The sequence below is a fragment of the Diadema antillarum genome, unplaced genomic scaffold, assembly GCF_040938485.1.
Source record: "Diadema antillarum isolate AM-2024a unplaced genomic scaffold, OU_Dant_1.0 seq00001140_RagTag, whole genome shotgun sequence".
NCBI lineage: Eukaryota > Metazoa > Echinodermata > Echinoidea > Diadematoida > Diadematidae > Diadema > Diadema antillarum.
Genome location: NW_027271952.1, coordinates 46,500 through 170,835, shown reverse-complemented (window position 1 = coordinate 170,835; position 124,336 = coordinate 46,500). Strand labels below are relative to the sequence as shown.

At 38.6% G+C, this 124,336-nt stretch overlaps 4 protein-coding genes across 5 annotated transcripts in view; 2 read left to right on the top strand and 2 right to left on the bottom strand.

Annotated features, from left to right (window-relative positions):
* Positions 1-7,575: 7,575 nt before the first annotated feature.
* On the bottom strand, positions 7,576-39,914 carry LOC139744151 (tectonin beta-propeller repeat-containing protein 2-like). Of its 2 annotated transcripts, XM_071654604.1 has the most exons (16): positions 39,695-39,914; positions 34,695-34,939; positions 26,610-26,738; positions 25,756-25,890; positions 24,037-24,197; positions 22,760-22,804; positions 18,335-18,786; positions 16,876-17,766; positions 14,883-16,482; positions 14,269-14,401; positions 12,908-13,121; positions 11,860-11,949; positions 10,829-11,056; positions 9,862-10,152; positions 8,596-8,745; positions 7,576-8,161 (listed from the first exon to the last, which is right to left on the bottom strand). In XM_071654604.1, exons 2-16 carry the CDS (start codon positions 34,935-34,937, stop codon positions 8,013-8,015), a joined length of 4,911 nt encoding a protein of 1,636 aa, XP_071510705.1. In that variant the 5' UTR covers positions 34,938-34,939; positions 39,695-39,914; the 3' UTR covers positions 7,576-8,012. The 2 variants fall into 2 exon arrangements, with proteins under 2 accessions (XP_071510705.1, XP_071510706.1); XM_071654605.1 differs by lacking the exon at positions 22,760-22,804.
* A 3,307-nt stretch (positions 39,915-43,221) lies between these two features.
* LOC139744150 (histone H3.3A) lies at positions 43,222-50,252 on the top strand. The gene is made up of 4 exons (XM_071654602.1): positions 43,222-43,284; positions 46,934-47,098; positions 47,748-47,896; positions 49,418-50,252. Exons 2-4 carry the CDS (start codon positions 46,966-46,968, stop codon positions 49,544-49,546), a joined length of 411 nt encoding a protein of 136 aa, XP_071510703.1. The 5' UTR covers positions 43,222-43,284; positions 46,934-46,965; the 3' UTR covers positions 49,547-50,252.
* Positions 50,253-62,229: 11,977 nt separating this feature from the next.
* On the top strand, positions 62,230-114,226 carry LOC139744144 (ribosome quality control complex subunit NEMF-like). Its single transcript, XM_071654598.1, has 36 exons — positions 62,230-62,422; positions 71,125-71,200; positions 71,668-71,896; positions 79,642-79,787; positions 80,525-80,592; positions 81,252-81,341; positions 82,061-82,131; positions 82,491-82,561; positions 85,058-85,133; positions 86,450-86,512; positions 87,180-87,257; positions 88,737-88,784; positions 89,907-90,067; positions 90,535-90,699; positions 91,036-91,099; positions 91,771-91,859; positions 93,268-93,371; positions 93,990-94,052; positions 97,898-98,010; positions 98,692-98,749; positions 99,039-99,097; positions 100,428-100,520; positions 100,746-100,874; positions 101,622-101,794; positions 102,415-102,565; positions 103,334-103,371; positions 103,936-104,164; positions 104,734-104,769; positions 105,202-105,279; positions 106,649-106,970; positions 107,580-107,662; positions 109,488-109,541; positions 110,386-110,492; positions 111,134-111,177; positions 112,533-112,612; positions 113,856-114,226. Exons 1-36 carry the CDS (start codon positions 62,230-62,232, stop codon positions 113,931-113,933), a joined length of 3,780 nt encoding a protein of 1,259 aa, XP_071510699.1. The 3' UTR covers positions 113,934-114,226.
* Positions 114,227-123,511: 9,285 nt separating this feature from the next.
* LOC139744143 (uncharacterized) overlaps positions 123,512-124,336 on the bottom strand; it is a 13,733-nt gene continuing 12,908 nt past the window's right edge. The window contains exon 14 of the mRNA XM_071654597.1: positions 123,512-123,561. Within this exon, the coding sequence (XP_071510698.1) occupies positions 123,512-123,561 (50 nt within the window). The remainder of the gene's footprint in view (positions 123,562-124,336) is intronic.

The window sequence follows — 124,336 nt, the reverse complement described above, 5'->3', positions numbered from 1 at the left end:
TTGCATGTTACCCTTCCAGCAGCAAGAGGTAATGACTGAATGGTTTTATTAGCCATTGTTCTGCTCAGAGATGAGTGAAGAGACTAAGGCCTCTGCCTAGATGTGAATAGGGAGCTTTAGATTTTCGCGACGGGGACGTTCAGAGGAAAAAAACATGTTCTGAGCATGCGCGGAAACGCGCATCAAGTCGATCTATTTATAGCTTGCGTCCGAGTTTTTCACTACGCGTACTGGGCTATTTCTACGTCCGCTCAATTTGTGACGCAGAGAGCTACGTGATGCACCGATCATATGGGAGTGCCATTTTATTTTCTATAGGTTGCGTCTCAGCGTAATCTAAAGCTACTTTTCAACACGACGCAGGGAAAGGAGGACGTCCAGCACAAGTGTCGGCTCAAACGTCCGCGCGTCAAAATCTAAAGCTCCCTAATGATGCCAGGGTTTAATTCTGCAAGGCATGGGGGAAATGTACTCACTGTGGGCAGTCAAATAGAGCCGGCATCACACTAATGGCACTGAATCTGATGTCCACAAATAACCGGACAGTCCAACAAAGATCAGCTTTAAGCACACACATTCACTTGCACTCATGTATTCAGCACAAGTGTACACTGTATATTATAATAAACACAACATGCTTGTGTAAAAAACACCAGTACACACATGAAATGATTGCATTTTGCTCTCTCACCTGGCTGAAATGATGAATTTACTACTGATGATGAATGGTAAATTTGCTACATGCGCAAGATGGTGCTAACATTAAATGAAAGCTACATACAGTACAAGCTTTTTACTTGTACGTTGATCATTTTGATTGCAACACGTATGACCTTATTTTTCAAATTTTGTTGCACATACACAGGATTGCAATGTGAACAGATTTCTCTCTTGACTGGGTAGAGACATGAAATTCTAAATTTCTGTGACCCTCCCTTCCGTAATTTTTCATTTTCCTGTGATTCAATAATGCCTTCACTGTTTGGCCTCTACATTCTCACTCCATTTTTTCAAATCACACAACTTGGAGAAGTGTTTCCCTTTTACCATACAAAGAGTGAAAGTTTAGAATTCACTTTGAGAATGTGCAGTGCTGTACACACAAGTCTCACTTTGTGTGTCATTTTTCAAGGCTAGCATTTGTGCTCATACTGTACTTTCTCTCTTTAGTTTTTTCCTTAAAGGTTCTACCAGGATAATGATCAGCCCAGTATGCAGATGTTAAAAAAAAACCATCAAATTCATCTTCATGTATGTGTGTGTGTTTTTTGTAGTACTGTAATGTAAGTGTGTGTTTTTTGTAGAACTCTACTGATGTTTGTGTGTGTGTGTGTGTGTGTGTGTCCACGCACAAATGAACACTGTGGTCAAGGCCATGTAGTGTTGACATTGTATCTCTTGTAACCTAGTAAGTTTTGTGAAAGTAAAAGAGAGAACATGTACGTACACTGTATTTTAATTTATTTGTTTTTAACATCTGAAATGTAATCTCGACGAGAGAAATTGTATCACATTAAAATAAGCATTTTCACACAACCCATTGCTGGTACAATGTAGTAACTGATGCATTCATAGTCTTTGTGAGTGAATCTTATTTTGCACAAAGTTTCATTCATGGCTCATGTACAGTCCTTAATGTCGTGAATACTTGAGAACAGTAGCCATTAATGAAACTTCTTGTGAAATAAAGTATGTTCTCTTATGCAAATTCTCACAAACAATGTTTGGCCATGAATTAAATCTCATGACATTTCCATCACATGAGCATTTGTGGCAAACTCCAGTCAGCTGTAATTTCTATGCAAAGACCATGCACAGACCAGTGACTCACACTAATCACATGACTCGGCCCTTTGGGATCAAAAATATCACATGATATCAGGACTTTGAAACGGAATCAAGCAATCTCTTTTAATTAATCAGCGACAAAATGAAGAGCTTTAATAAGTTTGTGTCTTGTTTATTGCATATCTGAATGCAGAAGCTGCACATCAACATAAACAAGCATATATATATATATATATATATATATTTGCATTTATATCTGTACGTACATATATTACTCGAAATACAATTAATATAATAGCAATACATGTATTCACTTTTGTGGATATATCACACTTGATTTGAACTTTGAGTTCATCACGAGACAGATTTTGACATGAACACATGGATCATAATAGTTCTTTGATGTTGGCTTCTTCATGCAGAATGCAGAACATAAGACAACTTTGTAAAAATGTATGACCAACAAAAAGCTAATTTGTCAAGAGTTATAAAAATGAAAGAAAGAAAGACAAGATAATCCATAAATTGGTTCGGCAACCACAAATAGATTATTCTGTAATAACTGTATTGAAAAATGAAAGTATACAATTTAAGGCTGTGAGGACTGAAGGAGATGGGAATTTATCTGCTCAAACATACACCACAGAATGTACTATGGTACATTGTACATTGAGTGTACATTGTATAATTGTAGCGGTATAGTGAGGTACCCGCACCTCGTCAGGGGCCCTAATATCGTCACCCTGCGTAAAATTGGCTATACTAAACACAAATATATGCCAGTGACTATGTTTAGTACACATGAAACTTTGCTGGGTCGCCACAACCAAGCAAATTGAGGTGAAAACTGAAGAGTTTTTCTTGAAAATATGAAATTTATATAGGGAATACATGTTATCGTCGGTATCATCACGGCCACCTGCACACATCTTTTACGTGCTTTGTCTATGGGAGCGCAGGGTGGCGAGGTGTGGGCCCCTTCCTTAGCGTGCAACTATTCCGCATCGTTTGCGTTTGAAGATGATAGCTGCAAATTTCCAGTATCAATCATTGAACTTGTAGTTCCATTGGAATCTTCGGCATTTTTCCTTTATGTGAGTGAGATTTCATAGAATTTCAGTGACGTAGTATGATTTAAACATGCATAAACATGAACTATGACAAGGTGCGGGTCACTCAAGTATACTTGAAATAGAGGACCTTAATTGACCATATATATTTGTGTCAATGGTGCTGACATGCAGTCAATGTTATATGAGGTCAGCAGGCATGATTTTACTGGTTGAGGAGCCCACAGAAAAAAACAAAACAAAACATGACACGGATGTCAACAACTTTCCTGGCTAATGTCGCCTTTTCAACACAGCAGAACCCTAGATGCCTTTCTAAACAACACATCAAAGCTAACAAGGCAAGATGGTGATGTTTGTCCCAGCTCACTGAAGCCCCGCCCAAAAAATAACAATACAATATAATAATAATCATAATCATAACAACAACAACAACAATAATGAGAATTTATGGTTTGTAAAATAGTTTGTAACTCACTGTCAATGCTCTCTGATAACACATAACATACATGCACTGTGGAGGAAATAGCATTCAAATGCTGCTCTGTTTAATAGCAAAAATAATTACCCTTGCGTGGCAATAAAGACTGCAAATGTAGTACAATGTAATATCTTATAATACAGCAAACATGTAAACATCAATATTCATTTTATGGCACTATGTGGAATGAAAGATTATCTGTACTGCATATAATTTAAATACATAGATGATTGTAATCAGTACCTGGATATAACTCGTTCAACATTTTTTTTTTTTTTTTATAATGTACATGAACAACTTTGCTGAGCTGTAAAATAGGAGCAATGCCCATAAAAAGAATTGCAGTCATTGTAAGTTACATCTGCAGTTACCATGGCAACAAATTCTGAGATCACTGCTGATTGGCTGTTTCATCTCTGCTGCAATATCAGTTGTAAATACTATTGTACATTGTAAGTGTTCCAAAGTACTTTGTCCGATGGCCCTCAATGATACTTCCTTGCGACATGAAATACATCAACAAAATGATAAATTATATACACATGCTACAATATTTAAATTTGAGTTTTGCACACCGTCATTGCACATAGAATGATTTGGAAGTCTTGAAACTGAAACATTTTATGATAAATTCAGTCTCCTTTCAACTTGCACGTCCATTTCAGTGTTTGAGAAGAGCTAGCTCACCATACAGATGCAAATTCATGACATCATAATACTCCTGAAGTGGACTACAGGAACATAGAGGCTGCACATGTTGGTAATGCTCCATGCAACCTGCTACAGCCTTTGCTCCATTTTACTCTTATGTGGTCATGCTTGCCCAATACAGAAGATGGCTTTTGGCTTAAACTGGATATTTTGCATTTGCCTGATCCTTTCAAAGAAGTTGATGTTTGATACAATGTAGTATAACATGGTACCCATGCATTCATCAATGAGACTGCCAGAATTTGCATTACAAAAACATGCAACTGATTGTACGTTTGTTTATTTGACACTTGGTTGGGCTTTGACTCACTTGGACACCAATCTTTAATTCATTGCAACTACGAACGTACAGTATATCGAACGGGGAAAACATAGGTTGATCAATGAACAAACTTGCAATTGATTGTACACTTGAAAAAAAAGAAAAAGAAAAAAAGGCCAATGACCTGATAAACTTGACTGTACAGAAGTTATTCAAATACCCATACATTTGGAAAAAAACGGGCATTGAACTAGGGTGCATTTTCTTATCAAAAACAGGAAAATGCCCCCAAAATATTGCTAGCCTAAAAATGTTGCCAGCCAATGCAGGGCAGTATGATGAATATCACTGACCCTGCATTGCTTGTTACTAGTACCAAGTCCACTGTCAGCTGGGGATGGGTTTGCTCTAACAAACTGCCATATGTAGGGTAGCAATGAACAGACGTCTGTTTGCCATTTCAACGAAGCATTTGACTTTCAAGACACCTTCAGAGGATATGAGTATATTCCCGCACTACTTTTTGTTTTAGGGCGCTTGATTCCATTGCACAAACAAACAAACAAACAAACAAAATCACACAAAAAGGCTCTGTGTAACTAACCTGACGGATATATAAAGAATCACATGTCACATTACATCAGTTTACAAAAATATTCAACTGTCATTTCTACAGGGAATGCTTGTGTATCTTTAAAACCTCTTCACTTCTTAATTGCAGCACCGCCTCACATACAACAGTTTAACACACTACGAGGTACTTTTTACCTCATCATTTTCAGTTAAAGGTTACATGCATAATGGTTTCTTCACTTCATAAATTGCCTAAAATGAAGTAACCACAGTTAAAATATCACTGACAGACAAACACAAGGAAGCTGTACTAGTCATTGGAGTTAAGGTCCTGCTTTTAACTGATGATAAATGGCAAGACAACTTACTCCTTTACATTGTATATAATTTATGAAGTGTAAAACAGGGGTCGCACTCAACTTTTTTTTTAACTAGCCAGGCGGACTACTTAGAATCAATTTTGACACTGAAGCAATATTTTGGCTAGCCAGACGGACGAGTAACTTCAGAATTTTATGATTTCTAGCTAGTCCGACGTGATTTTGGGTGGCCAATGGCCAGCGGACCATCGCCAATTTCGAACCCTGTAAAAAAGGTGAGGGAAATCAAATAGTAAGTTATAATACTGCACAAGATTGACACATTTAATGGATATCAAAATAAGGACACTGAACACAGCCCTCGGTAGTAACTCCCTCATGCACTGGAAGTGAGAGGTTTAAAAAAAAAAGAAACAGCTTCCAATTCCTTTGCGCATATCATGATCTGACATTCGACCCCAGAGAAGACAAACATACAGAGCCTCTGAGTCAAAAGGAACAAACTTGGAATGACAAGGTGGCTCTCACACTGATGTGAGAGCGAACACAAGCTTTATAAGCATCATGCCACTAAAACCATAGACATCACACATTGTCACTAGATAACTGGTAATGAATATTCATCCAGACTGAAATACAGACCTAGGGCCTAGACTTTGAAATGAGAGTACTCTGTAACACGATATTTGACAAAACGTCTCTGACAGACAAAAAATATACTGGCAACTGATTTTAGCAAGAGCCATTAGTGTAGTATGCAGCCCATGCGATCTTCAGCTTCAAATATCTGAGAAAGGTTAGTTATGATTTACACAAAGGTCATGTACCAACCAACGTGACAACATATGATGCACAGTGTGTACACTTGTTAGGTATGACTACAGAAGTCATGCACTCTGAGCTTAAAATAATAGTGAGTAAACCTCTCAAGTCTACTGGTCCATAATCCTGATGACTTAAAAAAAAAAAAAAAAACATGTTACCAATGGAACTGATGGCATTATAATTAAATCAATGATACACTTGGCACCTATCCTCAAATACATCTTGTCTTTAGAAAAAAAAAAAATGATAACAGGTAGGAGTCATATTCAGACCTAAAATGCTAAGGGATGTTGGTAGAGCTACATTTCCTTAAAGAGGCTCCAAAGATAACTATCATATCTCCTCAGAAAATGCTTTCACTATGTTGTATCTAACTTGCCACATTTACTAGAATGAGTAACAAATCAAAATTAGAAATGAGTAACAAATCAAAACTAAAAACTAAAAATAAAACCTCTCAAGATAGAATAGATTGTGGGATGGAGAGCAGTATTTCTTCAAACTGTGAGTGAGCAGATTAGATCCATGTTGAAAGTACATAGAAATATTTGTCATGTTCCACTCGTGGCAAAGTTAATTGGAAGTATGAAAAGGTAAGTAAACACGACGCCAGCAGTGATTATCACAACAGAACAGCAAATAAAGATGCCCCTTTTAGGTCTGTTCAGTACAATAACACATAAGAGCATCCCATAGCATCCCTCTGGCATATCCTTAAATACAATTTTCAAGGATTTACATAACTGTAGGAATAGAGTAGGCACACAAAAACATGGCAGTTGTACATACCAGTTGATCACAGATACAATGTTTAAAAACTTTTAATTTTCAAAAATAAAGACCGAGAATGCTGAAAGCTTTCACTTTTCGTCCCCTTTCACGGGCAGTCTCTAAAACACTGCCTTCTGAGAACAAGAAAGCAACTGGACCGTCTGATAATTGCTAGAGCCAGAAATTGCCACCCTTTCAAATAACTGGGCAAAGAAATGAGCATAAGGCACATGGGATCACATGAGCTACTGCCAGTGATGTGCTGTAAGCCAAAAATGGATTACAGAACCACGTAAACTAAGGTATGTATTTATATTGACTGTACTGTCTTTCCAGGACATGTTAAAGCCATCTCTCCTTATAAAGCACTTCTTCTCACTGTTAGTTGCTATACAAAATAGTACTGGTCATATCATTCAAAAACAATGACTAAAACACGAATGAAAAAAAGAAATACAACAAGAAATCATTCTTTAGTTCACCTGCCTTTGATTTTGTAGCCACAGGCATAATGACAGCTGCACTCTAAAACTTGTCCACATGTGGATAAATGCACAAAAACATAATATTTGATATAAAAAGATACAAAACACAGAACTGTTTGACATTAAGCACAAATGATCTGAAGCATCGTTATGAAGTAGCAGTGGTGGGTATCCTCGTAAAGATTACAATCCTGTGTAAGAAAGGGGAGAATGTTCCTGTGGCTGGGTGTGTAATCCCTCCAGGAGCTAGTTCCACGTCATTGATGGGTTTGTTTGGTGTTTGGTTTGTTTTGTTTTTCTTCACAGCCAGGCTGGAGCTCACAAGTGGTTCACCTTTGAACCCTGGCCCACTGGAATCACACAAACTGTGCACATTGATCACCAGCCTACGGAAAATAGCAGCCATCGTCGTTATCATCATCATCATCATCCTCATCATCATCGTCATCATTGTCATCATCGTCATCATCATCATATCATCATCATCATCATCATTATCTTCATTGTTGTCAATATGGTATCCAAGGCAGCGGCCTCTGTGGTGGTACTGTGGATGTTTATCTCGTCCACTGTTCTCACACTCTGTAACAATATATCACACACCTACAGAAGTTCCAAGTCACCATTGTCCTGACTCAGTTTGGTTTCCATGGCAGTGGCCTTGGTGGTGGCACTGTGGCTGTATGTCTGGTCTGCTCACCACACAAACTGCACCATTCAGGCGGCCTACAGAAGCTCCCAGTCATCATCATCCTGGTTCAGTTTGGTTTCCATGGCAGCAGCCTTTGTGGTGGCACTGCGGATGTACATCTTGGTCAGCCGATGGAACAGGCGACTCTCATTGTCGATTGTCCAGAGCTCATCATTTTGAGAAACTGTGAAACAGGAGAAATTATGACACATGATGATTCAAAAAAAGAAGAAAAAAGAAAACACAACAACAAACAAACCTGGTTTGAAAATACCAGTGGCCTTATGTACTGTAGGACATTTAATTCACATGTCATATTGCTGTTACATTCTTATCCCTATCTAATCCACTACGCTTCATCTGTGACACCTTGCTCAAAAAAATTACACCAAAACAGTTTCTAACTCAAGAATTCTACATTTGGCCCTGCAGATTTGAAATATTAAATTATTACATCAATTGGTAAATTTGTCATCTACACAACCCATCTGCCTTGATACTCTAATACTTATACAAATTAGACAGAGTTGCATGGTGTTCAAACATTATGATCAAATAATGATTTTTAAAAAGTGCAAATGGGTCGAGAAGTATTGTATTTGTGATATCAGCACTTACCTGTGATATACCTGAAGTTCCCAGGTATCTTCTTCCAGTAATCCCCGGTGGCGTTCTCACTAGATATACCAAAGCGACAAGCCAGCTCGCCGTTGGGGCACAGCGCCCACACAGAGTCTGTGCTGATGCACAGCTGGTTGGCTTGGGTGCCTGTTCACAGGTCCGTGAAAGATGCCATAAGAAAAATGCTATGAGGCACATATAAGAGCACATCCATATCAAAGTAATGAGGATATAATGAGTCAGTAATGACAGTAATGACAGTAATGAGTAACTGTCGACAAGACACATTTAAGAAAATGCTTAGTGAAGAGTACATCTGTGTTCATTACACATGTATGTAAACTTTTGTTTGGATCTGATATAGATAGATGCAAAATAGATGCATACATATACATCTGAATACTCCTAGCATGGGCTTTACAATTATGTCCAAATGAATTCTCTCACATTTTATGACAGATATTACATTGTGCACATTCATTTCAAGATAAACAAGTTCCATTTCAATGACAATCCTTTAGTTAAAGATGAGGAACTTGAAGAGCTATCGTGGCTCAGTGAATACCACTGTGGACTATCAAATACAATGTCCCTGGTTTGAGTTCCCTGGCTGCAGTGGTTGCACCTCAAGGCAAAGCACTTTAGTCTCATTGAATACTTCTCTCTTTTTTTTTGTGGGGGGGGGGGGGGGGGCAGGGACTCAAAACTGTCAGATCTGTGGTTGCTTGCTTAGAAGAACTCAGCGCTTCCTTAGCGGTCATGTCAAAACAATATAATCAAATTAAAAAATAAATCACAAAAAGATGTATCAAAATGTTTACAATGCTCGATGAGTCACCTTTCCCAATTCTTAACTTCTCAGAGCTAGGTTTTTTAAGGCTTACCACTGAAACACCCATCAATATCCACTGACTTTTGTGCAGCATGATACATGAACAGCATGATTTGATTTGATATAAGCACTTGCACGAGACATAAACTGCTCACATTGGAATGTGTCACCTTAATGAGACATGGATGCTTCATAAGCAGAGCTCCCTATGAATTGTCAATGAAGGCAAGGCATACTCCATTGCTTATTCATATGAAAGATTGGTTCCCATACTAAGATTGGGACTAAGGGACTGACAAAAGCTAGCTCAAATGCTAAATTTTACAAGCAGCTTGATACATACAAAACCTGCCGCTAACTGACACATGCTGATACTGATGCAACGTACCAAGAGATGACACGTTTAGAACAAACTAACCCCGATGACCTACCTTCCACAGGCTCCCATCCTAGGCCAACGGGCAAGTTCTTGGACACGCCTTGCCTGGCATACACAGTCTTTTTGTTGTCGATGGCCCACACGATGTTGCTGGTGGGGCTGCAGAAGACGTGGGTGAAGTACACCCCATAGCCTACTGGCCTTCCGTCCACTGGTACCCAGGCCAGTGGGAGGGCATCGTACTTGGGCAGGACCACTCCCAGCCGGAAGTGGATCCCGCCCATGGAGTCGACAGCCCACACAGCATCACTGCCAAGCGTGAAGTGGGCCATGTTCTTATTCCCTGTGGGCAAGACAATGAAACTTGAGATAATGTTGGTCCATTGTCAATAAACTACAGCACTCTCAATTCAATACTGGCTTAATCTGTGTTTCACGATTGTCTCATCGAGGGCAACACTTCCCTTGTATGGATTAGCATGTCTGAATATCTCAATCACATGTATGATAACACAGACATATCTCAATCATAAGCTTCAGAATCAAGACAGCTTCAACTCATACAATTTTCTTCCATTACCATGCTTATATCTCATGTCATCTTTCAAGTGATCTTTTTTCTTATCTTTCATAGTTTGTTTCCCGCAGTATTGATTTACTTTAATTTTGATGGTGAGGGGGGTGATATCAAGGAACACTGACTCATTATCTGATACACAATGGTTTTCTGCTATAACAATCCTATAATGGAGTAACCTTCTTATGACCATAGCAAATAACCAAGCATGTAAGTCTACAATGGCAACACATACAAGTTATCAGAGCAATATTTCAAGTCACATATCACATTGTCATAAGCTATAACTGCATGAAAACGTTTAACAGAAATAATACACATAATAACAAGTTGTTTCTCTCTTCTTTATAGACCACATAACATTGCGTAAGTATCTCTATGCAAGAGGTAGATAGACAGAAAACCAGCAGGGAGAGAGAGCATGCGTAGGAGAAGTACTTACCAAACTGTGCAAGATTCAATCTTTTCCACTTGGCACCTCCGGGGCAGCGCTCAGAAATGTCCATCCGAACATAGACCTGTCCCTGGGTGGACAGGGCCCAGACAGCATTGGTTGTGGCACTGATGTAATCAAAGAGGATCCCGTCGGGGGACTGGACCATGACGGGCTTGCGGGTCTCGGGCGAGAAGCAGAAGATTTCCCCGCTTGTTTGCAGGGCCCAAATCATTCCTGGAAGAAAGCGTGGGAAAATTTGCTGGTAAATCATTACTATTCAAGCATGACATCATGAAAATGATTTACGCAGAAAAGAAAAGGAGACATACAGAAAATTTGTGCACAAGCAAGGGATAATTGTACAGAGATGATGTAACTGTCCAATATGATTTGCATACGTCAATATAGCTTTATCACTGTTACATGTGAACGATGAATATGGCATTACTTTACTTCATGGTAAAATTTCAATGACAATGTCACTGCTCTATTTGCTTAACCCGTTGAGGGCGGGCTGATTTTGCTACAACACGCATATCCCATAGACACTTGCCCAATTATACTCAGGGACTCATCCTCAACAGGTTAACTTTAAAGATTACATTGCAGATGTTTTCTGACAGCTAAGTGAACAGTCAAAGTCATGTTATGTATGCTTGTGTAACATCATCTAGATTGGGGGGGGGGGAGCAAAGTAAGGTATATCTCCAATTTCTCAAGTACAGGATGCACTGTGTTCATTCACTCTCACTTTCATTCTCTCTAGACTATCACTCATAGTACCATTGCTCATGTGAGGATGTTCTTGCCAGAGCCATGATAGTGGTGAACCTGAACCTACTGCAAAAGTGTTGGGGTGTTTACCCAAACATAGCAAATAAAACAGAGAAACCCTATTCAGACGTCACTTTCACATGCTCACACTGTATATTTAAATTGTTTTTAAATATTTTTTAAAGCATTTCTTCAGTAGTGTTAAGCATGTACTAGGACTAGCTCAAAAGCACTACTGTAAGAAGAAAGCCAGAAGCACAAACCACTTGGTCCATAAGAGGGGGATGCACAGACACACTTCCATGTAGCTGATGTTGGCAGGCCCAGTGGATTGGAGAGCTCCCATCGGGATCCTGGACAGCGATACATGGGTCAGACATTCATCATTATGTCTTATCATCAACCGTCATAAATTGAAATGGCTCCAAAAACTCTTCTTTCCTTTTTCTGTTAAGTTAATCACAGTATAAGCTCGTTAGGGAGAAATTGACCCTGCAGGGAGTTAATTAATGCAAGATTCAGTGTTGCCAACAGGCTCAGAGGGTATGACCATAACCCATTGAGGATGAACTGATTTTGCTACGACACGCATTACCCATAGACCCCTGCCGGAGTACTGTATACACCATATATTTCACGAGTGTAAATTTTCGCGAATCGGGACTTCCCGACAATTTCGCAAGTGGTTAAATTTGCGATTGTGGAGTCCTGTACTGAACGGAGAAATGTATACGCGTACATCACATTTATATCAGCATTAGATTCAATATTTTTGCGTGTTTTTAATTTCACGAATAGCAGCTGACTCGCGAAATTCGCAAAAATAAAAACCTCGCGAAATATTCGGCGTATACAGTATACTCGGGACTCATCCTCAAGGGATTAACAGGGTAAGGCCTCTGGAGTGCTAGGAAGGATGATACATATATTTCATGACAACAAACAATAACATGCTTGAGTTTATACATGTACATCATTACAAAACGTATGTGTACACCTTTAAAAAAACCCCATAATATCCTTCTTAATGTGTTACAGTATAATACAGAATGGCAAGTCAAGCATTTTTATTCATCCCCTGCAGGAGGCTGTGAGGCACCATGGACTCTGATCAGAACAAATCAATAGAGAATGAAAAGAATCATTCTTCAACACTATTATTTGAACAGCACCCTGTCTACAAATGATACTGATTACACAAAATCTTATTTCAGGTTCATTAAAAAGTTAATTGCATATCATAAATGACAATTTGAGACACTGCTCAGTTGATACTGTTCATCATAAGAATCTAAGGAATATTATTCATACCGAGCAGGTTTCCCTTGGAGACATGCAGTGTGGTCTTGAAGTGGTAGGAGCTGCAGACCCACACCCCCATGGAGTTGGCAGCGATGGCTGTGGCCTTGTAGTACTGCTTCTTTAGCCAGTTGACCACTCGGTCCACCCTGGTGGCACTGCCAGCCATGTTGACCATCATGCGCAGGACGTTGGGATCCTCCATGAGGTACTCGCTCATGCAAACCTATTCGCAAAAAACCAAACAGAGACAGGCTTAGTGTGGTGGTGATATGACTTGCCCGACACTGCATCATTGCAATGTCCAATGACGTACCTCTTCATACTACAACATTTAAGTTCTCAGTTGTTGTTGTTTTTTTTCTTTTAGGCACATATCATTCAGAGCTTCAACCTCCTGGCCTAATATCTAATTGGCGATTTACACTGTGTCTCAGTCATTTTACAAATTGTGATGCAGTGCAATTTCAAGCCTTGACCATGGTTGCTGACCCATACCCTTCACCTGATTTTTCATACCATCAAAGTGTGTGAATTACCTATGACACTACACACAATGTTTATTGCTTTATTGTAATGTTTTTGCCATTGTAATGGTAACTTTACACCACAATTTTGAGATATTGGGAATTCAAGCACGCACAAGAATCCACGGAAAATTTATCACATAGGAAATATTCATACGAAACATTCAATTGTTTGTGCACATGTATAAATATGCAGGGGGGGGAGGGAGGGGTAATTGAGACATATTTTAACATAATACTTCTGGCAGGGGACTCTGGGGCAGCAGTACATACATGCACTAGTTCTAAATAGGCAACCTTCAGTAAATAAGACTTAAGTTAAGCTGCGTTTACACCATGTTCAAGGCAACCACGGCATTCCTGTTTCAGGCCACGGTGGACAAAACAGGATGGACTTGAAACAACGCGGTGAGACGGGATAGGCAAACGCGACAGGCCGTAATTGCCGTGGATGCCTCGTCAGATTTTTAAACTGTCAAAAAATTTGCCACGGCAATCCCAGTGCTAATGAAGAATCTTGTATGCAGTGATAAAATGTGAATGCACTAAAACGGGGCTGCACATTATAGGCCGCAACAAAACTTTGAGGTTGTCTGTTGCGGGACGCGACTAAAAGTATTTATTGTCTAACCTGACCAGACGCTGTGAGAACAGCGTCTGATAGCTATATGTTTACAAGGGCCAGGACTGGATCGAGCAAGACTAGAATGTGAAGGGGGGCGGGAGGAAATGCAGGAGATATGACTCATCTACCCACAGCGAACTACGTTTCTGGCAAATGGGGCTGCCGCAGATGTCGGGAACATGGTATAAACGCAGCTTACGATATCAAATTCAATGACTGACCTGCCACCACTTCTGGTCATCTCCTATTGGCCTTTCCATGCTGACCCCTGTTCTGAACCACACCGTACCCGTGTCGGTGATGGCCCAGCCAGTGTTCTTGGAGTCCAGTGCTATGCTCACCATCTTCAGATGCCTGTTCCATTTGGTTTGTAGAAATTACAGAGGGAGAAAACAGACGGACAGAAAGACAGACAAGAGGACAGACACACACGAACCCACAGAGACAAGGAATTGCAGTACCCCATCACAGAAAGTGTTAAAAAGGAGGGGGAGGACAAATGTAGAAAACGGTTGCAGGATGAACACTGGATTTACATAGCAGATTAAGTCAAGACATTCCATTTCTGGACTACATCTAGTTGTAATAGAAAGCTCCAACTATTTACAGCAGCAATGGCAATCACTGAATGAATCAGTGCAGCTTGGCTTTCACACTGACTTGGCAAACCAGAACTACACAGAATTTACAGTATTCTCGAAAATTTGCACAGGGATCTGCTCGCATTAGCATCTTGTTGTCGTAAACAAGTATTGTGTTTATAAATTAGAATATATTTGCACCAAGATGTGACAGTGCACACTGACAGATATGAAGAAAGATGCTGCAGACTTACTCATTATCTGGCAGTTCTGCCCAATGTGTTCCCTGATACTTCTTGGTAGTGATTCCCACTCTGTATACCACTTTATTCTTCATGGTCCTGGCCCACACCACTCCATTGTTGGCTGCAATCTGTACCACATGGGCACTGCTCTCAACCAAGAGGTCCTTGCTGTAGGGCTTGTCCCGACAGAGTCCCTTCTGTACACACAGCTGTCCGTTCTGCTTGATGATCCATGCAATGTTCTCATCCAGGCACACCTGAGAAACCTCTCGAGACACCTCGTTCCACCTGAAGCCCACTGGGCAGCGTTGAGTTATAGCTGTGCTGGCATGTGCTGACAGAGTCTTTGGGTGCACGCGCCAGACGATGTTGCCTGATGGAGAAACGGCGATGAGGCGAGAGTGCGCATCCTTGAGCTTGCTCCATTTGCAGGCGATGTCGGAGCTGAGGCTGTGGTGAGCACGATCCCGGTGGTCCACATACCAGATGTGTCGCTCTGAGGCCAATAACTGAAAGATGTATGTCGGGGTTGTGCACTGCATCCAGCTCCCTGCTAGTTTTTGCTGGATGCTCTCCGGTAGTGACGGCTCTACTTCGTCTCCTTCGTCCGACTCATGACTCTCAGTTTCAGAGTCATCGCTGTTGGCTGCTTGGACGACCTCATCCTTGCCTGCTTGGGCTGTTAAGTCCTCTTCAGATATGGATTCTTTCATAAGCATGACTGTCTGTCTGTATTTGGAGTAGATGTCCTCAAATTCAGAGACTGGTCTTGAGGCATCTGCCAACATCTTCACCTTCCCCAGATATCTATTTTTCTTCCGTTCAGGTATCACTGGAAGTTCATCTACCGTGTCCTCCTCCTTTTCCTCAGTTGGAGCATCTGAATGAACTAGGTCCTGCGCTTCGGCAAAATTTGCAGCTCTTTCATCTGCTGACACATTTTCAAGATCAAAATCCTCCATAACTACCCCTAGTCTTCGCGTCTGCTCAACACTAGACAAACCCCTTGGGGACCTAGGACTTCTGAGAGGAGACAACTCCCCATTGCTTCTCTTTGGCTGATCCTCAGCATTTAAAGACTTTGGCATGCTAATGCTCAATGGTTGTTTATGACTATCACTGTCTAATGTAGTATGGCTTTCAACAGGTTGTTGAACTGATTCCTCACCAAGCGGTTTACATCCTGTACTTGATGTCCTTGCCTTCTCTTCATATGGACATTTCAGTGACCTAGGGAGTGACTTTTCGCTTACTGAATTCAGTTCTCGCATTTCACATTCTTTCTTTGAACTCACTGACGATGTTGTACAAATTTCAGTTTTACTTGTCAATGGGGCATCCTCAGCTGCGGTCCCATTTCCAGGGACAGCGGATTTTTCCAATTCTCCTGGCAGTGGTACTTCTTTGTCCACTTTCCCATCAACTCCTGTAAGACTCTCCGTTTCTGGAGACTCCTGTCCCGAAGAAATTTCTTCAAGAGTCTCACCTTCCTTGATGGCTTCTAGGAAAGGGGCTGTCTTCTGTCTTGATGAGGAGACCTCTGCGTTGTGAGCATCAACATGTGATGAATTCTGTTCGCCTATTTCAACATTGGTGGCCACTTTTGCACCTAATTGTAGAAGAGTAGGAAAGAATAGGAGAGGGATGGGCTACATGAAAGAGATAGCTTCTTTGAGAATTCTTGATTGCCTATATGCATTAATCACATCCTCAAATTCCACAACATGCCACATGTAAAAAAAAAATGTGCTTGTGATTGATATAATATTTCTTAATCGAAGTGTGATCGTATTTGATTTCATAATATTCAGTATGAATCAAATGTAATCAGTACTACTGGCAACAGAAGAGAGCGCACATGGATATATCTTTAGTATTACGGCCCAAATATAATGTTCAATAATACAAAAGCGATACACTTGCACATCAAGACAATCTATGGATTTGAAGAAAAATACATTTGAAAGAATAACTGTTTAAAATATATGATTTGGTGAATTACCTTTGACAGTTTTCCTTTTCTTTTTCGTCTTGGACCTCGGCTTGGGCTGAAACACTATACTTTCAAAGTTTCCATCTATGTTGCCCAAAGTGTCTTTGCTGATTTTGAAGGCGGCAGACTGTCGTTTGTTCAAGTTTTGCACCACATGTGCAGACTGGTCGTCGGCTGGATCTTCGGTAATCACGATAGAAACCCGATCCGCCGCACTCTCATTGCCATTTGCTAACAAATTTGAACCTGTCGAACCGTTCCTTTCACGTGATCTATCGCTACTCGAGGGGACCACTTCACTCATTTCCTTGTCCATATTGCTTGTCTCACAGGGCGCCTCCATTTCAGGACAGACATTGCTGCTGGATTGCTCCGTCTTTCCTCCTGCTGGCTCTGCTCGCTCCTGTTGAGAAAGTTCTCCACTGGTTTGATTTGATGAATTGGCAAGAGGGTCTACCGGAAACACCTGTCCGCTGGGTGACACCTCACCACTCATTGAGCTGGAGTTCACGACTGAGACAAGCAATTTCTCAGACAGCTCGGCCTCTGGAGTACCAGGGTCAGCTTTGGTTGGCTCATCACTGTTGACAGATGACCTGTCGCTCTTGACGCTGACATTGTCATCTGAGTTCCTCTCAGGAATGGGCAGGTTGAGCTTGAAGGATCGCTCCAAATTTCGCTCCATCTTGTTCTTGGTCTCCAGGGCTTTATCGGTCAGCTCATCTGCTGCTTTGCTAAGGAAGCCACGCATGGAACTGAATTTGTTTTTGATTTTGACAGATGTCATTCTCTCTGCAGGAGTTGGCGCACAGGGCTCCAGAGTCATGTCTGATGGGTTGCCGACAAGATTCAGGCGTATCACATGAATTTTACCGAAATCTTTATCTGATTTTGCAGGTTCTGCAAGAAAGGAAATGTATCAATACATCAGAGTAATCTTCATAACTGATGAACCTATAGCTGATTGGAATAGGTACAATGTGGTGCAGGGCAGGTATTAAAGTGGCCTATGAGCATGACAGGGAAGTCTAAATGAAACTGGGGATTCCACCGATAATGCACCACAATGTCTTCAACAGATATTCAGATATTTGCTTTACGAACGGTACATTATACTACAATGGAATTTCTATCACTGACACTGCCCAAGGGATAAAACGTAATTACAATAACAAAAAAATCAATCTCAAATTATGCTACATTCTTTAATTGTTTCAAATACATCCTTATGATAAATTAGCAGTTTTTCTGAAAATTATGTATCTTCAAGAAAATGCATAAAGCAGATGTCCTTCAAAATTCCTTACAAGCCAATTAAGTATCAGTACAAACAGGTATAAAGCTTTTTGCAGTGATTCAAGACTCAATGTACAAATGATTTAAGTTTCTGAATCACACTGTTAATGAACACATGCCTTGACAAAATGAAAGAGGCAGAAATGATTAGATAATCTAAGAGAATGTATACCTTTGTTTAGTTGAAGCTCAGGTGTACTAGCAATACGAACAAGGTTCCTTTCACAACCTTTCCTGAGAACAAAGATCTCATAGCGTGTGACAGCCACGGTAACAATGCTGCCCAGTTCTCCAAAGTTGCTGGCCACCACGAGAGCCCCCTCGGGACCACTGGGCTGCAGGACCACGAGAGAGGAGAGTGACCAACTGACCAAAAGCCCGCTACTGTATGGCAGCAGGTGACCCAGCTGGAGCTCAGTCGGGGGCGGGATGACAGCGGGGGGCGTGTCTGGGAGGAGCTGAATGGGTGAGTGCTCTTTCCCAATCAGGTCCTTGAACATAATGGTTTCCAGGACCACGCCCTCGGGGTTGGCATGCCACAGACGCCAGCCAGGCCTTGCCACATACAAGGTGGCGTTGCTAGGCTTACACAGGCCTGGGTTGAAATGGGCTCCATAGCTGCCTCTGTAGCAGGGAATATTAAAGTAAAAAGAAAATACAAAATTTATTAATTCCTATCATTTCACTTTACATTCAAATTCTAACTTGCATTCTTATTTCCAAAACAAATCAAACTTCACAAGAAAAGAGCATCTACACCCCATGGTTTAGAAAAAATTGAAACAAATGCACTGCTTCTGAAAAAGAAAGAAAATGAAGAAAAGTAATGAATTAAATGCTATAAAATGTTTGTAAGCATTTAATCATAAACTCTAGATGATAGTGAATTTCTTTATGATATGCTCATACTGGCTTACTCAAACACAGACTTGGCCAAAATCATGATATTGAGAGCCGCCTCTGCTTCAAATCCTGACACTTGCTAGCTAAAATGATGCTCTCAAACACACAGATAACTGAATTGATTATAACCAACTGCATGAACAGAAGTAATAACCCATTGAGGATGGGCAGATTTTGCTACAACACACATTTCCTACAGACACTTGCCCGAGTATACTCGGGACTCATCCTCAACAGGTCAAAATATCCTAAACTTGACTTAAAGTTACTGACTCTGCATGAATACCATAACTATCACACAATGCTATACAAAGATCTAATTTCTTTACTTTTTTCCATCATAGGATCTGTTTTCTCAGTGCATTTATTTCATTTATTACACTTTGTCTCTACGCTGGATGGTTACGCAACAGATGAAGCAGTAGACATTTGTCTGTTGCATCATCACATTGTATAAAGATCCATCAACCCACAACTGAGTGAATTTCAGATTCATATACCATGAGATGAACTGCAAGCCAAGATGTAAAATGCAAATGCAATGGTGAATGAGATGTTTTCTTTTTCATTTTCTCAGTTTTTATTAGCAGAGTGGGGAAACTCATCTGATATTCTAGTCATTTTCCAAGCTTCTGACCTGAAGTCTGATTATGTCAAAAGACCAGAACTATAATATTAACAGGAGGAGTAGGGGAAAAAATGATATTTAGAGGGTTTCATTTGTCCCATTCTTTCTGAGTAAATTAGTGATATATATACCTGCTATCACCGAACATGGTGCAGAAAACACTTGGTTAAATGTATCATACATGTACTAGTTTACTAATATCTTGTCATTTTGACAAAAGCCCCCCCCCCCCCCCCTTGCCCTCATAACACACAAAACATCAATATCTGGAATGTACAGATAGAGAGAGATAGTATAGAAAAAGTATCAGCTCTGGAATATAACTACCGGTACCTGGTACACTAAATATGCTGACCAGTGTTTGAAAATATGGCATATGACTGCATTTTGAGAAAATTTTATGAACATTAAGATACTTAACACAGAGAAAGCCCTACAGACATATAACTTTTTCCTTGTAAATACAGTCTGCTACCTAGGTAAAGCTTGTTAGCTAGAAAGCCCTATATTATACACACACCTATATAAGGTAGTTACTAATTCCATTTAGTCTGCTACGTCAAGCTTGTTACCTACTAGTGCTACAAGCAGGCACCCTGCATTTTTTCCTATGCAGTCATTAGAATGGCAGATCCTATCAATTCATAATACTCCACTCTCTAGTGATATATAAAAGTCTGGATAGGCACATCATTAGTGGAATTTTGCCAAAATTTGGATACGAATACCAGGCACAGTCATTCAACTTTCTAAGAATGCAAGACTGTCGCAAAAAAGAAAAGAAAAAAATATATATATATAGCAATTTTTTCTTTTTTCTGTTTTCCCCTAAAGTGTTATATCTAGAACAGCGTGCTTTCTACAAGTTTGAGAAGAAGGATTAGCAGATTTTCTGATGAGAGAAGTTTTAAAAAGAATAATGACATTTCAAGATGACTGCCACATACAAAGAATGAAGAAATATATAATCTGATGAAGTACATGTAGACAAAGATTGGTGAAATGATTAAGTACTGCATTTACACACATTAAAATTCTCTGGAATAAATTCAAGTTTTCAGCATTAAATGTTTCATCTAACATAAAATCAAATGTGGATACTGCTATAGATGAAATCTATTAAAAGCACTACTGAAGGGACACTCTATTCACAACAGAATTATTCAATGGAATATCACATGTAGCATTGAAGTAGTAGACCAGTGATTATCTGAGCAAAATCTGATTTACACCAAAATTATGGTTACCAGTGCATCACTTTACATGGCATGATAGGGGCTCTCTATCACAGGCATCTTGTACAGTAAACTACAGATCTCAAAATCGCTTGCATCATTTTTAGGCGCACCAAGCATACAATCACAACTTATGATTTTTTTTTTAATTTGCATGAAAGCATCAAATGACAAATTTACCCATTGCGATGTCTCATCTTTAAAAAGATCAAATACCCAGTCTCCCACAAGAAAATATCAAATTAGAAATATTTAATTTCCAACTGATTGATGGGTAATTTATGACCTAACATCAGAGTCAAGACACCCCAAGGGTTGTCTTGCATGACTATACGTGTACGTGTCCTGACACTATAATAGCCCTGGCAAACAGTATGATATTGACATTCAAAGACTCATAATACTAGATGATACTATCTGCCTGGTTTTGTTTGAACATCAGTCCTGTCATTCCAAATTAATATCAATCTGCATAAATTCTCCTTTGGCAGTTGACAGAAACTGTATTCTAATACAGCAGTAGTGCTTGTGAGCTTTTACCACCCACCATGCCCAATTCAAGTGCTGAATAAACAAATGCTACTACTTAAGGAGAGTATTCAAAATCATTCTGAATTATAACTACTCATGAGACTGGGGGACATGGTCCAAAGAACATTGCCAAGATAACAAATATAATGGAAGAGACTTGGTGAAATTCTTTTTATGATGGTGCAAGCACATGAAGTGAAATGCCATGATATTGCTTTCAACAGTGACAAGAGGCATGGATTACATATTTCTGTCCTCTGTCAGGAACTTGTAGAAATTTTTCTGACAAGGCCAAAAGGGTTAAACGTGCTTATTTTCCTTGTTTGCTTGTCACTGATGTTATTATTGCTCAAGACGTTGTTTTTGTTTTTGCTTTTTCATAAGAATCATATACGTTTTTTTCCCCCAATAGATCAACCACATCTATTGGGAGATACTTGTCCTCTACACTGTGGCAATATTTGTCACATACAGTGTATAAAGTTCATATTTAAATAGATTTCTGCTGGAAAGGACTCACTGTGACTGGTTTTTACCTGCAAACACAAATCACACTTCCCTGTAGTCAATACACTGTAACTGGTGGAACTTGTGGCAAATCAAACAGCAAAGGGAAGATCCCTTGAGCTTTAGGACAAAGTAACATCATACGTAACAATCTCTTTCGATTCTCAAATAAGAATGGGAAGGAATTCCACAAGAAAAATGAATGAAAAATGGCACATGCTTTTGCAGCACAGAGTCTGCCTACAGATGCGATTTCTGAAGATGTCAGAGAAAGTACAAATCTTTTCAAACTGTGACACATTGAAATGAACAGCATCTACAATGTATGCTGATCATTTGATCAAGAGTATCTCTACAATAGATGGAGTGATCTGAAGCATAGTAAATGTTTTATATCAAATTATCGACCTTGGCTTTTATATTATAAAAGGTGAACTAGAAATTCCTACTGGTAACTGCCAATGAATACCTGCACAATGTAAATAGCAATGTAACAGGGTAATGACTTCCATTATTCACAGTGCAAAGGATGTCATTAAAAAATATGACAGTATACTGGTACTGTACATGTGGGCACTATAATGTAGAAACAAATCTGTGAGCACACACAGTGAATTGCATGGATACACAATATAAAGCACACAAATTTAAGAGGTACACGTACAATAGGTTGAGACAAATGAGTAGGACGAGGTGGTAAACATGACATACCGGTAGTACAGCAATATGCATGGAAGCTGCATGTTTAATATTTGTTGTGATTAAAGTCCAGATGACAAGTAGTCACACATACCTGATGATGTCTGGACTATTCTTGGATATGGCATTCCAAATATTCCTGTCAGTGTTTTTCACAGATATGTGTATAAATGCATGCACACATCAACCTAAAATATGAGTCAAATGTGGCCTATTCCATGTAAAAACATAAAACGTGTCACATCCCTTCTGCATATCAAAATTACTGGAAGAAAGAAAAAGGATGTATAGGCCTACTTGTACATTCAAAATAATGAAAGAATAATGACTATAAAGAGAGTCCCATCCAAAACAAGGAAAAGTAGAAATTATGCGGTGCGTAATATATGTCCCCGCCGGAAGTAGCATTTTGTAGCAAAATGTACAATATAGGTAAAAAATCAAGGTCAAAGGTCAAAGAAGTCAAAGGTCAAATTCTGTGTAGAAGTTTTGAAGCCCTCGCCTAGTGCCATCACATAAAGCAAACAGAATCGAAATCGGGTTAGAAATGGCGAAGGAGTAGCATTTTGTAGCCAATGTACAATATAGGTCAAAAATCAAGGTCAAAGGTCAAAGAAGTCAAAGGTCAAAATTCTGTGTAGAAGTTTTGAAGCCCTCACCTAGTGCCACCACATAAAGCAAACGGAATTGAAATCAGGCTAGAAATGGCGAAGGAGTAGCATTTTGTAGCAAAATGTACAATACAGGTAAAAAATCAAGGTCAAAGGTCAAAGAAATCAAAGGTCAAAATTCTGTGTACAAGTTTTGAAGCCCTCACCTAGTGTCATCACATAAAGCAAACGGAATCGAAATCGGGTTAGAAATGGCGAAGGAGTAGCATTTTGTAGCAAAATGTACAATATAGGTCAAAGGTCAAGGTCAAAGGTCACAACTGAAATTCTGTGTAGAAGTTTCAAAGCTCCCATGTAGTGCTATCATATAGAGCACACAGAATAAAAATTGGCTCATAAATGACAGAGAAGTAGCAAATTGAACATTTTGATCACACACGGACGCACACACATACACACGGACACACACACACACACGTACGGAGCCCGTTTCATAGTCCCCTGCTCGAACTCGTTCGGCGGGGACAAAAAGGAGTACAATATAACTGGCAAACACAACTTTGTGTACAATGGTGGTGATTATCAAGTACATGTAGTCTTACTGAATCAAAATCATGATATAGATAATTTCGACTCAAATAACAATCTTATTATGTTCTCCCTTTAGATGAATACTGATGAGGTATTGAATCTCATAAAGAAAGTACACATTTTGTTGTTTGGATCTATAGGCCTTCAAAGATTTGAGCCCTAGACTTACGGTTTTCTCGGCTGCTGCCCAACTTGCTGGATCTTGTTGTCATCTTCCGGTGTACAAATGATTGTCCGTCCCACAGTGGAAATAAGGATTTTCTTGTGTGCATAGCTCAGCTGGACCACACCTTCTTCTTCCATCACCACAAGTGAGGCTTTGCACTGGTTCTGTCAAAGTGACACACCACCATAAAGGTGACACACCACCATAATGTAATCATTTGTGTAAGCACATCAATCATCACCACTGGGAACATTCTTCAAAGTACTGCAAACAATAGTATCATCAGCATGATAAAACACTAATGAAATGGGAATGACTGCGATAAGCATTTAGAATCATTATCGTCATCATCATGATTGTGATACTACTAAGCAATAGTTATAATATCACTGATTACTGCTATCACTACTACTACTCCCTATACAAAGTACAGAAATGTTTACTATTGTCACAAACATAACATACAAACCAGTATTGAGATGTATTAGTTGTTGCTGCAATGCATTTAAATTATGCATCATAATTTGCAAATTTTGATGACACGTGCAGCTTCATACGTATACGTGCATCGTATGTATGCATGCACGTACATGTATGCATCTGGAAGTTGTAATCTCTACCCATTAACTCTTTCTGTACTATTGACTTTGAACAGTGTGTACAACACTAAGGAGTTTTCTGAGCCAACTGGCACTCAAAACACACAAAGGTTTAACCCTATTTTAACTGGGCGATTTGAGATCAAGTTTTTACTGGCGGGGTCAATTTGACCCCCCCCCCCCCCCCCCCCCCCTTCAGATCTCGGCCGCCATTGCGCAATCGCCGCAAAATTTTGTCTGAACATAAAGCCGGATGTCATCTACAAGATTACATGGTCATACAATAGAAATAGATTGACTTTGTATTTTTAGTAAATTAATTATGCAAATTTATGCATGAAATCATAGGTCCACCTGTAACTCCATTAAATACGCTGAAGGATTGCTAAAGTTTTGTGTCAGAATTCCTCAAGACACATCAAACAATTTTCTTGTAAAAAAACAGCACAATTAAAATCAATTCCTTTTTTTTATATTGTTTTGCTAATTTCTTATGTATTTCATTGTTTTTTACCTTTTGTTTTCTATTGTTTTTTGGCCAAAATCTGTTTCAGGGACTTTTTCAAGCTTATTTACATTAGAATTGATTAATTTCTATGATTGAAAGTTGAAATAATCTAATTTATATCAATTTAACAAAAAAAACACAATTTGCATTGGATTTGCACACAATATCATGAATTTGAGCTGTTTTGGGATTGATATATATATGCAAAAGGTTACGTAACTTCAGAATGGTGTACCCGGACATCGCAAATTTGGTCTCAAAATATGCGGGAAACTTCAATGAAAAAAGTTATGAAGCGACGCGGCAAAATCTTTGCGTGTCACGGAATCGTGGCGCGAAATGTCGAGAGGGGGGTCAATTTGACCCCCCCAGTTAATATAGGGTTAACAAATCTTAAAACTGATGCATACATGTTCTGTCAGGAGGAGCAAAATTCTGTGATCTTATCAAGGATGATAATACAATTTTGCATGTGAAAGGTAATAATATGTCATTTCTCTTTGAAATGTGCCGAATCATTGATGTAGAAACATTTGAAGAGTGCTTTAAAAAAAGGTAAAAACTGGCATATAGAAGATGAAAATGATGGCTTGGACTACACCAGGTACACTTTACCTCATAGAAGTCGATGTCTGTTTGAATCACTTTCCCTTCTGTATCCCCTGAGAAAAGTTTCATGCCATTGTTGCTCCATTCCAAGCATGTGACCCGGTTGTTCTGGTGGAAGTGGTCCAGCACAAACTTTTTGGCCTGACACACAGGAGACAGGTGACAGCCAAGAAAACAAATCCACAAACCATTCAGTACATTTTACACACTTTAAAACTGGTAACCCCACATTAAAAAGCATCCTGCTATTAAAGAACGATGCAGCTATGCGCACTGCACTAAGTACTGCAAACATGGGATTTTCTTAATTGATAATGATAAAATATGACAAAAAAATCTTGAGTACAATGTATCTCTGAATTTTTCCTCTAATATATCTGCAATTCATTTTCACTGCATCACATGTGTTTAAGAGTTTTTCAGTGTCTTTAGTTTGGAAGAGAACTCATTCATTGTTTCCATGAAATTTTTACAAATCCACAATAATTTCTAATTGAATTGATTGATACATGTATATAAAATATTGATGTTCTTGTCTCACCTCTTGCAACCATACAAAAATGCATTGATGTTAATTTGGGTTTGATTAATACAGTATCTCAATTTCTTGCACACAAATACAATTTATTACCAGTATATTAATCTATTCACTGATTCATTCATCATTCACTAATTTGAATAAAACTAGAAAAGAGTTTCTAACTTACCTGAACAGCATAAACAACATAATATTCATGCATTAATGTTACAGTAATTCATTCATTCATCCATCTAAATTATCATTTGTTCGTTTGTCTGTGTGTTCTTTCTTTCTTTCTTTCTTTTTGTTTGTTTTGTTTTCAGGTGACTTTTTAACTTACCTGAACAGCATGGCCATGTGACCTGGACGGGAGGAGAAAGATCTCAATGTGGCCATGGGATGTTCCAACAGCAAGTTGATGGTCAAGGCAGGTCAGAAGTTTTACACAGGACACATGGCAGGTTTTGTCCTTACGAGATAAAGAAAGGATAGCACAAGGGATGAAGTTTCATGTGCTCTTCACGTAAGTTTACCTTAAGAATACTGAATAGAATCACACTGCAGTAATATACACTGCAGTCAAAATATATGTGGTATAGTAAACAAAGAGTGTTTGCTATTGAAATCTAGCCACTAAAAAGGGAGATAGACAACATTAATTTTACTTGTTTAAGCTACAAAGGGCAGGTTAGCGGAAATCAAAGAAATTAAAGACCACTTTTATTAATTTATATTTGACTGTTGCTAAATGATTATGTACTATTGAAATTTAGAAGAGATACATTCCCACCATTTCAGTTGATACACTGCCACAAGGCTATTACAGTTACAATGTATCTGCTTCTGGTTGTTGTTGTTGTTGTTGTTGTTGTTGATAGCTAAAGTCACTAAATCATGGGGGGGGGGGGGAGATCATTTACTCAGGCATGCAAGCCCCAAACTCTTGAATATTCTTCCTAATGACATCAAAGCTGACATGCTACTCCTTCAAAAAATACATTTAAAAACTTTTTTTGTCTTAATTTTGCTCTGTATTTATTTACCTTGAGCACTCTACAGAGTGGAAGTGGCACAATACATTACAAGTTATTACCATCATTATAAAAGTTAGAATTTTTTGACATACCTGCTTACAGCGAGTATACTTCAAATTTTCTTAAAGTCAAACATGGAATGTGTTGTACAGACAAACATTAAATTCAATAAAAATTGCATGCAATTTTTGTTGCTATGTTACACAAGCCTTATTCAAATACCGAATGTCAAGTATCAAATTAAAACTGGTCAGCACATCACACTATTAGAGTTGCAGTTCAGATACTGCTAATTTTGAGAATGCATCGATTTTTGCCTTCAACATAGATACATACTTCCTTCCTGGGTGTGTTGTCATGCTTCAATCATGAGCCTTGCCTCAATGTCACATGTTTGATGTATGACTCAAAATTGTATAGTCTGGTAGCCCTTCATACAGTGTACATACGCAAGATCCAACTATATCAAGTAAATGATATACTCATAGACCTCACACTGAGTCTTAGATTACTGAGTAAGTACTAGTATTTGCTAATATTGCCATATATTCATGATAAATATGGATACCGTAGTCATTTCATGAATGCAAACAAAACCCTAAATTTACATCTTGAAAGCTTTAAAACATCACGAGATGCCTAACAAGTTCATATGTCTTCAAAATACAAATTGTACATTTAACACAAAGAAATCAACAAAAGATTGCCTCTCCCCTCACCCCCCCCCCCCCCCCCCCGAAAAACAAAATGAAGAAGAGGAAAGAATTTTGAACTAGTACTCTCTTGAGGGAATATGCAGGCAAGGTTAAATTTGAAATCACAAGATGCAGTGAACAGTGTTTGTCTGAGTCATTGACAGACAAACCTTGTATCACAGGACAATGTCCACTCTCTACAAAAACCAACCTAGAGCTATTCCTGACACTTCTCTCACTTCCTGAGACAAGGCATTAGGACAAAAAAAAAAAAAAAAAAAAAAAAATTTGCTCTGATCAGTGTTACAGCAAAAAACGTCACACTCTTATATCAATTGTGCAATTTGGGCATGTTGGGTATCACACAATTACTAAATGCACATCAATCCACAATGGGTTGAACCTACAATGACCTTCCAAAAATTTGCCAGTTCTGCTAGGGCATCACTACAATGTAAAAACTTCAAGCAGATGTATCATGAAAATCCAAGAGAGGTGAATACCAGAGAAAGAGAAAGACAGGAAAAGGGAAAGAGCTCAAGAATCACATTAATTGTATGCATTTTGCTTTATATTGCGTTCCATACAGGTCATGAGGGTATGTTCCCTTGTGGACAGATTACTGCCAAGAATTACTAAATAAAAGCATGTGAATATTTTTGCTTGCCATATATGCTCCAATAGTTACCGTCTTCATTCCATGGAATTAAAAACGTGCAAAACTCTTCTTAACCGACCAAGCGCAAAAAAATTATTCACGCGAAAATATCCTCTTTTACAGTAGCTGTCTTTAGATTATCACATGACAAAGTATCCCAACATTTAATTAGACAAATAATGGATGCTACGACTGCATGGGTTCCTGTAGCAGCTACAATGACAAAGCACCGGATCCTTGTGTAAGGAACTGCTTCTGTCATGTGAATCCGTTTTGAGAAGTGCCCTTGACGAATATCTTCTTCACAAAAAGACCGAAACGCGTCATTATCCATTGATGAGTGGGATAAGAATGTTTTTAAAATCAATAGCAGATCACAATGAACAAGGATAAAACATATCAGCTTCGCATAAGAATGCCTGATTGGGTGCTCAAGGAAGTAGAAAAAAAAGAGTACAAAGAAAGAATACATAACTTCTTCACAAGTGAACTTATAGCAAGTGTAGCAAGTAGTATAGTATTGAAATTTAATACATTAAAGGTCCAGTTTACCTTTGGGAGCAGTGATTTCAAAAATGTTCAAGATATCACATTTGATGCATATGTGTAGGTCTGTTGTATCATAAAACATCCTACCATATGAAATATTTGCAATAAAACCTAAAATATAAGGAGATATCAGGGTTTTTCTCAATAAACCATAACTGTATACGGTTTAGTCTAGAAACATTTTTATTATGACTATTGTTCACATTTTGTGTATTTTACAACACTTAACATCGATTATACGGATTCAGATTTTGACAGTGGTTGTTTCTATCCCTAACTCACATTTTAGAACTATTTTAAAGCACTAATGCTGGGTTTTTGTTTCATCTGCAAATCGTAAATTATGCCTTTAAACGTACTACAAACTACATCAATAGCTGGAAAAAATGGGAGCCTCTTATGTCATCATCCCTGTTCAGAGTATGATGTTTTTGGTTTTTCAGAGTATTGGTTTATCTGTTCAAGGCTCATAAAATTCCCACATCTATCCACGACACTATCGATATGTACTTTGTACATGAGGTGAAATAACATAAATTGTCTGGAATGCCCTTAAATGGCTGAAATTTCTCAGTAAACCACATTATGCACATTGTAGGATTGGCTGAAATTTTTCAGTACTACAAATGTACTGTAGTACAGTGGACTCCCGTTATAACAAAGTCCTCGGGACCGGCAGTTTCTTTCGTTATATCTGAATTTCGTTATAACCGAACAAATAAACAATAGAAAAACATAGAGTGGATGACATTGCAGCCCAAATTTTTACTTCGTTATAACTGGAATTTCGTTATAACCATGTTCGTTATAACAGGAGTGCACTGTATGGGTAAGTGACATTACATAAAACGTTGGTCACACTATACTATGGTTCACATGGTAGAAGATTTTGTAGATTCACTGTCTGAGGGGAAGAAAAAACACACTCACACACAAACAAAACACAGGAAGTGTGTATACAGTTTGCTCACACTGTTCGGACTTCAAAACTCATACCTGTACTACACTATGAATAAGTCGGAAGCACTATCTTCCCAACATCCTCCCAACTACAGTCCCTGACAAATTCACAGATTCATTGACTGTATACACCGATACTTTTCAAGCAACAGCCGCACAGATTCAGTCTTGGGTCCAAAGTTAGTTTTCCACTGATCAGGACAAATCGAGGTTACTACACACTGTGCAGCTATGCCAGATTTCACAAGGCCAACAAAAGTCAGAATTAAGCCAGTGCTGGACTTTGCAAGCTATGTGACTACACTGCAGTACTAATGCAAAAATCAAAAAAAAAAAAATAGCACAGGCATAAAAAACTAGAAGAAATAGCATTATTCATTCTTAGCATCCAGACCTACCTAGCATCCAGACCTATAAATACAGTTGCAAATAAAACACACTACCCACAAGTCTTCAATACCTTCTGTTCGAATGTGATTCACTATAAGAAAAAAAAATGTGACTTGAATTGCGATTCAACTCACATTTTTTGTTAGTTTCTTTGTTGTTTTTTTATCATGTACTGTATGCGCTACATATTTCACGGGGGTATTATTTTCGCGATTTTCGCGAGTCGAGAGCTATTCGCGAAATTAACAACACGCGAAAATATTACCTTCCAAAATGAATCCCTTGCCTTGATGATACGAACATTTCAGTACTAGTATACCATGTCACGGCTTACCGAACAGACCATACTGGCTAAGCTTGTTTACGCACGTCCACGTCTACTTACGAATACTGTAGAGAGCCAATCCATTTTCGCAAGGGGACCACTCGTCAGAAATCTAGCGCGATGGACTTTAACCACTTCAAAAATGTTGAATTCTAACTTACTAGTTCGCAGAGTTTGATAAGTTTTTTTCATGCAGTGTACAGTGCGTATCAAAATAAACGCAACAAGATTTGATTTCAAATTTGTGAAGATTGTGTTAACTTTACACCAAAGTGAGTAGCAACATCTTAAAACCACGTATCTCCTCTTCCCAATGATATCTTATTTATTCTTACACGGTCATGGATGGCTGAGTAATCATTCTTTTTGGACAATGGGTCAAATTGGACTTGGGACCAAGTTTAGGCACAGCAAGAATCAATGCACCTTATTACAAATTAACTAAACAAACGGAATAATGAAATTAATTTTAATGAAATTAATGATCACAATTAATGAAATTAATGATCACAACTTACCATTGTCTTCTTACGGATACTAGTATCTCCTTTTAACATTACATCCCGTGCCCCTCAACATGGCCACCATTTCTTTCCACACAGAGATTAGCTCTTAGCCATCTCACGCACAGCCCTGAGAATCATTAGGGCTTGGTGGCGTAGAGCTTCAAACTCATCAGTGATTCTTTGTCTCAGAGTTGCAATGTCAGGTGGAGGGGTAATGAACACTTTGCTCTTGAGATAACCCATAGAAAAAAGTCACAAGTCAGATCTGGAGATCGTGGTGGCCACTCCACATCATGATACAAGGCAATCACCCGATTTCCGAATACCTCAGCCAATCTGTTTCTCACTGCAACTCGTCGATCGGCTGGTGCGCCATTCTGTGCCCACGATAGGCATCTGAACACACTCCTTTGTTGCACAGGAAAATTTTCCATTAATTCAGGAATCATATTTCATTTAAAATTTGTAAGTATCCATTTCCGTTCATGTTGTTTTCAAAGAAGAAGGCCCTAGGAGCAAACCGTTTCCAGAAAGTCCAGAACAGACATTCAGCTTTTCTCTACGAAAATCGACGTCATAGTTGAATGCAGAAACTGAAACTTGGTCCCAAGTCCAATTTGACCCATTGTCCAAAAAGAATGATTACTCAGCCATCCATGACCGTGTAAGAATAAGTAAGATATCACCGGAAAGAAGAGATTATATGCGGCTTTAAGATGATGCTACTCACTTTGGTGTAAAGTTGACACAATCTTCACAAATTTGAAATTAAATCTTGTTGCGTTTTTTTTGATACGCACTGTATAACTAGTATCATTCTTATTTGCTAGTAAGTTGAAAATTCACACTTTCTTTGCCACTTCATATTTTCTCTGGTCCCCCAATCACGAATTTAACCACTCGCGAAAATGTGTGACAGCGGCAATACGCGAAATGTGTGACAGTGGCAATTCGCGAAAATTTATGTACACTAAAATTATAGCGCATACAGTATGTGAATGAGCCTAATAGCTAACTTGAGCCTTTAAAAGAGACAGATAACAAGAGCACAACTTTAGATTACAAAGCAAGAATGAATTCAGGCTAATCTTCACAGATCTTACGGCTGATTAAATATTTGGAATTTGTTAGGGAAGTTGATTCCACAGGTTTATTCTGAAACTTCTGCAGCTCTTCTTAGTTGTATTCAGAGATGACATCATCATACTGTACATCACATATCACATTGAATTACTACTGCATGGATTCATTGCATGTTTCTTATACCCTTTCTTGTTACAATATGTGCAACTATCTTCTTTTCCTTTCTCCTCTCAATGTACCGGGTAATGTTCCAAATGAAATCTGCCAGAACTACAAATGTATTGCAAATCTGCCATAAAAATTCATCAAAATCCACAGCAGAAGGACGTAGACTACGTGTATTGTCTATAGGAGAAACACACACATAGACATGCACACTGTAGACACTATAGATTGTTACAGAGAAGTATTGAATGGAGATGATTTTACACTTGTAATTATGTGTATGACATCATCACTTTTTTGTTAAGCGCTTAGAAACTACTGTAATAAGCGCTATATAAATGTACATTATTATTATTATTATTATCAATTTTTTGACAGTCATTGTATCAAAGACCTCAAGTATCACTTCCATCATTTCAATGTAACTTCATCATAACCAGCATACCTTGTATCAATACCATCCTCCTCCTACTGAATCATACTGTCATCATCATCATCAACAGCACCAGCATAATACTTGCTGTATCTCTCTTACTGTCGACAGCAAAAGTATTTACAGGCATACTGGTAATCATCATTATACAACACCTAAAAAGAATGTAGCTGATTGGTTGATTGCCCAACACATAACATTCAATTACAAGTACCATCGCACGCTGTGGCTGTCAGCCGTACATTTTGTTTGAGCAAAAATGGATAACGTATAGTTACCATCGCATGGCTCTGATATCACAAGAAACTAATATTTGTCCAGGTTTCTGCGCGCTCTCAACAATTACATTTTCTACAACACCTAATTAGAATGTAGCTATCCGACTAGTCGATTGCCCATCACGTGACATTTAGTTAAAAATTCCATCGCACGCTGTGGCTGTCAGCCATGCAATTTTGTTTGAGCAAAAATGGATAGCGCATGGCTGACGTCACCCATTTCCATTGATTCCCATGTTAAACTCACAATTGACTCGAAGTTTTTGTTCCATCGCACGGCTCTGATGTCACAATAAACAAGCATTTGCCACACGCACCCAACAATACAGGCGCGCTTACAAGCGCATACTTTTGTCACTCATTTTTGTAAACAACTTCAACCGATCGGCTTTGCGTACGTACACGTACATGGTGACTGTGACTGTGCGGCTACTCATTCGTCTTTCACGGAATTAATGGTTGCCATGTCTGTGCTAAATTCAAGAATCTGTATGGACCACATCTGTTGACATTCGAGGTGTTGTATAAAACAAATATATAGTGTATGGTCTTTACTCGTGCAATGGAACAAGATGGAACTCATTTTTGTAAACAACTTCAACCGATCGGCTTCGCGTACATACACGTACATGGTGACTGTGACTGTGCGGCTACTCATTCGTCTTTCACAGAATTAATGGTTGCCAATTCTGTGCTAAATTCAAGAATCTGTATGGACCACATCTGTTGACATTCGAGGTGTTGTATAAAACAAATAGTGTATGGTCTTTACTGGTGCAATGGAACAAGATTCCGCACTTGGTGAAAGATGAGGCGCACTATTCAACTTGGCTTCGTCTCGTTGAATAGAGCGTCTCTATGTTTCACCTCATGCGAAATCTTGTACCATCACACTCGTGACCATTCACTATTTGTATAATATGCGTGCTCGCAAGCACATACTTTTGTCACTCATTTTTGTTAACAACTTCAAACAATCAGTTTCGTGTACCGCATACATACGTACCGGTACATATATTTGATGGCTGACTGTGAGTGTGCAGCTACTCATTTGCCATCATCTCGAAAATGGTTGCCATTTTTGTGCTAAATTCAAGAATCTGTGTGGACTACGTTATATATCTGTTGATGTCCTAGGTAATGATTAAAACAAATAGTGTATGGTCTTTCCTCGTGCAATGGAACAAGATTTTGCACGAGGTGAAAGATGGAGGCACACATTTCAACTCGGCCTCGCTTCGTTGAATAGAGCGCCTCTATCTTTCACCCTCGTGACCATTCACTATTTGTATATTATCGTCACCATCATTATCAATATCCCACCATCACCATCCTCCTACAGAACTCACCTCACACTTGAGCTTAGCCAGCTGCTGCTCTTGCCTGTCAAAGAGGTACACCACTGCGATGTTGGTGCCCAGGATGATGAATTCACTGCTGGCATCTAAACATGTCAACTCCACATCGATGGCTGACTGGCTCAATGTCAAGGCCCTCTGAGCCTTTTTGGGGAGGACTTTGAAGAGGGCATCCAGGGGGGCATACTCCCTCAGCTTCACTGCCTCCAGAATGGAGAGAGGCCGACTTGCCATCCCTATTGTACAACAGCAGAGAAATTATTTACTGTACACATTCTAAAGTGTGCAAAAACATTGAAAAATTAGGCTCATTATCAGTTCATAATTTAATTAATGAAAACTTTCCTCTATGCTTTATTATACTGACCACTCTATTAATACACAGTGTACAATGACAATGAAACCAGACAAAGCAATAAAAGCTTAAAGTTCAGAGGTTTGAATTGTCTATTTGACCTTAATCTTTTCATCTAAGGTAACATTAAACAGCATGAAGAGCTGCATTTGAATACCTATAATGAACTACATGTATGCACTTGAGTAAGTTGAAGTCAGTTTGAAGGTTGCTGCAAAAATTAGCACACAAAGTATGATCATTATTCCTCTACACCAGGAAATGGTCCAGGAATCTTGGAAAGGAAGCATTATCTGGATCAGAGTATAGAGGGTAAGACGAATAACAATAAGCCTTTATAATGTATTCTGAATCACAGCTATCCTTAAAAGTTTTCTGGATATTGGACACTATAGCACCCTTAATGGCATGTGACATTCATCACATGGCATATACATATGGTATAGCTTCCAGAGGACTGTATGCAGGATTACTTTAACAAGAAACAAGTGACATTACTGACAATGAAAGATTTTCAAAGACCACATTCTATCAAAGTGCCATGATTACAACACATTGTACATTTAAACCCATCCTTCTTCAACTACTGTAAGCAAAATACAATAACAACAAAACAGCAAGACACCCACAGGTTTTGCGCTCACCTGAGCAGCACACGTTATCTTCTTGGCACTCCACCTGAGGCAAACTACTTTATTTACAAATCTTGAGATTCTGGGATTGCTGCACCTCCATCAAGCAACAACCTCCTAATTTTGGGCATCGCAGTCACACCTGCCAAGTTTAGTCAAAATCCAGCCCTCAGTTTTTGAGAAATAGATGAAAGTTTGGGGTACTTGGGCCCTGAACTAGGGGCCACCCTAGGACACAACCATTTAATATATTATACAAGCAACAGCTACGTTAACACAGAGACTAACCATTGACGATTAGATCTTGCCCCTTTAACTACGAAGCCAGTCCACACGGCACGTACAGCTGTAATCTTAAAGACTGAACATTTGAGTGAGAGTCCCACTCAATGATCAAACCACAGGACTGGAGGAAAGACATGTGCACACAGCACTAGTGATAAACCTGATCGTACTGCGACAGTAGTGTACAACACCCTCTGGAGGTTGACCTAGAAGTTGGGGGGGGGGGGAGGGTTCATGGAGAGGTCACACTAACTTTTGAGCTTGTTGATTACCATGTCCACTCAACACTCAACTATGAGGAACCCCTGGAGCTCATGGATACTGTAAAAGTGGTTTCTTTCGTGTACAGAAACTTTCGCAGTTTCCATCATTGCGGACTTTTTCACATGTGTTTAAATTCGTGGTCGGTAATGATTGCGTTGTACAAGCGACAAGTTCAAAACATTTTCGCGTGATGTTAAATTCGCGGTTCAACCTCAAAAGCGCGAAAATCAAACCACCGCGAAAGAAACCACTTTTACAGTAGATTGCTCAAAGAATTTCAAAGCCAAAGATGGAAGAAAAATAGATAAGTTTGTCTAAAAAATATGTCAAACATGGGTTTGTTTTCACTCAGCCGCTGCTAAATATGCTTGGATATCCAACCAGGACTATAACGAATGGGCACTTGCCTACTATAAAGTATGGGACCCTTGCCCAAATGCCCATTTCATTTTCAGCAAGTTGGACAAATACTTTCTGTAAAACCATGCTGATTCATGATGGTCAATTCGCACTGCCCATGACAACTTGACAAGTACATTATGCATTCATCAATGATTTCCAGTAATAAGTGTAGGTGTTCTGTTATGTCCTGATCAATCCTAGGAAGGTTAGAGTCCATTTCTCCATGTAGCCTCCTTGAATTAATTGAGCATTGAGGCCCAACCAATCGGCATTTTTTTTTCCTAGTGGTTTTCTGAAGGTCCTGTGATAAAGTGACATGATGCACCAAGGTTCAACAACCAAACATATCACATACTTTTTCTTAATAAAATAACCTGCCCTTGTCACATTTCCCATTAATCACAACCACTTCAACCACCATGATCTGAATCTCACGCCAGCTTTTTATAAAACATGATCCTATGGCCCGTTGCTTATGCTGGGGTGTTTTTTTTTTCTCTCTCTCTCTCCCTCTCTCTCTCTCTCTCTCTCTCTCTCTCTCACCTGGTAATTCCATGACACATACACCGTGTATTTTATGGCAGTTGATACATTGTCATGCCACATGCGTATATTTTTTAAATACTCGAGTGATTTAAGCACATAATTTATCAACAATGCTGTGTTCAATTGTTTCACATGCAGCTGTGATTTTTTCGTTTTCGAATATTTTTTGTTTGTTTATATAGTGCAAGAGATAGCATGTAGATAAAACAGGGTCAACACATATTTGACTTTCTTTGCTGAGATTATACAGTTTACACTGTATTCAGTAAGAGCCTTTGGGCACCTTTTACAGCCAGCTTGCACATGCATGGGCGTTCTATTTCATGGCTTGTCTGCGCTGGATGCCATGGGAAGCTTGCATGAAAGGCACCCAAAGTCTGGTGGACAGAGAAATAGAACCCATGATACCTACAGTATGTACAAAGTCAAGTGATTAGTTTGTTGACAAATTTGAGTACCCACCTACAATGTACTCTATCAGTATGGAATAGTAATTTGGAATGTATGCACAAGATCAGGTTAGTTCTGATTTTATTTTTCTCCTTTTAAACATTTGTAATATGATGTTAAACTTCAGTTTCATGGAGTTGATTCGTGAGTGGAGAGGTGAGAGCTGCAGAAAAAAGCACCAAAAATTTTCAGTCGGATCAGGGTGATAGGGGTGGCAGCCCTGCATTGAGCGAACCCGCTTGCGCCTGTGTTTCGGAGGGTCGATACACATCACGTCGGTTGATTAAAACTCAATTTCAGTCCAAAAGCACACAGAGAATTTTTCTTCTTCTCATCATAGAGAGTGGACATGTTTGTGTTGTGTTACACACACATGTCCACTCTCTATGATGAAAAGAAGAAAAATTCTCTGTGCATTTTCTGACAAGATAATATGTCAGATGTGAGATGGATGAGAAGTGAACAGGAGCCAGGAGGCCTCATTCATGAGCATCTCACCCCCAGGCAGGCTTTCATAAGCACTACTGGGATGCGCATGAGGAGGAGGGATCCTTTTGAGCAAGAGCCCCCCTCCACTGAGCGGTTTCCTGGAATGAACTTGACTCTGGACCTGTGAATTTAAAGGGAGGGTACAGTATTTGTTTGAAGATGAAGAATGGGCTTTTGGAACTGTTTGCATGATACCAATAAACCACTTATGAAATAGTAGAAGTACAGAGCATACCATCGTTAGAGGAATTCAAAGTTTATTTGATGAAATTCAGAAGTAAAACAAAGCAATTGTAACTTCAGATCTAGACTACACGTATCACATTCATATTCAATTTTTGTGACTGTTCGTAAAAAAAATTGTGACCTAAATTTACGAGGTGTTTGGATATGTAAGACGTAGCAAGTCAATACATTAACTTACTAAAATTAGAACATTTCTAATATTAAGGTGGGTCCTACTCTAACTGCGACCGGCAGCCCCATACGCATAGCATAATGGGGCTGCGCACTGTAGCATTCACGATCATGACAAGCTAGTATCGCGGATAAGTATCAACTTAAAATCGAACAATTCTTACAAGAACTTACCAGTGAAGTTGAAGTATTGACAACAGGCTTCGGGCAACGTTTAGTTCTGCCAATAGTCCCTTTCTGTTTGAATTGATGACTTAATGTGACTCGGTCGAGACGAACCTGGGAGAGCTACACTGAATTGACGGCCAGAGCATGCGCACACAGACATCTTATCCGGTCATGAATTTCATGTGATGTGTGCGCATGCGCTGGCCGTCAATTCAGCGTAGCTCTCCCAGGTTCGTCTCGACCGAGTCACACTAAGTCATCAATTCAAACAGAAAGGGACTATTGGCAGAACTAAACGTTGCCCGAAGCCTGTTGTCAATACTTCCACTTCACTGGTAAGTCTTCAAATTGAAGAAATTTTTCGATTTAAAGTTGATATTTATCCGCGATACTAGCTTGTCATGATTCTGAATGCTACAGTGCGCAGCCCCATTACGCTCTGCGTATGGGGCTGCTGGCCGCAGTTAGGTCCTACTCTAACCCCGGGGCGCTCCTTGTACACAGTTATACTACGCGTTGGGACCGGTCGCAGTTAGGTCCTCCTCGATCCTCCTACGTCTTAGTCCTACGTACTACTAACTAGTACCTATAGCTATACCTTTCACTATCTGCTAACGCTATGTTTTTGTTATCTCAGCCATTTCATAACCAATTTTCATCAAATAAACGTTAAATTCCTCATGGAATTACATGCTCATTCGCATTTCATGAAGTTTGTTAGTACATTACGGTATCTAAAAAAAAATAAATAAAATTAGAAACCTGGGGGGCTGAAGTTAATTTAGGCTAACGTTAGCACGTTAGGTCTCCATCAACCAAATGCAAAAGCAATCGTGACTAGCCCTGGCTATGGTATGGATGTTTATTGTCGTGGCCGAGCGAGGAGAGTATCGTCAATTGCTAGTTGAATGGGTTGGATCTATCTTTGATATCTAATCTAATTTCTTTCCAAACTAAATTGATTTATCTACTTAGGAACCTACCTGGCTGGCTGGTTTGGTGTAAATTTATAGAGCGTAACTTGTTAGACTTTCGAGCAATGGGGCCAATGTCGTCTGTTGTAGTCTCGATTCCACTTGAATTCAATAAGCCGTCGGCCGTACTCAGTGCAGACTTACAAATATCAACCCTTCTTTTCTGTCGAACGCTCTACCATTTTCTGCCACGAACATGGCGTTTAAAATTGCGAAGAGTCGAGACGGGTGATAGTAAAATTTAACTAAAAAGAACGACTTGCTTCTGCGACCCCGTAGGCCAGTCTGTTCCTGTTCACAATCAGCGCCCGACTCAGTCTGTTGTGTGTGTGTGTGTGTACAGTGTGTGTGGTGCACCGTGGCAAAGATCCTGTGTATCTTTGGTGGTGGTGGTGGACATCGCTGGTGCGGTGGTGGTTTACCAGCATAACAATACAACATGTGTGATGTCATCTCATACAAAGTCATATGACAGCTCACACAGCTGAGGCGGTAGACTCAAATCTGTCAAACGAAATACAAAGAGATTTTCCCCCTGAAATCACATCAAGCAACAAAATGAGAAGGCTATGAATTCGATATGTGAAGTGGCGGATCAGGGAGGTGAGAAGATTACAGACTCATCGGGGGCGCACGGTGCGCGCCCCCTGAAAGAAATAAAAAGAAAAAACATGAATAATGAAACCCGGAAGTGGCACCAGGAATATTTGTTGCGCCCCCTTTACGGAATTCATGGACCCACCCCTGGATGTAGGTCTATAACCTTGCTTGATGAATGAAATACTTTGTAATCCATAAAGTACTACATACTAGTAGGCCAATCCAAATACAATGTCAGGGTATGAAACTGTAACTTATTACCCACGTCTTGCAGAAAATCCCATTCGTTTTGCTTCAGTGGTCAGAGAAATGAGGATTTTTGCAGAGCATTTGTCAGGAGTCCCTTCCCTCAAAGTTCTGTCCATTGACGAGAGCATTCAAGTGCTAAACTTGGAAGAATCACATCCACGACATGCTTCACAACGATTCACATTTCACTGTGACCGCTAAACCAAATTGAATGGTTTTCTGCAAAATATAGGAAAGATGTTATATCTTTAGACCCTAAAATAGCATAGACTGTTTAATCATATTTGAAGCTATCAATGCAAAGATCCGATTGTGATTTTTTTTTTTTTTTTTTGGGGGGGGGACATACTGTATATCATACATCATTTTGTAAACTTATGGGCGCACTGATAGAGGCATCAGCATTAGGCAGAGTAGGGTGAACTAAACCCCTCAAAAAAGTCCAGCAATTCCAATTTGATCTACAATATTTCTCTTAAAACTACATCATTTCATTCAAATGTGACATCATAAGAAAGCCTGATTAATTTTCTTTATTACACTACAACGCCAACTCACTTGTTTAGATTATGCATTCCCGGAATGCACAGTATAACTGAGTATGAGGGAAGGTCGAATGTGAAATAGAGCAAACGTATGTCAAACAGTATATTTCCCATTTAAGTTGTCGTTTCAGGGAGGGAATGTGCTTTAAAAAAAATGCATTGTGAGATTATCATTAGATTCCAGGCTTCATCCATTGCTGTAGTATCTGCAGATCAAAATTAAACATAAAGGTTGACCAAACAGTCATCTAATGTCTAGGAAATGGGATTTTTTTAAAGTGCTCTCATTTCAGCATTGTTTATTCCGGTGGCCTTTTTTCATCAAAACTGTACATTATCAATCGCAGAATTGTTGCGACTTTTCACTTTTGATCTGTCTCCATACTCAGCTGTTTTGCACATTCCAAGAACACCCAATCAGGTATAGCAAATGAGGTGTCATTTTAAAGATAATTAATCAGGTTTTCTTATGATGTCATATTTAATGAAGATAATGCAGGTATAAGAAATGTGATATATCAAACTTTGATTGCAGAACTTATTTTGAGGAGTTTAGAATAGGACGTGGGAGAAGCGGGACACCTTTCATAATTATTATCTCAAAATGTTTTGAACTAATCAGCTTTCAAGTCTTATCACCCATTAGGCATTTGACATCAGGGTACAAGCCTATGGTAACTGCATGCTGTATAATGTAGGCTAAGTTCCAATAATTTGCACTAAAAGATTTTGCAAAAATACACTAAATTGTGATGTTAGCCGCCATTTTCAATTCTTTTTTTTTTCAGGTGCTGGGTGAATTGGGAAAGCATCACTGTCCCACTTCTCCCTGTATTCAAAGTTATGATAAAAATATCAAAGATTTTCTTATTTTCTTTATCTGGGTGCTTTTAACGCAACTGTCTCTGATGGACCATAATGGATATGTCACGTTTTGCGATGACACTCCTCATGTGCAAATATTCAAACACACACACACACACACACACACACACACACACACACATAGGGCCTACGCACACATACACACACACACTCTCATACACACACATTACTTTTATGCTTGTAATATTGTCTAGCCTATCTTATAGTTACTGTTTGTCCCACTCTATACCCTATAACAAACTCGATCAGAAGCCTTTCTTAAATCAATAATACAACAAATATGAGACTTTTATGAATATGAAGTAACAACCCACCATGTGGCCTATGTAGCATTAGTAGTCTGGGTCTTTGAGACATAGGCCTAATGTGGGCCCCATTCTAAATATATTTATATATATCAAAAGAAAGTGATTGGAGAACAGATTGGAGAATAAATTTCCCTCAATTGGGCTGACAAAGAAAAAAAAAAAGAAAGAAAAACGTCCTCACAGTTTGTTTGTTTGTTTTTTGCTCCCAGTATCAAGCCATTTAGCTATTTAGACATTATAGATTACACTTGTGCCAAAAAAGCTAACACTATGTTTATAGTATATATTATGAATTATTGAATTGCATTTTTGTTTATTTATCTTTCTTTTTGGGGGGACTACTTACCATTTGCAGGTAAAACCAAAAGCCAAAAAAAAAAAAAAAAACATCTGTAGTGCTTGTAGTTCTAAAATGTGAGTTAGGAATAGAAACAATCAACGTAAAAATGTTAATCATTATAATTAATATTAAGTATTGTTAAATACAAAAAAAATGAGTAAACCCTTATGCGCTTTATCAAAATGCTTTCTTAGGATAAATCGTTTTTATGTAGTGAGGATTAGAAATATTTATATGGTATGGTAGGATGTTTTGTGATAGAACTGAACTATATACTTCGGCTAATTACATATTTTTTTTTTAAATTTCATATCGCGAACTTTTTTGATCACTGTTCCCAAAGGTAAACTGATAGTGGCTTTAGGTCTCTAATGCACAGCATCATAAAATTATTGTTGTTTCTTTATACTTTGAGTAAATTTTACTAGCGCCATCATGTACGTGTAATACGTGCGAGTTAACACGCCGAACTACGTGCGCGTTCGAAGTGTGTGCGTACGTACGTACAGATGAAAACAGAGTGTGCATGGATTACTAGTAGCTAGTATCCTAGCACACCACTAGCATGCACTCACGACGTACGTACACACACACGCATCACACACACACCACAGTGCATTTTTACGTTGAACTTGTGGCGCTTTTTGAGAGACGTTCAAGAGCCTGTGAAAGGTGACTGTCTTTTTATTCCTAATTTTCTTCTTCATCGTGTATTGATGCATTAGTAAATCCATTGTTGTGGTCATCAGTCATTACTGTCCATACTGGGCTAACGTGTAGAAACTATTTACAATGACAACAAATGATTCTGATTCTGATAATCATGTCACTACATTTGTCAGTCGATCTCTGATCTATACTGCTGTAAGAGAATGAATCGAATGCAATGTACACATGTGTATTGTACGCTACGTCCATACGTTACTGTACGTACTGTGTACTGTGTACATTGTACATAAGTGTGCACATTCGCTTTTGTTTTGATCAGACTGCGCCGTATAGTGTAGTGTGTGCTTGGCCTGCATGCGGAGCTGCCTGCGCTCCTGCACGATCCCTTGAACATGGTGTTTTTGGAGGAGAAATAGTTAAAGCAGCAAGCAGGAAAGTAGGCCATTTTGACTTACCAAAATAAAATTGGGCGGTAGCTTGTTTATCGGGCAGTTGAGTTGGCATGGTTGGAGATAATTCAAAAAAGAAATAAAGGAAAGAGCCTTATTTGAAGCGAATTGATCAGAACCCAGATTAGATTAGATCTAATCAATTGCTAATACTATCTATGGAGTAACTGCGACCAGCCCCAACACGCAGTGTTGGGGCTGCGCATTGTAGCAGACATGATCATGACAGGCGAAGTATAGCGCCTAAAAATCAATATGAAATTGCAAAAATTCCGCAATATGAAGACTTACAGGTGAAGATGTAATGTTGAAGACTGACTGCGTTCAACTTTTGGTTCTGGTAATAGTCCCTTTCTGCTCGGTTTGATGAGTTAAATGCGACTCGGTCAAGAGGAACTCGGGAGAACTACATCTTATACAGTAAATGGATTTGAGATTTGTGCGCATGCGCTGGCCATCAAGTCGTGTAGCTTTGTGGCAAGGCCTTATCATACTGTTGGCAAACCCTCTCGCTGTATATTGCGTTGCTTTCTGGGTGGGTGCGCGCGCGCACGCCTTGTCAGAAGGCTAAACGCATTGCGACTCCGCCAGCACATGAATATTTACGTGCGCAGTGTACTGCATACTGATTTCGAAAATGGTGAATGGGATGGGGAGCTAGGACTACGGACCCGTATATGGCCGTGAAAAAAACGTTTTTTCAAGATCATTGGACCAATGTGAACAAGAACAAGGTGAACGAAGGGTATTAATTAGATAAGAATCTTATGTATACTATAAAAGTACGTTTTTTCCTCGTGATATTCGAAACCTACGGAGGTGCGAAAATCTGTGACAGACTGTGTATGTTTTTCAAGCTTACCGATATAGCACTCTATTGACTCAGGACGCTCCCACAGTGTGTAACTGTGTATACGGAGCGTCCCGGGGTTATCTATGGAGTAATGTTATTTGTTAGTAAACAAATGATGCACAGGATAGAGTGCGTTAGTGGAGGCATATAGCGCACTCGAGGGTATTTATTGTGAAACATGCACTACATTGTAAATACCCGAGAGTGAGCTGCATCTCCACTAACGCCACGAAATAATCCTGTGCATCATTTGTTTTATACAATGGGTCGAAAACTAACAGCATTTTTCACGTACCTTTGTGGGTCAATACCAGTCAGCTACATGTAGCACTCGCTCGAGAGAGTCGAGTCAAGCACGTTGCACTCGGAAATCCCGCACATGTAAGTACTGTACGTATAGAGTACCAGGGGGGTGTTTCACAAAGCCGTTCTTAAAGTCAAGAAGGACTTAAGTGCGACTGGTGATCAGTTCTTGTGCTGAATTATTGAGATTCTGATAAGTATAGCACACACGAACTGATCACCAGTCGCACTTAAGTCCTTCTTAACTTTAAGAACGGCTTTGTGAAACACCCCCCTGTATATGTACGCCACATAATATGTTATGCACACAAGAAGAAAGGCCGGCAGCCCGAACTAGAAGTTGTTTACAGGATTGACAGCGCGTATAGTAGCGCGCGACGCACTTGTAACAACTGATTGAGTGCGCACTGGTACTGCAGTGCGATGGTACTAAAGTAATCAAAGCCCACGTGACTCATTTCAGCGCTTCCTATTGGCTACGTTCTTGAACCCATTTTATAAAATAGAATATTAGAAATCCTGCCACTTACATTGTAACTGTTAGTGCCAGTTTGGCATTGCCATTCAGTCCGGGAAACCCGCTCATGAGGCGTGCTACCCCGTACAAGCACTCCTCCGCCTCACGAGGCCTCCGGAGAGCCTCATGACGCCCCCGGCCCGGGGAGAGAGACTCATGAAGCTCCCTGTTCACTTTTTATTCATCTCACATCTGACATATAAATTGTCGCAACTTTGTATGGTGTTTTTTTGTTACGTACACATGCCCATGTCCACTATCCATGTTGCAAAGAAGAAAAATTCTGTCTGTTTTTTTACAACAATCAGTTTTAAATCAACCGATGCACAGCGACCCATCGAAACACAGGCGCCAGTAAGTGGGTTCGCTCAGTGCAAGGCTGCCGCACCTAGCTAGCGGCCTGATCCGACTATATTTTCGGTGCTTTTTTCTGCAGCTCTCACCTCTCTACGCACGAATCGGCCTCGTGAAGCTGAAGTCTGACATCTTTTTACAAAAATTTGTAACGAGAAGAATAAAATCAGTACTAACCTGATCTTGTGCATGTATTCCAAATTACTATTCAACACTGATAAAGTAGGTGGGTACTCCCATTTGTGAGCAAACTAATCACTTTGCAGGTATGACGGGTTCACTTTCTTCGTCAATCCCGCCGTCGGCTAACCTTTGGGCGCTTTTTCTGGAATCATCCCGCGGCGCAACGTCACATACACATCACATCACACATCCAGCACATACAGACAGCGTGCAAGCTCGCTCTGAAAATCTCACAGCTTGCGCGCTGACACAACACACAGTCAAACTACCTTCTCCTGACTGTGCATTTTGTTTTGTTTTGTTTTTGTGTTTTTTCCCCTGAATTCTCACTGTGCTAGCTCAACACATGGAGCAAGCACCTTTCATAGTCACCTACATTGTACACAGTAAACTAACAGGGCAGTGAGCAGAAAATGGCAGGCGGTTTCTTCTGCTACCATTACTTTAACTGCTAAAAATACTTACTTTGAGAGTCTTTGTCACCATAGAACCCCAAAAATGATTTAACAAAGAGATGAGGGGCATCACAGCTAAAAAAAAAAGGACACACCTTTGCAAAGGTGTGCTGTACATGACCACAGGGGCACGACGGCCAATAGAACATTCATTATACTTTTGTCAATTACATCCTTAAACAGTAACAATCTAGTGATTTTGTTTTCATACATATGATATTTCTCCTGGAAATTAATTTTCAAGATTTAAAAAAAAAAGATAGTAAGTCTTTTAACTGAAAATAAAATGAAAACAGCTTTTGCAGACTTTGTGTAGAGAGTAATATCATATTCAAACTTTCATTCTTTTGGCAATAACCTCATCAATGATTGTGATAAAAGCTAAATTACTGGATGTTGCTTCATGTCTATGGTTACATATAAAAAAAAAAGAAAATAAATAAAACTTTCCCACATAGGGTACACAAGTAAATTCTACTGTACCTTTGCACTCAGTTACGCTCAGTAACATGCCAATCCCTTATTCTGACCTTTGCAGATTTTGTATTAATAGTGTAACTCTACTCAGCAATGGCCCGTACCAAGCAGACAGCCCGTAAGTCTACTGGAGGAAAGGCTCCAAGAAAGCAGTTGGCCACAAAGGCAGCTCGCAAGAGTGCCCCATCCACGGGTGGTGTGAAGAAGCCACATCGATACAGGCCAGGTAACAAAAAGCAGATGTTTGGACATGGAACGTGTTAAATTCCATAAAGCATTACTGTTGTGATTACATGTATACAGACTGTTTAGTTTATTCACAGAGCAAATGCAAAGTTTAGTAAACCACCGGAAATGTAACATGCAAAATTCAGTTTTTGTTCATTTTAATTTTGGTAGTCATATGATCTAGTAGATCATATGAAAAGAGACACAAATTGTTTTTGAGTAATGACATCTAAACCATTGACATACCTGTTTAATGAATGATGCAGCCCAGTGTATTGTCATGAAATTTCAAGAACAGGGCCCCGTTTCATAAAACTTGTTATCAGTGGCAAGTTGCCATAGTTGTTATAAGCTAGCGAAATCCTTGCATCTGATTGGCTCGGAGCAAATTTGTCATAGAAATGTGGCAGTTGTGACTGGTAACAAGTTTTATGAAATGGGACCCAGGTGTGGGAACAAATGTTGGTACCACTTGTTAAAGAGATGAAAGTGGATGAAAGCCATTACAATCAATTAGTAAAAAAATTACCAATATCACATGTGCCCATAATCGTGTCTTTCTAAAGAGCATAAGATGGATGTTTGTTAATCTCATGTACAGAAAAAATTGACTTGAGTAAAAATTTCTTTCTTTTTTTTTTGTACAGGTACTGTGGCTCTCCGTGAGATCCGTCGCTACCAGAAAAGCACTGAGCTGCTCATCCGCAAGCTGCCTTTCCAGCGTCTGGTTCGTGAGATTGCCCAGGACTTCAAGACAGAGTTGAGGTTTCAGAGTGCTGCAATTGGAGCCTTGCAGGTCAGGATGATTTTCAGGCTGCCATTTAAATGTTTTGGTTGCTGTTTATTTTTTTTTCTTTTTTGGTGAAGGTAGTTAGTCCCTCTAAGCTTAATATGAAAAAGTGGCCTCTCCTTATAACAATAGGCTTGCTGTCCAACTTCAATATTCTGTTACAAAGAGAAGTTCACCAGACTTATCATATTAAGTTAACCAACAATTCTGTTTTTCTTTAGCAGTTTTAACTAGGATATGTGCATACCTATGGGATACATGACCGTCATTTCCTTACTGAAAGTTTGCTTTGGCCGAGGGAATAAGATGCCACATTTACTTCAGGGAAAAAGGGCAACATGTCTGCCTTAATTCTCGCCACTGACAATAGGCGATATCAAGTGATATCAAACCTCTCAGGCTGGGGCAGTAACTTCCGGTTTCATGCATTTCGGGTTCTCCCCATAGAGATTGATCAATCTGTATAGTTCTCCCACTGTGGGTTCTCTGTGAAGAGTGTGCGAGCTAGCTCGATGCACGGCCTGTGCATGTGGTGCACCTCTACTGCTCGGTTCTACCCATCTCAAATCATTTTCCGAAGTATGAACGCGCTCTTTGTAAGGGACAATTAGTACGTAAATATATGAATACCGTTTGTATAGGCCTATTAATGTAATGCATGCATTGCGTGCGCGATTGTACGGCACGGGGACGAGGCGCATCTGCCGTCCATTAACCAATGTCGTCTATGCAAATACCATGGTGAAGTGAATCAAGGATTTAACTCCCTATTGTATCATTGGTCCTCTTCTGCTTTGCATTGGGGAAAACAGTAACTTCGCTGCCAACATCCAAGGCTGAGGTGATGGCAGAATCTGTGCTTGGCCACGTTGGAGACGAGTGTGTCCCAGCAACAATAGTTCCGCTCCCAGTAGTACTAGCAGCAGCGTCCGCAGTAGTCACGGGGAGGAATGCTGTTGAGTGCCGCTCGGCTCGTCCATGTCGATTTTTGTCCAGTTTTTTCCTTTTAGCATCATCAAAAGTACACTCTGCTGCCTCACAGAAAAACCCCATGGTGTAATGGATAGTTATATTCAAGAAATAAACTAAAGTCTAAACAAATATATTTCTTTAGATCCAAAACAAAGCTGGCAAGTTTGCGAATCGAAAAGCACACACACAAATCAATAACCGGAAATCACTACCCCGGCCCTAGAGGTTCGATATCGGAGGTATCGTACGATATCACTTGATGTCGCCTTGATATCACCTATTGTCGGTGGCGAGAATTGGGCTTACTGTTTTGCTTTTGTTTGTTTGTTTCTTCATTCTGGTGATGATGATGACTGTAAATGTGCAACCATTTCCTTGTGCTTGATTCATATTCAACTCTGTTGATGCTTGACTGACAGTTTGAGAGGACAGCAGTAAAAAAAAAAGGAAAAAAAAGAGTTTAGTACAAATTTGCAGTGGATAAATGTATAGCGTTTGGTGTATGCAATTGTGTATTATTAGTTTGTAATCAGATCATTTCTGGAACCTCTGCAGGAAGCCAGTGAGGCCTATCTGGTTGGTCTTTTTGAGGACACCAACCTGTGTGCCATCCACGCCAAGCGAGTCACCATCATGCCCAAGGACATCCAGTTGGCTCGCCGTATCCGCGGGGAGCGTGCTTAGAGGCTCAGTGTGTGTAATCGGCATTCTCATAGCATCCACTGTTTATGTCTGCTTTCTGATTTTGTCAAGTTGTGTAGTTCCTGCTTCATTATCACATTAATTAGAAGGATGTTGAGCATCAACAATCTCAATCCATCATGTTGAGTACCTGTTTTTGTGTGAAAATCTGTTTGCTATTATGAAAGTACAATGTTTTTGAATCACATAGGCGTTAGTTGTCTTCATCTGTTTCATGAATGTATCTTTGACATTATTATCTTGGAAGGGAAATTCACTTTTGTAGATTTCTTTTCACATTATTGCACCCATACTTTTTACTTGTGTTTCATGTACAGCATTTATGTCAGTGGGAGCCCTATGTATTATGTCAAGCCATATTTTAAGATACTCATGAACTCTACAGATACACTTCGTTGTCCCCTACCTCCTTGCCTCCTTCACTATCCCCCTCCCCTTTATTTTGTTTGTTTGTTTTTTCTGCAACTGATGTACTGTTTGTATCATTAGTTGAAACATTTGTCAATTTCATTTGTTTGGTTCGAAACAAACGGTGATATTTTTTAGATTGTACAACAATAACTACAAAAGACTGAAAAATGTGTGCTCCATAGACTCTGATTTAAACAGCAAGTTTTCTTATGGTTAATTGTGGGTTTGATTACTCATCAGTGTGTCACAATCAATTTTGTTGTTCAGTGTTTCATGACATGTCATTCTCATTCCATTCTGTCATTTGAAAAAAAAGCAACAAAAACAAAAACACCCCAGAATGAAAAATTATTTGGAATGAAATTTGTGGGGAAAGGGGAATGCTAACAAAAAAAGCAACATAAAAAAAAACTAGCAAGAAATGAAACAAGCAAAATTCTCTTAAAGAAAGAGGCTCTTCACATTGTCAACTATTTTAGGCTACAAAACTACATGCATGCAGGAATATTTGATATCGTACAGACGGAAATACTCATTCATTTATAGATTAGAAAGCCCAGTATTGTTTGAAGTTTGTATCAAGACAGGACATATCCAGTTCTATTTGCAGTTCCTTAATTCTAGTAAACATTTGTTCAGAATATTCCTCATACTGTAATATCACAATGTTTATGTAAATAGTCTTCTTTCAGGCATTGTGCTGGTAAGTTTGTGAATGTGTTTGTGTGTTTGTATTTATCTTACATCTTAAGGAGATTAAGACAGTGGTGCTGTGGGTTGTTTTCATGTTTTAGAGTTGGCACTTTTTTTCTTTTAAACTAGTATTCTCCCGTAGTATAATGAGCATTTCACGCATGAGTGATGGTGGTCATTTTTTCCTGACACCATTCTGTGGGTATAGATCTTTTCATTCCCAATTTTCAGTGTTTTGTGCATTTGAACTATTGGCTCTCCTGACTTCTCAGAAAGTTTGCAGTATTCAAGAATTATGCAATCTTTTACATCTTGATATCGTAGTTAAGTTTTGTTATTGCCATCTGATACCTTATGCGGTCATGTGTTCAGTAATGAAGTTCTGTAGTATGTTAACAGTTAACTTTTTCAAGAACTCATTTCCAGTACATTCTACTGGTAAAGGTACATTACTATTCGTTTTTCCTCCATTTGGTTGCAGTTCTTTGGCGAGGGAGACTTCCTCAGATCTGATTGAATAGGTAAATGATTGCATGAAAAGCTGTCAGACCAAGCTTTTGTACATGACAGGTGATGATGTTTTGTAGTACAAACATCTCCGTGTATGAAGCACTCAGTAGTCAGAAGCATTTTCTTATTGGAACGGCATATTCTGTTTGTTTTGATTCCCTCAACTGAAGTAATTTGCCTTTATGCCTAACAGATTATATTATCAGTTACATCGTTAAAAAAGGGAACCTTTGTAACAAACAGCATAGAGAGAGAGAGAGAGAGGAGGGGAGAGAGAGAGAGGGAGAGAGAAGAGGAGAGAATGGTATCACACCTATTTTTTCAGATTGTATGTTTCTATTTCCCTTGTACACAATTGTAAGTTGTGAATGATTTCCATTAAATGATAATTTACCCCAAAGATAAATGTTGTGACTATGATCTATCGTGCTAAAGCAGCAGATCAGGACATGAATCTGAGCAGAATTACCTCCTGTATGAAGCTACTTATCCTTTAAATCACCAGCAAATGGATGTGTGACTCAAGAGGACCAAATTGTCTGCATTTAGTTGCCTCACATTGAAAAATCTGTGGCTGACCATGATTGGAAAATATATTCAGTGGTACGATGTCTGATAAATTCCGATGTCTTTACTTTTCCAGATAGTTTCAAATTCCAGATAGAATATTGGCAGTTATGATGCTGATGGAGTATTGTCTCAATAACTTTTTGATCTTTCCTGAAAGGCATCAGTGGGCCCACTTACAGCATTACTGTAATCTGTATTGTCAGTAATGTATTCTATTGTGTGTATGATTGAATACAGAATTATAACTACCTCTACATCACATCTTTGCTGCAGTTGGATCGTCCTAAGTGCTATACATACATTGTATAAATCTTCTCCAGCTTTCTCGCTTTATTTTGTTACCGTTCTGAAGACTTAAATGAATGACTGTATTGATAGTACACACTACCCAGCATCGAAGAAGATCCCACAAAATTAAGAATGGAAAAGGAAGTGACAGACATTCAGCATTATCTGAGTTATGCAGATTAAAGAGAATTTAAAGAAGATTGTGCTAGGTGCACTATTCAAGTGTGGAGTTTTTATGACTTTCCAGTCCTGTGCAGTTGTGATATACTTTGCGTTTCCTCATTCCGCAGCCTTTTAGCAAATTGTAGTACATGTAGTTTTACAATAAAAAAACAACTAATGGTGTAGTGAATATTTAGTTGTTGCATCATGCATCATTATTGCAGTCATGCTCTGTTCAGTGCAGAGTGCGTTGTGATCCGTGCAGCCCAAACTTGAGAACCTTGGTGTGTTGGTGCAGTTGGTGGTGATAATGTAATACACTTGTCACAATGTCAATCCCAAGGAAATAGAATGGAAAGGCGGACGAATGGATGTTGATCAGCATGTGTGTGTTTGCCTTTTGTTGTGTTTGATTTCATGATGTAGAATTAAACATTTCATGCTTAGAGGCTTGTCGTGAGGGTCATAGTCAAAAGCATAGATCTCTGTTCCACACAGGTCTTGTACATACACATACACATAGACCAGGGAGGTGTCTCTCTTCCACCTCCCTGCATAAACCATATACAATTTAACTTTTTTTTTTAATAAACACTAATTAGGCCTGCAGTGTGTGTGTGTGTGTGTGTGTGTGTGTGTGTGTATGTATACATATATATATATATATATATATATATATATATATATATATATATATATATATATATATACATATATATAATATAGTGTATACACAGCCTTCACAGATCACAAAACAATATCTTGACTGATGCTTGCATCTAGACAATCACTGATAAGGGAGTGGGCATACTACCCCACATAATGTTATGTAGTCTCTTGTTTTCAGTGTTAGTTTAATTATTTTTGTGAACTTGCCTAAAAAATGATAACAAACAAACATGTCCATAGTATGCTTTGCTTTGATTTTACTGAAGTCCTTCAAAGTAACCTTTCCTTCCAATGAAATTCACCTTTTATAAAACACTTTATGAAAGATATTGCATATGCATGGCCCATTTTACCTGAGGATGTACATGGAAACCATAGACCCTACCATAAAGACAAAGCTGAATGATAACACATGCGATGCCTTCCAAAATCAGATTCAGATTTTGTTTCCTCTTCAGGAATCTCAGAGCATCTCTTGATGCAAGGGATAACAATTATAATTCTGGGTGCAGCTATCTTTTTCCATGTGAGATATAGGCCATTCCGACTACAAAATACATGACAGTAGAAGAAAGGGAAGGGGAAGGGGGAGGGGAGGGGCGGAGGAGAAAGAAGTTGGTACGTGTATGAAGTTTACTCCCGCACATGAGTTTTATCTATCATTCAGTGATTTTGTGTGTTAGCAAAAGAGTATTACAGCTGACGTGTCATGACTTTTTGTACGACGACTTGAGTGACACCATGAGAAATTCGTCACTGATTACCGCCTAAAAAAAACCAAAAAACAAAACAAAACAAAAACAAAACAGTGAAATGAAATTAATAAAAACACACGTATCTGCATTCCTGGCACTCATTTTGAGGGCGTGTACGTGATCCTGATCCTTCTCCCTTGTTGCGTAATGTCCGGTGTGAGAGGGCTTTCAAAACTATAAAAAATGTAACACAAGCTGTACTCACATGCGCATGTGCGGCATCGGCGCCGTCGAACGTTATGCGTTGAGAGAGCCAGTATCGGTAATTCGTCATTTTTGCTGGAGGAGAAGTGCCTTTGAAGATGAAGTCACGATTTACTACCATTGACCTTCGGGCCCTGCTGTCTGAGATTGGTACAAAGTAAGAATAACATTTTTTGGTACCCAGCTCTGCACTGTTTTTACTTGATACGATGCACTGATACAGATGTTACCGCTGTGATGTAGTCCCACACCATCTGATTTATGTTACCAGGGGTATGAACAGTCTCTTCTTTTCGTGTTCATCTTTTTACGGCCCAGCCGCAGCTTCACTTTTGAAGACCATTGCAGGTATATGCTGCCGGACTAGTGTGGCTACAGTCCTTGACATTGTACTTCTGCATTGCAGTACAGCCCCTTTAGTTTAGGTTACAAGTAATTCAATGGGCCACCATGCATGCACGATACATATGGTCTAGAGTATAGGGGTCGGGCTAACTGCGACAGCCGCCACACGCAGTGTGGCGGCTGCGCCGTGCTCCCATTCAAGATCTTCATGTTGAACAAACGGGTGCCTTTGCGGCGCTATATTTCCTTAATTTTTCAACAGAAACTACTAGGAATACTTACATGGGTCGATGAAACCTAAATGACTATCATCGGCGACTGTTTGATGCATTTCATTGCTTGTGATGCACAAAATGATGTCTTATAAGCAGCTCACCGATGTTCACAGAATTCACAATCACTTGCACAAGTGCACAGAATACTTGAACTGTATTGCTAGCCTTTTGTCAAGGCCCTCTCGCTGTAACGGAAGAGCGAACGGACGAGCGAAGCTAGTCCATCCGAGCGCAGAGCGCTACCCCACTCGGCTGGCTCTCCACACCATACAGCGAGAGAGCCTTGACAAAAGGCTACGTATCACTTGCTGCAGACGTAATTCATAAATGAATGATACACGCCAAAAAAAAAATAAATAAATAACAACAACATGCTGCTGGCATTTTTTTTTCCGTACCCTTAATACGCCGAAGAAATGTGTTCCAGTAATGCTGCTTGAATCGCTTACAAAATAATAATAATAATGATAATAATGTCTTGATCATGCACACTGAGTTCATGAATATTCATTTACAATGTTACTAGTATTATGTACATCGACGATGCGGCCGATGGGAAAAAAAACAAAACAAGGAAAAACTGAAACCCCACCTCTTCCTCTATCTCACTGAATATGGCATCCATGATGCTGTGATTCAAATCACAATTCTATATAAAACTAGACTGTTAGTAGTTGTAACTAAGCCAGCCGTGTAATTGTATACAAAATGATACAGTACTGTACTACAGTATTGCAAACATTGAAAATGAACTGTTTGATGCATATTCATTTCACCTTGTAATTATGCACTGAGTAATTATGCATTATTCATATCCTTGAGCTTCCCTACCGATGACGTCATTATTTACGCATGCGTAGGTGCGTGCAAATGGATACACGTTCAAAATGGCAGCAAGGGGCAGGTCGCTTACTCCTAAAAAATGTGGAAAATTTTGCAGTTTCCAGATGAATTGGTGAGAAGAACCAAGCCAATGAAGTAATCTATACTTCAATTTTGATCGTTACTGTGTTCATTATCGAAATTTAGTTACTGTTTATTTGTGAAGTCGCCGCATGTGGCAATAGGGGAGCTCACATAAGCGAAACTGCGGGGAAGCCGCCAGGACCGCGCCTGGCGGCGCGGTCTCCGGGGCTAGGGTCGGGCTAACTCGGCCCACGGGACATCTCGTCCCACCCGTCGAGGGTGGGCCGAGTTGTCCCACCCGTTGGTATCGATAGTGATCGTGAGCGCTTGTCTGTGTTTGAGTTTATTTCGTCTTTATGACGTCTTTTCTGACCGTAATCTTTATGGAATTGTGTTCAGTGGTTTCTGTAAAAAATATTTTCCAACTTTTGGCGGATACAACGACGTAAAAATGAAATTTCAGACGTTCTTATCGCGGTTCGCGATCCCCATAGGTTCACGTTCATTTCGCGCGGTGGGCTAACTCGGCCCACTAAGTTTTAGCTGTTGTTTTGTCAGTAAATCTCCGTAAAACTATCAATTTTATCAGGTATGAAGGTGTATTAAGGGTTCCTTCAACTAATTACATCTTCGAGGGAGTTTAATTTCGCACATGTTTGGTGAAATGTTGGATATTTGTTCGCATGATTTCATCTTTGCCGTGTCCGCACCGCCGCACTGGTCTCGCCACTGAAGCTCGCCCAAACACACAGTGGCAGAGCTGAGCAGCGCCATGCCCACTCGGGGAGGCGCGGCGGCCGGGCGGCGTGTTTTTTTTAGACGGCACAGATTGGGGAAACTAAAAATCTATCGGGGACCCTATCCCTAAACCTAACCCTAATCCTAACCCTAACCATCAAACCCTAACCCTAACCCTAACCCTAACCCTAACCCCAACCCTAACCCTAACCCTAACCATACCACCAAAAACCCTAACCCAACGTTTTTCCCATAGGTTTAACACGCGCCATGCCCCAATCTGTGCTGTCTTAAAAAAAACGCGGCCGGGCGCGGCGGGGCGCGGCCCGTGGGGCGCGAGCGGCAGAGGGAGCAGCCGGCCACTCTGTACTCGTATTAGTAGAAAAGAAATCAAATTACTGTAAACGTCAATATTTTCGCGCGATTAATTTTTCGCGCTGAGCGGCTCGAAAATGTATTCGCGGGTTCTTAAATTCGCGCTCCGCAGCAGGTTACTTTACTGTAGTACACATTCACTGCTTTCATCCAAAGCCTCTGCTACATAGCTTGCTATGCCAGCGTACGACAAGCGACGTAGCGAGCGGCTCGACTGCGAGTACAACAAAGAGATTATACCACAAGAGGGCGTAGTCCAGTGGGGAGGCAGCCGCGCGAGGGAGCTGCCATTTCGCGTTATCAGTCAGACCGCAACGTCCTGAAAAGCCTTCGCATTTATCGTACGCGGATGCATGGACCTTACGGACATGAATACGTAATGAGCTGGGAGACCACATTTTCAGAGTGTCTGTAAATCTAAACGACATTATCAATCTTCATGACTTATACATCGATAAAAACTCAAGAGTTGTACTTTGATGAAATTTGACCACTTAAAAGGTTATGACATATAGAATATACTGAACAAGGAAATTATGAAACACAAACTTTTGCATATTTTTCATTTTCTTAAGGGGTACACTAGACCAATGAAATTAAGGTGGACCAAAATGGAAAAGGTATAAAATGAAAGAGAAAATATCATTCTATGAAAACATAATGACTTTATGTGGGCTGATCCTATGAACGGGTCAGGTTGGCGAATTAATCATTGCGTTGTACAGTTAATTTTTGACGAGATTTCAGTTTGCCGCGAATACGCGTTTCTGATTGGTTAATTCCCTCTGAGTGGAGAGTTGAACGAACCTCTCGCAATGACAGTAAACGTGTACTCTGTAGACATAACAGTAATACGCTGTGTGTAGATGACAGTGTAGGACCCTATGGTGTGTGTGTGCGCGCGCGCACAATGTATGTATACGCGCTCAGGTTCAGGCAACTGTAGCAGCAAAAGATCACCACGTAAACAACAAGAATAACACTCCATTCTGATCGACAGCTCAACTTTGGCTTGAACTTTGTTTGCACAACTAGATAGAGTAGCGTGTATTAATAAATAGCATACAAACGAATAATAAAAGATTTAGCACTAAGTTTGCGCAAATGAGTTCTTTGGGGCTCTCTATTTGGTATTATAATAATTATTCCTTATTAATCCGCTGTATACATCGCTGAGTGATTTATTTAATGATACCCTGGGAGCGCATGATCATTTATGTATCTCAAATTGCCACACTATGATTTTTACTTGACGAGACTTTCAATTTTTGTTGTTTTCCAAGCGAGGGACCAATTCAGTTCTTATTGTGCTATTATAACAAGTATATCTAAAACGTTGACCATCATTCATTTGGTGATTCAACCTATGAACGGGTCGGGTTGGCAATAAATAGAAAGCCTTGTTCTAATTTGTCTCAGGGTCGTTTGGAAAATATCGATATAATGCAGAGATATGAGTGATGATATCATAAGCTCATTTTATATAATGTAAGCATTAAAAGGTGTCATTTATTTCAAATATTCACAAACCATGTCCATTAGTCACGGATAGTAGATCTTCATGTCGCCAATAAGTGAATCTCGTAGACCATGCACTTTGTCTCTGAATTATCTCGCAAAATCTCGGGTGCTGAGAAGGACATGCGCAAAAACCTGCGCGTACGATAAATTTTTGATTTGAGCTCATTAACAGCAGCGTTGCGGTCTGACTGTTATGGGAGCCGCCATTGCACGGATCCTGTACAGTTATTAATCAGTAGATGGCAGCGCACTGTTTAATGCGCTCGACTTGAATATTCGGCGCAGTGACCTTGCGTTGTTTTATTGTGACGTCACAATGGTCATGTTTAAGCGTCATAATGGTGCCTTATGTTGTTTGATTTTATGGCGTGAGTGGGAATGTACGCGAAACAAACGTCATAATGTCAAGTACTGTGTAGTCTACACCCAAGTTCCCACTGTTTATTTTGCGAACAACAAAAAGGTCTGGACTCTACCCAATGGTTCAAACGATATGATATCATCGTAGAAACTAATACTTAAACAATTAACCACATTGTGATTCTGAAAATGAAAATGTGTAATAAAGAATAACATAATTATTCCAGATATGATATGAGAAGATATGACTTGAACGTAGACTTAGATCCAGTGCCAGGAGCTGAGTGTGCGCTCCCTCTTCAATTTTGGACGCACTATTTGTACGCACGCGTATGGCTACTAGACTGCTACTACTTACTCTATAGGTATAATCTCTTTGGAGTACAAGCACTCAAATACGTAGTACAGCTGTGACTCTAGTACCGTAGTCACGGGGGACTGTAGCATCGATGCGTGCGGTGCACACATGCATGCTATAAGTACACAGCAATCTAGGGTATCGTCTCTTCGCACAGTACTAGTAGCGTAAACATGCCTGTACATTGTACTACGTAGCAGGATCATCGATGAAGCGCACACAATTCATCCCGTTCAAAATGTGCGTAGAAAATTGTGAAGATATATTCGCGCGTTTTTGAATTCGCGCTAGCCGAGCGTAGCGCGAAATCCGCGAAAATTAATGTACCGCGAAAATTTCCACGTTTACAGTATGTAGCAGATCATTCGATGTGAACTACATGAAGGTCATTATATGCATTTGATTTTAACTGTTAAATGTTTTGTTGTTGTTGTTGTTGCTGATTTTATATATAGATCTGCGTTCTACTCAAAAGTTATTTCTGTTCAATAAATGTTACCTTTTTTCTTAATAAAAACAAACAAGCAAAAGTCAAAGGGGCGAGTCTGTTTATGGGCAATAATTAATAAATTGTTTGATATCCAGTGGTCAGTTATTTTACCTGTAGATATGGATGGTTTGGTTGAATGGTTGATATCATGAAACCGGTAATAGTGCTAGCTAGATTGGCCTTGTTTATGATCGTAGGGCCTACCTTTTGTATGTACTTTCAAAAATAAAAAGGAATTGTTTTTGTTTTGATGACATTGCCATTTTTGCCATGGGAATCCTTACCCTAATTCAAAAGAAAAATCCTCTGCCACCTGTACCTTCACGATAATGGCCAACCGTCAAGTTCTTCTTTTTTTTTTGTAATTTTCTTTTTATATATAGATATCTCTCTCTCCCTCTAGCTATGTTAAGTATACTGTGATGATCTATTGAACCAAACTTGGACTTCGTATCTTAATCTTTTCCATGCTTTAGCCCTATCATATGTGTTAAACTTTTACATTTTTATTTATTTGTACAAAACAAGGCTGATTATAAAATTCTCAAATCCTTGCTTGTCCTGCACTCATACTGTTGAATTCATGCACTTTTTCTTTTTCTTTTTAACAAGCAGCAAAGATGAATAGCTTCTCAAATGGTCTTCCTTCTCAAGCACGGTACTCAAAGTGTTACACGATTTGCAGTCATGCAGGATCACAAAAGAAACATTACAACATAAATGCACTGGTAGGCATTGGCAAGGTCATGCATATAAAGCTCTCATCTTCCTTCACAAAAGAATCTGTTGTTTTGTGGCCATTGCATCCTTTCGACTGTTGCCCTGCCCTTGATTACAATATACCGGTACTGCTCTTTCCAAGACTGCAAGATCACAGCAAATTTTGGATAATATTAATGTGAGCATGTAAAGTATGTTTTGTTTTGTTTTTTTTTGTCATTTTAACATCTGTTATTTTATTATTTCCTCTCTATTTTTTTTTCTTGAATAACAGAACATTCTCATTTGACTTGAAAAATACTTTCATTTTCAATAATCACATTACCAAGTATCATCTGTGTACAAAGCTTTCTTTCCACAACTGAATTGTAAAGTTCTGTTTTTTTTTTACGATTCTTCGTCTGGCTCTATAGATCGCCTACTGCCAATATTTCTGCTTCCTTTCTCCGTCTCTCTTTCACTCTTCCATCGACCCATTCTTTTCTTATGCGTGATGAATGTGTTTGTCAAGACAGAGTGTCAAATGAGATTTGATTTGAAACACTGCATACTTCATGTGAATTGCACACCAGTATTTTTTTTTCCGAATTCATATTTACATAGAACAACTAGTGTGTGCATATCTACACTGATGTTCAATGTACACACATTTGATATCTTTAATAAAAAAAAAAGTCTCAAGTATAGCGCTGTACTATGGATTGAAAAACATATGTGACAAAAACATAATTTTTTTTTAGAGTCATCACACTTCATCATCAGTGAATTTAATTCCACCACATTTCATAGTGTGTTATAAAGGTAATACAACATTTGTTCCTGTGACCTTGTAACAATTGCTCTGGTATTATTTTCTCCAAGGACTTGGGATCAAGGTTAGGATTGTGATAGGAGTAGGGTTTGAGTAATGTTTCTTTGTAGAATTTATGTTTGCTTTAGCATGCAGAATTTCAAGTGAACGATTGTTGCGGGAGCAAATGTCATAATAACCATTACGACACTGACTTCAGGCCTATATTTCAGTTAATAGGCCTACTTCAGTCGATAGTTTGCTTTCTTCTAGATTTTCATCCTTTTGACCTACCTGTACAACATAAAACCAGATAGTTGCCAATTGATGAACTCTGCCCCAGGAGAGGTGCATCACAGGAAATGAGATTGTTGTACATAAATTATGTCAATCCAGATATACACTTCATGAAATGTTGCATTATTGTATAATTTCGGTGCCCTACATTATGCTCAGTCACTCCGCAAAACCAGACAATGTCCTCTCAAAACTGAATATTCACCATAGCTGTAGGGGCTGAAGAAAGCAGATCTGTTCTCGGTCAGTTCCTGTGGTAAACTTTTCTTAATACTACTCACTTACTTTTTCCAGGGTAGTTAATTTACATATTAAGATCATAAGATAAACAAATCAACCAAAACGAAAGGAGAAAAGTAGTTTCACCCGAGGACCGAAGGAACTGATGGAAAATAAAGGTGTTTTGTTGATCTTTTTTGTATTTATTGATTTTCACTGATTGCAATACAGTATAAGACGAATAACCATAAACCATTATATAAATCATCATATTTACATAAACATTTATATCGATGTACGTGTAGGGCAATTTGTCAATCATTAGCAGTCACAACAGTATTTCTGTTAGCATAGTACATTGAATAAATATCCCTTTGAAAACAGACTTCACCATAGTAATCATTTCAGTACACAAAAAGGTGACATTCTCACATATTAAAACTTGTATTATTTCACAAATGTTACATATTCGTAAATTAAGGAGCAGTGTCCCAACATAACGAATAGTGTCATCCGAGTCACATGATAATTGCCAACAATACAGCATGCATCCAAATCGGGTTTTTTTATGTGTCTGTGTTGTGTGTGTGTGTGTTTTTTTTTTATTCAATATCAATCATTAATAACGTTGATGATGGGGGGTAGACAGGAAAAACAGCAAAATGACAACAGCAAACTGCACGAGGTCGGAATACATATTATTGAGTCATCCTGGGAAAAAAATATCAGAAAAAATAAAAGACAAAAAAAAAATTCAGGAAAAAAAAATGAGTCAAGCAACCCCCTAACTGGTGTTATATGCCCAGCCTTTGCTAGAAGAAACCCTGCCCTAGCTTTGGCATTGGCTGGCGGTAGCACACCAGCTCGACGTTGCAGCAAAACACAGTTGAGTTGAAAGAAGTTGCTCCCTCTCTAGCTCTCAGCTCAAAGTTCAAGACAATGGACAGGAAAATGCCAACTAACTACTGCATAGAATTTACTCACGCGAGAAAATTGGGAAGTGCAGCAAATGACGCCTTTTCCTCCAATTTCAACCACCGCCCGTATCCGTAGCGACGTTTACGGAGTGGCCGACTGCTCCCTCTGTGCCGTGCCCGCGGGTGCCCCTCCGTGCCTCGCCGAGAGAGTGGGCATGGGCATGGCGCTGCTCAGCTCTGCCACTGTGATGAGTGTGTTAGCCAGCTGGTGGCGAGACCGGTGCGGTGCGGATACGGCAAACATGAAATCATGCGAACAAATATCCAACATTTCCCCAAACATGCGCAAAATTATATTCCCTCGGAGATGAAATTAGTTGAAGGTACCCTTAATACACCTTCATACCTGATAAAATTGATAGTTTTACGGAGATTTAATGACAAAACAACAGCTAAAACTTAGTGGGCCGAGTTAGCCCACCGCGCGAAATGAACGTGAACCTATGGGGATCGCGAACCACGATAAAAACGTCTGAAATTTCATTTTTACGTCGTTGTATCCCCCAAAAGTTGGAAAATATTCTTTACAGAAACCACTGAACACAATTCCATAAAGATTACGGTTAGAAAAGACGTCATAAAGACAAAATAAACTCAAACATAGACAAGCGCTCACGATCACTATCGATACCAACGGGTGGGACAACTCGGCCCACCCTCGACGGGTGGGACGAGATGTCCCGTGGGCCGAGTTAGCCCGGATCCTAGAGTATAGTGTCTACTGTATACGCTATAATTTTCGCGTACATAAATTTTCGCGAATTGCCGCTGTCACACATTTTCGCGAGTGGTTAAATTCGCGATTGGGGGACCAGAGAAAATATGAAGTGGCAAAGAAAGTGTGAATTTTCAACTTACTAGCAAATAAGAATGATACTAGATATTACACTGCATGTAAAAAAAATTACCAAACTCTGCGAACTAGTAAGTTAGAATTCAACATTTTTGAATTGGTTAAGTCCATCACGCTAGATTTCTGACGAGTGGTCCCCTTGCGATAATGGATCTGGATCTGGATGAATACGCTGAAAAACTCTGGATAGAGTATCACTCAGCACTGTGGTGTGATGTGCAGCTAATCACAACGGAGGTGACGCTGGAGCGCTTCTTTGAATGTGTCAAATTTATGAATCTGCTTTATGTTACTCGGCAGATTATTCCAATCCTTCGCTGTTCTATGGAAGAAGGAGTTGGCGAGAGCAGTTGAGGAACCGTATAAAGTAGAGTAATTATCCGGACAGTGGCGTATCTAGGGGGGGGCAAGGGGGGCACGTGCCCCGGGCGCTACTCCTTGGGGGCGCAAAAAACGAAAAAAAAGAAAAAAAAAAGAAAAAAAAAAAGAAGAAGAAAAAAGAAAAAAGAAAAGAAGAAGAAGAAGAAAAAAAAAACTCGCCCCGAAGGGTGGGGGGGGGGGCAGAAAACCAAATCAAACAAGATAAGAACAAAACATGATGATGACGCGGACAAAATGACAATGTTTATTGTGTTCACACAAGAATTCCATGTTCTGTCAGCTGAAATACAAAAATTTTCGGCTCGCTCGCTGCGTTCGCTCGCCAAAATTCATATAAATAAAGAAGGTTAGAACAAAACGTGATGATGAATAGCGATCGCCAATTGGATCAAAAGAAGGCGCCAACGGTTTAAAACATACGGGGGGGGCGCAAAAAAAAATCAAGCAAGATAAGAACAAAACGTAATGATGACGCAGAAATATGCAAATTTCGGCTCACTCGCTCGTACAATTTAGAGTATTTTTTTCAAGTCCACAGTTTGTTGGTATAAATCGTTATCTATAAGGCCGTCCCTATATCTTGATTAGGATTGTAAGATTAAATAAGCAAGAATTCAATGTTTTGTAAGCTGAAATACAAAAAAAAAAATCGGCTCGCTCGCTGCGCTCGCTCGCCAAAATTTATCCAAAAAAAAAGAGAAGAAGATAAGAACAAAGCGTGACGATGACGCGCACAAAATGACAATGTCTATTGTGTTTACACATGTCATTTTATATTTAGCAGGATAAATGTTACACGGAGCAGCGGCTGCAATTTCATTCGTTCTGAAGCGATCGCCGATTGGATCAAGAGAGGACGCCAACGGTCTCGAACATAATTATGGGGGGGGCGCAAAAAAAAATCAGAAAAGATAAGAACAAAACGTAATGATGACGCGGAAATATACAAATTTCGGCTCACTCGCTCGTACTAATTTAGAGTACTAGTATTGTAAGTCCTCAGTTTGTTGGTATACAAATCGTTATCTATAAGGTCGTCACTATAATTTATCTTGATTAGAATTGTAAGATTTGATAAGCAAAAAATGACAAGAATTCCATGTGTTGTATTAGCTGAAATACAAAAATTTTCGGCTCGCTCGCCAAAATTTATCAAAAAAAGAAAGAAAAAAGAGATAAGAACAAAACGTGATGATCACATGGAAATATACAAATTTTGGCTAACTCGCGCGTACTAATTTAGAGTACTTTTTAAATTCCTCATGCAGTTTTTTGGTATGAATCGTTATAAGGCCGTCACTATATCTTGATTGGAATTGTTAGATTTGATTAGCAAAAATGACAAGAATTCCATGTTTTGTAAGCTGAAATACCAAAATTTTCGGCTCGCTCGCTGCGCTCGCTCGCCAAAATTTATCAAAATTCATTACATTTAAATCACCCTCAAAAGACCCCTTTTAAGTGCTTGAAAACGCATATCATGCGGACTTTCTTTAAAGTCCCTACCGGGATGGGGTTGGGGTTGAACACTTTCTCAGAAATTAGGGGCGCAATTTTCGCGCTTGCCCCGGGCGGCGTTTTCCCTAGATACGCCACTGTATCCGGATAACTTCGGGTTGTCATACCTCTCGGTGCTTGAGCAGGACTGATATAATCCTCGAGATTTAGATCAATATTGCCGTGCTTTATTTTATGAAATGTTGATAGCCTTAAAAGCTTGCGTCGTTCTGGGAGTGGATAAAGTTTGAGATCCTTTATCATTCCGGAGACGGAAGATTGCCACTTGTAATCATTACAGATGAATCTGGCTGCTCTATTTTGTACTGCTTGAATCTTGGAGATGTTACGTTGAGTGAAGGGGTCCCATACTGTACAGCAATACTCCAAGTGGGGACGCACTAGGCTCTTGTATGCTTGTAATTTAACATTTCTCGGTGCATTATGTAGATTACGACGGAGAAAGCCAATCATGCTGCTTGCTCTGGCTGTAGTTATATCAATATGTCTATTCCATTTTAAATTGTCTGATAAGACAACTCCTAGGTATTTGTGACTGGACACTGTTTCTATCTGGTGACCGGCTAAGGTGTACGTGTGATGAATGGGTCGAGACTTCCTTGTGAAGCGCATAACGTTGCATTTGTCCAGCTTGTATTTCATTTGCCATCTTTTTCCCCAAGCCTCTAAGGTACGTAGGTCTTGTTGAAGTATGACACAATCTTTATGTGTCTTAATGGGACGGTAAACTACACAATCGTCTGCGAATAGGCAGACGTTGGATGAAACTTGATCAGGGAGATTATTAATATATGATAAGAAAAGCAATGGGCCCAGAACAGTGCCTTGGGGCACTCCTGAAGAAACATGAACGGGTCTTGAGGATGACCCTTGGACTACGACTGTTTGTTCCCTTTCTGTGAGAAATTGTGAAATCCATGAAAGTAATGAGCCCTGGATTCCAAGATACTTGAGGCGATGAAGGAGCCTCTGATGTGGTACAGTATCAAACGCTTTTGCAAAGTCTAACACAACAGCGTCAACTTGCTTAATGGTTTCGACAGAGGAGAAAATATGATGAATTGTTGTAATCAGTTGGGACTCACACGACCGTCTGGATCTGAATCCATGTTGTGTGTTACTGAGGATATTGTTATCCTCCAGATGGCTCATAATGTGGCGATAAATGATATGTTCTAAGACTTTGCAGCAGGTGGATGTGAGGGATACCGGCCTGTAGTTGGCTGGGTCGGATCTACTACCATTCTTATACAGAGCATTTATATTAGCTTGTCTCCAATCTCGGGGTAGCGTGCCAGTCCGAAGACTTTGCGTAAATATGACTTGCAATATAGGTGCTACTTGTGCAGCACATAACTTGAGAAATTTGGGAGAAATGCCGTCTGGGCCAGAAGCTTTATTCACATCTAAGTTCTTAAGAAGTTTCATAATACCTTCTGTAGAAATAATCAAATCTGATATTGTTGGGATTTGTCTCTGTCCCATATGAGGAATATTAATCAAATCTTCTTTAGTGAAAACTGATTGATATTGATCACTTAAGACTTCAGCTTTTTCACGAGCTGTATCGGCTAGTTTTCCCTTGGAATATAAAGCCGATATACCATTTGTGTCACGCCTCTTTTGCTTAATAAAAGACCAAAATTTCTTGGGTTAGAAGTGAGTGAGTCAAAAACTGTTGTTCCTAAAAAATGTTGTTCAGCTTTTCGAAGTTCTTTTTGGACTTGCTTACGAAGCTGCCTATAACGGCACCAGTTCCGATGGGATCCATCTGTTTTGGCACCATAAAACGCCCTATTTTTCTTTCTAATCAATCGCTTGAGGGTTCCGTTTATCCAAGGAAGATTAAATCGAGTACTCTTATACCTTGAAGGAACATTTGAATCAACACTGCTATAAATAGCTTCCTTAAATGCGTTCCAGTTCTCCTCCACTGTCTTATGTGCATAATTGGCCTGGAAAACTTGAAAGAAATTTTCCATATCCTTTCTGAGATTAAATGTATCTGCTTTATCCCATAAATAAATCTTTCTACGTTTTGCTTTATGAAGAACTGGGCGTAAAGAAATTTCTGCTATCATATTGAAATGATCAGATATTCCTGCTTTTGTTACAATTGGTGCAAAACAGCCAGGGTTTGTTACGAGAAGTAGGTCCAGGATATTTCTAACATTGCCTGATCTCGTCTTCTGGTTGTGATTGGGTTCGTAAGCCAATTGAGTGAGTGAGAAATCGTGGATTAAATCGAGAAGCTCTGTGGTCAGTTCCTGGGGGTACACGCAGTGGTGTTCAGGCTTTCTACACAGATTGGACCAATCAATGTCTGGGACATTAAAGTCACCTCCTACCCATACTATAGGGTTTTTACTGAAATCAATCCTAGACAAGGATTCCCTGAGTTTCTTGATAGGGTCTGAACCCTTACTCGGTGGGCGATAAAAACACCCAATGTGGATTTGTTTGGAGTTCACCATCTGCAGTGAAATCCATATAAGTTCACAATCTACATCCAAAGAGATTAAATGAGTGGAGATGAGATCATTCCTTACTGCTATAAATACTCCTCCTGCTTTTCCCCTCTCTCTGTCTTTCCTATACACTGTATAATTCTCCGGAAAACACTCACTATTCTTTATGCTTGGGTTTAACCAAGACTCAGTGCCAACAATGATATGGGGGTCTGAAGAGTGAACAAGTTCAGCAAAGGCGGCTCTTTTACCAAAAATACTTTGACAATTGAGTATTAATAATCGCAATTTATTCTGATCAGCTGTTTGCCTAGGAGGGTGGCTTGGCCCTGAGAAGGACCTTTTTTGTTTCTTACTGGGTTTACTAGGTGTGGATGAAGATACAGGTTCTCCTACAGAGCTATTCTTTCTGGAAGATTGTGAATCTGATAAATGGCTATAATTAGAATCAGAGTTGTTGTTTGATAGCTCTGGGCTGGACAATATTGCAAAACTATTATCATGAATAAAACTATTAATTCCAGAGGTCCAAAACAGACTGGAGCTAAAAGAGGGCATGCCACATGTACAACAGCACCATGAAAGCTGGGAGTGTTCTGAGAGAATTTGGTACATGCCAGGGGACATAGGTATGCAGTCTCTATGGAGCCACTGCTCACAATGGTCACACTGAATGCCTTCTTGATTCCACCTGACTGCTTTGCCACAAATACCACATGGCCATTTACACTTTGAGCCTGGGTTGGGATGTATGTCCCCTGAGGAGGACAAAATGACTAGCATCTGAGACATCAATGACATCTTGCATAGAATGAAAAGAGAGTTGGACTTTTGAAGGTGGAAAATGTGAGTGCTCACAATTGCAAAAGAGGGAGTAGTGATGTGAAGACCTTTTATCTTAAACCTGTTCTTCACTGGGTTGTGATCAAAACATACTATCTTGGACAAATCATGTGCCTGTAAAGACTGACAGAATCTCTCGTCTATGTAAAGGACGACAGTAAAGCCACATTCACGAGTGTGTGTGGACATGTTATTGCTGAAATCATGAGATGTGTAGGGGTTGGGTACCGAGTCAGCAAGGTAATCAAAGGGTAAAAAACTGACAAAAACCAGCAACAGGTTTGAGGAGTGACTCTTCTGGTTATGACTGATGTCAGTACTGAGGTTCAGAGCTGGACTATGGCCAGCAAAATTTTGTAGTCCTAGGTTTGTTGTAAAGAGGAGAAAAATAACTGCTACAAGAACCCATAGGTTCTTGGATTTGCTGCAGGTATTGATGTCATACATTGTCATTGTCTAGAAAGAGCGTCTGAAGTTCTTTAATAGGCAGACAAAGTTCAGTGAACCGCTGAATATCTCCTGGTAGAAACGTCAGATAATCTGAGCCGATATAATAAGTCTGCGAATTCTGAGTCTAACTGTTGATGCTCGCTTTAACATCTAAGTAAAGCAGACAAATGTCGACAATCAGTCAGAGACTTTAAATCTGATATCGATAACAATATCAATTGTTCGAATAATTCTAATTTCAATAAGGGAGGAATGAATGAGTGTACTTCCCTTCTTGCTGTGAAACTTCTCGGTGCTCAAAATTGCTCTGGATATACTCCTTCTCCTTTTGGTTTGCCGAATACTTCAATAGGCTTCTAATCCTTCCAAATTCCCACTGTAGCCGACATGAGACAAAATGACTGCCAAGGTTCCCGCCACTGAAATTAGGTACACGTTGTAGCTTGTAGTAGGCGTAGTAGATTGGCTCTCTACAGTATTCGTAAGTAGACGTGGATGTGCGTAAACAAGCTTAGCCAGTATGGTCTGTTCGGTAAGCCGTGACATGGTATACTAGTACTGAAATGTTCGTATCATCAAGGCAAGGGATTCATTTTTTAAGGTAATATTTTCGCGTGTTGTTAATTTCGCGAATAGCTCCCGACTCGCGAAATTCGCGAAAATAAAACCCACGCGAAATATATAACGTATACAGTAATGGAAAGAGTTCCTTATGTCCCCCCCCCCCACTAGTTTGCAATGGATAGATTGCTATTTTTTTTAATCCTAATATTAATGGACTAAATAAAGGTTCGAAATGCCATTTATGGGAAGACTTCCCATAACCTTTATTTAGTTTATTATTAGTATAGTAAGGGGGAATATTAGTGGTTTGTTTATTTTGTGCAAGTTGGTGGGGGGGGGGGGGAGGGGGGGAACATACGGAACTCTTTCCCTTAAGTCATGACAATGTCACTTCACAGCAAGTGGAGTCACAAAATAACAGTGAATCGCCGTCAAAAATATGTCGTAATACTTTAGGGACTCAGTGCACGACCATCATGGTGTGATTATCAGGATTATGTGGATTATATGGATTTTGAATTGACTTTCTTGAAATTATGTTACATATGCTTGGAAGCTCAGACCTACATAAATCTCAATCCTGTCAATTTATGTCTACAGTCTTCTTTTTAATGTTGTTCCACAGTAGGAATACAATGTAATGAAACGGAAAATGATAATTTATTGCTTTGTGTGCGCACTGAATGTAGATCTCTTCTCTCTGCATGGTTATCCTCCCACTAAAGTCAGAAGTGATCCGGATGATAATAGCTGCACTAAAAAAGTCATGCTTTTGGGCATACGGCTGTACATTCAAGCAGCGAGTATACGGAAACGATTGCTGTCATAGCAGACGATCAAAGATGACGCATACACTGCACTCATTATGAATCAATTTGAATTAATGATGCAATGATAGACAGATTTTTACTGTCAGAAATGCAAATTTTGCCCCATGGACATTGCATGGTGGCTCACTATGGATTGCAATACCATATCTAAGCCCAAGAAATTTATATTTCATGTGAGGAAAGCAAAATCTGAAGTATAGTGTAGAAATTTTTCATGTTTTGTAGCTGCTATGACAGTTCGGGCAACCTCAGAATTCGGAAGTTTTCCGATATCGGCAGTCCTGGCCAAAGCCTGCCGTAGAGCGCGCTCAATACTTTCGAATTCGGAAGTGTCCGATGCGGTAGCGGCCGTCGGCAATGCAGCTGCATGCACGCTTTCATATTGCTACACAGCACTCGTGCGAGGCAGGGAGACTAACGGCGCAAAGCAAGGAGAAATCTCAGAAATTCATATCAAAATCAACATATTTTTTTCGAATTTTACATACCTTGATGTGTGAATTGTGGAATATCTGTCAAACTTGTAGGGTGAGTTCCTTTGAAAGCAGTTTACAATTGTGATTGTGGGTGAGAGTGGTTAGTTAGGTAAGAAGAAGCGTGCCGTTGTTAGCCAATGCGTGCTGTAAGCCGAAAATCTCCGAAAACTTCCGAATTTGAAAGTTTAACTTCCGATTTCGGAAAATTTTCGAATTCTGAGGTTGCCCGAACTGATGAGGGGTGTCCCTATAAAAGCGTGTGGATGCTGGTCAGATCTTAATACGTCACAGTGCAGTGTGTATTGTAATGTAAACTGAATAGAAAGAACAGAGGCTCATAGCACTCAGAGAGCTCTACCATGCATATTCCATGTCTAGATTGAATAAATTTACAGCAGTTGTGAGTCGGAAACAATTCTGATGAATTTATATCAATACTTGGGGCTGTAAACAAGTGACCAATTAATCAGGGCAAGTATGTAACTGTATAATCTTCACTTTTATAGTTAATTCATTTTGTGTGTTTTCTTTGCCATTCCTTGAAATGCCAGATTGCTTGGACTGCGTGTGCTCAATGTGTATGATGTCAACAACAAGACCTACCTGATCAGACTAGGAGGGTGAGTACCAGTAACTAGTAAAAAGGGCAGTCACCCACATTGAATACCACCAGGTTTCAGGAAATTTGTGGAAAATATTGTAGAATTAAAGGTTATTATTATCCAGGGCCCTGTCTTATAAAACTTGTGATAGAAATCAATCAATCACAAATCTCTTGAAAGCTGCAATCAATCGCAACCTGTGATTGATTGATTGATTGCAGTTCTCTGTCTTAATTTCAATCATAACCTTTTTATAAGATGGATTTGCATTCAATCGTAAAGTTGCCATTGATTTGAATCAATCACAAGTCTTTATAAGATGGGGCCCTACATCTTGAGATCATTTGAACCTTATGGAACAGAAGATTATAAAAATGCATATTTTTTGGTGGTTTACTTTGTTAGAAGACGTTTGAGAAAATGCCTGCAATATCTGATGGAAGCCAAGTAAATGGTGTGAGAAATTTCATTTGATGTTTCATCAGGACTGATCAGAAGGTTGTCTTGCTCTTTGAATCGGGCACACACATCCACACCACCTCCTTTGACTGGCCCAAGAGCAACATGCCCTCCAACTTTGCCATGAAGCTGAGGAAGCATCTCAAAGGACGTCGCCTGGTTGAAATCAAACAGCTTGGCGTTGACCGCATCGTTGACCTCCAGTTTGGTTCGGACGAAGCAGCATATCATGTCATTGTGGAGCTCTATGACAGAGTAAGGAGTTTGCTTCTTTTTGGTTGTGTTTTTTTGCCCCCCCCCCACACACACACACATAAGGTTATAAGAATTCAAATCTGGAGTATCAAGATATCACACTGAGGTATGGAAGCTAGTTGTTGACATAGCAACTGTGAGAGGATCAGACTGTGATATTCTTTTTGTATTGTAACTAACTGCCCATGGAAATTGGCCAATGTTACAATATTGGTACTGTACATAGTACACAATAATACAGTTTAGTAGGCCTAAGCCTTGGTGTGCCTCCTGTGTGAATTGATGCATGCACTTCTTCCTGAAAATGAGTTATTAATATTAATATCTCTTTTCATTACTGTGCCCCTCGATCTCAAAATTACCAGCAAGTCCCGATTCGCAAAAATTAGACCGGCTAAGTATATGATATACACAGTGTTTGCAACTTGAGAATGTGAAGTTGACAACTCTTCATGCTTTTTTTCATGAGTCGTTGATAATCATTCATTCAATGTGCTTATCATAGTAGAGCAGATAAGCCGAAGAATTGTGCAAAATTTGACTAAAGCATGAAACTTTCACCATTGTTGGTACATGCTATAAGATTAATTTTAAGATCGGGAGGTAAGTCTGAATTGACCTCTGATGACCTCTAGAGGTCAATGATCTCAAAATCTAAGAAAATTGATATTTTGCGTCATTGGTTAATGATAAACACAGTAATAATGTACTAAAACTTAATTTTTGTCACAGTAAAATTGTCTTTATGTTCCACAGAGCCCTGACAGGTTTCTACCTTTGACCTCTGATGACCTCCAGAGGTCAATGACCTCAAAATGTCAGAAAATTGATATTTTGCATCATTGGTTAATGATAAACACAGTAATGAAGTACTAAAACTTATTTTTTGTCACAGTGAAATTGTCTTTATGTTCCACAGAGTCCTGACAGGTTTCTACCTTTGACCTCTGATGACCTCCAGAGGTCAATGACCTCAAAATGTCAGAAAATTGATATTTTAATGCGTCACTCGTAACTGAAACACGATAATTATGTACTAAAACCAATTTTTGTAAGATGAATTGCCTCAATGTTCCACTGAGCCTTTCGAGTCAGATTTTTACCTTTGACCTCTCATGACCTCAGATGACCTATGATGAGGTCAATGACCTCAAAATGTCAGAACACTGATATTTGGTGCAATTAGTTGATGATAAATATTATCAAGATGTCATATTCATTTGTATTACAATTGAATTGTTTTCCTATTCCACAGAGCAAGAGAAATTACTCACGTGTCTCTACCTTTGACCACTGAGGAAGGTGACGGGCCAATGACCTCAAAATATCAGGATATTGATATTTTATATATACTGTAGTCAATGGTCAACTTATACCCGATGTACAATCATGCAATATGCTATTAGCATTTATGCTATAATAGAAGAATCTTGTCATTCCATGGAACATTGGTCATTAGCCTGTAACATTATATCCAACTTTGACCTCTCAGGACAATGAGAGGTCACTGATCAGCTTATAGAATATCAGAATAGTCCTTCGTGTAGGCTTACCTGTATTGATGTTTGACTTCATTGGTTTAATCGTAAATGCTTAATCATGTACAAATCACGCATTGACGTTTTGATCAAAGTATGTATGCATATTCCACAGAGCATTGGTTTATAGTAACAGGTCTCTGGAATGTGAGAGGTCAATTGCTTCAGAAATAAAGCTTAAGTTTCTTGAGTAATGGCAGTGACCTCAAATAGAAATGTTATGTTTGGGTTAGTTATGCAGACTAGAAAATATAGGCAAATATGGCCATTATCTCGACACTCGAGGAAAACGAGGCCCACGAGACTGATATACAGAGCGTTTAATCTATTCAGTGTATAGGTCTCATACATCTTTTCCCCCATGTGTCGGACTCATTATGGGACTAGTTTGCCTAAGTGTCAAGCTCGTGGGCAATATTTGCATAGTTTCCAGCTGGTGGGCCTGTATTGGCCAGTGTAAAGCTGGTGGGTTGTTACAGTATGACTGCGATGAATGACTCATGGTCCTGGAGTATACAGTCCACAGCTGCGACATCATGTACCATCTTGAAAACTTCGACATACTGTGAGGCTCAACATGCATTCCACATGTCGCATAATTAAAGCAATCCTGTGTATTGCAACTAGCTATTGCCATCCGAGACCTACCCAGGGAATAGATAAGCATTCATGGCAAACCATGGAGAAAGCCGGTTTGTGCAGAATATTTTGGAGTCTACTCCAATAGGAAGCTCAGCTGGAATCACATCGCCACAGCAGCTTAAAAAGGCTATACTTCAACCAAAGACTCTCTCCAGACGAAGATTTCAGGTGTTTTGCTACTCCATGCCGCTCAGGACTGTCCTGGAATATTTATGCATTATCTGGGATCCATTCACCCAGGAGGGAAACATCATGAAGTTTGGAATGATCCAGAGAAGATATGCACTCTTTAGCAGCAATGACCATCACATGCAAAACAAACAGTGTTACAGCCACACTTAAAAAAAAAAAAAAAACATAACAAAACAAAACTACAATGGCAATCCCTGTCAGAAAGTACAGTACAGGCAAATTCAGCGATGATGTTCTGCATCAAGAACTCCACAACATTCACTCTGCAGGAAGTTGTGGCCCCATTGCCGCATTCTTCAAAAAGGGCCAATGACCAAAAATGTCAGGCATCATTTGCAAGAACACAAAGTAGGCCTATTCCCAAAAAAGGTGACCGCTACTCTAGGTCACTGTCTCTTGTATCTCTTTGAAACACTTAAGGAGAGAGATACTCAATAATTAGCTCTGCTATTAAAGATACAGATGTCTCTCTTTTTGTTTTTACTTTTGTTTGTTGTTTTTTGCTTCATATAGCTCTTTGGATACCTTCTTTAACCAATTAAGAAAAGGCTCCATGGCAGAATATTACAAGATTACACAGTATAATGAAGTAGAAGAAGAAGAAGAAGAAGAAGAAGAAGTAGAAGAAGAAGAAAGAGAATAGGAAACGAGATCTGCTGTCAATGACGCAGAGCCAATACCAATCAGTTCCATGGTAAATCTTAGTCGGCACTGCAAAGGTTCGGATGTCTCTGATGGCAAAGGATATTCTAGACCTCCAAGTAAGTCCATGGGGTGGTTTACATTGTCTGGGCATAGAGGGTTGGGTTGGGTATATGAGGATATGATGCTTTGTTATAACAATTAGGTCTGAGATATCTGTTTTTTTATGTTTGTTTTGACTATCCGGCATGGATCTCCAACGAAAAAGAATGATAATGTGTTAGACCCAGCCACCACCGTGTTTTTTTCAATATATTTTTGATATTACAGTGTAGTTGAGAAAAAAGTAACTGCTCATTGTCCTAGATGGAATCAAAGTTGAACTGTGTGTGGAATACTCTGCATACAATTTTGGACACACACACACACACACACACACACGCACACACACACACACACACAAAATGCTTTTTTTTGTTGTTGGTATAATTATTATTTCATAAGCAGCTGGCCATTACAAACCAATGAGACCAGACATCAATATTCTTACATTTTGATGCATATCTTTCAATATCCTCCAGAGGTCAGAGGATCATCGCTAATGTTCATGTAAAATGAGTAAACGCCTTTTGAATTATTGCTCACTGTAATTGCTATAGAAATGCACAATATGTGCATCATTTCAATCATTAAATAATGTATCAATTTCATTTTCAGTCTTGGATTATTTATTTCTATGTACACATAAAATCATGGCAAAGCCAAGTAAACAACTTTCACATCAAAATATAAACGAGAATACTAAAAAAGAAATAGATGTAATAACGTGCAAAGCAAATACCAGGCCTACATCATCTTAAGGTATACAGTAGATGAAAATCATCTTATTGATAAACAATTTGCCTGACTGGGATAGCGACCACTGAACAATATTGTTTCTTTAAACTCTCTCTTCTTTTCAACAATTGGAATAAAACACATGCACATACCGGGGCATCAGTTTGGAGGAGGGGTGGGGAAGTGGCAGGGATAGTTGACCCCCACCCCATTAAATTCTGAGATGTGGACTATGTTTTGTTTTTGTTGTTGTTTATTTTTGTTTTTGCTTTTTGCTTTTTGCTTTTTAGACAGAAAACTGCCCAAGTTTTTCACTTTAAGTGTGCATCGGATTGTTGAAATTTAATTCTGAAATGCAGAATCTCCCTTCCCTGAGAGGGATATCTCCTTTCAATAGACTTCTTCCCCCTGCTTGGTTCCTTCCACAGATATAACATACTTTGGGGAATGATAATTTCCCTAATTCTATGAAAACTGTTTTTAAGAGATATTTCATTTGAATTCTAAAGATGAAAAGGCTTTCCTATATATGCACGAGTGTTCATTTTGGAGGGCAAGGACGCATTTGCCCCGCCTCCCGAGAAAATATGGGAGGGGGAATGGTGGGGACATAAAACTTTACCTCCAAGTATTTCCTCAGATGCAGATTTTTTTTTCACTTTTTTGACAGAAAATGAATTGTCATTGAACATTTCAGCTATAGTATGCACCAGATTAAAAGGCAAAATCTCCTTTGCATACCCCCTCCCCCACACTATCTTTCGTTAGGTCCCCTTCCATATACGCTCAGTGCTTTTGTCCCAGTTTTATTCTATATCATCAAAAAGTATGTACTAGATATTTAATTTCAGTTCCAACATACAGTATTAAAGAAAATCCCTCTTGTTGGAGGGGGTAGTGTATCTTTCAATATTAACAATCCCCCCTCTGTTTCCACCCTTAGATTTAGTACACTCCTTTTACTGATAATTTCCCAAATATTCCATCGTAGATGTGTACACAAGATTTTTTTTTTTACATTTCTATTCTTACTGCAAAGGCTCACTCGCATGGGAAGGGTTGGGGGACAGCCCCTTTCATACCCTCCTCTCGCTGTATCAACCTCTCCTCCATGCATTGATTATGGCTACACATTTGGGTATGGACTTTTTTTCAAAATGGTAGTTCAACCAAGAGTGGCACGAGATCATTGAATTGCAAACAAAAGAATGCAAAAGCTCCATAATGTGGGAGGGGGATACCTCCACCCACATTCTTCTGTCGATTGGTCTCCCTCCATAGATGGCTGACTTACTACACCTTTCTGATACAAATTTCGAGGTATTCCTTTAAAAGTGCATGTGTGCCAGGTCGTTGAATCTCATTTCTCAAAATACAAGAGCTCTCTCGAATGGGAGTGGAATACCCTACCCTCGCCAACGCTGCCCTTGCTGGGTTCATATCCATATAGACTTGGTACACTTTGGCGATCCATAATTTTCCAAATATTCCCCAAAACGTATGCATCAGATTCTAAAAAAAAAAATCAAAAACTTTGTTTTTGGGAGGGGGGTAGGTGAGATGCGCCCACACCCCATCAACTTCCATATAAGTGATGACGCACACGTTAAACAAAAGCTACACTGAATCACTGATTTCAGGTCTAAACCTGAAAAATCCAATCCCCCACCCACACCCTCCCCCTCCCCCTCCGCTTCATTCGTTTGCACCATGAACTTATGCTTACACATATTTTCCAAGTCCCCCCCCCCCCACGTGAAAACAGATCGACACCCCTTGCTCTGTGCACATACCTGACCTAGATAATTACCTGAAAAGTTCTGCGGAATGAGTAGCCACTTTTTTGATAACAGAAATACATGGTTTGTAAGCCCTACATCATAAACAATTAACCATTAACTATCGCAATATCAATGTTAATATCCTCACATTTCATTAGAGGTATTTGACCTTGTGTGATTTTCATAGGTGAAAGGTAATGGCTTGTTAATAAGCAGGGCCTACGAGTGCTCTCTAGAACATCATCATGTTTACCATTGATGATGCCAAACTATTCTGATACTTTGAGGTCATTGACCTCTCGAGATCATCAGAGGTCAAAGGCAGAAACTCGTCTGCATGTGCATTGGAATATGAAGACAATGTCATTGTGCACAGATATGCTTGTTTTGTACATCTTTACCATGTTTGAGCTTTCACCAATGATGTCATAGTTCAATATTCTGATATTATGAGGTCATTCATTGACCTCTCAAGGTCATCAGAGGTCAAAGGTAGAAACCTGTCTGCTCTTAAGAATATGAAGACAATTTCATTGTAAGACAAGATATGCTTGTTTTGTACATCTTAACAATGGTTACCATTAACCAATGACATCACAGATCAATATATTTTGAGGTCATTGACCTCTAAAGGTCATCAGAGGTCAAAGGTTAAGACCTGTCAATGCTCTGTGGAATCAGAAAATGGTTTCCCTGAAGTATAGATGCATGTTTAGTGAATCATAACCACATATATCATTCACAAATATCTAAGAACATCGATATTCTGATATTTAAAGTTCATTGACCTCTGGAGGTCAGCAGAGGTCAAAGGTAAAAACCTGTCAGTGTTATGTTGAATCTGGAAATGATTTCTCTGTGGTATGAATGCATGTTTAGTGCAGCATAACCACATATTTCATTCACAAATGTCTAAAAACATCGATATTCTGATATCTAAAGTACATTGACCTCTGGAGGTCATCAGAGGTCAAATCAGACTTACCTCCCGATCTTAAAATAAATCTTATGGTATGTACTGACACTGGTGAAAGTTTCATGCTTTAGTCAAATTTTGCACAATTCACGTGATTTTGAGGGCTTATCTGCTCTACTATCATAGCTTGACAAACAGAGATATTTTTGATGGGATATGATATCTTCCTTCATTCATTTTGAATCACTTTCTTGTAGTGAAATCTTCTTGTATTCTTATCTCATTGCATTGCATAAAAGTGTCAATTTGTTGCTCTTTTAACTCTTTGTCTGCCACAGTGTAAACCCACTGTACTGGTGTGCTACATTATTCCGAGTCTTTCAATGCATGAGCACTTTCGGAAAACATTCTGTTTTTTAAAGCTATATAGCTTTATTCATTCATTCATTTATTCATTCATTCGTTCATTCATTCATTCATTCATTCATTCATTTATTCATTCATTCGTTCATTCATTTATTCATTCATTCGTTCATTCATTCATTCATTCATTCATTCATTCATTCATTCATTCATTCATTCATTCTCATTCATTCTCATTCATTTATATAGAAACATTCATTATAGAAATGCAGAACAGCAAAGTTGTGAAAAAATTGCAAGCTTTGCTGTGATGTACCTTTTATGACAAAGCTTTGGTTATGGTGCTGTCTACATACTGTGGAATATGTGCATTTCAACAAAATTTTAACAAAATATGCAAAGTTTGCAAGCCTTTGACATAGTCAGAAGTGTGAAAGTGGCACACAGAGAGTTAAAGCTAAAATTACACTTCTAAGAGACTGACAATTCCCCAGCTCAAGTGTATGCACATCAACACCAAACAAACTGCTCAAATATGCAATGTATATAATTTTGATAACTGGTAATCCATATAAGGTGCAACGAGTGAAAAGGGTACTTGCCATTTTAAGTACGCTGATTTAAGGCAGAGTTTGAATTAAGGTAGTAGTTATGACTGTCGTCCTTCAGGTTTTCCAGATCAGAAGCAAGTTTGGTTTTGTTGTTGTTGTTGTTGGGGTTTTTTGTGTGTGTGTGTGTCTGTGTGTGTGTGTGTGTTTGTGTGTCGAATACAGTATTTTCCACGCAGTCGATTTGATTGATTAAATCACATTTGGCTCTTATCACTTTTGACAGGGTAACATTGCCTTGACTGATCATGAGTACACTATTTTGACACTGTTGCGGACCCGAAAGGACAGTGAGGATGTTCGATTTGCTGTCCGGGAGCGATACCCCACTGATGCAGCTCGTCAGCCACCAGCCATTCCACCAATAGAAAGGTTAGCTGATCTCAATCAGATTTCAAAACAAAAAATCGCAGAGCAATTGTAGTCACCCTCTCCATCAAGCCATCCACATGTCTATGAAATTTGTATGAAAAGGACTTTGAAATGAGGTTAACTTTTTTAAAGTATTACCTCAAGCTTCTTACTGGTATAGCAATGACAAATAAATATTTAATTTTGTATTCCACTTACTTTCTTTGAATGATACTTCTAATTCCAGCTTCCAGATAGTATTAAAGTGTCTAATTTCGTGAATGAAAGTTACACTCTCATTACGAATGTTCCCCACTAAATTTTGTGTTTACCATCAGGAGCTGTCCTGTAATGTGACAGTAATCCTGAATTTGCTTGAGAAGGCCCATTGATGTTTTGGAATGAGTACTATTGTCTTCATTGAAAAATACACTTCTACATGCCATGTTATGTTCCTGTTCATTCACTCAAAATTTTCCACTTAGCCATTGAAGTTCTGTGAAGTTCTTTGCTTTATTCTTTGTGATTAGCAAACTTTTGATTTAGCAAGCTTGGATAAAATGTATCTAGTTTCTTTCTGTCATTGTTCTGGTGTGTCTAAAGAAATTCCTTCAAAGGTTCCTGGAGTTCACACAAAGCTAAAATTTAAAGTTTTGACCCTAGAAATAAGACATCAAGTCCTATTATTAGACTGCTCATTGTGAAGTGCTGTAAATCCATGGATTGATTTTTCTTCTTCTCTTTCTGTGTTAACTCAGAGTTCAAGAAATATTAGCTGGTGGTAAACCAGAGGACAACATTCGAAAGCTTCTCAATCCACATTTCAGTAAGTTGTCCTTTATTTGATATACCTTTAGATAACACTGTGAGTAAAATTTCTCTTAGATTCCTATTGATGAATTAATTGTTTACCTCTAATAATAATCTTACCCACTAAATTGATAGATTAGTTGATGTTTACATGGTTCGATGCTTGATTGATATGTTTCACATTTTCAACAAAGTATCTTAGGAATGAAGAGCGATTATATAGATAAGACAGCAATCTACAAGAATGGAACGAAGTTCTATGATTGTAGAATAAAATGCATATCAATGTTAAAGTGCAGTTGTGTTGCAAAATATGTTATTCAATGTCAATGTCTGCTTGCAGTTGTGCAAATGTTCAGACTTGGTGTCATGATGTTAACTATGTGTTTCTGATTTGCATGAAATAATGCTGACTTTGCATGAAGTTACACAAATGAGGATTTTAAACTGTTACACCTCTATACTAATCATCTCTCCCAGAGGATAGTTTACCACTTCAGGGCTTATATGTGTCCAAAAAAAAGAAAAAGAAAAAAGAAAAGATATTCTGAATTTTTGATGTAGATTATTTCTAAGTATTAATGGCAGATTTGTGGTATTTGACTCTGCTATAACTATGTATGGTTATACTCTGATCACATTCCAGTCATTTGTCTCTATATCTCAATGCTCCAGTTTATGGACCAGCCCTGATAGATCATTGTTTGCTCAGCCAGAACTTCCCATCAAATGCAAGCAGAAAGAATGGATTTGACATTGATCAAGGTATTCCTCCTCTCAAGAGAGTCTGTCACGTCCAATAGAATAGTTGTTGGTCGAGAATCTTAAGTATTTGATTGGCTCTGTGCTGAACTAATATCCTTTTCTTATCCAACAAATGATTTTTACCATAAGCATTGATAAAGATGATGTGATTTTATTTACTGAGGGTAGCCCCTTCACTGCTCTTCCATTATAAATGCTCTGCCATTATTGTTTATCCTTGCTTGGTCAGGTACCCATTTTCACAATTGGGTTAAAAGAAGGTCAGAGTAGTCATAAAGCATCTTGTCTAAGGATGAAAGCACTCATCTTACCGGGTATTTGAATTCTAGATTTCCTGTTTAAGAGCCTCATCTGCTCTGCCACTGCAGTCCCATTCTACAGTGTTTTGTGCATGAAACTAATTTAAGGAAGACGAATTATGTGCAGTTATTGTGAAAGAATGACATGAAGGAAAAAAAGGGACTGAATAAAATCCCAGGTTATGTCATTTTCTCACACATGTAAGCTGTTAAAAGAGTAAGAATGACATGTGCATTATTTTAGCACGTGAAAACTATTTGAGAGCAATAGACCTAGTAACTGTGTTCCTTGTATGTGGTGTTGTAACGAAGTGTAGGTGTAGTGTAATCAAGCTTGAGACCTCAAGTACACCATCATAGTTTTCCCCCTCTCCCTCTCTCCCTCTCACCCTCGATCACTCTTGTTTTTCTCTATTTCAGATATGCCTAGGATCATGGCTGCATTAGAAGATGGTGTAAACTACATGGAAAAATCTGGCTCAATATGCAAAGTGAGTTTTGTAGTGATGTAACCAATCATGGCAAATGTTGATCCTCATGTATGGGCAGCTGTGAGAGAGTGTACCAGTATGGGATGATCTCATCGAGTGTTGGGCGGATGTTGCTGCAGGAATTATCATTTTGTCATCGTTGAATTGACACTTCTGAATTTAGCTGTTCATCATTCACTGGAGAAAGCTAGGATGGAAGTGGTTATTTTCATTATTTTCCCATATTTGCTGTATGAAGATTTGTAGAAGACTTGTTCTTTCACTGTTTGCAAGGAATTTGTGACAAGGAAAAAAAAAATCTTACCATGCACTCTGTTGTTGTTTTATGCTTTTATTGTTATATGCCCTTCTTGGTGCAGGGTTACATTATCCAGAAGCGAGAAAAGAAGCCCAAAGCCTCTGAGGATGCCCCAGATGCAGAACTGTTAACGTGAGTCTTGGATGATGTTCTTTTATGTGACCAAAAGTATGTAGAATTCTTGCTTCTATTGTAGCCAAAGTTGTACTCTGCTGTCATCGTTCAATTGGGACTTTGATAATCTGTCCACACTGCTCTAGTTGGACAACAATATCATCGGCACTTCTCATCTGAGCATTTTGGCATTGTATTTTGGTGTAAACGATAGCGGTCAATGCAGTCCCATGTATGGAACTTTGTGTAGTATACGAATCACCACCTAATAAAGTTTGTGGACAATTGCTTTGTCTGGACACAGGTGTTTCCCCTTCATTATTTCAGATAAAAGACAAAAGCATAATATACATGTACTCACACACACACACACATTGCAAATAAGATTCAAGTCATCTACAATAATTGTCCCCGCCGAACGAGTTCGAGCAGGGGACTATGAAACGGGCTCCGTACGTGTGTGTGTCCGTCCGTGTGTCCGTGTGTGCGTCCGTGTGTGATCAAAATGTTCAATTTGCTACTTCTCTGTCATCTATGAGCCGATTTTGATTCTGTTTGCTTTATATGAGAGCACTACATGGGAGCTTCGAAACTTCTACACAGAATTTCAGTTGTGACCTTTGACCTTGACCTTTGACCTATATTGTACATTTTGCTACAAAATGCTACTCCTTCGCCATTTCTAACCCGATTTCGATTTCGTTTGCTTTATGTGATGGCACTAGTTGAGGACTTCAAAACTTCTACACAAAATTTTGACCTTTGACTTCTTTGACCTTTTACCTTGATTTTTTGACCTGCATTGTACATTTTCCTACAAAATGCTACTCCTTCGCCATTTCTAACCCGATTTCGATTCCGTTTGCTCTATGTGATGGCACTAGGTGAGGGCTTCAAAACTTCTACACAGAATTTTGACTGTTGACTTCTTTGACCTTTGACCTTGATTTTTGACCTATATTGTACATTAGCTACAAAATGCTACTCCTTCGCCATTTCTAACCCGATTTCGATTCTGTTTTTCTTTATGTGATGGCACTAGGTGAGGGCTTCAAAACTTCTACACAGAATTTTGACCTTTGACTTCTTTGACCTTTGACCTTGATTTTTGACCTGTATTGTACATTTTGCTACAAAATGCTACTCCTTCGCCATTTCTAACCCGATTTCGATTCCGTTTGCTTTATGTGATGGCACTAGGTGAGGGCTTCAAAACTTCTACACAGAATTTTGACTGTTGACTTCTCTGACCTTTGACCTTGATTTTTGACCTATATTGTACATTAGCTACAAAATGCTACTCCTTTGCCATTTCTAACCCGATTTCGATTCTGTTTGCTTTATGTGATGGCCCTAGGTGAGGGCTTCAAAACTTCTACACAGAATTTTGACCTTTGACTTCTTTGACCTTTGACCTTGATTTTTGACCTGTATTGTACATTTTCCTACAAAATGCTACTCCTTCGCCATTTCTAACCCGATTTCGATTCCGTTTGCTCTATGTGATGGCACTAGGTGAGGGCTTCAAAACTTCTACACAGAATTTTGACTGTTGACTTCTTTGACCTTTGACCTTGATTTTTGACCTATATTGTACATTAGCTACAAAATGCTACTCCTTCGCCATTTCTAACCCGATTTCGATTCTGTTTTTCTTTATGTGATGGCACTAGGTGAGGGCTTCAAAACTTCTACACAGAATTTTGACCTTTGACTTCTTTGACCTTTGACCTTGATTTTTGACCTGTATTGTACATTTTGCTACAAAATGCTACTCCTTCGCCATTTCTAACCCGATTTCGATTCCGTTTGCTTTATGTGATGGCACTAGGTGAGGGCTTCAAAACTTCTACACAGAATTTTGACTGTTGACTTCTCTGACCTTTGACCTTGATTTTTGACCTATATTGTACATTAGCTACAAAATGCTACTCCTTTGCCATTTCTAACCCGATTTCGATTCTGTTTGCTTTATGTGATGGCCCTAGGTGAGGGCTTCAAAACTTCTACACAGAATTTTGACCTTTGACTTCTTTGACCTTTGACCTTGATTTTTGACCTGTATTGTACATTTTCCTACAAAATGCTACTCCTTCGCCATTTCTAACCCGATTTCGATTCCGTTTGCTTTATGTGATGGCACTAGGTGAGGGCTTCAAAACTTCTACACAGAATTTTGACCGTTGACTTCTTTGACCTTGATTTTTGACCTATATTGTATATTGCATGGCTGCAAAATGCTACTTCTTCGCCATTTCTAACCCGATTTCGATTCCGTTTGCTTTATGTGATGGCACTAGGTGAGGGCTTCAAAACTTGTACACAGAATTTTGACCTTTGACTTCTTTGACCTTTGACCTTGATTTTTGACCTATATTGTACATTTTGCTACGAAATGCTACTTCCGGCGGGGACATATATTACGCACTGCGTAATTTCTACTTTTCCTTGTTATAATTCAAGTGAAGTACTGTCATACATGATAATTCTTTTTTGTTATTCAACTTTAATTAGGTATTCAGAATTCCACCCCTTCCTATTCAAGCAACATGAATCACAACCGTACAAGGAGTTTGACACCTTCGACCAGGTAAGGCAGAACGTTTTAACTTTCCCATAAGCATTCCCATGTATACCAATACTCATAATCAATCGTCCCCGAGTAATATGATTTTATTTACTGATTCGATGTTCTCTGTTTGTGGAAGTCTGATTTAGAATATGAAGGGAGGGCACATACCATATGAAATAATAAATTTTGCCTAATTAACTTGGCTTCATCAACAATGTTTATATTTAATGCCAAAGAGCATATGGTGCACAGAATTATGATAAAGTAACATGATGATGATAGTGTTTTTAAGCGCAAGTATAACAATACTTTGTTGTATCACATGTGCACAGAGCACACACACACACACCCCTACACTCTCTCACACACACAAATATGTACAGACAGTTACCACAAAGGCATGTGGATTCAACCAATTATTGAAGTTACAGTGAAACACTACTCCATGTTTTAGCTGACATTTAATTGATAGAATAAAACACATGCTTAGAGTATGGTGCATTTGGTTTGCAGGAATAATAAATGGGCAGTGTGGTATCCAGACTCAGTCATAGTAGAGTAGATGGCCTTGCCTGCCTGATTGTTTATATTTTGTTTTTGAAACGAATCCAATCCTATCACTAGCCAGATATGGCAACATGACCTGATGTGCAGAGTTCACTCGCGTCACTCATTGTTACTGTAAATCCAACCAGACAACACTGCCACAGGAAGTGGGTTAGGATGTGAGTAACCCTGTAGTAGTTGCACCATGTGTGGCAACTATGGGAGCACCAAACACCAACATGTGCCTGATTGGTGTAGCCATTAACCATTAGCTTGATGTGAATGAGATCATTTGAGGGAATATCACTTATTTGTCCTGTGGGATTATTGGTTTTCATTATACATTGAGGTTTTCAGTTTGTTGTTATTGTTTTTCATCAGTGGCATTAATTTGTTGTAATGTGTGTAGGGTTGTGTTTTTTAATGCATAATTTGTATCATTATACTAATCAAAGCAATACCCCTGTTCTCATAATGGAATAATCCTCTTTTGTAGCATGCACCATACATCACTGAGATCAGAAGGTATGGTGTACATCTGCTCGCAAGTTCAAACAAAGTTGTTCAGAGTTGTAGCCATTGCACAATGATATAGCCACAAGGTGGCTATGAACGTGAGCACATGAACATCCTCTGATGATTGACTGGAAATGTGAGCTGATCATTTGATAGAGAACATATTGTGTGTGTTGTGCTCTGTTACAAAGGATGACCAAGAAGTTTGACATGAGCGATTTCTTTTAGGATGTGAATATCATTGGAAATGATCGCCTGTGTTTATTTTGCAGGCTGTGGATGAATTTTTCTCGCAGATGGAAAGTCAGAAGTTGGATATGAAGGTTCTCCAGCAAGTAAGTGATTGAAATTTGCGAATGCATTTCTGTCTGCTCAGATGTGATCTCTTATGAAGACAGGGAAAGGAGAACAAACTCAAGAAAGACGTGGATTGAGTCTTTATTGTCAAGATCGAATGCCTGATTTGTTAAGATTTGTGTAAATAACTGATACATATGCATTTCTGTTAATTGTGTGTGAAAAATGTGCATATGTATGTTTGTATTTAGTATTTAGAAGAGAGGTATGAGAATACTTCCTTGGTGGTACTGTTTTAAAAGAAGTATTTAATCATAGCTCTCAAATTGCATTATGAAATTTCTTCACTATTAAGTTTGCTTGATTTTGTGCAAAGCTTGGTACATCCAAATAAATGATAAAACATTTCTCTATATTTATGATGCATCTCTACGTTTCTGATGTGCATTGCAAATGTATTCACACACACACACAGACACGCAACCCATCCTCAACAATATTGAAAGCCAGACATCATCTCAGATTTCAAAGTTTTTGTACTACACTGATTTGGCAATTGCAGTTTGAACAGAAAGTGGATGTATTATCATGCATGTGTAATAAGGATAGTAAAAAATAACTAATCTAGAAAGAGGATACCTGATCATTGACGAGGAATGAAGCTGCCGATAATTACTATGGTTGTTGTTGGTTCTGCTTGGTCAGGAAAGGGACGCTATGAAGAAGCTCAACAACGTGAAGAAGGACCACGAAAAACGCATTACTTCCCTCCAGGAAACGCAGGTCAGTTTCATGTCTACTGCTACAGTTACTAGTCTTACTACTACTGCTGTAATACTACATATAATCATCAATCATAAAGTGATGTATGCTTTATGTATATGATGTATGTTATTATCGTTATTATTATTATTATTATTATTATTATTATTATTATCATTATTATTATTATTATTATTATTATTATTATTATTATTATTATTATCATTATTATTATTATTATTATTATTATTATTATTATTATTATTATTATTATTATTATTATTATTATTATTATTATTATTATTATTATTATTATCATCATCATTATCATCATCATCATCATTATTACCTCTGCCAAGGGAGGAGGTTATGTTTTCGTTACCGTTGGTTTGTTCGTTCGTTCGTTCGTTTGTCTGTGTGCAAAATAACTCAAAAAGTAGAAAACGGATTGGGATGAAACTTGCAGGAAAGGTTGAGAATGACACAAGTAACAAACGATTAACTTTTGGTAGTGATCCGAGAATTTTGGGGGAATTTATGAAGGATTTTTGATATTTTGTCAGGTAGGGTCAATGAACTTGGAAGTTCAGGCTGCGCGTATTTGAGGTTTGCATGCGCGCTCTAAAGTGCGTGCTCAAGTTTCTGCTAGGATGAGGCGCGCTGTGCAGCTGAGGGTTTATGATGTAACAAAGGCTTCTATATTGGGAAATCGGGAGACTTTCAGCACACTATTATAAACACTTTCAGCATGCTATAGTATAAGTACGTATGGGTGGAAATCACTGATATCTCTATGGAAGAACAAGATCAGTGATGGAAATAGGCTGCATGCTTGGCGGAGGTCTGCGCTCTCAGAGTGCTTCTCTAGTTATTTTTGTTGTTGTTGTCATCATTATTATTAGTAGTAGTAGAAGTATTATCAGCAGCAGCAGCAGCAGCATCATCATTCATCATCAATCATGGTTATCAATTTGATATTTCAAAATGACATTGAAATACAAAGTCACAAAATGTTGATGTTCCACAATCTAAAGACTTTAAATGTATCCAGCATCTTTTAGTTGGTACCATGCTGTGCAAAAGTTAAGTCATGCCATTGTGTACAGAATTATGACTACAGTATTGCATATTTCTATCATCAGTTCTCCGTAGTAATAGCAGCAATTGTACCCTTCCCCGTAGATAAATCTGACAGTGTTTAATGTTATAATATTTGCTCTATTAATCATGATATGTAGCGTAATGGTATTGAATATTGTATCTGGAGTATTGCAGAGTATTATGTCAAACAAGATGCACTTCAGAATGCCTCCTTAGTATTGTAATAATTTGTTACTGTTTCCTGTCGTTAAATAGTTGTAAGTTAAGAGTATTGTTTCATTCAAGGTGAACTGAAGATTCGTGTGTGTGTGTGTGCTTGTGTTTGTGTGTGTGCAAAATTATACAGGTTGTTGGTACTATCATGACTATAAAAATGAAAAATCTTTTCATTTCCTTTAGGCATTGAATGAGAAAAAGGGAGCTCTCATTGAGATCAACCTTCCACTGGTGAGTCAATGAAGAGTATGCTAAGTGTGCAGTTTTCTGAAATGTCTTGAACATTAATAGATATAAATCCTTTTTTCTATTTTTTTGAATAGAATTCTAAAACAATTTTTGCTCCAGATGATGGAACATTACCAAAATTTCATGAGTGTCTCATGCTCTTAAAATCATTTTGTGTTATTATGTAACTTATGTGTCAAACATCAGTTGTGTGTATTTTTTATTATTTTTTTTTAATTTGACAGGTTGACCAATCCTTTGATTTTGTCCAATTACAAGTTGTCACTATATGCTAATTAGTAACATTGTCTTGGGGCCCTCACAGATCATGGTACAATGTACAGATCATTCAAGAAAACTTGTAAATAAGCTTGTAAATACTGGACACAGATTTCCAGTTTGAGGATTGCATTTACCATTTCTGTCTGTGCTTACATAAATTGCCATTTCTTTTCCTTGACTTCCATCACTCTGCAGTGATGCCTTTTAAATTTTGAGGTGCATTTATTTCCTTGGAAAATGTGCAGAATGCTGATGAATCTACCCTCTGAAGATAATTGTCTCTTTACAGGTGTCATATTAAAATGAGGAATATTTCAGGTATATTCTCCAAGAATGACAAAATATCACATATTTGTGGTTGAAGGCAGTATGTCCAATTTCCAGAGGTCATCTGTGTTATGTACATTGATGTCTGTTGTCTCTTGTATGCATTCTTTGTCATTAATGAAATGCTGTGGGTACTGACTATGGTGTCTTAGGCAATTATTGTCAAGTTAAACATTGAACTCTGGGCAACTGAATGTAATTTTTGGTAGTTGCTTTTCCTTGCATTTTTATTCATTTGCCTAATTTGAACTAGAATCAGGTTATTGTTTGTTCATTTGGTTTGATAGGGATAAAAGCAAGGAGTATGGAATTGGAGGCCTGTGAAATGATGTGTCAAAACAGTTCCTCTTCAAATTTATGAATACTTGCATCAAATTGGTTTTATTGCATCTGATTGACAAATTGCCTTTTGTTGATGTGAAAAATCACTGATTATTCAGCATTTTAGTAGTAGTAGTCATGATAGCCTTTTTGTGAAAACCAGAAGTGAGTAAATCTGTCATGATCTGTCTGTAGGTGGAGCAAGCTCTGAGGGTCGTGCGGAGTGCTGTGGCCAATCAGATTGACTGGAAGGAGATTGACAACATCATCAAAGAGGCCCAGACCCAGGGGGATCCAGTTGCCATGGCAATAAAGGGATTGAAGCTGGATACCAATCACTTCCAGATGCTTCTCAGGTATACCCTCATTTACTTAGATAGTGCAGACATCTTTGGTTGAATGCACCATCACTATGCAGCTTGTCAGTAGCTTACTGTTTAAGCTGTTGCAAATTTCATGAATTACTGTTGGACCGCAAATTAAACAACACGCAAAAATGTCACTATGCACTAGTGTAATCAATCAAGTGCACTTATGATAGCCGCAGTGTTAATTCGCAAAAACAACACCTCACGAAAATGTCCGTGACCTCCTAATTCGCAAAAATATCTGCATGCGAAAATAACAGCTTATACAGTAGTTCAATCAAATCCCATTCATTTTTCACAAACTCAAACCTCCAATATAAAGCTTGGGTTGAGTAACTATAGAAAATTAGTGTAATGTTCTTTATAATTTTGAAGTTAACATTTAAGGGAAAACAAAGGAACAGTAATTTCAACATTATCAACTCTTCCATATATTATCATGGTCTTTTATTCAGGGACCCATACATTGACTATGATGAAGACTTTAGTGAGGAGAGTGATAGCGACAGTGAAATGAAAGACGCAGCACCTCGACAGAAATCCAAGCCAAGGGGTGATCGTCCACAGCCGATGATAGTGGACATTGACCTGGGCTTGTCTGCTTATGCCAATGCCAGACGGTGAGTTCTGTCGATCAGAGCCTCGTATTTAAGCGAGATAGTGTGACTTCAGCGAATGATATTTTCACCTGCTGTCATTTACACCTGAATTGCCAAGTTACACATCAGTCATGCTGTGTTTGCAAAACAGTCTCTGCACAATTCAGTGCAAACAAATAATAGACTGTACACCTATTGTCCCTCATACTCATGTTTCATTGCTGTGTTTAAATTGTGTCCTGTACTACTATAACTCATGCATGAATGCTGAATGCTTAATCCATACAGAAAACATGCACAGTTTTACCGATTTATCTTTTGGTTGATATTTCTGATGTTGAAATGATCCTTTTGTAGATTCTTTGTGCAGAAGAAGACATCTCAGAAAAAGGAACAAAAGACTGTGGAATCATCGGCCAAGGTTAGTTACCATACATAGAGGCAGAACAAGACCAGAAAAGAAATTGAAGAAGAGTACTGTATACGCCAAATATTTCACAAGGTTTTTATTTCCGTGAACTTCGTAAGTCAGGGGCTATTCGCGAAATCAAAGACACACGAAAATATTGATTCTGATCCCAATATGAATATAACGTACACATATACATTGCTCCATGCAGTTCAGTACTCCACGGTCGAGAATTTAACCACTGGCAAAATTGTCGGGAAGTCCCAATATGCAAAAATTTGGACTCGCTAAATATCTGGCATATACAGTATTGTTCTCTTTTCTGGTCAATTCTTGCTCGTTTTTCTCCTAAAGACTATGAACAAAATGTCATTCAGTGATGTAGCAAAGCGAAAACAAGCAAGCATACTACATCAGGAATGCAAATGCTAGTTTAACCTCATTACCACCACTAATTTATTTGTGTGGGACTATGCAGATATATACCATGGAAACCTAATGCACTGGTACAGCAGCAGCACCTCATTCTATTGTAGTGTGTCCATACAGCACTACCTGACACCACTCTGAACAAAAAAAAAAATGCATTCTGATAAGTTCTGGCAAGTGCTGAATAGATGTAACACTTCACATCTTACAGCCATTATTCGAGCGTACCGTTTGTGCATTTTAACAACGTACAGGCAATAAAGTCTGCTGAGAAGAAGACAAAGCAGGCTCTGAAAGATGTTGCCATGGTAGCGAGCATCAACAAATCAAGGAAGACCTATTGGTAAGTTTATCTCCTGATCTGCATTAGTGTACAAAGTTGCTGGTTTTAACTCCAGTAGAAGAGATTGTTATGTTTTCATTTAGAGAATTGCTGCTCACTAGTATGCTTTTTGAAGTCTGTTACTCTTTTAATGGGCCTCAAACTAATGAATGGTATATATATATAATTGTGTAATAGATTTGTAGGGTGTTGTTTGTATCCACTGTGCCTGTCATAGACATATGCAATTGTGATGCGAGATGTGTTTGTATTGTCATGATTATTTTGGTACAAAACAGATGAATGAATGAATGAATGAATGAATGAATGAATGAATGAATGAATGAATGAATGAATGAATGGTTTTCACTTAGCAGAAAGAATATCTAAAATTTCAAAATACTTTCGTTTGAATAGTCTACCCTTTGCATTGATAAAGACTATTAATCAATTAATCATAAGCATCATATAGGGTTCTAATATTTTAGCATCCCCCTACTTGAGGTATTGGGTAGACTGATATAAAAAAGTGTGTTTAACCCTAAAAAGACTGGGGGGGGGGGGGCCTAAAAGGCCCCCCCCCCTCGACATTTCGCGCGATTACTCAGCAACACGCAATGCTCTCGCCGCGATGCTCTATGACTTTTTTCTTTCGAGTTTCCCGCACATTTTGACGCCAAATTTGTGACGCCCGGGGGTACGGTTCTGAAGTTACATAACTTTTTGTACATGCACGTGAGACCGAAAATGGCTCAAAAAATGTGATTTTGTGTACAAAGTCAATACAAATTGAGTTTTATCACATGGTTCATATAAACATGCTTATTTTTACTCTCAATGGCTAAAATCAATTTGTTTTAGTAGTATTATGCTTCAAAAAGGGTCTGCCACAAATTTTGCTGAAAAAACAACAAAAACAAAAGGTTGAAAAAACAATGAAATACATAAGAAATTCATAAAACAATAAAATGAATAAGAAATTAATTTTGATACCGAATTTTTTTTCAAGTACATTTGCTAAGAATGCCACAAAGAATATCTAGACCAAAAATGAGCACTTTTGGAGCTTTATTTACTGATTTAGATCAAAAAATCTGATTTCTTGCATAAATTAGCATAATTAATCAAAATAAAATAAAAGAAGACTATTTTGGAAAATTTAAATATACGATCTTGTAGATTACATCGTACACTACCATTGTGCAAATTTCCGCGGCGATCGCGTGATCCACGGCCGAGATCCTAAGGGGGGGCCCTTTAGGCCCCCCCCCCCCCCCCCAGTCTTTCGAGCTACCAAAATAGCCCAGTCTTTTTAGGGTTAAAGTATGATTGTGTTGACCTAGCCATTTTCATGAACTGGACTTGATACTGACAAGACCAATGATTCCACATGACACCTAATCTGCATGTCATCATCTCCACACAACAGGTTTGAGAAGTTCTACTGGTGTATTAGTTCTGAGAACTACATCATCATTGCTGGTCGGGACCAGCAGCAGAATGAACTAGTGGTGAAGAAGTACTTATCACAAGGTAGGACTGGTTGCTATTTTTACTAGCTTTTCATCTGTCAGCATTTTTTTTTTTTTTTTTCATTTCAGATATCTATCATCCCAGGTATGATGTAGAGACTGGAAATTCATCAAAGGGAATGAGAAAAAAAATATGTTTTAGTTAATGTTTGACATTCATGATGATTTCTAAAGATATGATTCAATAGTGAATCAGTGGAGAGCTGAGAAGGGCTTTCTGTCGGCACTGCAAAGTTTTTGTAAACTCTTGAAATTTGTTGTGATTGTTGTATGTGACTGAATGTGATGTATTTTCTGATAAATCATAAACTGGTACTGGATTTTAGCTGAAAGATTTTGATATAGGAATTTAGATTTTTCTATTACCTGTATCTAAATATATATATATATTTTTTTGTGATCTGTAGTGTAAGCACATTGACTGCATGATCACTATTCTAAATCCGGAAGTCAAAGTGAAATATTTCCTAAAAGTAATGATCCTGTACATAACATAACAACTTGCATAATGCAACGTTTCCAACAATTAAGATATTTCTTGAATTTGGAAAAAAATTATACATTTTCATCCAAGGGCATGATTTATATTCAAGATATTGTGCTTTCTGTATACTGCAAGGTGATGTCTATGTTCATGCTGACATTCATGGAGCTAGCAGCGTTATCGTCAAGAATTCTGGAGGTTAGTAGGAGTGTGCACATCTTGCCACAGACTTAAACTGCTAGGAATCAAGTCCTATGATACAGATTGGTTTTCATGTTCCACTTCACTTCAATATCAGCATCCCAAATTCTCAGCCCTTTGCTAAATGTGCATTTTTGAGGAAATTAGAGGAAAGAAATGATGTAGTATTATTTTCAAGACTGACTAAGCAAAAAAGGCAGGTTGGATGGTGTCAACTACCTCGATAATTTAAGAATTGTGCTGTTTATAGTGGAGTATTCTGAGATGAAAGAACAAGTATGGGAAATATGTTAAAGGCTGAGATAGGTCACCTCTGTTTTTTTAGTTACCATATGTTGCCAATTATCCCTTAGCTTTAGAGTAGGGAAGGGGTAAAAACAAAACAAAACAAAAAACCCTCAGATTAGAAAATAGATATATTAGTCAAGGCGCTAATTCCTGTAAGAGGCTTAATTAAGGAGTTCGTTCAACCCACCCCGCAGAAAAGGTTTGACCAGACAAGGTGGTAGATGGGACCTCTATGAACATCCCCAGGTAGTATGTGGTTCCAAATTGTGGTGTCAGTAGAATTTTACTGGCCACTTTTCATCATGATTTGTTGGAACAAACGTAAAAGAGTCTGCGCACGCCAAGACTATTACACGCACCACTAGCACTGCTACAGGCGCCAGTGCCAGTGCTGCGTGTAGTAGTCTTAGCGCGCATATACTTTTTCTTCGATAAACAAGGGTTTTGCCTGCAAACTAACTTTTCACGCCAAGCTTGGTTCGGTGTAGTGTAGTTTCTAGCCGTTTTTATGTCGTCTTTATTTCAAGAGTTCAAGCAAGCCGAGTGAGAGCGCATACCCGGTGATTGTGACGACCGAATCGCAATCACTGGGTGTGTGCTCTCACTCCACTTAGCGCAATATATACAGCGGGCTTCTGCATAATACACAAGCTGCAACTCAGAGAAATAAAGACGAAAAAACGGCTAGAAATTAAGACTAGGGTCGGTAAACGCTTGTCGCTATTTGGGGCACTGAAAACGACAAACTCACACAGTTTTTGCATTTATTTCATGAAGAATTCATCAAAACTGCATAAAACTATATATGTACATGTTGCAAGAGATGTCATCCATACAGTGGGATTCATTCTAAGTTATAATATTGTGCATGGTTACCATGGTAACCGGATGCCTAAAGGTGACTGGTAACCCCCAAAATGCCTCCTGCTGCTGCAAACATCGTTTTTTTTTTAATCTTATAGATGCAATAAAAAAAAAAATCACACACTTTTTTATTGATTTTCATTAAAAAAGTTGTCCCTGTTGCCATGGCAACCAGTATTATCCAATCAGAATTTAGTTGTCAATAACTCAAAAACTAAAGCCCATAATTTCAAAAAGCTCAATAAGCATGTCCTTCCTTCTGCATAAAGTGCACGACATATATGTGAAGAATATTTTGAAGCATTCTCAAGTTACAGCAAAATTTGTAAGCAAAGGCATAATAAACGACCATTGAAAGAAAAATATCATTTTCGAATAGAAAAATGCATGAAAAAGTTGCATCCGTCGTACTTTCAACACAAATTTGACTTCAAAGCATAGGCAAATGTATATAGTTTTTAATAATGTATGGACACAAATTTCCCTTAAAAAATAAGATGAATACAGAAAGCAAAGCCAATATTCTATAGTAGCTCTTTCGAGTATTTACAGAGCGATGGTTATTCAAAACAATCCTGGAAAAGAGCAGAGGAAAGCAATTGATTGTTTATGTTCTGAAAGGAAGTTTATTCAAGAATACCGATAAATTCCTTTCTAAAGAAGGAATATACACGTTATTATCCATCAAAGAATTAAGCGTACTTTTGTGTTCGTTACCTATTGAAAAAAAATATATATATACCGGGTGTCCCAAAAAAAGCGGAACGGTGGGTTTTCAGTACTTTGCGTTCTAAAAGTGATATATCTTTTGACATCATTAGAAAGAGCATTTTCCGCAGAAGACAATGATACCAAAATCATTAAATTTGGTTCAGTACTTTTTATTCTACGCCAATTTCTGAAAATGCAGTCATTTTCAAATTTCGTCGGATTTGGGGGACTTATGAGATAATAATTTGAGTGCAACACGCGATCCATACGCTGAATATTGTGTAAGCTCGGTGATCCATGTCAACAAAAGATACAGCTCTCACATTGGGCACTGGCCAGGAAAAAGCAGTGTGTGTGTGTGTGTGTGTCTGTGTGTGCGCGCGCCCAATATGAAAGCGTTATCTTTTGTTGACATGGATCAACGAGCTTATACAATTCGCCGTACGGAACGCGTGTCGCATCCAAATTATTATCTCATAAGTCGCAAAAAATTGAAAATGACTGCATTTACAGAAATTGGCGAAGAATAAAAAGTACTGAACCAAATTTAATGATTTTGGTGTCATGGTCTTCTGCGGAAGATGCTCTTTCTAATGATGTCAAAAAATATATCGCTTTTAGAACGCAAGGTACTGAAAATCCACCGTTCCGCTTTTTTTGGGACACCCGGTATATAATGAAATGAAATATCATGATATGTAAATTTTATTCAAAACGTGTAGTAATGAATTAATGCTGAGGAGAGAATGAGGGAAAAATCTTGGGCGTCTTTTCCCTTTTTATCCAGACTAATTTTACAGTGTAGAGCTCATCTTCAATGAGTGATGTGCACGAAAGGCAAAAGAAACAAACCTGTCTAAATTCCAGACATTTTTGGGAGTTACCAATTACCTGTAGGCATCCGGTTACCATGGTAACCATGCACAATATTATACCTTACAATGTATCCCATTGTATTGCTGACATCTCTAGCAACATGCACATATATAGTTTTAAGGCGTTTCGATGAATCCTTCGTGAAATAAATGCAAAAACTGTGATAATTTTGTCATTTTCAGTGCCCCAATAGCAACAAGCGTTACCGACTCTAGTCTTAATTTCTAGCTGTTTTTATTTCGCCTTTATTTCTCTGAGTTACAGCTTGTGTATTGGCCAGAAGCCCGCTGTATTGCGCTAAGCCGAGTGAGGGTGCATGCTCAATGATTGCCACAAAAAACGGTTCGGGCGTCACAATCGCTGGATATGCACTCTCACTTGGCTTGCTTCAACTCGGAGAAATAAAGACGAAATAAAAACGTCTGGAAACTACACTACACCGACCCCAGCTTCGCGTGAAAAGTTAGTTTGCAAGCAAAAACCGATGTTTGTTGCGGAAAAAGTCTTTGTACGCTAAGACTATAACACGCACCACTGGCATTGGCGCCTGTAGCAGTGCTAGTGGTACGTGTAGTAGTCTTAGTGTGCGCAGACGCTTCCTCGAAGAATATGGTCATGTCGCAACTAAAATGGCCTGTAAAATTTCATTGATACCACAATTTGATATCACATACTACCTAGGGGTGTTCCAGAGGGTCCAACCGACCACCCCATGCAGTCAAACCTTTTCTGCGGGGTGGGTTGAACGAAGTCATTTTTTCTGGGTCGCTGCGCCTGGACTAATATAGATGAAGGCAGCCTCTAAGGTAGAGCACTGTTAGGAATTGTGCTATATCACTGTACTGCGCTTAACATTTACAGTGTTTTCATAAACACTGCTAGTTTACATAGTTTTAATAGTGATGGCACACAAAGACATTGCTCATGCCACACACAGCATTTATCCACCAAAGGTGTCCCAGGGCTAAATTTGAAAAACCTGACCCATCCATTTATATGTGCATCACTTTAGCTATATCAACACCCATTAAAATACCACAAAAATGTATTACCGCAATCCAACCGTATTGATGTGATTGCTCTGCCCGTGTTCCCCTGCCCAGGTGGACCTATACCACCCAAGACACTGCAGGAGGCTGGTACCATGGCAGTGTGTTTCAGTGTGGCTTGGGATGCCAAAGTTGTCACCAGTGCATGGTGGGTGCACCATGATCAGGTGAATATATCCTTCCCCCTACTGTAACTTGGCATCCTCCCCCAGGACAGCTGGTGTATGTTGTAGTCAACTAGAGATCATGATGACTTTCTGTGTACATTGTCACAAAATCTGTCTTTTTTATTTCTTCCTCTTTTTTTTTCTTATTTTTCTTTTTTCGCTTCTTGGGTCTCTATACTTGTTTTCATTTTTAGAATTGTTTGAGTTATGACAAGAGTAAACCTAGACTATTAGAAAATTAGAAGAAAGCAGAAATGAGACAATTGCAAATTTCTGTAGACTTTTTAATGTCATAATAGAAGAGAGATAGAAAAAAAAAAGTTAATGATGGAAGTCTCACACAACCATCAGTTTATAAGCAGTCTTGTCAGATAAGATTGCATCTTGAGTTATCACCCTTTTGATTCTTGACTCATCATTGAATAAATGTGTGCGTGAACTCTGCTGAAAAGCTGGTACACTTATTATGTTCAATATTGGATGGTTGAAGCTTTCCATTTAATACAGTAATGCATCAGGCTTCCTCCCCACCCACCCCCCCCCCCCCTTTCCATGACTGAATTAGATGAAAGATAGGATAGATTCTGATAGTATTTCAAATACCAAGATTCTGCTTTCAGTCATCTGCATCACCACACAATCTTCATATAAAGAAATTCCCTCCTATTTTGTGTGAATCAGGTAACAAAAACAGCACCCACTGGGGAGTACCTCTCAACTGGTAGCTTCATGATCAGAGGTATGTTTCACTTTTCTTTTTCTCCTATAATTTTAATGGCATGTTGTTTTTTCTATAAAATTTGTTCATTTGCTTTCTATGTATGTTCATGTGTTCACAAATTTGGCTTTGAGGGTTTCCTTTTATGGGTGTTCAAGTGTTTAATAGCAATCTTTACCATCTGGTTATGATGAGGTATGGTACATTGCAACTTCTGATAAGGGCAATGACTTTGAAGGAATAATGATGTTGTCGGCAAACTCCCATGCATTCATCTGTGTTTTTATAATGTGTTTTCATAAATCTTTAGGGAAGAAGAACTACCTACCACCTACTCAACTCGTCATGGGCTTTGGATTCCTGTTCAAGGTAAATAGCGCAGGTATTTTTTTTTTCAATTACTGCGAATGTTTATATTATTATATGTTATTTGAATATAATGTTACTTTCTATGAATGATAATCAAACATTTAAGACTAGGGATTCTTCTGTACTGTAGAGGCATGACTGATATCTGGGGAGCAGACTTCTGTATATGCTGAATATTTCACGAGGTTCATATTTTCGAGAATTTTGCGAGTCATGTGCTATTTGGGAATTTAAAGACACTGGAAAATATTGACTCTGATCCCGATATGAATATGACATGCATGTATACATTTCTCTGTTCAGTACTTTATTCCACAATTGCGAATTTAACCACTCGCAAAATCATCTGGAAGTCCCAATTTGTGAAAACTTAGACTCGCTAAATATATGGCGGATGCAGTAACTTGATTCACAGTGTTCATTCTAGCTTGAAAAAAAGGATGAGTGGGTTCAAACACTATTGGAATGCAGATATCCAGCCATCATCAGTTTGTTAGGTGTCATTATCAAGATCTGTACCTAAAAGAAATAAAACTCAACTTTAGCTGTACAACAGATAAAGCTCACAATCATTGCCAAGTGAAGTCTGTCATTTTCATTTCTCATAGACAGCTTCATAGAAGGGGTTAAAATTTAATGCTCCATTAATGACAAAGCATTAGTTGGCTAGATTTTATATACTTCATTCTTAAGAATGTGTGAATACCCAGTATAAAGGATAGAGTGTCTTCTACAAAATCAATTAGGACTACTGTGAATTATGATATTATCATTCGTACTCTGTCAGCTCAGAATTATGCCAAAGATAACAGAGCAGGAGCATTGGTGTGGTGTGTGGACATATTCTTGTTGGTAAAGAATGATAAATTGTCTATGTATTCCAGGCCTTGAAGTTGCAAAGAGGTAGATACAAGGTAGTACAAGTAAATTCAGTGAATGACATGGCATCAAGGGACAAGCACAGAGAAGCTACTTCAGGGTTAATTCATACTGAAGTTCAGGGGAATGCCAGGCCCCCTCCCCTCCCTGGAAAGACACAATTCAGTTAATGGCATACCTTCAAATGTCACCACAGTAAAGCTGCATCAAGGTTTAATTTTTATCTTGAAGGTCAGGGGCATGTCCAGCCCCCTTTAATCCCTCCTGCCCACCCCCACCAGTTCTTATTTCAGTGTTTATAAAAAAATGATGATAGTAATAGTAATAATGATAATAATAATATTAAAAGTAATGATAATAATTCTCAATATTTATGTAGCGCATCATCACATGAAATGTCTCTAAGCGCTAAAATGACCTCTTGTGGTTTGCTAATGTTTGTCTGTTTCAGATTGACGAATCCTGTGCCTGGAGACACAAGGGTGAGAGACGAGTCAGAGGACTGGAGGAGGACGAGATTTCATCTGTTGCCGAGACGGTGGAGGTACGCTCTACTATTCGTTAAGTTTTGCTCTTAAAAAGGAATCATATTTTTAGCTGAATTTGAGAATGTAGAGAGTGTATTGAATTTGCAAAATTGGGTAATTCAGAGCTGAAACCCCATGATTATTTTCTACCCCCCCCCATCTGTTTCATTTCCTTACTTTCAATATTTCCTGTATGAAACTGCTTCACCATCAAACTCCTGAATGGTTCCTGAATGCTGAAGACTGACATCCATGTCGAGGACATTGAAGAGGAGGTCAATGAAGAGGAGAACGAAGATGATGATGAGGAGGAGGAGGAAGGAGAGGAGGAAGAAGAGGAAAGAGTGGATGATGAGGTCAAAGTGGAGGCTGCTTCAGAGGGACCTGAGCAAAGACTCGACTCTTCTTGTCACTCTGGTGAGCAGAAGTTGTTTTAGGACCACTTTTCTCTTCATCCTTCTGTTTCCCAGAGGAGTAGTAGCGTGCCTTCACTATGTGATTGTGCACAGCTTATGCTGAGTAAAGTGCCTAATTTTTTTCTGCAGTTCATTCAATATTGTTTAATACTTGTTTGAAGCCAAATGAAAGCAATGCTGTAAAAGTGGAAAGTTTTGCGGTGTTCAAATTTTCGTGCATTTCTTGCAATCAGAAACTAGTGTGAAAATAAAAGCACGCGAATATTTTTGCTTGCTATATGTTCCTGTAGTTGATGTCTTGATTCCGCGGAATTAAAACACTCGAAACTCTTCTCACCCGCCTGAGCGCGAAAAATTAGTTGCTCGAAAAATATCAACCTTTACAGTAATTTGCCTGGGAAATGCATGTACTGGTAGTGCAACTGCATGTTTCTCTGGTTTTATCTGCATGTGTGTATTCATTTGAGCATTCATCAATTCATGGGTGTGTGCCTATTTACACATGGCCATTTGTGCCTCTTGTGAAGCTCCTGAGGTATATATCTTTATGCATCTGTTTCCATGGTTCTTTCCTGGCTCTCATCATTGCACCCATGAATTGTTTGGTCAGACAAAGGTGTGGAAAATGATGACCGGGAGGAAGCAGAAAGGGGGATGGATGCTGCCCAGTCTAGGAGTGCAACGATAGGTGAGAGAAGAGAGGAAGATGAGGATGAAGAAGAGGAGGAGGAAGAGGAGGAGGAAGAGGTGGAAGGGAAGAAAGAGGAAGAGGACACTCATACTGTCACTGTGAAGGAAGAGCTGGAAGATGAAGATGACAAGGAGAACCTGTATCCAGACACCACTATTCCACTCCTTCACATGCAAGGCAACAGGTTGGTGGATGGCATTAGCTAGTAGGAAGTAAAATTTACTCAGACATTCTAAAAGCACTCTACATAATATTCTTTGTTAACTCAGTAGCCATAGCTGGATTTTAAACCAAAGATTTTGTTGTAAATTCATTAAAGTTTAACTCTCTGTATGAATTGCAGTCATTCATATAGTTCCCTGTTTATTACTCTGCTAATGTCTGTAAATCAGGGTCTCTTCTTTCTTTAGAACAAGAAATCAATGCATGACATAGAGAAAAAGAAAGTTGAAAAAAGAAAGAAAAAAGAAATGATGCAGAAATGGCAAAGCATGACTGAATACCGGAAGGCAAATTTAATTTAATTATTCATTGCAGCCGTTGAGTTAGCCATATATGATAGTACACTGACAGTTGCTGGGTTTTTTTTTTTCTTTTTTTCTCTGCTGAAGTTAAAGCCTGATTCATGGAATTTTTTTTGTTTAGGGAGAACAAAAAACAAGAAGTCTTCAACGATGAAGCAGTCCAAAAAAAAAACCAAAAAAAAAAAATCTTTATTTATTTGGATGTATATCTGCAACTCTATTTGTTAACACTGCTCATGTTCATTAGGTAACTCTGTACTATTTTTGAAATCGGACTTAGATATGAACAGACGCGGCCCCGTGGTTCTAGTGTCATGAGTACAGGGAGCTACCACTCTGCAGATGGGATTGTAGATGAGGATGGCAAGGCAGTCATCTATCTTGGGGATGACAAACCAATCGTCATTGGAGGACCCGCAGCTGAGACACAGGTATACCCTGAAAAGTTAGAATTCCTCTGGTAGTGATTTGGCTACCCAGAAAGAACTCTAAGATGTTCACTTTGATATGATTTGTTGGTGCAGTTTGAACAATTTCACATGTGTCACGTTGTGGATTCAATTTTGTAATCTGATTGTTTCACTCCATATTGTAATTACAGGACAAAGAGAATTATTATTTTAATTGTTTCCTCTGATACCACCAAGTAATAATGGAATTTGTTGTTCATGGCAAAAATTATTGTCCGGGTCTCAAATGTCGCAAATTTGTAGAATAATTGGAGCAGTGTGTGATGGGTTTTAGTCAACTTTGTCCAGATATAATCTATAGCAGAGCAGTTTTGTGTTGAAAATAGATTAGCATAATGAGTGTAGAGGTCAAAGGTCACTGGTCTAGGTAAAATTTTAGGAGAGCTCTGTCAATGCAATAACTTGTTAAAGGAGTGAATTACTTGAAAGGATTTCTGCTTCTTTCACGCAATCTAATTTTCACGGTGGATTTTCCCTGTAAGTGTGAGCCAATATATTTTGAAAACTTCCTACCTCTCCCACTTTAGAAAAGAAAAGGAGGGCAAGGGTGAAAATGCTACACTTTCAATTGATTTTAGCCTGAAAATGTAGGTAAGCCACAGGTTGAACGTGTTGAAACATGATATCTCTTTTTTGTGTGTCTGCGTAATATGTGGGAACATACTTGTTGATCTCTTTCCAAAATTGTGCAGAATGTTAATAGTCCTATTCTGTGTATCTCTCATTCAGCAAAAGTCAAGGCCAAAGCTGTCTGCAAAGCAAAGGAGGTATGTTCCATTTCTCTTCTGTTACCACTTTGCTATTATTGTCATTCTTTTGTTTACAGTGACAGTGTTGTTTTAGAACTCAAATATTTTATAGATTTAAACCTCAAAACATGTGGACAGGAAAGGATAAACATGTAGAGCCCAAGTAATGACATTTCTGTACTGTTGTGGGCAGTTCTTGTAAAGAACATAGTCATGTTCATAGATGACAGTAGGACACATCCATCTTGTTTTTGGTTTCAATTTGCAGAATTGTGTGTTTTTTGTGCAATTGTTGCATTGCATGCAATCCAGAATTAAAAAAAAAAAAAGAATCACGTAAAAGTCCGAAATGCTCTGTTCTGACTATTATCAGACTACAATATTACCAGTAGTATTTTATAATCATTCTGATGATATTCTTGAAGTGGCCAAAGTGTATGTTATTCTGATACTAATTAGCAATTTCAGAATGTCATGTAGATACTGAATGAAGCTTTGGTGGAAATCTAGACCACCATGAACCTCGTACAATTTTGTGATGGTGTGCTCTTTTGATATCACCACCTGTTATTGATAACGCAGAGACTTGAAGAAACAGAAGCAGAAGCAAGGAGGAGCAGCCCCGGGGTCAAAGGGTGCAGAAGGTGAATCAACGGCCGACACGAGACAGGAGGAGAGTGATGGAGAGGAAGAGAAGGAAAGGAGCGAGAGAAGGGTTGATGAAGACGAAGAAGACGAGGAAGGAGCGAGACTAGAGAATAGTGCTGGGGCGAAGGCGTCTGTTTCAAGGAGTGTGTCTGAATCCAGTGCAGTGAGTAAAGTGTTGGATTAGGAGGGGCTCAATCAAATGTGTGCTTTGAACATCCAAAGGCCAGGTACAGCAATGTTCATCACCTGCTGTTGTATCCTCAATATGGAATGGTCTGACCTCATTTAACTCTTTGATTTAATGTTTATTACAATATCTTCTTCTGCTTTTGTGGGTTCTTTTTTCTCCTTTTTGTTTTGGCAACATTTGTTGACCACAGGTCTGAAATAACGTGGCACCACCTACTCTTGATTTAGTCTTTGAAACAAATGAAGTACATTTATAGCATAGTCATAAGTGAAATATTTTTTTTTCTGGAGAAATTACCAAAATTGTAGTCAAAAGTGCATTGACAAATTCAAAAACTCATCTTCACAAGGTTGAGCAGATCATGGAAAAAAACAACCTTTTGTATTTGTTTATATTTACCAATTTTTATTACTTTGGACATCTGATATTATTTATTATTTTTGATCATGTACATGCAAAACCATTCCCATTCTTTGGGATAGGTAAGACAAATGTGCAGTCAATTAAAAAAAAAAAATGTTTCCCCCTTTTTCTTATTTCAGAGTTCTCAACAAGCACCGCCAAAAAGAGGACAAAAGGTATGTAATCTTGGTTGTATGTGTGTTTGTGTATGTGTGTGCTCGACATTCTTCAAACCATAGTATTTTTGTCACTCGCTCTTATTTTATCTCTTTCAGTTCTCAAGCTGTAACTAATGAGAAATGAATGAAAAATGAATGGATACCAGTATTTTTTTTTAAAGGCAACTGTGGCAGTAATGTATTCTGATTGATGTCCATCATGTTGTCATTACAGAGGCATCACCAGGGCCCTGTTTCATGAAAGATGTTAGGATGGCAACTCTTGCTGGAATGGCAATTTCCAATAGCAACAGCCAATCAGGAAGCTGGATTCTTGTCGTTACCATGACAATTGCCATTCCAGCAAGAGTTGTCATCGTATCAACCTTTCATGAAATGGGGCCCAGGTGTTTATTCTGTATGCTGTTTTTGTTTTTGTTTTCCTGTTAGCACAAGATGAAGAAAATCAAACAAAAGTACAAAGATCAGGATGAGGAGGAGAGGAGGCTACGAATGGAAATTCTTGCTGTGAGTTTTTTCCCTTTTACCCCACGTAGATTTTTCGAATGGTCTTTCTTTGTATTAAGGTTTGTGCTTTTTAACGTGTACCTTGTGTGGTGTACGAACATGATATATGCAAACTTCACAATCTCTGAGATGTGATCTGTTTAAAGTGCTTGACTCGGATCTAGAATATGCTCCTTGAGATATGGAGAGAAAGTTCAACTTGTGAGGATGTCTGTAGCAAGTATGAGAAATGTTATGATGATGATGATGGTGATGATAATGGAAGTTTTTCCCACTCAGTTGATAGTCACATGACACTCCATAATGATCTTTGACTAAATCCCATACTCCATCCACACTCCAGTCCTCTTGAGTATATTAGTTGTACTGTAAAAGTGGAAACACATAATTCTTGTATTTTCTTTTTGCTTGTTGTATGTAATTATACTTCATATTTTGATTCAGTTGAATTAAAAACAAGTGAAATTCACCAGACAAGGCAGAGCATAAAAAATTAGCAACGCATGATGCTCTCGCCGCGACGTTAATGACTTTTTTTTTCAAGTATCGCGCAACTTTTGAGACCAAATTTGTTGCCCCCGGGCATACCGTTTTGAAGCCACGCCCCTTTGAAAAAAATTTGTCGACCCAAAAATTGCTCAAAAACATGATATTGTACAAATCCAATGTAAATTGAGTTTTTGCAATTAATTCATATAAAAATAAATATTTTTACTTTCGATGGCTGATAATGATTTATTTTAGCCTGATTATGCTTAAAAAAGTTTCTGCGACAAATTTGATGAAAAAACATAGAAATACATAAGAAATTCAATAGACGATAAAATACATCAGAAATAATTATGAAGCCAAATTTTTGCTTCAAAATCATTGTTGAGGATATTGAAAAGAATATGTTCACCAAAAATAGAAGTCTTGGAGCTTTATTTTTTTTTATTAATAGGCAAAAAAAAAAAATTGCATAAATTAGCATAAATTGATTAATATAAAATACATTAAAAAAGATTTGAAAAATTTAACTATACAGTCTTGTAGATTACATTGGCCTCTACCATAGTGCAAATTTTCGTGAGGATCGCGCGATCCATGACCGAGATCTGAAGGAGGGGGCCAAAAAGACCCCTCCCCCCCCCCCCCCCCCCCCCCCCATGGTGGTCTCAAATCCCTCAAAAAAAAAACGCTGGGATTAGGGTTAATGCATAAACACAAGCTGATCTCAAAGTATCCCTTTTCTTCAGGGTGCATCAGTTTTCTGAATGCACCAAAGACTTATTCATTGTGTACAAAAACGAGGGTGGGGGGGGGAGGGGAGGGGAGTTGGTTGCACCTTATTCTTACTCCAGTGTGCTCATTCATCTGCCGATACTAGTCTGCTGGTGGTCCCAAGGACATGAAAGGGAAGAAAAGCCGTAAGGCAAAGCGCCAGGAGGAGCAGCTGAGTCGGATGCACCAGCCCAACCAGACAGCTAGGAGCAAACAAAAGCAACAGCTCCAACAGCAGAAGCAGGGAAACCAGGCCAGCAGGGGGCAGCGGCCGACCACTGGCAGGAGGCAGGACATGCCTGGACTGTCAACGGCTGGAGGGCAAGGCCAGGGGTCAGCAAGCAAAGAAATGCATGCCGAGGATGAGAGGACATCAGAGGCGACAACAGATGTCCAGGGAGAAAGGCAGGAGCAAAGCACTCCCACAGGTAATGCACATTTGATGAGATGCCACAAGAGATGAAGCAGCAAAAAAGTTTCTAGAATTGCAGATTGTGATGTGTACCTTAGTTTATTTTCTCTGTTCTCACAAAATTATGATTTGTAGGAATTAGCATGCATCACCACAGTATTGGAAATGTATTAATAGATTACTAAGCTTCCTTGGAAGAATTTAGTTACCAAATTGTTCATCAAAGCAGAGGGTATACCCGGTAAGTGTCAAGAGACCAATGACTTTATGAAATGCATTGTGACTGCTTTCCTTGTTTCTCTTTCAATTCAATTTCAGTTCAAGCACGATTTTTGTTGTTGTTGTTTTGATGGTCAAACCATAGCATTCTTGTAGAAAACATATGTACACAATATTTCAAAGTTGCATGATTTTTCATCGTCTGAGAAAATGTAAAGAAAGGTTCCTGCTTCAATAGTTGTTCTTCATTTTGTGTACCAATGAAATCATGCATTGTAATCTTTTATTGGCAGATATGTATCACCAATTTATGCACTGATTTTGTAATAAGCCTGCATGCAATTTTTACTGTTTCCTGTACTTTGTAATTTTTTTTTTTGGTCCATTTGGTCATTCTGTTGTCCAGATGAATCTGCCATCAAGCCGGTCATTAAGACCCATCCATGGGAGACCAAGAAGAGGAGAGGAGCTATGGATGAGGCGGATGAGGTAATGCCGTCATGACATCACTCTTCGGACTTTAATGCTTTGTGTGCCTTGAGTGTCATTTGGCACAGTAAAACCCCATAGCATTGCACATACTGTCCAAAGTCCCTGACACCGTAAGGGTTAAAGAAGGGAATGTTGTATCCATCATTTCAACTGTATCTGCCCAGATGCAGAAGTGTATTGGGAGCTCCCTGCAGTTTCAGATGCACACACTAAAATGACATGCGTGTCTTTAAAGGACAAGTTCACCTTCATAGACATGTGGGTTGAGTGAATGCAGCAATATTAGTAGAACACATCTGTGAGAGTTTGAGCAAAATCGGACAATCCGTTAAAAAGTTATGAATTTTTGAAGTTTCTGCTCAGTCACGGCTGGATGAAAAGACTACTATAGCTTGTGATGTCACATGAGTACAACGATATAAAGAAAGAATAAAGAAAATTCAACATATTTCCATTTTTCTCGCATAACAAAAGAACACTCGACTTCTCTCTTTCAGAAGGCAGGGGGAATAATATTACCCTTAACATACCTCAGTAGCAAGTCGAAGAAATGTACACTCTATTCAAAAAGTAAAGTTTTGTGAAATTCTCTTTTTATTTTCCTTATATAGTTGTACGCATGTGACATCATACACTGTAGTAGTCTTCTCTTCCAGCAGTGACTGCGTAGACACTTAAAATATTCGTAACTTTTGAACGGATTGTTCAATTTTCCTCAAACTTTCACTGATGTGTTCTACTAATATTGCTGTATTCTCTCAATCCTTATGTATATGAAGGTGGACTTGTCCTTTAAAGGCACGTTGTAGTGTCTCTTACGGTAGTCGTCCTTCAAGGAGTATAGGCTGTGTGTGTGTGTGTGGAATAGGATCACATGACCTTTCATCATGCCATTGGTCTTTTCAGAAATTTATGACTGGCTTGAATAGCCAAGCAATCACTCTGAATGAGGTTGCGTTCAGTATCTCTAAAATGTTACGTGTATGCGTCTCACGTGGGAATCTACTGCTTGTAAAGAAGGTTCCTTATAGTAATTTTGTGTGATTTAAAACATTTTATTTCTGAAGACTTTTTTGCTGTTTTACATGGATAATGACATATTGGTATAATATGTGTTTGTTTGCATTCTGCCAAATGTAAAGCTAAGAATCCACATAATTACCCAAACTTTTGTAATCTTGTGTACAGTGAAAACCACCTTCATGACCAAGGGAATTAGGACACATTAAAGCAAAAAACAAAAACCCGAAATAGTAATGATATAATGCAGGGATGCCAAGTTCAAACAAATTTTATGAGTGAGATTTTCATGACTCAGCATCTTGGCGAGAGAATGTGCGCACGAGCGAGGGTGTGGGAGGGGTTTTCCCCCTGTGGCCTCCCACGGTCGGGAGCTATTTCAATATACTATTTTTTACTTATTTTTGAAAGACAAAAGGAAAATATACCTTCAATTGCAACTATCACTCTAATCCTTTGATCTAAGCTCCTTATCATAGGCCAAAGTTGCAGACTATGCCTGATGCGTGAGAAAAATGGGTGCCATGCGTGAGATCGTGAGACGGCCCCTAAATGCTTGAGTCTCACGCAGAATGCGTGAGACTTGGTAGCTCTGTATAATGATAAATAAGTGCATAATGAAATGTTTACAGTACACTTTGTCTCAATGAATTTCCCTTTCCATGGTGTTGTGTGTTGTGTTTTCTCTCCCATATTTGTGAGGCAGTGATAAGGCAGAGCACTTTTTCAGTGTATCACATTCTTACATTACAGTGGCAAAAACATGGCCAACAAACTTGAGTTATTTGTGTTTGCATTACAGGTGGACTCTGAAGAGGAAAGGGATGTTGAAAATGTCAACTCAAGATTGATGGAGGTAAGGCTCCCCTGCATGATTGTTATCCTCAATTGATGCAATATCAAGACAAGGCAATATGAAATTTCTCATAATGCTTTCAAAATGATAGACATTTCAAGCCAAAGTTTTGAATGTGTATAGTTTGCTTGCGCTTCAAGTATGCACCACACCTTTCAGTTGCCCGTCAACCATTTAAAACTATAAACCATACTGCACTATTTCTGATGCACTGGGGACATACAATTTCTCATGTTGGTAAGAGAAAAAAAAATCAAACATATGACAGATCCACATTTTAAACTCTTGAAAAGTGTGTATGTTTAAAGTTTGTGTAGGTGCTATTAGTACTGTTGGTAGTATTAGCGAGTGTGTTTTTTTTTTTTAATTGTCATTATTTCCATCAGTTATCATAGTTGATATTGTTGCCATCTTACTTGTTACTACTATATGTAAAAGCATTATTGTAGAGAGCAAAATTTGTTCTGGTTGGTTTCTGTGTACAGTCAACTCTGGGTGAATCAAATCCAATAGGACTAGAACATGAGCTTCATCGTACGCAGTAGTAGTAATCAACTGAACATGATGTAATGAACGAACACTTGTCATAAGTGCTGTGCGCTTTCCTATGACCTGTGCAGCATGTCAGCTGAGGCAATATTGACTAGTACAGAGTTGACTTTCAACCTTGCTAGAGTGCTGAAATGGCCTTACCAAATATCAACTGGCAATTGCTACTACTCTTGCCATTACTGCTACCACTCTTGCCATTATTGCTGTCACATCTCCCACTAAGATGGTATCATCTATGTATCTAGATGCAGTCTTTTAATAGCTGTTCAATTTGTTTCCATCTCCTTCACAGGAGAGTGTGTCGGTCCTGGACACACTGACTGCCAGCCCCCACCCAGAGGATCTACTGCTCTTTGCCATCCCTGTGTGTGCCCCCTACAATGTCATGCACAACTACAAGTAAGCCGCAAAAATTGCACAAACACACGCACACACATATACACACACAAACGTGCAAATGCACACTCACACACATACACTCACACAGACAACCTTACAAGCACACTCACACACTCTTACTTTCATATTCTTTATTTAGAGTTTGTATTGCTCTTATCACAAAAATTCAAGAATTTCAGAAAATGTGTTAAAAGTCAACTTCAATGCATCAGAAAATCCCTTCATTTCAACTCTCTAGTGCCCCCTTGAGTACTGTTTTGGAAGAGCCAATGCTCAACATATTTTGCAGCAGCCTGGAAGATGTAATAGAATCATTCACCTGTAGAAAAATAAAAATCATCTGATGAAAAGTCTGAGGAGACTGTGTGTACTTGAAAACAGAAATACACTTTAACCATGCTGTTTATGTACGTTCATTATCAATGTTTGTGTTCCAGTTAGCTAACATGTTTTCAGTCACATACTTCAGTTACACCTTGGCATGATAGGGACGCATTTTTCCTTTCAGGTTCTGGTAATGAGCCTTGTTTTATTTTGTTGTTGTTGTTGTTATTAATGCTGATAGTAGTGGTGGTAGTCATGGTGATGGTAGAGTTGAGTTGCAGTCATTGTTATGATGAATTTCTCCTCTCTATTTTCAGATTCAAAGTTAAACTGACACCAGGAACAGGGAAAAAGGGAAAAGGTTTGTAAATCAGCAGTTAATGGTATTTTCTCCATCGATATTTTAAATGCCTATTATTAATGTAATTGTTGTATGATTAAACAAGTCATTTTATATCAGATGTTTACATTTTAAGATATCAGTCAAAGACTGAACTCTAGGATTTGACAGATGATACAGAGTTGAAGATGACAGCGATATTTTGGAAGTTTGCCATGGGAAAATGGTTTGAGGTAAAGTAGCATGAGGACGCGGGATGTGACACAATTAAAGAAGCCTGAAGAGCAGAGTATTCATCAACAGTAATATTTGGGAACCTGTAATTCTGCCCTTACTTATTGAATTGTCCTTGCAAAAGGAGGATATCTATGAAAATATTTGCCAAGGACAATGTAGTCACGAAGTATACATGGCAGAAAAACATGTGTACGTGTACCGCCTATAGTTCCCAGATGAACAAGGAAAAGTAGAAATTACGCGTGCGTAATATATGTCCCCGCCGGAAGTAGCATTTTGTAGCAAAATGTACAATACAGGTAAAAAAACAAGGTCAAAGGTCAAAGAAGTCAAAGGCCAAAATTCTGTGTAGAAGTTTTGAAGCCCTCAACTAGTGCCATCACATAAAGCAAACGGAATAAAAATCGGGTTAGAAATGGTGAAGGAGTAGCATTTTGTAGCCATTGTACAATATAGGTCAAAAATCAAGGTCAAAGGTCACAACTGAAATTCTGTGTAGAAGTTTCAAAGCTCCCATGTAGTGCTATCATATAAAGCAAACAGAATCAAAATTGGCTCATAAATGACAGAGAAGTAGCAAATTGAAGATTTTGATCACACATGGACGCACACACAGACACACGGACACACACGTACGGAGCCCGTTTCATAGTCCCCTACTCGAACTCGTTCGGCAGGGACAAAAACTGCTTAAGTTATCTTGAGAGTCTACAAAATATGTGCAGTATCCACAAAGTGTTTAGGACATATAGGTGCAGTTTACATTCTGAATTGTCTTTGATCTCCCCTTGATTGTTATGTAAGCAAGACATTTATGTCACAAATTGATGTCATAGTAGACATTTGTTTAATCTCCTCTACATTATAGTCCTTTCATTTGACACTGTGTATCATTGACACAATACACTTTTGTTGTATTCATGATTTATAGAGGTGGACGTCCTGAGGTGTTTCTCTTTTTGTCACATTTTCTTACAACATTACTTGGTTATCACAGTGATGATGGCTAACTACCGAAGTTAAAATGCTTCACCAAGCTATGAAAATAAAAATCAGTTTAGTCCACAGAAACAGCCATTGTAAAAATGTGAGTGAGTTTGGTTTGGTGACAAACTTCTGTGGATGAATTCTTCTTTCAGCTGCAAAGACTGCCCTCAACATGTTTCAGCATGCCAAGGAGACACTACCGAGGGAAAAAGATCTGTTCAAGGGAGTCAAGGTAACTTCATGTGTGCTAGATGGGGAAATTCATTGTAACTATCCATGATCAGAAATGTTCAACATACTGCTGTTCTTTTTTTCACTTACCCATCAGCTCCCAGAAACCACATTTCTGTGATTTTTGCAGTTTTTCTGATATATATATATATATATATATATATTATATATCTTCTTTTTTTTTTTCTTTTTTTTACAAATTGTGTTTCTTATGGTACACTTGTAGATAGAAAAATTCTCCCTGAAGAAAGTTGAATTTTGATCAAAAGCCCTTGGTTATGATGGTTGCAGATTTAAAGCCTCTAAGTCACAAAATTTCAAAGTGATATATATATATATTTTTTTTTGGCAACACAATTTAGAAAATTAAAGTAAATATTTCTCTCTCAAAATAGCAAATTTCATATTTTTTCTGATTTTGTTGAAATTTAGAGTTGCCAATTTAATTAGCAAAAGATGATACTTTCTGCAGCTAGATTATCCCAGGCCTTATTGGGTGAAAAGATATCCATTATCACTGCTAACTTTGCTGCTGTGCGACTGACTGAAAACAAGGAAATATTGTCAAATCTTCATTCCCAACAAGATCTGATTTTGTGTGTGTATTCAGGTCTTTTGCATCATAGACAGTGCTGTCTTCTTAGGTAGAAAAACAGAAGAAACCAGACTTTTCTGTGTTTGCATAATTTGAAGCATTCCTTAAAGAGACTATGTAATGTAAAAGCATATTGACGTGATACCCTCAACATCACTTGTCCAAATGAATATCTAAATACATGCCTTGTACTATATACTGATATTTCTACTATTTTTCTTCAGATTACTTGGATATGATCGCTAAAACCCTTCCAAACCAAGATTCTACCAGTGACATCATCTGTCAATCACTGAATTAAGTACTAATATCGGTAACAAAAGACGTTGGAATGCACTGTACCCTAGACCGAACATATTAAAACTTGAATATTTCTGTGTTAGTTAGTTCTTGGTAGCTTCCCCTCCAAAATACTCCTGATGCACAAAAAACATTCAAGTTATTCTTAGTCAAGAGTAAGGTGCATTCCATGGTCTTTTGTGTATCATATTAGTACTTTAGCAATGTTTGGCCGATGATAACACTTGCTTTCTTTTTGTTTTGTGAGGAATATCTTCCTTTTGTTTAATAGTTCGTTGTTTTTTCCTGCTACATTACAGTCATCCATTTCTTATCTCTTTCTTTTTGTTTCATTTTTATTTCATTCCAGGATGTTGATCTATCAAGGAATATCCCAGGAAAAGTCAAGCTTTCCGGTCCAAACCTCCAAAGAGCGAAGAAAAAATGATGGAGGATTAGTGCATAGGCTCCAGTGTAGGACTGCAGACTTCTTCCATATCTTTCAGAATCATTTGACAATGGACAAAGGAAGAAAGAGAAGAAAAAAAAAATGATCCAAAACAAAAGGACATATTTTGAAGAACCAAGGCAACCTGACTACACCTTCACCTCTCTGATGACATCACATACCAAAATCTTTGGCAGGAAGTAAAGACCTTAAAGAATTATGATGTGAATTGTTGAGTAACCCCTGTCATTCAATTTTGTTGATGGTATCCCAGGAAACATCCTTTATCAGAGATGCCGACTACACGTATTACTCTTTTGCAGTATTTTGTACTGTTTTAATTCCAAAGATACTGAAGGTTTGATGGAAACACAGTTTGTCCCAAATTGTATTACTACACACATCTATTGCAGGAAAGGTAAAAATACTGCTTTTCCACCAAAAATACACATTTTCAGCCTTCAGAACACTGCAATGCTATTTAAAAGGTTGGCATCACTGCTTTCCTATCTTGATTACTGTATACGCTTTATGTTTTGCATGGCTTTTTATTTTCACAAATTTTGCAAATTGGGTGCTATTCGCAGATTAAAGAATGCGCAAAATTACTAACTCTGATCTAGCTATGAATGCAACGTGCATACGTACACATCTCCGTTTATTGTTGTGCTCTATGATCGCAAATATGTATAGGCACTTGCCAAATTTTGGGGAAGTATTGAATCGCGAGAAAATAGATTTGCTAGATATATGGCGTAAACAGTAAGTCAGAATTAATGCTCTTTGTAATTTTCGGGAAGGTATGAGAGTTGGTATGATTTGTTGGCAGATGTCATAAGTTGCATGCAGATGTGTAGAGTTTCCTGACGAGTTCAGCTGTCTGTTTTTTCCTTACTTTTTTCAAATCAACTAAGAAGTATTTAGAGGTAACAAGACAGAAAAAATCTTGTCAGACACTAATACAGTGAATTCTGTGATGAATGACATATGACATATACCGGTATATACATCTTCAGAATACCAAGGAAATAATGATCTGGAAACGTGATGGGCCCTCCGAGAGTATGAGGGATTGTTGAAGGTATAAATGTCACTCAGGATGAGATTTGCTGTCATGGGATATCTGTGCAATTTGAATGGAAAGCAAGGATTTAAAACAAGGATTCAAGTCGATATACATTGCACGTTTTAAAGTAATAGATGTCATCTTGTTGTTGCATTGTTCAGTTTGAAAAGTTTGCCAAAAAGGTTCTCTCTATGAAGATGTGTAAGTACAGTTGACCTTGCTCACGTCCACCTCGCATGAGTCGAATAATCGCCCAAGTTGAAGGTCTTTTCAAGTCCTCTTTATATTCTATTGATTTTAATCCCTCATAAGTCAAATTTTCTCTTAGTCGAAGCTATTTTTTCAGTCCAAATAGCTTCGACTTAGGCAAGTTGACTGCACAATGTATGACCAGTGTTGGAGTCTTGTGAAACCACATACACAAAGATATGACAGATAAGATTGTCAAAATTCACATGCAATCTGTGATGAAAAGTCATGTTCATTACTGCGGGTACATTTGTAGAGGAAAGCACTGTATGAAAAGATAGTAGGTGTAGAGTATACCATACAATTTACAGTGTACTAATTGGTGAGTAAACACTCAGATATTGCTCTGGATATGATGGGAGACTGTGTACAAAATATCACAGGACAATGTTCAAACTTTTTGCCTCTATAAGTTGGAAGCCCTCTCATGTTAGCCTTCAACAATAGCCAGTATGTTTCACCAGAAGGCGTATTATGTATTACAGTAATGGAAATTCAAAAATTGAACTTGATCAATGAAATAATGAATGGAAATGATTTTTCTTGTAGTTCCCTGCTTTTGTTTGTTTCTTTGTTTTTCATTGCTCAAAGTATCATCCAATGTTGGACTTACTGTGTGATCCACCATGCAAACAGTTTACAGTATGAATGAAGTGTGTGTTTTGAGTGGGGCACATTTACCACTTGTGGTGTCACATCAAAGCTCTCAAAAGTTTGTGTGTAAGAGAGACTGTACAATGTTTTTCAGATGATGTGTACCTCTTGACAAAAACAAGCATTATTGATTCAACACAGACACACGATACAAAATTAAAGTACGCAAAGAAACAATGCATGCACACTCTAAATATAGGATCATGACAATTTCATTCTGTTTATGAACACAATTTATATCCTGTACACTGTATACAAAATTCCTGTACAACACGTGGCTGTTTACATAATCAGTGATCACTGCAAAGCACAGTAACAAAGTACAGTAGTAATGAAATATGAAATATACTGTAGGCAAATAATCGGTAGTGTATGTGGAAGTGTACTCCGCGGTAAGGGCAGATCACAAGTATGCATTCAGATACCCTGGTTGTCTTCTTCACAGGAAGAAAGTCTTGGCATTCAACTAATATTCTAATGCTGACAATTACTTTTTGACTTTTTCCTAACTAATATTCTTGTCATTAGAATGCTAGAAACTACACTATCCAAGATATAACATGAATTTCACAAAGTAATGGCCCTACCAGGCTTACACAGACTTGCCTTCTTTAGAATCAAACACTTTGATGTCATAGTCCAAATGGCTGATACCTAAGGCAAAATGATGGAAACAATACATGAACTACATGTATTCTCATGTGCCTTTTTAGTTGAAACTTCAACACCAGAAATTAATGTAGAATAGTATTTACCTTCCCATCCCTCAGCAGCAGATCAAGGAAATGTGTACTTCTTGTAAAAGTGAAGATCTGTGAAATTCCTGTTATGTCATGTTTTGATACACTACTGTGACATCACACCAAAACTGTTGGAGAAGCCACTTAGGTTCAAGGACGAATATGGGGGAGGAATATGTTTTCTCAGAACACTCAAACACAACTTGATTCACAATATGATACTGTAATGAAATGAATTGAGCACCTCTCGTGTACATCTAGCAGGACATAGGGGGTGTAACACTGACCTCTATTACCTGGACATTCCATTGGCTCACAGAAGTGACATGGAGGGTCCGCCATTTTACACTTCTGAACAAATGGCAAGTTAGAAGGCTGAAATGCAGATTTGTGTAAATTCAAGTGCTTTAATTTTCTTAAATTTGCTAGATCACCTGATTCAAAGACTCCTGAACTCTTTTCCACAAAATGTGGGGTTCAAAATCACTCAGAGTACTTTACAGTGAAATTCTAAATGTGATTTTCCTTTCATGTACTGTATACGCTATATATTTCGCGGGGGTTTTATTTTCGCGAATTTCGCGAGTCGGGAGCTATTCGCGAAATTAACAACACGCGAAAATATTACCTTCCAAAATGAATCCCTTGCCTTGATGATACGAACATTTCAGTACTAGAATACCATGTCACGGCTTACCGAACAGACAATACTGGCTAAGCTTGTTTACGCACGTCCACGTCTACGTACGGATACTGAGAGCCAATCCATTATCGCAAGGGGACCACTCGTCACAAATCTAGCGCGATGGACGTAACCACTTCAAAAATGTTGAATTCTAACTTACTAGTTCGCAGAGTTTGGCAAGTTTTTTTCATGCAGTGTATAACTAGTATCATTCTTATATGCTAGTAAGTTGAAAATTCACACTTTCTTTGCCACTTCATATTTTCTCTGGTCCCCCAATCGCAAATTTAACCACTCGCGAAAATGTGTGACATCGGCAATTCGCGAAAATTTATGTACGCGAAAATTATAGCGTATACAGTATATGATGTATGAATGATCTAATGACAACAAAAACTCACTGATACACACAAATGCAATGTAATGACCATAAAGCATGTATATTAAATCTGTTCGACTGGACTTACTTGTGAAAGTGAATGCTGCAGGAATACATGAACGGAGCCTGCAAAGTATCAAAGACAAATGGCAGACACTTGAGAAGACTGTCATGGAAAAAGTCGCTCAGAGTACACGCAGGTAGAAGAAAGACCGTGGAAAAACTGGCGGAGGGGAAATTCCTACACTCAATGGAACCCGATGTGCTAGGTGGCGTCGATGAATATGAAAAGGAAATAACCCCCAAACAAATAATAGGTAAGTTTTATTTGTTTACAAAAATGATGTCCCCATCGATAGTTCTAAGTCTCTAAATACGACTAAGACTAGGCCTAACTTACACTACAGGTTACTCATACAAATTCCTCTACTAGATTTGGAACTGTCAGATTACAGATTTTACACTTGGAATTTGGGGTATAGAGCAGAAATTCTGAACTTCAGTATTAGGTATCATAACAGGGGTAATTTGATTGATATTTTTTCTCACAAATCTTAATATTCATGAATTTGCACTGTTATGAACCCGCACTTATTAAGAACATTATAATCAGTGGCCAGAAATGATTATGAGCAAGACTACTGTAGGCCTATTAATCATTTTAGCCTAATAAAGTAGCAGCATGGATTTATAAGGGGCCTACATGACCTACGGGGTGGGGAGTTTCCTCCCCTGTGAGAATTTGTAAGGCTTGAAGTTGATATGGTCCGCGGATGCGATATGTAGACATACGTAAGCTTCAACATCTTGCAAGTAACGGCACATGCAAGAAATTATTCACTAATACTGTCACTAGTGGTGCCCCTGGCACAGACAGCAAGTTAAAACATCACCACTACAGTTAGCTTCTGTGTAGCCTTGAAATTTTAGGCTAACAAAGAGTGCTTTTAGTGAATTTGATGAGCATTACGCGTATGTGCGGCAAAAAAAAACATCGCTATCGGTACAGTTACCGCGCTGTTAGCACTAACAACGTTTCTGTGATAAATAGACCACAGTTGAATAGAGAATGAGCAGGTGGAAAGACACAAAAATGTAGATTGTAGTCAGAATGAGAAAGAGGTAGAGAGCGGTTAGAAAGAAAGTGAGAGAGAAAAAAAAAGTATGGTGAGAACGAGAGGGAGAGAAGGAGGATTAGACTTGGTACTGGGGAACGCATTGTATACAACAGGGAGATTCTACTGCTGTGCAACCCTGCATAGAGACATTTGAGTCTGGAGACAGTGACTAATGATTAGCCCAATTTTCTTCATAGAACAGGCAAGAACAGGGGCATGCTCAATGAGAATGTATGGAGAAGAATCAAAGAGCTAGGTGTTCAAACACATCTTTGAGGGAAGAGATGGGGACGTCGGAAGAATGTTAAGACACGGACATGAGTAAGCACAATAATAAGTGCCCCTTTATCGTCACATATACCAGTGATCACCTCATCATGTAGGAAACTGACCTACAAGAAACCGAGAGGGATGAACGTCGACAATCTTAAAGTCGTGCCAAATTTAAGTAATTCTTTTGTAGAGTCCAATTGTAATGTCTGTTTATGGAATGCACATTCTGTCAGAAACAAAACAATATGCATTTCTGAATATGTTCACGAACATGACTTCGATATCATGTTTATCACAGAAACGTGGCTTAACTCCCAGGACGATGTGATAATTGGGGAGTTGACTCCTAGAGGGTATTCTTTTATAAATTTACCACGAAATACAAGTACACGTGGGGGTGGAATTGGTGTATTGTACAAGTCTACTCTTAAGTTGATGATGAAAAATTCTGTTCTGTCTTTTTCCACTTTTGAGTATGCACACATTACTGATTTGTCATGTTTGGTCAATTTTTTCATTGTGTATAGACCACCACCCTCTTCAGTAAATAGACTCACATCTTCTAAGTTTCTGAACGAATTCGATGAATTTGTAAGTGAGATATCCTTGTATCCGGGAAAATTGGTGTTATTAGGAGACTTCAATATCCACTGGGAAGACATGTCTAAAAGCGATGTGCTCCATATGAATAATAGTACAGCATCTGCTGGGCTTATCCAACACGTCCAAGGTCCCACTCATAATCTGGGTCACACCTTAGATTTAGTTTTTACCCGAGACGATTTAGTAATATCAGATTGTAATACATTTGAAACATGTATCTCTGATCATCATATGATCCGTTTCTCACTGGGTAAACAGAAATCAGAGTTAATTTCTATTACTTCTTCATTACGCAATTATCGCAAAATTGATAAAGTTCAATTTGCTAATGCTTTGCAGGAATTAGTGTCGTCTCAACCCACAGGATTAGATAGCGAGTCCTTGTTTGATTGGTATGTTTCTGGAGTTACTAAGGTACTCGATACCTATGCTCCATCTGAGACAAAATCTCGCCCTTTGAAATCACGTATGCCTTGGTTTAATGAGTCCACACTTGTAGCTCGCCAACTTCGTCGTAAAGCAGAACGAAAATGGCAGAAAACAAGACTCGATTCAGACCGTAAACTGTTCATTGCAGCAAACAAAAATGTATGTCGGGTTATTAATGTCTCTAAAGAGAAATTTTTGAAAGACAAGTTGAGTTCATGCACTGTCAAGGAGGTATATCGCATTATCCACTCACTTTTGAATAAGAAAGCAAGTTATCTCCCCTTGTATGATTCTGCATCCATATTAGCGAATCAATTTTCTTTGTTTTTTGTCGGAAAGATAAGAAAAATTAGAGATGAAGTAGATGTGTGCAACAGAATCACTGTAAACCAATTTTGTGATACTGTAAATGTAAATATTCCTCTTTTTGAGAATTTTGAGTTGCTTACACAATCAGATTTATCCAGAATCATTATGTCATCTGCTACTAAATCTTGTCAACTTGATCCCATTCCAACATGGCTCCTGAAAGAGAACCTCAATCATGTATTACCATTGCATACAAACATAGTTAATCAATCTCTTTCCACAGGTGTTTTTCCCAAAGGAGCACACTCGGCAATAGTAAAACCACTTTTGAAGAAACCCAGCCTGGACCAAAACGAACTTAAGAATTATAGACCAGTGTCAAATTTAACATTTCTAGGTAAACTTATTGAGAAAGCAGTTTGTAAACAGTTAGTTCATCACATTGAGTCTAACAATCTTTTTGATTCTTTTCAATCTGCTACAGGTCTCGGCACAGTACTGAGTCAGCTTTAGTAAAAGTGAAAAATGATATTATGTTTGCCATTGATTCAAACAAGGTTGTTTATGCTGTTCTTTTAGATCTGTCAGCCGCATTTGACATGATTGATCATCAAATTTTTCTTTCCCGTTTATATAAACGAACAGGTGTTAGGTCAACAGTTTTGTCCTGGTTTCAGTCATACCTTTTGGGATGGTCTTCTCAAGTTGACATTGCCAGTAATTTGTCAAACCCCACAGTGTTAAGAGTTTGGACTTCCCCAGGGATCAATAGTAGGACCCATAGGATACTCAATTTATACTCTTCCAGTTGGCGAGATAGCCCAACATTATGATGTTAATTATCATCTTTATGCTGATGATATACAGTTATATATTTCTTATGACCCGAAGACTCCAGGAGCTTCTTTTAATGCCATCACTAAACTTCAAATGTGTATTTTAGATATTAAGAAATGGATGGTAGCAAATAAGTCGAAACTGAATGATTCAAAGACTGAGTTTTTTGTTGCAGCTTCAGCCCACAATCTGCGCGGTCTTTCAAACGTTCAGCTCAATGTTGGTTGCACACTAATTAGCCCCTCAGAAACAATAAGAAATCTTGGTATTATTTTTGATCGTCGAATGTCAATGTCTCAACATATTTCTCAAATTTGTAGTACTGTTACGTTTTATTTAAGAAATATTGCTAGAATTAAGAGATTTATTGATCAATCTGCATGTCATAACGCAGTGCGTTCTTTAGTTCTGTCCCGTATAGATTATTGTAACAGGCTTCTCTCTTCCATTCCTTCAACTCAACTGGATCGTGTGCAGCGACTTCAAAATTGGGCAGCCCGATTAGTGTTTCAGGTTTCTAGGGACTACCCATCTCAGCCACTTCTGAAGTCGTTGCACTGGCTTCCTTTGAAGCAACGGATAATTTTCAAATTAGTTTTGTTTGTTTATAAAATCCTTAACGATCAAGCTCCGAAATATCTAGACGCCTGTTTGACTTTATATAAACCTACTAGAAATTTGAGGTCATCTAGTGATCCGCTTCGTCTCACATACTCTGTTACTCGCACCTTAGCCGGTGATAGGACATTTACTGTGTCTGCTTCAAAGCACTGGAACAATTTACCACTTACCGTTAGACAGTCTCCATCAGTCAGTGTCTTCAAAAAAGCCTTGAAAACACATCTTTTCAGTAGCAACTAGTTCGTAGCTGTAACATTTATCCATTATTATACATACTGTCGTACATGTTTTGAATTGATTGTAAGCGCTTTGGGCCTTGTGGGAAAAGTGCACTATAAATAATAGTAATAATGATAATAATAATAATAATAATTACAGTGCATAAATGGCTGACAATATTGCAGTAAAATGAACATTAATATCAAGAGAGTGAGAGAGAGAGAGCTGGGTATGAGAGAGAATACGGGAGAGCCTTTAAGGAGCATGAGAACGTGTTGTGAGGAGGAACTTCAACTTGCATTCTGTACGTATAATTACACATTTTTATGATTATCTTCAGGAGAATATTAAAATAAGGGGCTTCATTTAACATCTAAGGGTGTCCTATAATATTGAATAATGAAAGAAAATGTCCCAGGTAATGAAAACTTGGTGTCTGAAAGTTCAGACAAAACAGCCATTCAGTATGTAACGTGTAGTGAGTCATATCGCTTGTGGAAGTGTAAAATGGCCGCTACGCGAGCGTGGACACTTAAGTGTTAGCACAAGTGGGAATGGGCAATGATCCGTCCAGGCAGTAGAGGTCAGTGGGGTGTATGGGCACCCCATGACTATTGGAAACTTGATGGGGAATCACGAGCTGTGTGTGTGTGCCTTCATTTGGTGGTGTGAGCAGGCGGTTGCAATATTACTCTCAATGGAGGCGAATGCAGTGCACAGTGTCTCTCCGTGTTTGTAGCATATTGAATGTTCTGTGTACAGGCCCTTTTATATTTGGGCAGCAATCAGAGTTAGTCCATCGAGTCAAGTAACCCGTCCTGCTGGGTAGCCACATCAGCAGACAAGTCTCTGCTCTACACACTCCGATCACAATTCCTGTTATTTGAAAGTGTTGACATTGCATGATGATGCAGTATGATATGCTTGCTGTGAGTCTGACTGATATGTCCGTAACCATAACCCAAAAAGATCCCAAACAATAACTGGACAAATTCACTTGCATTACAATACCTTACAAAACTTATTGAGTTACAGAACTGAGATATGCTTAGCCTAGATACCTTTCCTTTACAAGCCCCATACAACAGCCATCAGATTTCCATTTCATTTTTCCGCGGTCACAAATCCTGCAATCTGCTAGGTGACACCTGCCCATGACAGGATAATATTCACTGATCAGCAACGTAAGGGCACTTCCAAAGAAGATACATATATCCGTGAACACATATCACTCTCTTCACACCTGTGGCCATGAGAGTAGTCCCTGCCATTGACTGCGGCTACTGTGGCTCTTACCGTAGATCACATGTACATCCATAATATCATATTTCAATCGTCCAAATTCTCCAACGTGGGGAAGTTTTCTCTTCTCCACCATCATCACATACATAGTGTCTTAGTAGCCAAGCTTTTCATTCAGTTGTGTTCGCCCATCTCCCTTCTGATCTGTAGCACATTGAAAAGAAATTTAGAGAAAAGAGAGAAACAGAATGATTACATTGTGTTTTATGCAGGGCCAAGTCTTTCATTTTTACACTGATTGTTGCTATTTCCTTCCAAGAAAAAAGAAGAAAAAAAAAAAGATCTTTCATGTGAGTTCAAAGAGGCTTCCATCATTTGGCTTGTTTCAGAAACAGTATAATTTGCAAAAAAAAATTAGCACACCTATGCATTATCTTTTTCAACAACTTTTATAGACACCATTATACATAAAAGTTAACTAAGTGTGACAAGTTTATTAATTTTTCATATTGAGCCACCAAATTGTTTATTATTGTTTGTAAATACAAAATGTACCTTGTAGACACAATGTAAATGCACATTACAACAGTCGTTATATCTTAAGGATCTATGCAATGCAAACACATATTGACTAATACAGTGGACTCCCGTTATAACGAAGTCCTCAGGACCGGCAGTTTTCTTTCGTAATAACGAAATTTCGTTATAACCGAATGAATAAACAATAAAAATACATAGAGTTGATAATGTTGCGGCCCTAAATTTTATTTCGTTGTAACCGGAATTTCGTTATAACCGTGTTCGTTATAACGGGAGTGCACTGTATCGATTTATGATACCCTAAACATCACTTATGTGGCCAAATAGAATATCTACATATGGGCCACATAATCATACTGATCTTTCGACTGTTTTTCTTCAGATTAACTGGATGTGGCCACAATAAAAGAAAAAAAAAAGTCTTACAAAACAAGATCCT

Excerpts from the sequence above, each read along its gene's own strand:
- LOC139744150 (XM_071654602.1), top strand. The coding sequence starts at position 46,966 with ATGGCCCGTACCAAGCAGACAGCCCGTAAGTCTACTGGAGGAAAGGCT. Across the intron at positions 47,099-47,747 it reads GCCACATCGATACAGGCCAG|GTACTGTGGCTCTCCGTGAG; the intron begins GTAACAAAAAGC and ends TTTTTTGTACAG. Across the intron at positions 47,897-49,417 it reads CTGCAATTGGAGCCTTGCAG|GAAGCCAGTGAGGCCTATCT; the intron begins GTCAGGATGATT and ends GAACCTCTGCAG.
- LOC139744151 (XM_071654604.1), bottom strand. The coding sequence starts at position 34,937 with ATGGCAAGTCGGCCTCTCTCCATTCTGGAGGCAGTGAAGCTGAGGGAG. Across the intron at positions 22,805-24,036 it reads GGGCAGCAGCCGAGAAAACC|GAATATTTGGAATGCCATAT; the intron begins GTAAGTCTAGGG and ends AAACACTGACAG. Across the intron at positions 11,057-11,859 it reads CCCCTCTTATGGACCAAGTG|GAATGATTTGGGCCCTGCAA; the intron begins GTTTGTGCTTCT and ends GCTTTCTTCCAG.
- LOC139744144 (XM_071654598.1), top strand. The coding sequence starts at position 62,230 with ATGACGCCTTTTCCTCCAATTTCAACCACCGCCCGTATCCGTAGCGAC. Across the intron at positions 100,875-101,621 it reads ATGAGGTCAAAGTGGAGGCT|GAAGATGAGGATGAAGAAGA; the intron begins GCTTCAGAGGGA and ends GAGAGAAGAGAG. Across the intron at positions 103,372-103,935 it reads CTGTCTGCAAAGCAAAGGAG|AGACTTGAAGAAACAGAAGC; the intron begins GTATGTTCCATT and ends TTGATAACGCAG.